This window comes from Chroicocephalus ridibundus, chromosome 12 (assembly GCF_963924245.1).
Source record: "Chroicocephalus ridibundus chromosome 12, bChrRid1.1, whole genome shotgun sequence".
In the NCBI taxonomy this organism is placed as follows: domain Eukaryota; kingdom Metazoa; phylum Chordata; class Aves; order Charadriiformes; family Laridae; genus Chroicocephalus; species Chroicocephalus ridibundus.
The window spans coordinates 11,256,131-11,384,463 of NC_086295.1; the positions used below are offsets into that span (position 1 = coordinate 11,256,131).

The 128,333-nt window shown below is 48.8% G+C and overlaps 6 protein-coding genes across 10 annotated transcripts; 3 read left to right on the top strand and 3 right to left on the bottom strand.

The window, feature by feature from the left end:
* Window positions 1-10,691: 10,691 nt before the first annotated feature.
* Window positions 10,692-24,882, top strand: YWHAB (tyrosine 3-monooxygenase/tryptophan 5-monooxygenase activation protein beta). Its single transcript, XM_063350028.1, has 6 exons — window positions 10,692-10,846; window positions 18,590-18,890; window positions 19,831-19,954; window positions 20,994-21,157; window positions 22,463-22,558; window positions 23,025-24,882. The coding sequence occupies exons 2-6, from the start codon at window positions 18,597-18,599 to the stop codon at window positions 23,079-23,081; spliced, it is 735 nt and encodes a 244-aa protein (XP_063206098.1). The 5' UTR covers window positions 10,692-10,846; window positions 18,590-18,596; the 3' UTR covers window positions 23,082-24,882.
* A 3,984-nt stretch (window positions 24,883-28,866) lies between these two features.
* PABPC1L (poly(A) binding protein cytoplasmic 1 like) lies at window positions 28,867-38,940 on the top strand. Its single transcript, XM_063350337.1, has 14 exons — window positions 28,867-29,059; window positions 29,897-30,090; window positions 30,613-30,728; window positions 31,493-31,632; window positions 31,787-31,881; window positions 32,155-32,292; window positions 32,845-32,940; window positions 33,834-34,100; window positions 34,649-34,739; window positions 35,033-35,161; window positions 36,476-36,615; window positions 36,975-37,068; window positions 37,885-38,015; window positions 38,857-38,940. Exons 1-14 carry the CDS (start codon window positions 28,867-28,869, stop codon window positions 38,938-38,940), a joined length of 1,908 nt encoding a protein of 635 aa, XP_063206407.1.
* Window positions 38,941-42,968: 4,028 nt separating this feature from the next.
* On the bottom strand, window positions 42,969-47,276 carry TOMM34 (translocase of outer mitochondrial membrane 34). The gene is made up of 7 exons (XM_063350451.1): window positions 47,120-47,276; window positions 46,943-47,042; window positions 46,600-46,752; window positions 45,746-45,906; window positions 45,333-45,477; window positions 44,563-44,689; window positions 42,969-44,056 (listed from the first exon to the last, which is right to left on the bottom strand). Exons 1-7 carry the CDS (start codon window positions 47,232-47,234, stop codon window positions 43,958-43,960), a joined length of 900 nt encoding a protein of 299 aa, XP_063206521.1. The 5' UTR covers window positions 47,235-47,276; the 3' UTR covers window positions 42,969-43,957.
* A 101-nt stretch (window positions 47,277-47,377) lies between these two features.
* Window positions 47,378-96,024, top strand: STK4 (serine/threonine kinase 4). 2 transcript variants are annotated; one of them, XM_063349932.1, is made up of 12 exons: window positions 47,378-47,519; window positions 50,170-50,250; window positions 51,113-51,241; window positions 53,160-53,274; window positions 53,816-53,980; window positions 54,389-54,556; window positions 55,121-55,258; window positions 55,893-56,021; window positions 56,464-56,517; window positions 58,259-58,445; window positions 72,032-72,189; window positions 92,757-96,024. In XM_063349932.1, the coding sequence occupies exons 1-12, from the start codon at window positions 47,488-47,490 to the stop codon at window positions 92,913-92,915; spliced, it is 1,515 nt and encodes a 504-aa protein (XP_063206002.1). In that variant the 5' UTR covers window positions 47,378-47,487; the 3' UTR covers window positions 92,916-96,024. The 2 variants fall into 2 exon arrangements, with proteins under 2 accessions (XP_063206002.1, XP_063206003.1); XM_063349933.1 differs by lacking the exon at window positions 56,464-56,517.
* Window positions 96,025-100,836: 4,812 nt separating this feature from the next.
* Window positions 100,837-116,223, bottom strand: KCNS1 (potassium voltage-gated channel modifier subfamily S member 1). 4 transcript variants are annotated; one of them, XM_063350213.1, is made up of 4 exons: window positions 113,555-114,831; window positions 111,381-111,789; window positions 109,035-110,027; window positions 100,837-103,488 (listed from the first exon to the last, which is right to left on the bottom strand). In XM_063350213.1, the coding sequence occupies exons 3-4, from the start codon at window positions 109,998-110,000 to the stop codon at window positions 103,033-103,035; spliced, it is 1,422 nt and encodes a 473-aa protein (XP_063206283.1). In that variant the 5' UTR covers window positions 110,001-110,027; window positions 111,381-111,789; window positions 113,555-114,831; the 3' UTR covers window positions 100,837-103,032. The 4 variants fall into 4 exon arrangements, with proteins under 4 accessions (XP_063206283.1, XP_063206285.1, XP_063206284.1 ...); XM_063350215.1 differs by lacking the exons at window positions 111,381-111,789; window positions 113,555-114,831 and adding an exon at window positions 115,358-116,223; XM_063350214.1 differs by lacking the exons at window positions 111,381-111,789; window positions 113,555-114,831 and adding an exon at window positions 114,842-115,067.
* Window positions 116,224-126,682: 10,459 nt separating this feature from the next.
* LOC134522639 (caltrin-like protein 2) lies at window positions 126,683-127,536 on the bottom strand. Its single transcript, XM_063350457.1, has 3 exons — window positions 127,459-127,536; window positions 127,126-127,287; window positions 126,683-126,938 (listed from the first exon to the last, which is right to left on the bottom strand). Exons 1-3 carry the CDS (start codon window positions 127,520-127,522, stop codon window positions 126,934-126,936), a joined length of 231 nt encoding a protein of 76 aa, XP_063206527.1. The 5' UTR covers window positions 127,523-127,536; the 3' UTR covers window positions 126,683-126,933.
* Window positions 127,537-128,333: the final 797 nt, after the last annotated feature.

Sequence of the window (128,333 nt, forward strand, 5' to 3'; positions counted from 1 at the left end):
AATGTTCCTAGGCACTGCGAGGGCCTGTCACACCGTGCATAGCTGGAGCCTTGGCTGCCTTCCTGCCTACTGTGGGGCTTCCCCAGGACCGAGGTGCAAAAGGACAGCTTTGTTGGATGAACGTGGTTTGCTGATGCTGCAACAGGTCCTGTTTTGTGGCTGTGGTGGTCACAGACAAGCTGCAGAAGAGCAGGACTGCAGCTTCTCCCTGCCTGCTTTGAGATGGCGTTAGAGCATCCAGCCTCCAGCCGGTGCCTGGCAGAACTGACCACTGATAGCTCCTTCTCCAGCCCTGCCCACACCCTGGGAAAAAGGCTTTATCCCTCCGTCTGTAGCTCCGGCTGCAGAAACGAGCTCTCTGTGCACTTTCATTAGACGAAATGAGAGGAACATTTGAGGCCTGGGCCCATTTGCAGTACAGGCTCAGAACAGTCAGAGATGCAAATGGCAGGATTTGATTAAGTCCATTTCCCAGGCAGGACGGGATATGGTCCCCTGACAGTGGTGCACATTTGCCACTGTTCTTACTCAAAGGTCATTAAATTAAGATTTCATGAGACCCCACACTGTTATAAATGTTGCTGAGCTCATTTCCCTCACTGGGCAGTGATTTATCTCACAGGCTTGATAAAATGACTAAGCTAAAAAATGTCACCCAGAGCCACTGGGTTGTAAGTAAGGTAGAAGGAACAGGAGAAGGACATGATGGATTTTCCTACCAAGGGAAGCATTAATAGATGGTTTCTTCCTGATGTTCTCATTAGTCCCCTCTCATTCATCCTCAGAACCTGCTGAGCACAAATGACACCACTCATTCTGCACCGGAATGGAGAGCAGGTGCCCCTGTGCAACCCTCCTGCCTCCAAAACCCCTTTAGACACCCATTTCTATCTCACCCTGCTTTGGAGCGGATATAATGAAGAAGAAGGAAACAAGAGATCAGAGTACTTCAAGAACCTTGTACTACCCCATCCAGCCTTGTCTCCTGAAATTTTTTATAACTTCTGGCAGGAATGGTTTGAAGGAGGCAGGTGGCAGCACCATGGTGCCAGGACACGACCCTTTCTCCCTCCTCACCCAGCAGCGCAGTGGGTAACTTAGAAAAAAATGCTGCCCCAGATTAATTTGCCTTCCTTTCTGTCTGCGGGTAGGTTGCAGACTCCTTTATTTTCTTCAAACCTAATCAAGAATATGGTTTTTTTCCTGAATCCTTATTCCCAGGAATGAATGCCAAAAAATTAGCTTTGTTGCTTAGTTGTGACTGATCATGAATCACATTAAATTGCTTCTGTTCCCTTATTGGACATGTTGGCTGGTTCCTGGTATGTGTTATTGAATTACTGCTCTGACAGAGAAGAACTAGCAACTCAGTGGCAAGTGAGTCCTGAAGATTCAGGAAAGAGGTGGATTCGGGTTATGTCACAGGACCACAGCCTTCCTGGGTCCCCTAATAATTAGAAAAAAATGAGGGTGTTTATGCGTAGGAGTGTACTCAGAGCAGGAAGCAGAGCTGTGGGCTTTTGGAGCTTGTTTCCCAGGGTTTCTGAGCACCCCAAAATCCCAACCATATGTTAGGGGGCCATTCAGAGCAATCCCAAGGTACGGAAGGAAGGAAGGAAGGAAGGAAGGAAGGAAGGAAGGAAGGAAGGAAGGAAGGAAGGAAGGAAGGAAGGAAGGACCTGCTGTGCTCTCTCAGTGCTGATGCGCCGTGCATGTCCAGCAAAGCCATTTTGCCTGGGGGGTAACAGACGTACCGTGCAACGGCAGAGCCCACGGGCAGGAAAAAATGGAGAAGAGAAATATGTGAGCCCTAACACAATACTCCAGCGCAGCAGAAGGCTTCATACAAGCAGAGATATGGTCTCAAGGCATCGTCATAAAGATTGTTCAGAGGAGAAGAGCTAGCAAAGAATAGTGTGCAGGAGGTTAAACGGGATGAAGGAGGCCTTGTGGGTACTGGGATGTTGGAAAAGTGTTTGTTTCTCAAACGCTTTTGTGGGAAGGACCATCACCCATACATGAGCCATTTTCTGTTTCTTTCCTCTTAGTGGGCTGTTCACAACTTTCTCCTGGGTTGCGTGCAGAATCAGAAAACCTTCCGAACTTTAAGGCAAAGCAATCAAATGAAGGGAAAGCCAGCGGGCACAAAACGGCGTATGTGTGTATCGAAACTGGCATCATTGCAGCCTGCTGAGAAAAGCCACTAAACCACAATTGAGGAAGAGGAACAGAAAAGCAACTTGACATTGCACCTTTATATGACCCGGCACATGCGGATCACGTGGTTACACCAGCTTGGCAAGAGCAGAAACACTTCTGCTCTTCCATATTGTTACTCTGAGGAGCTTATACATGCTCAAATGTTGGCTTGCCCATCTCACTTTGCTTTCCTATTGTGGCAGTAGTGTTCTGTACCCCAGTTTAAGGTAATAATAAATGAAGCAAGACCAACTTTGGGCTGTAGAAGCCCTTCTTCAGATCCACCTGTCCAGATTCCTTATTCCCTCACACCACCACAGCTACAATCCCACTAGGCCTACAAAGCTACAGAAGGGCATACGTGCTCGAAAGCTCATCTGGGGATTCCAGCTCAATCAGTTAGTCTGCTAGAGAATATTGTTCCTCCCGCCCCGCCGAGTTTGCCCGTCCTCTGTCCCTGCAGCTGATGGGCTGCAGGTTTAAGCGCAGCTCTGGGACATCTAGTGGCTGGTAGCACTTGCAGCTCCAAGGCTCACGGCAATTTTGCGATGCTTCCTGCAAGAAATCTGGCAGAAAACTCGTTTAAAACAAAAAGACGCACACTGTCTCAGTTCCTGGACCTACAACTACAGATGACTTCATTCCTTGACACATTTATGTTTGCAAAATGTTTAGGTATGCCTTTATGATGGTTTTGTTATCCCTTTGCATCTCAGACTTGCCCAGCTTGGGGAGCCGTCTTCTGCTATTTTCATTTCGTCATTTTTATACCACAGTTGCTTCTTTATTAAGGGCTTTTTCTGTTCCAAGGCAGCTGGCACTAACATAGATAATGAGATAATGTTTTGGCAATCCAAGGGTAAATGCATTAACACGTTCCCATATACTGTCCTGGCCTTTGGCTGATCTGTGAATATTTGATAAATGAATCAGGGATGAAATAAAGATGTTTTACAGAACCAGGCAGATTTTTAATATGAATAGGGAAGAGTCAGCTGGGATTATCAAGAAAGCCCCAGGCTGTTATGGGCCCTAGTCCTTATTCCTGCAGGATTCACCTTAGGCAAGAACTTAGAGGAGTCAAAAAAGAAGCAACACTTCTGGTGTGTTTTTCTGAACCTGGAAAGTCTCAGAGCAGCTGTAGCATCCTGGCCAGAGGTCTGGTGACAGTTGGTGGCTTTCTGGGAATTTGAGCAAAGATTCAGCTACGTCTTCTCTTCAGCCTTCAATGCAGCCTGTTCCTTTTCATCCCTGGTGATACCTATTAACCCTGCGCAGAGGAAAGAGTCTGTCTCAAGCAAGGGGACTGCCAGCCTGCCAGGGGAAACAATCCGGCGCTGAGAGGAGCTGTGTAACTGTGCCAATCTGTTCTGATTTTGTGTTTGTGTCTGCACCGCTCCAAAAAGGTGACCTGAGGCAGAGCTGAAAGGCCAGCAGATGACCCACAGCAGCCCCCGCCTGCTCTTACCCACGCCGAAGCTTTGGGCAACCCATTGGGAACCTCCTGCAGTGCCTCCAGGCCCACAACAGCCAACTAACGGCGAATTAAACTCCCGGGTGTCCTGTGTTCTCCAGAGTATGCTCTCTGCTGGGTTACAATTTTTTCATCTATACAAAAGCGAAGAAGAGGATCAATTTTCCCTGTTTCTCACCTAGGAATCCTGCTGAGGAAACTCGGGTGGCCCGTGAGCAGCCCCACTGACTTTTTCCTTGCTCTCCTCCTGGAAAGTGGGACTACCCCATACTGTTGGGAGAACAGTGCTTGTGATGTTAAGGGGTTCATTAAAAGGCAGGTGTCAAAAATGACTCATTTGGGGAGTTTCTCCTAGAGTCAAAGGGCAGTTTAAATTGTTTCTTAAAAAACACAAGTGAATGTGCAAAAGCTGACTTGCACAGAAGACAAAGCTCAGGCCACCTCAACTGTCCCACCGTTCTCATCAAGAAGTTGCCAAGAAGGAACTTTTGGGTCACAGTGTTCTTCGCTTGTGCCTGGGATAAAAATATGGTCTGTGCTTGGAAATCATACCCTGGTTTCCAAATGCTTGTCACTAGAGAAACCTCAAAGCTAAAGTGAATCTTGGTTTTGGTTTCTCGTCCTTGTTTTGCCAGATGAGACTGTCTTACAGTTCAGCAGGGAGGTGACATTTTGTTTTGTAAATACCCACAGACAGAACTTGAGGTTTCCCCGAAAGACTTTACCATTCTGTGAAAAAAGTAGATCCATTCTAGTAACATATTGAATTTGGTTACTGAAATTTCAGGAAGATGGGTGTGATGAAATGTCCTTAGTTTGCCCTTGGGAGAAACGGTACCTTCATTATAACAAAACAGCTTTTGCATATGGAAATAGCAGGTGGCAGGAGTAAAAACAGACTTTCATTTTCAGAGAAACAGACGGAACAATTCCAAGAAAAGTGGAATAGCAGAGCTAGGTTGGAACTGTTTGCAGTTTCATCCTGCAAAAATATTCTGATTTTGCCATGATGGAAGTGTGAAAAGGTGCCATCCCATAGCCTCTGTGTTTATCAGTCCAATCAGTCTACCTCAAACACAAGAGTCTGCTCTAAAGAGCAGAGTTTAAATATAAATTAGGAAGAAATCTAGTTCAGTTTGCTTGGGAAAGCTCTAGAAAGCCTATCCCAGAGCTACACACTGAACTTCTGGGGAGAAAAAGCAATTAAGAGCACTGAATATAGGAAATAATCCTTAGTGCCAGTGTCAGACAAAACAACTCACGGCTCTCGGTGCTGTGATTTATTAATCCTTTTATCAGACCTATGCCATCCTCTGAGTTATTTTCCAGCTCTGACCGCTGGTAAGCATTTCCCTGGAAGCTGTGGACTGTTAAACTATCAGTGGTCTAGTGGTAGGTGCTTATTAAGAAAAAGACATCTTGAACCACAAAGGAGAATAAAGAACAGAAATCCAGTTGGAGACGTGCTGCTTCAGAGCTCTCACCCTGACTTCTCTGAGAAAAATGAACTTTTTGAGAGTCATTTGCACAGGAACGGTCATCTCCTCTTCTGCAATTGATTCATTGCACACTGGAATTTGAGATTTGGGGTAGAAATGGAAGGAGGGAAATTGTTGTCCTATTTAGGAGCAGATAAAACCCCACCCTGTGCTGTAAATTCTTTTTTGAAAGCCATGGTTTGCACAGGATGAAGGCTAAATATTTCATGCATTTATTCTGATTATAAAGAAACTCTTCAGAGCTCCAGGCAGCTTGCATAGCTCTTTAAGCTTCCAATTTTTAAGCCTTCAGATAGTTTCTATTTAAAAGGAGCAAAGCAAACACCAAAAAAGCAGGTTTAACTTTGAAGTATGGCCTGAAACAGGTACATATTGCTGTGAGAGAAGCTGCCCTTCCCCAGAGAAATTCAGAGAAAACATCATGCCAGGCTCCCCGAGGCTTTATACCAAAGAAGGAACTCCATCACTCCGTGCATTAGGGAGAGGTTTCTCCCATATTTGCCATAAGGGGCCCAGACTTGTCTAAGTTGATCTCATCGAACCCCAAAGGGACCCATCCTCCTGCCAAATGGAGGTTTTTCCTTTGGCTGCGTCTCCCCAGGAAGAGGTCCAGCTGACCTGCACCCGCTGAGGGGTGAAATATTATCACCATTTTAACAGACCTAACTGTGATTACAACATGGAGGTATATTTCTTCCATAGCTACTTTTCTAGCAGAAATCGCACTTCAAAGGAAGCTGGAAGATAGCTGGTTCTGAGGAAGCTGGAGCTCTGCGAGCCCCAGGCAGCCAAGCCCTGGAACCGACACCGGCTTGGAAGAGCTATGCAGCAGACTGGTATTAAATACCAAGGGAGAAAAAGAATGAGAAATCAGGAAATGGAATAGTATTGGTATTTCCTAAAGATCAGAGTTTCCTATAAAATGAACGCTTGCCATGCAATTTCAAAATATCAAGACATTTGCCTTTCTTTAGGGCTTGTCAGAAACAGCTAATAAATAAAGATCAGGCCTTGGGAAATTACCTCTTCATACCTCTCTTAACATGCTGCTTTGAAACTGGATTTCCTTAAGGTCGTTGAGTTGGCAGCTTTGAAGGGCTTGCTATGTGTTCCTTGCCTGGAACTTTTTTTTAGGCATTACCTGGCATCAGATGTACACGACAGCTCTACAGGTCTCAACGGCTACAAAAGTCACAGCAATATATTCGGTTCCATTTCTGCTTGGTTTTTTGCACTGCCACTATTTACGAGCTGAACATAAATTACCTGAGTTTAATCCATGACCCAGAGTTCAGTGCATTTCCCCAGAAATAGCATTCTCTGTTTGGGACGCTACTGCCAAAATTGCATTCCTGGAACTGAATTCCTATCCCATCCAAGGCATTTCTTCTACCCATATTTCCCAACACACTATTTTATGCTGTTTATGTCATTTATATTTTCATGCTCTCACAGTTTCTTCTTATATGTTGCTTTGTTGCTTTGCAATTATGCTCTTAACTCTGTTCTCTAAAGTCACCTTCAGACCTCTAAACACCTTCAAAATTAAAATACCCATTTGACTTCAGTCCAAATTGCATTTAATGGAAAAGCTGTACTAACCCACTTGCATTCCTTGGACAGAAGGAAGAACTGAAAGATGCCCAAACAAAGTATTATTTAGTCTAGCATTTAGCTGGCAGGGTCCATGAGGAAAACCTGCTGCTCTTTGCTTTAAATATTGCTTTAATTAAAGTTAACAATAATGCTAATATTAATTCTATCCTCTGCAAGATGTTTATCCCTGATCCCAGTTTGGTTGTAAATTTAATTCTAACTAACCTGATTTTAGTTTTAACTTCATCGCAGCTGTCTGTAATGTCACAGTTTATGTACAGAGAAAATACAAGACAGACATGAAATGTAGAAATTCTTCCCTTGAGGCTTTTTTTATTTCCCATTGTAGAAATATTAATGAAAAAAATACCGATTGTTTTCCTTTCTGTGTGTTCTGTGTTGCTTCCTTAACTCCATCATGTACAGTTCAAAGCAGCACCACAACCAGCCCTGACAATTGATGAAATTCTTAATTTCAGACCAGACTTCTGCTGGCCATCCCAGCCACCAGTTCCAGCAGGGCAGCCACGACAGCTGTCACAGACCGCTACGCTAATTCCATTTGGGATCCATCACCTAATACATTATTTAGTGATCTGTGAGATCCAGCTCAAGAACAACTGAAACGTCCAGGCTGTAGACTCTCATACATAGAGCAGAAGATAGAGAAAATAAGTAACAGAAGAAGACAGAAATAAAGTCTGCTTGATAGGTAACGATTACATTTTGTGAGTGTTTTTCCTACAGCATGAAAGTGTAACACCTTCCCTTTTCATTCAGAGAAAGGCTGTTGGGTGGCCAGGGAGACATCGATTGCAGGGACACAGTGATCGTGCAGTGCCATCAACTGTCTGCTTCTGGTATCCACATCACCTGACATCTCTCGCTTTCAGCAAAAAATGACGGAAAAAAATTACGAAAATTGAGCAACTCATCAGGATTTTATTTCTGAACGAAAGTTTATCGATTTAAATACAACATTTTGCTACAAGTCTCTTTTCTTGTGCCAGAAGCCGGACCCCTGAGGGCAGGTACCTGCTGTTTGGAGCAGCAATGGAAGCAGCACTTGTGCCATCTGCTGGGAACAACTGCAGGGGGGCTGCTTGCAGAAGGAGCAGAACCAGCCCTCCTTGTTCGGCAACAGGCCGCCTTTGACAAAGAGGTTGTTCCGCTTCTTTCAACTATTACCGATGCTAAGTAAATTAATGCTAGAGAAGCATTTTGAAGACAGGAACAAACCGTCCTTGCACACCTCAGCTGTCTGCAGAGGCTTCTTCTACAGGTGAAGCCTATTATGTGGCCAGGAAAGAGCATGGGTCTCAGTTCTTGTAATGAACCACTCCTCAAACGAGAGGACTCCTTCTCAGCCACGAGCTGTCTCCTTTTTTTGAGCAGAATCCTGTGCTTTTCGTCCTTGTGGTTTTACTTGGCGCCTGCCTGCAGCTCCCGGTGAGCAGGCCAACAAGTGTGCCCTCAGCGCAGGCGTTCTGCACCCCCCCCCAGAGCCACGGTGGGGTTAACGCTGCTAAAGTCAAATACGATTTGCTCTTCGTGCTTATTTACCTGAAGAGTGTCTCCAGGAAAACGCAGAGCAGTGCGTCTGCTACCGGAGAGCCAGGTAGGTTGCTCTCTGTGCTGAACTTGTTTATTCATGGATCGAGTCTGTCCCTGAGATAAGGGCTGTTCCTTCACAAAGGTTTGGATCTTCTGTCTCAGATGCTTTGAGACGCCTCAAGCCGATCTGTGCTTCCTCCTCTGAAAGGTGACACTTAAAACACTTGCTGTGGTCGCGACATGTTTCAGAGCTGAGGTTTTTGGTGTTAGCTCCAGCCTTCACCCTTCTGTGCCTGGAGAAACTGCAGGACACATTGCTTATCTCTCCCACTGAGCCAGGCATACAAGGACTAGCAAGACCCCAGAGTAGGACGAGCTCACAGAGGAATGAACTGTATTATTAAGAGTTGTCTCTCGGTGGCCTCTGGCCCAACAGGGACCCAGTGTCAGGAGCAGCAGTGTGCTCTGTAAAAGCAGAAGGTGGTATTTTCACCTCTGTGCCTACACAGCGCTGAACTGCTCTGCCTGGACAGTGGGATGGAGAATGCATGGTCCAAAAATACCGGCGAAGAAGGGTTACCAGCAAGCACTTCAGAGGTGCTGTCGGAATTTGATCTGGACAAGTCGGAGGAGCAGCATGAAGGGAGCTGGGTGCACCTCGCTGGAAGCAGGAGCCTTGAGCCGCGACAACACGGGCAGGGCAGTGAGGAGCTGGAGCAGGCAGCGAGGAGAGAAGGTCGAGGGAGGTACAGCAGGCAACAAAATGAACAGGCGTCGACAGCACACTTCTGCAAACCCAGGACTGTATGCAGATATACATGAAAGGAGTGCTGAATGTAAGGAATTCTGCTGTGAATCAGCACTCCCAAGGCCTCAGCAGGAACACTGGGAACAGTCCAGGTGTAAACCTGGAGAATAGGGGCTATGGAGAACATCAGGGGAAAAAACAAGTTTAGCCCAGAAAAGAAAAAAACAAGACAGAGAGAGAGAGAGATGACAACAACTGATCTAGCTGAATCAGTGTTTGCAGCTTAAGATAACTTGTGGGTGCCAAGTAATTTTCCTCCTGACTTTCCACAAGTAATTAACCTTTGGACCAAGGCTAAGCAGGAAACTAATGAAGTCCTTCCATCACCGAAAAGGAATCTGAGAGTGACTTTGACAGGACCAGGATTGTATCTGAAAGTGTAAGAGAAAATTGGGCTCCAAGATACTGTAATTGAAGAGGCTGCCTTTCAGCCCCAATAATAACGCTTTGACAAGCGGTGCTGCTGTAAACTTGAGACTTGGGAGTGGGGGGGTTGTGTGTTCAGTCAGTTCCTATCCAAAAGGATTATAAAATAGAACTCTTTTCCTTGGATTCCTTCTTGGAGACCAAGCTAGACTTTTCCTCATGCCCCAAAAATGCTCACTCTCTCTCCATTTCTCTAATAAATGTCATTTATTACACTTGCATAAAACTTATCTAGCTGACAAGGATCTTGTTTTTTCAGTGAAAACATGCAATTTAAATTGTAGGGAGGAGCCACTACTAGAACAGTGTTTAAAGGTGACCTTGCAATTCAAAGTATTTGTGAACTTTTACTGATATGACAGAGCGCAGAATGGCACCCACTGTCTGTGGTCTGCGGAGACATCCCTTATCGTGAGGTTCAGCCAGAGAACGGTACTGAGAAATGGGAAGAAAACCAGAAATGCTGTTTTCTGGTTGCTGGAGAAGTTGCTGCGCTTCCCAGCCAGCGCGGCTCTCTGCCCTAGAAACCCACCCACCTCGTTATTGCAGCATTGGCCAGGAACGCATCAGGGATTGCCCTACGCGTGTGACACGAGCTCAAACAAGACAAAGAGCTCACCGTCTAAAGAGTGACAAGGTGTGACAGAATAAGCAGGCCCTCCCGGCTCTGCAGCCTGGGGTGGGTTCACGCAGCAGGCGGGGGCCGCCAGGCCTTTGGCTACCTCGGGCCCCCTGTGGGACTGCCACGCTCAGGAGAGCCGTGCTTCCCCCGGCCTGGCCCAGCTCCCTCCGCCGGGCACTGGGCGATGGAGCCGAGGGGGCTGAGGGGATGGCGGAGGCTGAGGGGATGGTGACTGCTGGGGGGGCTGAGGGGGTGGTGACTGCTGAGGGGCCTGAGGCGACCGTGGGGGGCTAAGGGGGTTTGAGGGGACGGCGGGGACTCAGGGGACGGCGGGGACTGACGGGATGGCGGGAGCTGGCTCATCGCGGGGGGGACGCGCCCGGCTCCCCCCATGGAGGCGGGTGTGCCGGGGAGAACGGAGAGGGCTCAGCCCGCCCCCCCCCCCCCGCCCGTCGCTACGGCAACCGGGAGCCGTGCGGCGCCCGGCGGCCCAATGGGGAGGCGGGAGGGGCGGTGGCGCCCCCTGGCGCCGGAAGGGGCGTGTCGGCGCGGCCGGAAGCGGGTCCGCAACGCCGCAGGGTGTGTGTGCGTGCGCCGAGCGGCCGCCGCGCTCCCAGTCGCCTCGCCCGCCGGGATCCAGGCCGCCGCCCCGCCGCCGCCCCCGCCAGGTGAGGGTCCCGGGCCGCTCCCCGCCGCCACCGCCCGGGCTTCCCCCCGCCCTCTTTTCCCCGCCGCTGGGGTTGGGCCGCCGCGGCCCCGCGGGAGCGTGCGGGGAAGGCTTCCCCGGCCTGCCCTTCCCGCCCCCCTCCCCCCCCCGCCCCCGGCCGGGCCGGCGCAGCCCCGCGGCGGGGAGGGGCGTCGGAGGCCGCGGGGGCTGCCTGCCTCCCTCCTCCGCGCTCCGAGTAACGGTGTGACCCTCCCTCGGCTGCCGCTGCGGAGCCCCGGCGGGCGGTGCCGCCCCCTCCCCGAGCGGCCGGCCCTGCCCCGCCCGGGGTGAGTCACGGGCTCCCCCGGAGGGCGAGGCCGGCCGCGCACACCTGTACCGTGAAGGGCTCCCCTGCCCGACCGCCGGGGAGATAGGGAGGTGAGCCCCGCCACGGGGCAGGGCCAGTGCCGGTCACGGCCCAGGCCTCCAGCACACCGTATCGGGAGAGGGCTTGGGGCGACCCCCGGCTTCACCAGAGCGGGAGCGCTGTGCCCAGCCGAAACGCGGGGCCCTTTCCGTGCCGGTCGGTCTGAGCCTGCTCACCTAGGAGCAGAGGCGATCACAGCAATGCCGGGAGCGCTTTAGAAGGAAACAAAACGATTTTATTGTTATCTTCCAGTTGTGATCACTTGTGTCCTTTTGGGAATAGAGGTGTGTTTAGGGAGGACTCCAGAGGGAAAGAAGGTTGCTTCAAGTCAGCCCCAGCCCACAAGAAGGCTGGGCAGTAACCCCAAACTAACCACCATAGGTTTTATTTGAGGTAGGTATAATCAGATATTAACTGAGATGATCAAATGTCAGTGGCGTACACTCCCTGTGTTAGCATATGGGAGCAAAAAATGCATCAAATGCAAAGATAACAATATAAATGGATTGCTTTCAGCTAAATTCCTTGTTAATAGTTAAAATAACTTTTCTGGTGGTAGGAAAACCAATTGCACATCATCCAGCACCATAAAAGCTAAATTCCTACGTAAAAATATCAAAGAGTTTGAGAACATTTGTACAGTTTTGTAACTTCAGTGGCTGTGGGAATATTTGTGTCTTCACACATTCGCTGCTGCAGGACACCTCAGTCAGAAATTTTAATACGTCTTTATTAAAAGAAAATCTTGTTTTTGTTTTAAAATAATAATGAGACATAAACTGTTCTAGAAAAGAAAAAAAGAAAGAATGCTCGTGCCTTTTTCACCCTTCATGTTAAAGGACTGCAAAAATGAACCCTGTATAATATTTTGTTTATTAAATTGGTACCGATAAAGTGATAGGCTCGTTGCACAGATGGGCCTAGTGCAGTTTTCTCAACCTCATTATGTCAGTACCGCATGTTCTGATCTCTGCTATTTTGATGTTGAGTCTTTTTTTTTTTTTTTCTAAGCAGGCCTTTGCCAGTATGCAGCTTTTTGTGCTGCATGTGAATAAACTCAGATGAGGAGGAGTTAAGTAAACAATTATTTGAATAATGAGGTAAAAAGCTAGCGCTCTAATCTGTCTGGTATCCTAATACATCCCAGTAAGACTAGGCGTTATAGTAGTGTGTCTTTTATATGGCCACACTTTTTGCCCCACCCTGTAATATAAATACTCTCAGTTTATTATTAACAAAAGCGATTTACTTGTGATATGAATACATTAGTTTGGCATGAACTTTATGCCTGGGGGAAGATTTTTTGGGATAACTCACTATTTCCACCTGGACTCTAGCCAAAAACAATTCTGCTAGTTGAAACAAAAAGGTGTTACCATGTAAGTATATTGTACTTTGGAACCGCGTGCTTGTCTCCACCTGCCACTCTCCTGTGCGAAGTGCCATAGGTATGTAGCAGTGCAGTGCTTTTCAGCCTGCAGTCCCTCGTTTAAATGACGTGAAGAATAAGGCTACTACTGTCACTAAATTTAAGTTGTCCATACAATATCGGTATCCCTACATACTATTTCTGCTTGTCATAGAAATTTAACAATTGTCTGTTGAGATTGAAAACCGTTGAATGTCGTTGTATTCAAAAATTATATTGGTCAGTTTTAGGAAGCAGTAAGTAATGATGGCAGAAGATGGCCAGCGCATGTTTAGGCACGGCTTCATAGAATGTTAATTTTATCTGAACATTTGCATAAAGATTTGAGCTGAAGGCCAGGGCATACGGTTAATCAGTAGATGCAGAGGAGGCTAAAGTTACGTGCTGCACAAGGTCAGCAAGAATATCACAACTATGAAGTCATTTTCCTTTTTCCCTCATTGTGTTTGCAGTATATTTTACTGAACTTGCTCTTTACGGTTGTGGAAGATTTCACTGTTCAGATCTCACCAGACACGTTCGTTTTCTAATCAGTTATTTACCAGTATATGGTAGCCTTTGAGGGAACCAAAATAGAGAAACGCAACTAATGAAGTCAAATGCCTAGTACTACAATAAAGCAAGGAAGGTTCCTTGCACTCCATTTGAAGAGAGTTGGTTCCTTTCCTGTAAAGAATATCTACTGGGAGCAATGTCTACTTGACAGTGAATGCCATCAACATCATGCAGATTCTTGTGTCAGTGTGTGTGTACCTGAATTTTGGAGAAGGATTTTCCATTTGTTTTAGAACTAGTATCTCCAAAGCTCTTACTCTGTAATTATAGAACTGTAACTTGAAATACCACTTACCTCATGTGAATGTTTAATTTCGGAATTATTTGCCTATCCAGAAATCAAATAGGGTGTGTTCGCAGATTGTTGGAAGATTGAACTACAAATTCTGTACCAGTCTGCTGCTTTTCCTGTTATAATTTGAATGGACTCACAGAGTTCGTGGCTGAGAAGTACGACTGCATCCCATTTCACCAAATCTGATTTTACATTCATTTCTCACAGTGAAACACGTGGCTCTCTTAACCTGCATCTCTACTTGACTCATTAGGGACCAGTACATCAGACCGGTAACCACACTGCTTTTACTCCAATTTTTTTACAAAGTGGAAGTGTTTGTCTGATAGATTCTAATGCTTGCTATAAAGAGAAAAACAGTACACAAAAATCAATTACTTAATTAGCATCAGAAGAACAGGTCATTGAGAGCAGCAGACTTCAGGCCATCGTAGGCTTATTAGTATTGTCTTGTCAGTTCAATATGTTACATAAGCCAGATTTTTTTTCAGTGTCAGTTTTTGTTTGATTTCTGCAGACTTTAAACACAGTTACTTCTGATCTCTTTTGGCTTTGTCCTAAACAGCTCATCGAGATTGGAAATGATAAAGGCCACGAAGCAGATGTAGTAACTGCTGAGCAGTAAGATGTAGTTCTCGAGCTCCTGCAGTCTTCTGAAGACCGTTATCTGTATGTTTTACTCCTCAGCTGGTGCTGAGATGTAAACCTCCAGTTCTCTGTGTCCATCCACTCTTGAAAGATCCGTGGGCGTACTGACTTCAGGTGCTGTTCCCAGGATGGTCGCACCATCCCCTTCTTTCTGCCTCTTCCACTAAAAGTAGCAAGGCAGTTACAAACTACTGTGTTTTACTGGTTCTGACCTTCGCTTCTTTACCTTTGATGCTTTGTAATATGTTTCAGAGTCTTGTCTACACAGGTGTAAAGCTTTTCTGGGGGCTGGAAGTAAGCACTTGTAACTTTTAGTACCTGTATACGTGCTATTCTGCATTTGTAAGGGAGATTGAAAGAACTGAGGCTGTATGGGAGGTAGAGAAAAAAATAATAATAAAAAAAATTACATTTTGAGTGTGGGATTTAGGGTGATTCAAATTTCTGGCAGCTGGTACTGTTGGCTGCAACTGCTGGCTAGTGGTTGGCATTCCTTATTGTAAATAGTGTCCAGCCACTTCTTTTTGGAGGGCTACTAAGTTGTGATTTGACAGATTCTTAAGAAGACAGAATCTTAAGCATTTGAAATGTGTTAACGCATGTAATATGAGAATCTTCTGCTTAGAACAGGCAATTGTCAGGACTCCTCCATGGCTGTGATCTGCACATCTCCGCTCCTTTCTCCATCTTCCCTCTTTCCCCCTTGCCGACATGGCATGGCTTCCTTAGTGCTAGAATAGATCGTTCCTGTCGGCCTCCCATTCGTCACCTCTGTGTGTTTTGCTCCTAGCTGCAGGTAACCTTTGTTAGATGGCTTCTGTTTGTGGCCTAGGAGTATTTTTAGCTGTAGGCTTTGCTTGTTTCAGCCTGTGGCACACTGATCCATTGTTAGAGCGTGGCTTTCATCCCCTCTATGGGAGGGACCAGTTATAACTGATAGTTGCTTCTTTGCCTTTTCAAACATCACTCCTTTCCTTGTATCTTTTTTCCTTCTGGCAAACACTTCCCTCTTTTGGAGCTCAAGCCAGCATAGCTCTGCAAAGCTCTCTCCAGGCTTCTAACAAGGTAAGCAATGGAGAATCCAATAAGGATTTTAAGTGTTCCTTTATGCACCACCCTGTGAACGAAATAATGGTAGGCTTTTTGTCTATTGCAGGTATTTTTGGTGTGGACAATGATTTTCTTACTGCATTTAAGTTCTGTTAAATCCATGTTATTGAATAATACTTTGTGTTTCATAGCAAACCTGCTAACACTACGGGTATTAAGATGAGTTAACTACACAACTCAAGCTCCTGTATACTGAATTTTTATGTCAAAACTAAGCCAGTGAAGTTCAGAGGAACTCCATCTTCAGTAATCAGTTTGAATTACATTTAAGATGTGCATAAATTAGTTACATTACTAAGGAAAGTTGTTTGGTGAGGAACAACATTCTAATGCTTTGTGCTGATATTTTGCCTGCATAATTGATATGTTAAACTGGTTTTTGGATCTCTTTTGTCCACTAGGTCTTTATGCCCTTGCAGTTCCCTCTGTGATTTCCTTCATGTGTCCTTATATGAACCCATTGACTGCTGTGAACTGACTTGCATCTAAAGATAAATATGTCAGTGAGCTTGATAAAACAAACTCTGCACCATCTCTAAACTAAACTCTCTATTTTTGTAAACATAATTCTGCACAGATTACTTGTCTACAAATTCGACCGCTATTGGCAAAGTGCAGATCAAAGATAAAACTGACCTTTCAGTGGCAAAATGTAAATTCTGTTGGAGCTACTTGCCTCTGGACTTCAACAAGCAGGCTTTTTCTACATAATAATCACATTCCATAAGAAGGAAAGAGAAGATAAGACAGTTGCAGTGGAAATGCTTCTTGGAGCTGTGCAGACTGCGAGGAAACTAGAACTGCTCTGAAACTGTTTTGTTTAAATGGCCGGTTCTTTAAAGTTGGCTCTTGTAACTTAAAAAGCATTCTTCAGGTGTACTTTGTTCATGTTCAGATTTTAGTTGAGTGAGTAGAGAAATGCCACTCACAAATTACTTCCTGCGCTAAGCACATAGTCTGAATTTAGTGCTGAGTTAAGGGAATGGTTTACGAGGTTTGATAGACTCAACAGTGAAAAGTGGGATGGGTTCTATCGATGGTAAACGGTCTGATGATTTCCTTAGGCTTGTTATGCGTTGGTATTGTGATACACTTCAGAGTAGGGAGAAAAAAAATGCACATCACAAATTCCACTTATGCCTTTCCATCCTCAGGAGCTATCCTTTTGATAAATCTGCAGAAGCCAATGATAATATAGCATATCCCCGTGGTAAAAGCCTCTTGGGGAAGAGAGAGCCAAATTAATCATGCCTTACAAGAACTTGTCACACTACTACCCACAGTCATTCTGTCTTGTTGAGGGCTTCGATCTGAAGTCTGTGTGTCACCTTTTAATATATGCCAGAATCCACTAGTTTATGGCAGTTATTTGAGATGGAACTGAACTGCAGCCCAACTTTACTTACGAGTCTGCAAGAGGTCTCTTTCCCGGAGGCTGGTTTTAGCATTGCGTATCCTTACTTGAGTGCCTTTCGTGGATGAATGCATTAGGCTAGATCTACAAAGGATCAAACGCAAGCAGGAGCGAGTGTGACTTGAAAAGATATAGCAGGTAGGACATTTGGTTGCTGTGTTTACTTCAGGAACTTTCATGTGATATAGCAATGTTTGGCTTGATTTCTTGGGTGATTTTTTTTTTTTTTTTTTGATGAAGTGGAGTATCCTCAGGAGGAGGGATTGAATATGCTCATCTCAAAATAATTTTGTAGTTAGGAGTCCGTCCTTGAAACTCTGAAGCTGTTCATACTCATGATGGGAATTTGGGTCTGCATCTCGTTGTCCTGGTTAAGGATTTAGTACAGGGGGCTAGTTTCCCTGTATAATAGTGTGGTAGGTGATACTTGGATTAAAATACAAGCTGAGCAGTGTGTGCGAGACGTTCTCCATCAGGAGCCTGTCAGACTGGGCTCTTCAAAGGAGAGAGCCAGGGAGAAGGCTACAGCAATCGCTTTCAGCCTATTGGTTCTTTCTAATAGGGCTGTAGATGTTTGTCTAATTAACAGAAGCCTATGAAAGACAGTTGTGAGCTTACTGTACTTGTTTGTTTTTTATTGTTCTTTTGGAAGTTGTTCTTAGGCTGTTAGGTCTCAGCCTGAAAACTCCTCATCTGGACAGTGAGAGTCCTGGTTGGGATTTAGGAAGCAGGAGAGAAACATTATTGCTCGGTTCTGCCAATAATTACAGTCCTGGGTCTGTCCAGAAGTAAACCTATGCCCCTGAAGAAATTTTACAGTTGAATTTGGGGCGTCTGGGAGTTTGTGAGGTACCACTTACTTTGATAAAGGCAAAGAAACTTGTTTAAATTCTCCTGTGAACCTGGGCCTAGGTGGTTGAGTATAAGGTTGGTAGCTCAATGGCCGAGTTAACTATATGTTAGCATTGTCTTGTAGAAGTAAGCAACACTCAAGCTGCCTCAGTGGCACGTTCCTTACTAACTTCATTTTTCATTGCTTAAGCTCTTCAGGGGCCTTGTGCTCATGCGATGTGTTTTTCTTGGCTTTGGTTGCTAAACTGCATTATCAGAAATGATAAACAAGTGGTTTCCATATAAGCAATTAGTTTTGCAGTAGTGACCATCCCGTGGGCCACGTCCCATTCGGGTTTTGTGAATGTCCATGTTATTTAGAAGGTTTTGAAAACCTGAGGCTGCAGCCGTCCTAGCTGTGTAGAATTGTCTATTACATGTACGTTGATGCAGGTAGAAAACCGCCCAGTTTTCTGGCAGAACAGTATAAATGTATTTTCCATAGCTGCCAACAGCTACATCTCCTGTAGTGTGCAAAAGATCTTCAGTGCCATTTGGCTCTGTCCAGTGCTTCAGTGCTCCGGGGTAGTTGCTGTTGGATAATAGTGGGGGAAAACAAATGAAAGAAAAAAAACAAAACAAAACAACAAAACCAAAAAAACCCCACTGAAAACCAACCCAAAGTGGTGGTTTCTGAGTTAGAACACGCAGCGTCTCCCAGGCTGGGCTGTGGCCAGTATAGGGAAGGGGAGGGATTTACATAGGGAACATGCTGATGTGCTGTGCTTAATGCCAATAGGAATTTTGCTGCGTTTTGAAGAATAATGCTTCCATATCTTCAGGATTGTGATTAGTTACATACACACGGAAATTACAAATATTTGGCAAAAGGTCAAATAAATTTTTAAAAAGAAGCCTTTGACATCACTTTATTAGAGTTGATAGATTTCCTACTTATTAGTGACTGTGAGTTCTGCTTCACCCTTCAACACTAACTTCCACAGTGCAGAGAATCAAGAGATGTTTTTCTCTATTTTTATCCCCCACTAATTACAGGAAAGCCATGGATAAAAGTGAGTTGGTACAGAAAGCCAAACTGGCTGAACAGGCTGAGCGTTACGATGACATGGCTGCTGCTATGAAGGCTGTCACCGAGCAGGGGCATGAACTGTCCAATGAAGAAAGGAATCTACTCTCAGTTGCCTACAAGAATGTGGTCGGTGCCCGTCGCTCGTCCTGGCGTGTAATTTCCAGCATTGAACAGAAAACAGAGAGGAATGAGAAGAAACAGCAGATGGGAAGAGAATATCGTGAGAAAATTGAGGCTGAATTGCAGGATATCTGCAATGATGTTCTGGTAATCATCCAACAGCAAAAATAACAGTAGTTAGTACTGCAGCATTCTTCAGGGAGGCTTAAGAAATCTTACTAGTGCTGTAGACACTGCAGCACCTTAGCAGGGGAATAATTTTGCATAGCCACATGCTTGGGTCCAATTCTAGCTCCTGAGTCATCCAGTTTGTTTCTTAGGGAATTTGTTATAAAAGAGCATTTGTGGGTTTTTAATAGAGAGAAACAAACCAGGCAATGTTGAAGACCCCTAGCTGCTGGCTGGGGGGTCACCGTGAAAACAAACTTAGATCTGGGGCATTGGCATGAGTTTTGCTAAAAGGCCTACCATTTAAATTCTGTCGTGAATGAATGCTGACATCCTGAGGCTGGTTTAGTACTTTCTTTTTCTTTTTGGATGGAGAAGATGTGTACTTCTTCCTGCAAACTGGTTTTAAAAATCAGTCATGAGAAGTTGCTGTCAGTCTCTGCATCTCTTTCTGAATGCTGCAGTCACAGATAGAACCAGTTTGCTGCGGATAATTTCACTGCTTTGTGTAGAATTCAAGTTTGTGGCAGGAAAAGCAACCAGGCTTGTGCTAATGCCAGGCTGCGGCTTTTTGTTGACTTGGTTGTGGACACAGGTTTGCATCAGTTTATTTCAAGGAAAATCTCTGCAGTCTTAAGCCCTGATAGCCATTAGATTCTGCAGGAGGGGGTTGTGGGTAGCCTCAACACAGCAAGTTCTCTGCTTTCCAGGAATTAGGTTGCAAGTAGTTTCGTTGTTTTGTTGTTTTTTTTTTTTTCCCCTGAGTTTAGACAACAGTAGGCAAAGTGATTAACACATGAGTATAAGTCATTGTTAATGTGTTTTAACAGTTCATGCTTACCATTGTAACGCAGGCTCTGATTCAGACATTATTTTTATGACTTCGGGGGGAAAAAAAAGTTGATATTTCCTTTCACAGGAACTCCTGGATAAATACCTTATTGTCAATGCCACGCAGCCAGAAAGCAAGGTCTTCTATTTGAAAATGAAAGGCGATTACTACAGATACCTCTCAGAGGTGGCATCTGGGGACAATAAGCAAAGTAAGTAGAGATGAATCTCTCATTCTGCTGAGGGCTGAGCAGAATAAACTATAAAAAATACTTGTGTTCTTTTGCCCTAACATTAAGTATTTATTTCTTTTCGCTACTGCTCTGTAGTATTGAAGTACAGTGCAAGTCGCTTTTAGAGAAAGACTTCACTGAAATTAATAGAAATGATTCACAGACGTTCATTAAACCAGTCAAATTCTGCTTGCAGCCCCAACCTCAGCGACTGATTCTCAGGCATATTTGGCAGTGTAGAATCCATTCTCTGGAGAATGCGTCTTTTTCTCCTGGAGAATGCTTTGTTCCTGTCATCTCTTGTTTAAACTATGAATTTAGCTCACGAGTCTTCGCTGTTTGCAAGCTTTCTGCATGCAGATATGGGATGTTGGGTTACTGGTCCTAAGTCAATTAATCCCGAAATGTTAAAGCAATGCTGAACTGTGCCTGAATTCCTGTGCAGTGTCTGATGTAGTCCACGTCTGGCAAACTTAGTTTGATGCCATTCTGGAGCTTATTATTACCCATTAGCCAGGAAGGGACTGTTGTTTTTCCTCTGAAACCCCAAAGTGAAATATAAAGTTCATGATCTACCTGCTAAATGTTTCCTTAAGTTTAAATAGGTAATTTAGATACCTCTTCTTCCCCCTATGGTTTTTTCTGGATTTATAATTCAGAACTAATGCTTCTTCAGCTAGGCTGGAAGTGAGTGTTTAATCGCAGTACGCTTTGACTTAGGTAGAGCTTGTATGTATTAAGATTGGTTGGAATTTATTTTGAACAAATTTCATTTTAAGTCTCTATTAAAATGTTGAACTTAATTTCTGTATCTCAAAGCTTTAACTGAACAAATATTTCTGCTTTAATAGCTCACCCAGTGGTAGGCTTTTACGTCTAAAAACACCGAAAGAAGTGTCTGTGTGTATGTAATTGTATGAATTCCTGGTGGCATAATCTAGACCAAAATTATAATCGTTTCCCCCATGAAGTACAGTGGTGTACTGTGCACTAATATGATTGTAATTACTTCTTGCAGCAACGGTAGCAAACTCTCAGCAAGCTTACCAGGAGGCATTTGAAATTAGCAAGAAAGAGATGCAGCCAACACATCCCATTCGACTCGGTTTGGCTCTAAATTTCTCTGTCTTCTACTATGAGATACTAAATTCTCCTGAAAAAGCCTGTAATCTGGCAAAGACGGTAAGCAGACTCTTCATATTACCATTTTTTGTGGATGCTAAGGAGATAATTACACAGTTGCAGCAGCACTTTGTAGATGATTACGCTTTTGCATATAAAATTCCTTTAAAATGCTGTCATCTTTAAACTATTGTCATCATAGTATATTTTCAGGTAAGTTAGTTAAGCTATCTTACCTTTAAGAAAAGCTAATTTGCTAATGCAGTTGATCCCATGAAAGGGGAGACAAAGTGCCTCTTCTTATGTCCAGGTTATTCTCTTGGAATGCACTTGTGTCAAATTTGAAATTTGATTAATTTAGCACTTCTGAAGTGAAATACTGACTTGAATTTGAACACTTAGCGAATACATGAAGTGTTGTCTTTGTGACTATGGTTGTAGCCCTAAACGCCCTTGTGTATCTGCGTGCGTGTGTACCTGCCTCTCCAAAAAGAGCTTGTGTGATGGGTTGTACCGAGCAAATAGCTAGTCACTTTTTTCCTTAGCCTCCTTCTCCCTAAAATAGGCTTTAGAGCCTTCTAAAACAGAGCTTTTTACATCTGTGAAAATTGTCAGTAGTAACTTGAATAATACTGCATTAGGTGAATCTTTGTGTTCTTAATATGTGCTTCAGTAATATTTCGTAACAGAAGTGACGTTTTGCTGTGTAAAATGCTACTGCTGTTCCTTCTTTTTTAGTTAATATGCTTACATCTGTTTGAAACCTGAATGAAGAAATAGCACTTATTCGTGGCTTGCAGCTCTGAAGATTGCTGCATGGGTTGTCATGTGTAACAGATTGATGGGGAGAATGCCTTTATTAATCTCTAATCTGATTTCCTGTGCTGTTTTGAAAAGAAATCAAAAACCTTCCACCCACTGTCAAAATACCCATGTCTTCCATTTTCTTGCCTACTTACTCATGTACGATATATATACCAAATGTTACCTTTGTCTTTTACTGCCAATTTGGACCAGTGAGACCTTCATTTTTAATGAAAGTGTTGCTTTTAAGTGTTGTTCTTAGACCTGTGTGAATCATTTTTCAGTATGATGGAGAGTGCATTTGCCTCTTCACTCCTTGCTGTTGGCACGGTAGTAAAGTCGTTCTAGGCTTTCATCTGGGTCCCCTGAAGACTTCTGTTTTCCCACCGGTTGTCTAGTGTTTTGGTGCTCCGTTTGGTTTACATTTCTTCTCCTGGTGGAAAAGAAAAATACTGGAAGCTTTTGTCACAGGATTTGCATAGCAATGTGGCAAATTTGTAAGCTGTGTGTAAGCAGAGGTGAATTCAGAGAGCAGAGTGTGAAAGTCTTGCGTATTTTTAGGCATTTGATGAAGCGATAGCAGAGCTGGACACGCTGAATGAAGAGTCGTACAAAGACAGCACTCTGATCATGCAGCTGCTTAGGGACAACCTCACTGTAAGTATCACGGGGCAAACCACGGCACTGTGCGCTCTTCGTTCTTTAGGCTGCAGAACTCCACTAAGTGGGACTCAGCAACTTAGGCAGTTCTGTGCCATTAAAAGCCTTTTTTGAGGCATTAACTGCACTGCTTTTTGTCACCACGCCGGTTAGACTTGCTTGTTTAAAGCTGAGATCACTTGTTAACCACTGTAACAAACTCGGCTTTTTTGTAAGAGAAAGTGCAGTTTGTCTGTTGTCAACAGCCAGCTTGTTGTTGTGTTGAGCTTGCAGACTTTTTCTGGCCTTTTAGTTGTCCGTTTCCTAGTTCATTATTCTTTAGCTTTACTGTTAAGTTCAGTTCTTTGTTGCTCTTAGCTGAGAAAATTGCACAGCTACTGCTAATAATGCCGTCTTCCCTTTCCTGACAGTTGTGATTAACTGCCTGCCCTCAGCATAAACGTGTGTTTGTGTTTTCTTACAGCTATGGACGTCGGAAAACCAGGGAGATGAAGGGGATGCTGGGGAGGGAGAGAACTAATGGCTGTCACGCTTCACTATATGTTCAATGTCACCCTGTATCCTACACATATATCCCTTTGTGCGACAAGCAAAAAGAATAGTACATCGACTTTCACAACCTCAACGTAGCAAAAACTGTCTGTGGGGTAAAAACGGTTGGTTGGTGTTTTGTGTACTTAAAGCGGAGGTCGGTTATTATAATGGCATTCCGAACTTTCCTATTCTGAACATTTACAGTTATGATTACCGTGTTTATATTTTTAACTGAACACTGTGATTATGGGTTTTGTGATCGCAATTGACTTTACAAAACTCTTATTGGTAGAAAAGTAGACATCAATTATGTAACTCTGGCGAGCTTAATTTGGCACCAAAATAGTCGAAGTACAATTCTCTTGTAAAGTTGTACAGAAAGTTATAGAGATTCTATTGTGACACTGGGGCATGGAAGGAAAACAGTCCGATGTATGGCATTCCAGTTAGTGACACTGCTATGGGTTAGTTTACCGGGCACACTCTGTAGACATTTGTAACCAAGTCTGAGGCACCGCTTTCAGTCAAAAGCTCACTTTGTCAATCCTGTCTTTCTGGGGATGGGGTTTGTTTGCGGGAGGAGGAGGGTGATGGGGGAGTTAGCAGCTCGATTTCCAAACTCTTTACACTGGCAGATAACTGGGATTTGACTTCTAAAAGCGCTTTCATGCTCATACAACATGCATGACTAAGCCCCTTCCCACAGCAATAACGTACCTAATTATACCTTAGATATTCTTCAGTAGTGAGAATTCTTGGTTCGCTACCATGGACTTGCAATAGGAGAAGATTCAATTTTTTGAATGGCCTTATTAGTTTGGATGATACCATGAAGTGATCTCCCGCTTTTGCATTACTTTACTCTTAGCTGAATTGAAATCTCCATGGTATTCCCGTTTTGAATTTATCCTGAAAACTTCTTAAGTAACCCACTGGACTCTGTTCATCCTTGACCCTCTCACCTGTTTAAACTCCATTAAAGCAATTTTGGACTCCCACGTACGCGTCATCCTTTCTTTGATTAGGGGTGATGTCAGGATGGTGGGTGAGACCTGAGCCTGCTCGAGGACAGGTTTCTTTCTTGGATGTTTGAGAGCTGCCAGTGCTGTTGCAGTCTTCAGCTCTTGTCTGCCATTTTTTTTTGGTAGTACTAGGATCTGTCTCAAATATTCAGGATTTCCCATTTATTGTACTGGAATGCAGACCTACACATTCGCAACGCTTGTAACTTGTGATATTTGAGCTCCAGACGTCCTCACCTAGTTACGTTTCAAACATGTCCCATTAAAGCAAACCTAATAAGAGTTGCGTGAATAATGCAGTGGAAAAGATTAGGAATAGTCACCTATCAGTCTCGCGGTCTCATCCCCCTGCCTTCACATTCCACTTAGGTATAGGATCCATCTGTTTGTCTGTCCATCTGTCTGCTGAAGAGAATTTCATGCACTGATTTTAAAACTCCCCTCTACTAGCTGAACAAATTGTGCAGTTAATACTTGGCGCTTGATAAATGCAGTAGTGAATGTGGAACCGAGCCTGTCTGTATATCTGGTAGCTCTTTTCGCTTTGTTTTTACTGACCAGTATTCTGCCTAAAGTTTGCTTCTGTGACGGTTATATTGCCTAGCACACACGTGGTTGTGAGAATAGTATAGCAAAAAGAAATACCTGGTTATTGATGTACTAGATTTGTGTATGTCTTTTAAACAGTTCTAGTTTCACCTTACACGAAATAATCAGGAAAGTGTAAAAGAATTCAAAAGTGAATAATAAAAAAAAATTTTATCAGTTGTTTGTGTCTGTTATCTTTGCCATACCAGTGGCAAAAAAACTCGTGGTAGTAAAATCACCATTTACTTTATTAAATGCCCAGATCTTGGTTTGTGTGAGTTGATTCATGGTTTCCAAATGGTACTAATACTTAATTACTCATTCCTTTGCAGGGAGACTTTCCCGCACACCCTCCCAGATTTGTAGTAGAGAACGCCGCTTCTCTCCATTGCTGTTGAGGTCATACTTACAATATAGTGTCATTGCGAGACTTAAAAGAAATGCAGCTATAAATATCTATTTAACTTGCTGTGAGTCACTGCACATTGTAGGGTTGGACACGGCATGCATGAGAAAAGCCTGGCGGTTACATTTAAAGGTTTTTCCTCAGGGAATCCTTTAAATGCACCCTTGGGAACGCAGGGTTAGCTCTTCTGCTGGCCCTCCATCAGTCTCCCGCACAGCCGCCTGCTCTGGTGAGCTACACCCTGCCGACGCTCCGGGTAACCGCTCTGCTCGGATGGTGGTGCAAGCGCACTACTGGGAGTGTAAAAGCACATTGAAGTGGAGGTCTCTTCCTGGAAATAAAGTGCTTTAAGAGATGGGTAGCCAGAGCCAGGTTAGTTGGTACCAGTCACCCTAAAAGCACCGAGGAGGTTGGCTGGAAGCAAGTGTCCTGCCTGCTCCGGGAGCCTCCCACTTGCAGTGAGGCGATACAGAACTGTGCTCAGTGGATGATGTCTCTCAACTACTTTAGATCGAGCACTGCAAAGGCGTTACACCAAAATCTAACTGGCTGCTGATCAAGCCCTAATCTGTCCTGTGCCATGGCTTCAAATGGTGGTCCTTCTGTTTAGGTCTATAATAACTGCTACTTTGTCATTTTCTTCAGCCTTTACAGACATATGCACTGTTAAATGATTTTGTAGTGTACGCTGTTTCCCAGTCCGATTTATGCTGGTGACATTGTCAGCTCCAAGAAGAAAAAATCCCTTGTCCTGCCTCAGTTCTTTCGGATAACATCTCCCATCCTTGCTGTCTCTCTTGGGGCAAATGATGAGCCTAGGAAACTGGTCTGCAGCAGTCATGAGTTAAGGGACTATCTTAATTTCTCTAGTAATTATATCTTTTGGGGAGAGGGCATTCCAGCCGGCCCAGCCACATTAAGAGTCCAGGTGTACTCTACGTGTTTAAACTGATGTAATCGGTGCTGCTGTGGCTTCTCTGTCCTGGCACTGATGCTCATCTGACCCCTGGGTTGAGGCAGTTCAGTGTGGGAAACCACCAGAAGGCTTTTGGGTAAGGTTTTTCCTGATCTGTGCTGCAGCTGACCCTTATGAGAGTACAGGGTGGGGTGGAGCTGAGGACACTTGGATTCGTTTTGCTTTAACGCGTGGGAGTGGGGTGCTGCATGGCGGGTGCTGCCCAGAGCAGGCTGCCGCGGGAGAAGCTGAGTCTCCTGAGCAGCATTCAAGGACACCGCGGTAGCAGAGGAGTTGCCTTTTTTCATGAAATCCAGCAGACCTGTTCAGCTGAAGTCAACATGAGACACTTGTCCTGCTGCGCTAACTTCCCTGCTTAAAAGCTTGGAAGCAGAGGGAGCGTGGACATGAGGAACGGGTCTGGCTGAAACCTGGAGGTGCTGGTGGCTCAGCTGCACAAACACAGCCCTGCTGGGGAAGCTGCTGGTGGAACCTCCCTGCCTGTCACCCCAGGCTCCTGAGCTTCATCCAGCGTTTCAAGTTGTTTAATGACAAACCATCACCCCTCACACACGTACGATTATGTCCAGCGCATAATGGTGGGATCTGTGGATGAAGGTGACCTTACAACACTCATCTGTCCTCAAAGGTAATGGCAGAGGCCGGGTTCTGTACCCTGTGGGTCTCTGCTGGGCGCGGAAGGAGCTCGCTGTGGGGTTTGGGAGTGTGTAAGTGCCTAACGATGAGGCGTTTGTACCAAGCTGTGTGTGTCTTAGAATTGCCGAGGTTGGAAGGGACCTTTCAGATCATTGAGTCCAACCATCGACCTAACTCTGACAAAACCCATCACTAAACCGTGTCCCTCGGCACCACGTCTGCCCATCTTTTAAATACCTCCAGGGATGCCGATTCCACCACTTCGCTGTTCCAGTGCTTGATAACCCTTTGGGTGAAGAAATTTTTCCTGGTATCCAATCTTATCGGCTCCCGCCTGGATTTCTCAACTTTAGGGAATTCCCTACGGGAAAATTGCAGGTTATTTCCTAAAAATGCGTGGGTGGGACCCGCGGTGCTGGCAGCGCTGCAGGGCGAAACGCGGGGCCGTTACCCCGCCGTTCATTTGAGAAGACCCGACCTGCCATATGCAGAAATTAGGAGCCGCAACCGCTGGCCCTCTGCCCAAACCCCGGAGCCCCGCGGGGCCGGGGGCTACCGCGGGGCTCCCGCTGGCCACCCGGGCCGCCGGGGGCCGCCCTCCCCGCCGGGGGCGGTGCCGGGCCGGGCCGCAGCTGGCGGAGGGCGGGGAGGGCCCGTCCCGCCCCCGGGGCCGCCGGGGGAAGAGGCGGCGGGTGCCGGCAGCCGCAGCGGTGCCCGCCGGAGCCCTCGGCGTGAGTGCGGGGCCGGGGCGGCTTCTCCCGGGGGCGTCGGTGGCCGGTCGGTCCCCGCCGGCGGAGGGGGGTCGGGCGGGGCGAGCAGCTCCTTCCTCCGCCGCCGCCGCCGCCGCTCCCCCGGCTCCGCCCGGCCCCCGGCGGGTGGGCTCAGCCCCTCCGCTCCTGCCGCTGGGGGCTCGGCGGGGCGGGGGCTCCCACCGCATCCCTGCGGGCTCCCGCCTGGCCCGGGCCCGGCTCCGGCTCTGACTCTCTGCCCGGGCCCCACCGCTCCGGTTCCGTCCTCCCTTCCCTCCTTTCCCTCCCTTCCCTCGCCCTTTGCCCCCACCAGCTGCAGGGGAGCGCTGTGTTTGCTCTCTTGCCCTGTGGGGCTTTTTGCTGGGAGGGCCTTGGGAGGCTCGTTTCGGTTAATGGTTGGACTCGACGATCTTCAAGGTCCCTTCCAACCTAGAGGATTCTATGGCCTTGGCTGTGTGAGGGCTCTCACGGAGCTGGCGCACGGCTCTCCCGTGTTCTGCCCTCGATGTTGACTTGCCTTTGACTGAGGGATTCCTTAATGCACCTCGCCTACGTGCGTGCATTTATTTGGGGCACCAATAAGGCACCTTAGCAGGTGTCTCGGGTCTTTTGTGTTTTAAAGTAAGAGCCCCAAGGATGGTTTATAAGCTTTAAGGGCAGAAGCTGCATTTCTGTTTTCCTGGGCAGTCCCTCGGAGGTCTCAAGCAACGACCGACATCTTCACGCACAACTTCATACCCAGCTGAAAACAGTGGGAGACGGAGCATCGCTTTTCCTGCTTCGGGGGCCTCGTCAGCAAGCTGAGGCTTGTTGCTGTGGGAAAGGCTGGCTAAAAACCTGCGTTTGCCTTGTTAGAGGTGGAGGCGGTTGCTGGGAGCGCTGGCTGCAGCGGTGGGGGCTGCTGGGGGGAGCTTCTCCCCTGGCAGGGCAGCTCTGCTGTATAAAAGCAAACCCGTGCTCCTTGGGCCTGCTCTGGCCGAGCAGCCGGCTGGAGGGAGCCGTCTAGGAGGAATTAAAATGGAAGTCTCTGGTGGGGAAGGGCTCTTTACCTTCTGAGTAATTAAGCCCTATTTTATTTCTCTTGGGGTCTGAGTGTTGAAAGGAACCAATCGGGGGGTGCGCGGTGTGTTGTGTCCCTCTGGCTGTTCCCCAGGTTTGCGGGGGCTCTGACGTGTGCAGGTTGCCCCAGCTCGGCTTTTGCACCAACGTTGAAATGGCCCTGAAAAATCTGGGAACTGCAGCATCCTTGGGGCATTCCTGGTCCTACCACTGCTGGCGGGGAGGGCACGGCTCGCGGTGGGGACAGCCCCAGTGTGGGTCTGTGGTTGCTGCAGGTGATCCGAAACCCCCGCCTTGGCTCTGTCTTCTTCCACAGCTGAGCTTTGTGGTTGACCATGAACGCTAGCGGTCCTGGCTACCCATTAGCCTCCCTCTATGTGGGAGACCTCCACCCGGACGTGACCGAAGCCATGCTCTACGAGAAGTTCTCGCCTGCTGGGCCCATCATGTCCATCCGAGTCTGTCGGGACGTTGCCACACGCCGATCGCTGGGCTATGCCTACATAAACTTCCAGCAGCCCGCGGATGGTAAGCTCCCCGTAACACAGCCCCGAGGGGCTGCCTTGCAGCGGGGGCTTGGGGCAGTGTAAGAGAAGGAAGGGTAGGTGGTAGAAACGTGGGGAGCAGTTGTTTGAGTGGATGTATCAGCTCTTGGGGCTGGGGCAATACGCTCCTAATATTGGGTTTTGGTTGTAACTAATCCCAGTCTGTGCTCAGATGGTGACCCATCCCACTCCCATCTCTGCTCTGACTGGGTTTTGGGCTTGTAGGGGGGAAGAAGGTGACTTGGAAGAGTTGCCTCCCTCCATGAGTTTATGGAGAAGAGCACCACAACCCCTTCTGCCCTTCCCCAGGGCAGCCGGCTCGCTGTGGGCTCGCAGCATGGGTACACAAGGCCGCTCTCCTGGCAGGCATCGCGGCGATACAGCGCCGCATGGAGCGGTGCCCGACAGGCGTTTCATGGTGGAGCCAGGCAGCGGTGATGGGGAAGGTGTTGGGTTAGTTGCCCTGGAGACCAAAATCCTTACTGGGTAAATGAGCTGGGCACCTGCCAAACTGGAGCTTGCAGTGAAACGGATGATCCCGTGGGAGTTGGACATGCTTTGGAGAGGGGAAAAATAAAAAAAATTAAAAAAAAAAAAAAAAAAGGAATGAGTGTTGTGGCTGGAGGGGAGGGTAGGGGAGGAGACCAGCCCCAGCCTGGCCCTGCTGCCCTGGGAGGCAGCGCTGCCTGTCTCACTTAGGTTAACGAGCCCCTGTCCAACAGTATCCCTGATTTCTGTGCCCATCTCAGCTGCTGTAGGATGTGAAGGGGATCTGTCTCTGTTACCCTCCTCTCTCCCCATATCTTGGCTTCTTTGCCAGCTGAGCGAGCCCTGGACACCATGAACTTTGAAGTGATCAAAGGCCGTCCCATCCGCATCATGTGGTCCCAACGGGACCCCGGGCTCAGGAAATCAGGAGTTGGAAACGTCTTCATCAAGAACCTGGATGACTCTATTGATAACAAAGCCCTGTACGACACGTTCTCCGCCTTCGGAAACATCCTGTCGTGCAAGGTACGTGGGCCCTGCCGGAAAGGGCTGGCTGCAGAGCTGCCCCGTGTTCTTGGCAGCGTGCTCCAGCCAGCTGAAATCCACTTTCTTCTTCCACTTCCTACAAAGTTTCCTCTAAATTCCCACCTGCTTTGAAGCCAAAAGGCCTTGCTGCGTTTCCCCTGGGAGTGGGGGCTGTTCCCCTGTCCCCGCTTCTTCCCAGTCCTTTGCACCAGAGGGGTTGTGTGTTGTCCTCTCTGAGCTTGGTGCAGCGATGGCGCTTGGCTCTTGGTGAGCCACAAGCTCTTGGGCATCATATAAGGCACCAGGTGTCTGCCCTGGACTCACCAGGCTCCCTGCCCTGCCGCCAGCACCCAAACATGGCTCAGCCGCTGCAGGAGCAGGATGTCGGAGAGGGCAAATGCACTGGAAAACGAGGGTGGGTTTTCCTGTGACTTACTTAAGAACAAGTGTGGAGAAAACTACTATCTATCTGGTTTGGTTGCTTGGGTTTTTTTCTCCCTCCTCCTTTCTCTGCGTTTGTAGGTGGTTTGTGATGAAAACGGATCCCGTGGCTATGGCTTTGTTCACTTTGAGACTCACGAGGCAGCGACTCGGGCCATCGAGACCATGAATGGGATGTTGCTCAACGACCGGAAGGTGTAAGTGCCGGAGGGGAGAGTGTCTCCTCGGCTCTGCTCTTCCCTTGCCTTGGTGCACTCTTGGGAGCAAACGCCTGCCCTGCTGGGGCTCTCCCCTCCTGCCGCTCTCTTTCTCCTCTCTTCCCACCCATCCTCGCTGGGCACGGCGGCTCTGCTGCTTTCCGGGGCAGTGAGTCACTCGTGGTCGATGCTGGTGGAAGTGTGATAATGGTTTGGAGCCGTTCCTGACGCTGGGGAAGGAGTCCAGCCTCGGGCTGTGTTTTGTTGCTGAGGCGGTGTGACGAGCACCCGCAAAGCAGGGCTGGTCCTCCACCTCAGCTGTCAGCATCAGATAAACCGAGCAGGAAGAGGTTTTGTTGTTCTTCAGCTCTGCTTACATTGCATCACCTTATTCTCTACATCCCTGTTGCCACAGTGGCAAGCAACTGCCCAAGGGGCTTGGGGGTACCTTGGAGGAAGAGAGCTGGTACTTGGTGGCATCCCTTGGGGGTCTTTTGGGGTCTCCTGAGTTGACACCCCCAGTCGCCCCCTGTGTAACCACTCTCCCTGTTTCAGTAGTGCCAAGTGGGGTCTGGGTAGGGGAACCTGGGTGGGGCATCATCAAGCTGCTGGATTTGAAAAACATGGTGGGTTTACGGGCGAGCAAAGCACGGCCTGAGGTGACAGGGTCACTCTTGGCCTCTACCGGGACAGATGTGCTTGTGTCCATCTTCCCTCTGCAGAGGACATGGAGGGTCTCATGTCCCTTTCCTTGCTTCCTGCAGGTTTGTTGGCCACTTCAAATCCCGCAAAGAGCGTGAGGCCGAGTTTGGGGCTCGGGCGATGGAGTTCACCAATGTCTACATCAAAAACTTTGGGGATGACATGGATGACGACAGACTGCGGGAAATATTCTCCAAGTTTGGTGAGTAGAGTTGCTGAAGAAAAATATCCTCGTGTCTGATAAACTGGAGTTGGCGCAACTGCAAAGAAAGCTGGGGAGAGTGCTTGATGGAAACACCGAGCCCCTTCTCTGGGGCCACCCTTCTTCAGATGGATATTTTCCTTTCCTCTTGCAGGAAAGACGCTAAGTGTCAAAGTCATGATGGACAACACTGGCCGCTCGAAGGGCTTCGGGTTTGTCAACTTTGAGAAGCACGAAGAAGCCCAGAAGGCAAGAGGCTCCTCACTATCCTTCTCCTGTCTTGGCCCCGATCTTGTTGCCTGTTGATGTTCCCACCTCTCCTCGAGGGGAAACTTACTGGCTTTGATCTTGCCTGGGAGCTTGGATGGGCAGGGCCTGGTGAAGGGGAGCAGAGCTGATGTCCTGCCCTTAGTCGGGGGCGGGTCTCAGCTCGCTGTAGGGCTGGACTGGGGTGGTGGGTGAAGAGTAGACCTATGGCCGTTGGCTTCCCTCAGCACTCAGAGCCCTTCCCTCCACTGGCAGGCCGTGGCTGACATGAATGGGAAGGAGATCAATGGGCGGATGGTGTACGTGGGCCGAGCCCAGAAGCGACTAGAACGTCAGAGCGAGCTGAAGCGGAAATTTGAGCAGATCAAGCAGGAGCGAGTGAGCAGGTACCAGGTAAGGGGAGAGCAGGATGCTCCATCCTGCAGGTCCACACCGGGGACATGCTCCCAAGGGCATCCAGGAAAATCCTCAGCCTGGGGACAGATCAGTGTGCTGGGTCCCTTCTGTCCCTTCTGCAATTAAAGAACACCCACACAGGGGTCCAGTCATTGCCTGATAATGTCCTGAGAAGCAGTATCAGGAGAGGAGAGAGATCTAAACCCAGGATGATGTCAGCAGGTGAAGAAACATGTCTGCTCTTTTCCAAAAGTCAAAATATTAGCCTGGAAATGAGGCAGCTTCCTGAGGTCTTGGAGCAGCTCCGTAGTGATGCTCTGTGTGCCCCTTTCACTTGGGGTGTCTCGCCTACAAGTGGAGCAGACACGTGGTCCTGGTTCCTCACCATGCCGCTGGTCCTGCAGCAGCTCTGGGGAAGGACATGTTTGGGTCCCCGCCCTCTGGCTGAGCTGCTGGTGAAAGATACATCCAGCTTGAAAACCACTGTAAGCTTTGGGAGCTCGTTGTGCCTTTGGGAGGAGGCTAAGTCGCTTTTCTGCCCATTTGCAGGGGGTTAACCTGTATGTGAAGAACCTGGATGACGGGATAGATGACGAGAGACTGAGGAAGGAGTTCTCTCCCTACGGCACCATCACCAGTGCCAAGGTGAGGGAATGGGGCTCTCGCTGGGGCTCCCAGGATCAGCCGTTGGAAGTGGATCGGGATTATCATCCTGCTGAGTTATGGTTCCCTGCTGATGGCTTTGTATTTCAAGCCAAGTCTGAAGGACATGCCCCTTGTACGCCACGCTGTCCTGAGGAGCTTATTGATTCAGCAAATATTTTATATCTTTGCTGAGTTACCCCAGCCCCGGTGAGGTGCAGGGTATGGGACCTTAAAGCCATGTCACTCTGAACATTGCACAGCGGCTCTGCGGTTCAGGACCAATGTGGCACTGGTCAAGGAAATGGAAATGACCCAAAAGTCACCTTGCTCAGGGGAGAGTGGGGTTTGCCTGGCTGACAGGCTGGTGTTTTGCCTTTTGGAAAAACTTGAAAAGTGTCAGTCCTGCCACCAGGACTGGTGTCGAGCTTCTCTTGAAGGCTGGGGTTACGGGTGCAGAGGGATGGTCTGGCTTTAAGGTCGGATACTGGTAACCTGCCAGCTGCTGGGGACAGACACTGCCTGGCCCTCGGGCAGGGCACAGTGTCCCACTGGTCCCCACCCCTTGCTGGCTTCTGTGGCATTAAGCACCAGAGCATTGCTGGCCGTGGGGCGGGGGCACAGACCCCTGGAAGATCACAGGCTGCATGTCTTGGGCTTGCCCAGACTCTGCCACCTTCATTTCCCAAACCTACTGTTTTTGCCCGAGAAAATCCTCCCCTTCCCCGGAGAAACCTCTCCTCGGAGCCCCGTGGGCGCAGCCCCATCCGTCCCACCCTGGGTGTGGGGGCTGCAGTGGGGTGCCTGCGGGTCCCACGCATCCCCCCGCCGTGCTGCGCTTCGCGGGTCCTGCGGCGACCTGTGGACTTAGCTGTTTTGTTCTGATCCACTTTTAGGTGATGACAGAGGGTGGCCACAGCAAAGGGTTTGGGTTTGTATGTTTTTCCTCCCCAGAAGAGGCTACCAAGGCCGTGACGGAAATGAACGGGCGGATCGTCAGCACCAAGCCTCTCTACGTCGCGCTCGCTCAAAGGAAAGAGGAGAGGAAAGCAATCCTCACCAACCAGTACATGCAGAGATTAGCCACCATGAGGGCCCTGCCTGGCCCTCTCCTGGGCTCCTTCCAGCCCCCCCCGGGGTATTTCCTACCCGCCATCCCCCAGGTGAGTCCCCGTTCCCGAATGGCAGCCTCGCACGGGGACCCCAGTTTGCCCTGGGCTGGAGGAGGCGGGTGGCAGTGGGGCAGAGGACCTCATGTATCTCCAGTTTGTGCAGACCCAAGCACGCTGGTCTGGTGTGGGCTCAGTGCCAGGCTCCTGCGCAAGCGGCAGGGCTTGCCAAAATGCTGGTGGGGTGCGGATGCTCCAGGCAATGGGCTGGGCATTGAATAGCCACCGGCTGTTCCTCAGAAGAGGGAACCAAGGAGGAGTTTGGTGGGAGGGTGTGAGCATGGAGAAGGAGTCCCCTGATGAAAGGAGGGGAAGGAGAAAGCTTACAGAGGTGCAAAAGCTGGTGGGGAGGAAATTAGGGGAGCTGCTGGAGGACGCACAGGCAGTACGTTGGGGTGTTAACCTTAAAAGCCCTCTGCCACACTGCAGAGTGTGGCTTTGGCTCGCCTGTCTGTGCACAGCGGCTGCTGAAATACTTTGCGTTTAGATCTGTCTCAGCTCAGCTCGCAAGTCACCTTGGATAACGTGTTCTCCTTTCCCAGCCACAAACCAGAGCTACCTTCTACAGCCCCAGCCCAGTTGTCCCAGTCCGTCCTGCCACTCGCTGGAGTGCGCAGCCTTCCCGGCCTCCCCGTGAGTCTGCCTGCCTCTCCCCAGGGACTCTCTGTGCGAGCTGGGCTGGGTCAGGGACTGAGGGTCTCTAAAAGCGGCAGGAAGCATGTAACCATGGGGGGGCATCACCTGGAGAAGTGCATGGGTGTTTGGTGCAGGGGTCACGGTGATGGGCACTGGGTGATGAACCATTGGGGTTGACCCCAGAGGTGAGGTGCTCCTGAGCTTTCCCCAGCCATGGTCAATCCCCCGCCACGTCTCCTTCCACACCTTTGCTACCAAGAAGCTTTATTAATCGTGCTCCATCTCTACAGCAGCATATCCTGCCGCTACCCCTATCCTGAGGGCTCCCGTGCCACCCCGACGCCTGGTGTCCAACATCAGCACCATGAGACAGGCCTCCACCCAGGTGCCCCGCGTGCCCCCCCAGGCCCAGAGAGTGGGTGAGTGGGGGAAGGACCCAGCTTGGACATCGCCATAGCAGCCGGGTGCTTGCGGCAAGCTTGGGTCTGCCTCCGAAGACTGATCGGTCTGTGGGATTGCTCGTGGAGGAGTGTGGATGGTGCCGTTGGGTGTGGTGGGACTGGAGCAGTGTCTGTAGTAAATAAGTGTGTAATTTTTGGGGAAGGTTGTGGTCTTTCAGGTAATGGGACAGGTCTCTGACAGGCAGATTGGTCTTGATGGCTGTTGCTCCTTGAATATGTTCATTAAAGATGATGCTGATGCAGCCATGGCAACCTAGGCTTAGTGTTCAGACTGAGGTGAGGTTGGGAAAGGACCTCTTGGGCAGAAACAAAGGTTCTTACAGGCTCTGGTGAAACCACTGCCAAGGCCAAGCCTCCAGTAAAAGATGCTCTTGTTAGAGGTGTTTGGAGCCCAAGAACCAGACCTCGCTGGCATCCCCCAGTGCCTGGCTGTGCTGGGGCTGTCCCTGTGTCCTGGGGTGTCCCCTTCACCTTGCCAGGACAACACAGCCATGCTTCTGCAGGGCTGGCAGGGTGGTGACAAAGCTGATGTCCCACACGTGGAGTCTAGAGCATTCTTCACCCTGAGAGTGCTTCAACCCCACGTCTATCCCATCACCCCTCTGCCTTTTGTGTGAGTGAGGGAGAGGACGATGCTTGCCAGGGTTTGCAGTGTAGCCCCCTCTGAGGCTCCCCCATGGATGGGCTTTGAGGAGAGGTAGAAGGAGCCCAGGGTGGAAGCTGCTCACCTGGTGAGCAGGTGAAGGTCTGAGGTCCACCAAAACATCTGGTGGGGCAGTGTCTACCTACAACCCTCATGGCTTCGCACCATTTAGCCCAACGTGGTCTTTGGCATTGAGTCTCTTGTCACTGAGGGAGTGACCAGGAAGGCTGGTCCTGGTTTGTCCCCTCTACTTTTGTCCTCGCCCTCTCGTTCCTCTGCCCTTGCCTCCCTGCAGGAGAGGGGCCAGGATGGGCTGGGGGCACTTGTTCTTGCAGCCCGCCCTCCTCGGTGCTGTGCCCATCCTCCGGCTACTGATGCAGATGGGTGTTTCTGGAGGAGAGACAACCAGGCGTAGGTGCCCTTGCCAGCTCTCCTGCCCTCTGCACAAAATCAGCCCAACCCGGGGGACAGGACGGCAGTGCCCTGCCGGTCCTATGGAAGATGCCATTGACCTGGGGACTTTTTTCAGGCTCTCTGGTTGAGCACGCTGCCCTTCTGGCTTCAGCCTTCCTGGTGCGGGCATGTGTTTAAGGGGCTCCTCCTTAGAAGTGTTCCCGTCCCCATTGCAGCCAACATCGGGACGCAGACGGTCAGCGCTCGGGTGCCCTCCTCACCCACCCTGCCGCGGGGTGCCCCACAGTACAAGTACTCCTCGGCCGTCAGGAACGTCCAGCCGATGGGGCACATGCCGCCCGTGGCGGCTCCGCAGGTAAACAACGCTCTGCGGGCTTCGGCATGGCCACTGCACCGAGCATCCGTCCTGGTCCCGCTCTGGGCTGGTGTGGCTAATGGCCCCAGGCCAACCCATGGATCCATTTATGACTGGTGTTATGGGGACCATTCCCAGTGGCTGCAGGGGTAACTGGGGCTATGGATCCTGTCTCCGGCTTTCCTGGAAACTGGTGTTTGGATATAAGCGGGCAATGCTGGGTTCTGCATCAGCATCTCGGAAGGGTGAAATGCCCCACTGGGTTTGGGGACCAGCACCGTTCCTGCAAGCCAGGCAGCTTGTGCATCGCTTACAGCCTGATTGCTGCTTTTCTCCATGTTTGTTGTCTTTTCTTCCAGGTGGGAGAAGCTGCTGTGCACATCCAGGGGCAGGAGCCGCTGACGGCATCCATGCTTGCAGCAGCCCCTCCTCAGGAGCAGAAGCAAATGATAGGTGAGTGTCAGGGCTGCCCTGCTGGAGTAAGACCGGCTGTGGGGCTGTGTGGGCGTGCGAGGGTACACGGACTTGCAGGCACCAGGGAAAACTCAGCTGCTAGGAGAAGCTGTAAGCCTTTGTGGGATTGCTCTGATATTATGCTACTTTAACAAAAACTAATCCGGGCCGTGCTGGAAGTGTATGGAAGCAGCAGGACCACTCTCTGTCTATATTACCTGCCTGGCGGTGAGTCTGGCGAAGCTCTGCAGGAGAGGGAGCTCCGTCCTGCCCAGGCCGCACCAGGGCACTCGCGATTCCCCTGAGCTCTGAGCCATCCTGCATCGCCGCTCTGGGTGGCAGGGTCAGCCCCAGGTGAGGCTGGGAGCAGAGCAATTTGGGAAGAGGGAGGCATATGCACAGGGCCAAGGCACCCTGGCGAAACTGTGGTGGGGAAGCTGGCAGTGAAATAATCTGCGTGCTGGAGGATGGGATGGCGGGAGGAGGGCGGTTAGCGTTGTCTCGGGACAGTCAAAGGTGGCTTTCCTCCTCCACACCACTTTCCTTGTATGGCTTTCCTTCCTGGTAAGCGTGCTGCACAGGTAGGGCTAATTCTCCCAGTTGTGTGGGACTGGGAGCGTTTTGCCTGCAGACACTATGGCCGTGACGTGCCGCAGCAGGTTTGCACGGGAGCAGTGCTTTTCCCACCACCGTCACCATCCTCGTGTCCCTCCTCAGTTGAAAGGACGGAGCTGGGAGGGCAGGAGGGCTCGCACCAGGTTTGAAAATGCGGGAGGTCCTGCATAGTGCTGATGTCCTCCCTGGTGTTCGGAGCAGGTGAGCGCCTCTACCCTCTGATCCACACGCTGCATCCCTCGCTGGCCGGCAAGATCACCGGGATGCTGCTGGAGATCGACAACTCCGAGCTGCTGCTGCTCCTGGAGTCCCCCGACTCCCTGCACTCCAAGGTAGGAGGCACTCAATGCCCAAACAAATCACATCCCAGAGGGCTAACGACCTGCTGCTGCTGACTGTGGCCCAGAAGATGGGCCAAGGACAGGGATAGCTATGGGAAAAGCAAGTAGCTCCCTTTTCTTAGTGAAAAATGTGCAGCAAGGGCCCCGGGTTGATGGCACCGCACTCAGTGCCTGAAGGCCTGCCTGCCTTCAGCAGAAGAAGCTCGAAGCAGCTCCCTGAGAGAACGGACAAAGCTCTGGGGGTGGTTTGAGGTGGTTTGGGAAGTGGGAGGGGGGGAAAAGGAGGCTGGGTGTTGCTCCCTGGAAGGAGATAGGGAGATGCTCTTTTCTGAGAATAGAAACCAGATAAACACTGCCTTTCTGCAGCATTTCTTCAGTTTCTTCCTTAATCCCAGTGAATATTCAGCTTTAGTTCCCATCAAAACGGTTGCAGTGAATCGACTGCATCTCCTTGTTGCTCCTGGGAGACAGGATTCACTTTCACCCTTTCACCGATGGCTTCTGAAGGAGCCTGGGCTCTGCTGGGTGGCGTCAGGTGGCTTCGCCTACGGAGGAGTCTGGTTTCTCTCCGTCAAGTTCTGACTCCTATAGAAAAGGAGACATGCCCCAGCATTTCCCTAGGGATGAGACAGAATAGGTCTTTGGACTGATCAGTCTCCAGCAGAAGCAGCAGACTTGGATTTTTTTTAATTATTATGAAGTCCTTTACCTTTTGGAAGTGAGTCTGTGCGGAGGTGCGAGTGGGACCTGGGCCGTTGGATTTCCTGTGCAGTGCGCTCCTGCGTCGGAGCACTCAACTGCTTCTCCCCTGCCTTGTGCTCTCTGTCCTAAGATCGAGGAGGCGGTTGCTGTTCTCCAGGCACACCAGGCTACCGAGACCTCGCACAAGAGCAGCGCCGCGGCGTTCCTGCCGTGACCCCGGGTAGGTGTGGGGACGCGTTCCGAGTGTCGAGGTGTGCGTGGTGGGATCGGGATCTCTGCTTTCTGCCTCTGAAACTGGGGATTGGGTTTCTTGTCCAGACCAGGTATGGCTTGACGAGCAACGCATGTATCTCTGACTGTAATATTCCACTTCTTAAATCACATCCTCCCTTTTCCAGATTTAATTGTACTGCAGAGACATGGTTCTGTGTGTTGTTTGCTTGGTTTTTGTTTGTTTTTTGTTTTTTTTTCCTATGTTCGGGATGGCGATGACTGCAACCAGAAAGGAAGACAGGGAAGGACCTTGCTTTTCTGTAGGTCCAGCAGGGACTGGCACAATCTTTCCTGGGATCTCCCAGTGTTTTTTTGCAGAACTGTGGCAGTAGATACCCTATAAATTGTTGGCGGCCCTGTGTGGGCTCGGGGAGGAGGCCCTGCTGCTGGCTGGGGGGGGACAGACCTGTTAACAAGCAATTCAGACTCTCACACACCCCTTTGAAAACAATATTTATAATATTTTCTTGGCTTGTGATCACAAGGGAACTGTGTGCTGAATCCAAGTTCAGGTGAATTCTTGTCTGGATGAAGGTGTTCCTCTAGCAGTTGAAAATTGCATATGTGGGTTCTTTGGGGTTGTTTTGTTTTGGGTTTTTTTTTGGTTTTGTTTTTTTTTTTGTTTTGTTTTGTAGACCTCAGGACTGAGCGTGAGCCCTGTGAACTTTGCCTTTGAAGAACAGCAGCAGTAGCCCCACCGTGCTTGTGGAATCGTGCCCGTAGAGTGACCCTGGCTTGTCTTCAATGCCCTGTCCTTTTTTTTTTTTTTTGTGTGTGTATTGTAAACCTCGCAGAATTGCTCCCTCCCGCACCTGCGTAAAAATATCCCCACGTTAATTCTCTTCTTGCTACTGAAAGGATCTTGCGAAATGTCGTGTGGAACCCAGCCCGGTTCAGTTGCCCAGGAAATGACAAGTGCTGATGAATCATCACTTTTAGTGAATTTATTGGGTTCTGTAGTTTTATTTGTTCCTGTAGCTTGCACTAATAAAACAACCTGATGCTTCCACCCCCAAAGCATGGGTTAGTTCCCTCTGCAGAAAGACAAGCAAATAGTTTTCCTCTGTTTCATGCGGGTGGAGGGACGGACTCAGGCCAGGATGCTGTAATTAGCGTTTGAAGCTTGTGATGCTGGTGGGGCAGCAGTCCTGACGGCTGACTGGAAGGGACGTATAGGATTCAAGGGACAAATTGCCAACAGCCCCTCCTGATCATTCCCGACTCTCTAGGAAGATGGATTTAAGCGAATTTCACACCACCTACCTGGATTTCATCCTTTCTAGCTAGCCATTTTTAAATTCCTTTTAAAAGGCGTCATTTTCCTGTGGTTCTCCTTTTGTAATGGACCACGTATGCCTGCAGGAGTGCTGGCACCGAGTGTCTTCTGCTGGTCACCACGCTGTGCGTGTATGTCTGTGGTGCACAAGACCCAGCTTTTGAGGTATTATGGAACAGCTGTAACTCAAAAGCTGCTTCTCCAATGTGTGTCCCTGACCAGGGGTTTCAAGGAGTTGCTGATGGGACTGAAAACATTCATAATGGCATTGTGTCCTACTGGGACGCTCCCTGCTCGCAGGAGTAGCTGGGACCCATTATTACTCTGCTCTGCTCTCTTCCAGAGCACGTCACTGTCGTCATCCTGGCCTTGATGCTCTGCTCTTCCTATTTAGGAAAGGAATTTCAGTCCCTAGAGGCTCCTTGGGACTTGAGACTGGCCAAGTATTGACCTTACTTGACTGCTTCCTTGGGCTGGCAGGAGCGCACCTCCACCGGCACCACCTACCTCCTTTCTGTCCAACTTGTGTGATGCTGCCGCCGCCGTCTCGTCCTCCCTCCCGTGCTGTATCATGCTCTCGCTCCAGCTCGCTGCTGAGTCACCCCTCCTACCTCTTGTTTTCCTTCTAGCATTTTAATAGAATCGCTTACACATCTGCTCCTGCGTGGTGTCTGTTCTGCTCCGCTGGGACTCTTCCCTGGGGCTTTTCATCATTTCTTTTTCTTGTTGGTTTTTTTTTTTTTATTTGTTCCTCCCCCTGCCCCAGTTCTTCCTCTGAGCTCCCTAAATATTTCTTTTCATAGAAGTTCACAGCCTCAGCTGTGCACTATTTAGAGATCTCCTTCCCAGTGAGATGCTTATAAAGGACTTTAATCCATTTAATATACAGGACCTTCATTTAAGTTGTTGTTTCTCCCAAAGTGTAACTGGCTGGAAGCTTTTATGCTTGGTCTTTAGAGGAAAAATGTATATTTGGATGAGTGTAATGCATATAAGGAGCTAGAATGGAACTGTGCAGGTAAACTTTAATTTGGCTGCTGGCTAGCTTGTCTGCAACCTTTATTCAGGTGTAATGGGCAAGTTCAGCTGTGCTTGTGCCACCACCTGCAATGCCAGATGTCTTGGCTTGAGAAGACAGCCATAAAGCTACAGGGAATTCAGAGTGGGGCCAAGGAACACCGGGGCAGCAGCAAAGCCCATGAAAGGATGTGAATGAAGACCAGGGTCTTTAAGATGCTTATCAGAAAGGGGGAAGTTGGAGCTTGGATCCCCAGGTATGCTGGAGGATACTGGAAGCTTTTCAGGGTAGCTCCCTGGCTGAACTGCTCGGGGATGCCTGAGGCTTTAGGGAATTGAGGCAGGAGCAGAAATGCAAAAGTGAATCCGGAGTCTCCGGTCTGGAATAGCTGCTGTGGCTTTTGAAAGGGGGGCATGAAGCTGTGGCTCTGACCCATGCTCCCCAGCTGCCCATGGGGACAGCACTGCCTGTGCGTGCCTGGGAAGCGTCCTGCTCTGACAGCAGCAGGGGACATCGAGCTGAAGTCACCCTGGGCTGGGGTTAGCGTGTTATTGCTGTGCTTGATCTCTGCCTGCTTGGTGATATTGCTGGGGAAAGTCTCAGAGGTAAGGTAGAAAAATGCACTGCCCTTACTGAGAGGGGAAGGAGACAGTGACTGCTGCTGCTTGGAGGTGTTGTAACGAGCTGTGGTTGAACCGGGCAGGTATCTGCTGCTCCAGATAGATAACAGCAGGGCTCTTAAAAGGATAGCTCTTAACTCAGTGAAGCCAGTCTTCCTCTTGTGTTCTGTGACCTTCCTCTGCTTATCAGTGTACGGCTGGCCTGTGCTTCCCCACCCTGAGATCCATCGCACTTCCTCGCTAAGAGCTGGGGCCACGCTGCCTGCGGGATCGATGGAGCTGTGGCCTTAGAAGTGGGAGCGGAGCAATTCGTGTCCCTCAGGGATGAATGGTCTCAAGTCCTGGCCCATTATGGCTGATGGAGTACAGCCCTGGGACCTACAAAAAAGCTACTTAATGTCAGTCTAAGGCAAGAAGTCTTTGTCTGTAATGGCATTAGAGAGATTGCTTTTGAAATTCAGTTCAGTGGGGTACCTGCCTGGAGAAGTCAGGTGGGAAATGAAGACATTTGAGCCCTGATTTATGGGCTAGCGTCTAGCTCCTGGCCTGTACCGAGGTCTAGTGGTGTCCAGTATCTTGACTGTAACAATAATGGTTTTAAAATGAAAGAGGGGAGATTCAGATTAGATATTTGGAAGAAATTCTTTCCTGTGGGGGTGATGAGACACTAGCCCAGGTTGCCCAGAGAAGCTGTGCCTGGCCCATCCCTGGAGGGGTTCAAGGCCAGGTTGGACGGGGCTTTGAACAACCCGGTCTAGTGGGAGGTGTCCCTGCCCAGGGCAGGGGGCTGGAACTGGATGATCCTTAAAGTCCCTTCCAACCCAAACCGTTCTATGATTTCCTAGTTAAAGCACTCTACCCCTGCACAGTGTGCAAGGCTGAGCTGCGGTTACAGACCCTGACACATTGTCACCAGCTGACAGATGGCTTCCAAAGCAAGGCTTTGTACAGCAGCGCTTGAAGCCCTCTGACAAAAAGCGGGGACAACGTGAAGTAAAGCGGTTAAAGTGTTCCGGTTCCCCTATATACCGTCCATCATGGAAAAAACACAGCTCTAAAGTGAAAATAAACATGGCTTTAATGAGAACTGGTTTTAACAGTTTGTAAAGTAACACCAAATGTCTCTTTACCTACCCTTTCAAGTCAGTGCCACCACTACCAGATAAGGAGAAGATCAAAAAGTATAAACATGCATTGAAGTAATAAGCCAGACCTCAGCTGGGATGTTACTGCATATCTTCCACCCTGTAACACCCTGTAGCGACTGTTCCAAAAGGCACAGAGGAGCTAAAGTGGTTTTTAAAAAAACAACACAAAAAAACAACACAAAAACCACCCAATTGTAAAATTCCCAAGCACCCAGAATCTCAAAGTAGTAGTGCAGAGTGTAACAAGGCAGGCTTAACTTGCTGCTGTTTTCTTAAATGTGCAGAATAATTAAAAATAAAAGAAAACGGCTACTGCAAACATCTGCCCAGCCACTCTGAGCAGCAGAAACTCAGTTGAGGGCCAGCAGGTGTCAAGAGGGAACACGCTCAGCCCTGTGCAAGTAACTGTCCTGCTGTTACAAGAACAGTATGTGGTGCTGGGGCAACCACAGATGTTCCGGCATCAACCTTCCTTAAGTAATAGCAGCACAAACGCAGCAAAACTGTCACCTGAATAAGGACTAAAAAAACCCAACTCTGCTTGTAGCTCTTCAGAAAGAGAATAGCCACTTCACATGCGTCTTAGCCAACATGGAAAGAGTCCCTGAGGCCAAGAGTTATAGGCAAGCTGCCTTCAGCCAGGGAAGTTAACCTAGATGCCTCTCGGGGAGGAGCATTAAATCTTTGAATCGTCTTGGAGCCAGATAATAGAGTGTGATACAGATTGTGTGTCTTAACATTCACTGTGCTGGCACAGAACCTGTTACATCTTAGCAGCAGTGGGAAGTTGCGTTTCAGTACCCATCCTGCATTAAGACTGGTCCCTGTAACAACATAGAAGAGAAAAAGCGTTCTTCTGCAGTGAAAAACAAAGCTTTCCTTGTTGCTTGGTTACCCTAGGCTCTGTTCAGTTCTTGCAGTAATCTCAGTGCAGCTGTGTTCTTTGGTTCAGTTTTCAACAAGCTCTTGATATCAGCAATACTTGATTTGTAATCCTAGGAGGAGAATATTTTTTTAAGTGTTAACAGATTGAAAATGCAGTCTCTAGCTGCAGAATTACTATGCTGCAACACAACTAAGCCCGTGACTCCCCTCTGTATAATTGCTTAAGCACTGGCATCAATGTGGCTGTTATAAAACATGCTTAAATGAGGGCTGAGAAGACCGTTTCACTACTCAAGTGGTTTCTGAGTCCAGCATCAATGCATTAAGTCTTCCAGTACTGCCTAGAGAATCTCTCTCCAGACACAAAAAGATAAAGCTCAGTGCAACACACAGCTGCTGCCAGCATCTCCAGAAATGGGACCTGTGAAAACTCACGAGATCCAACCATCAAATAGTGATGTGAAAGAGAAACCCCCCAAGTCCACACAGGTCTCGGCCATCTGATGGCGGATGCTGTCTAGCACAGAAATGAGTTCTAAAGGGCATCTCTTGCCCTGATCATGCATGAACAGGCTTCTCGTCCTGGCCTAAAACTCTTCAAAACCTCCTGACTTACCTTCAGTTCTTTAAGTGCTTGAGCACGTCTGTAGAGCGCCTTAACGTTTTTAGGATCTAATCTCAGAGCTTCCGTGCAGTCCTGCGCTGCTTCCTTGTACTGCTTCAGGGTCAGGTAACAGAGGGCTCTGCAATACGGATACCTGGTTAGAGACCCTTGGCTAACAGCAGCATCTACTGCTGCAATGAAAGTGGCAGACCTCAGCCAACCCCTGAGCAGCACAAAGCTGGACTCCAAAAACAGTCTTTATCCTCATATGGTGTGTAATCTTATTTCTTGAGCTCAAGTTTGTTTCACTTACATGAGTGGGGGAAAAGAAAACATTTTTTCAGACTGAAAAAAAAAAAAAAGAATTCTTAAAGCAACCTGCTCTAAAGCTAAGGACCTGCACCTGAAGGGTGCTATACCTGTCCCGGATATGCTCTGCCTGCTGCAATTGCCTCAGAAGTATTTTAAGTACAGCAGTCTGCAATTTGTGGTTCATGGGGCAGCAGACACTACGCAAAATACCTGAGTCCTGGCAGAGAAGCAGCAAAGGGGGAAAACTCTTCGCAGCCCTAAGCTGAGAGTCTCCAGGAGTTTTTGCAGTACTTGATCAAAGAACGTTATACAAGCTGCGGGGAAGACTGCACTTGGGGCAAATGTGTGGGTGGTTTTGTTTTATTCATTTGTTTAGGAGCAAGCAGGAGACAGCTCTGTCAGAAGTACCACGGTGGCTTTTGTAAAGGTACTTTTATAAAGAAGGACTTGGGCAAAGAGACGAGTAGTACCTGTTGGTGTAAGTCGCACATTCCTGGCTGAGCTGTAAACTCTGGCTGTACTTCTCCACTGCTTTTTTATGGTTTCCTTTCTTTACAAGTTCATTTCCTTCTTCCTTCAGAGTTCGAGCTCTCTCCGTGCCAGCAGCAGTCTGGTCTGGAAACAGCATGAAAGAACACAGAATGCTATAAAACTGACAAGATCAGCACAGCCCCTCGGAAAGCAAATATCCCCATACCAGCGGCAAGACACAGAGACATCAAAGGAGCCAGAATCGACCAAAAAAGGCTGTGGCAGAACCAGGCCCAGGTTTCTCCTGGCCTCAGCCCCAGCTGCAGACACACCGTGCAGGTGTGGCAGCTGCCACCTTCGTCACTCGTCTGAGCCACGGGGCTCCATGCCGGGCCCCAGGGCACGTTCTCACCTGGTTCTCCCCGCGGTGCAGTCGCAGGAGGAGTGTTTGCCCCGGGGGCTGCGGCAGAAGGAACGCTCCACCTCGTCTGGGCAGAAACAGGGACCGTGGGGATTGGCGGAAGGTTCTGGCGCCAGTTCACACCATCCTTCTCCAGCAGGGCTTTAGTCATCCTGGAAGAGATGGCTGGCCGTCACCCCATCATTGGCTGGACAGGCCATGCAGCAGGCAGTAGGGTGACTTTTTAACCTGGCTCACGTATCGGGATGGCATCTCTCCACTAACCCCTTTACATGCATCTAAACTAAGCTCCTTCTACAAACAGGACACTGATGAAAGGACCATCTTTGTGTCAGCAAGGCTAAAAATACCATAGGACGAGAGCTGGGACTGTCGGAGCAAGAGATGTGTGGGTCCCTCCTCAGCCTGGCAAGCGATGAAGTGAAACAGAGAGCTCCAGGAAGAGAAAAGGACCACAGCAGCCTGTAAACCCAGTCGGCATAGGGAGGCTTAATGGATAGGGTGCTGGAGCCTGTAGTTTATTATTTGGTTTAAAATAGGCCCTGAGCAAAGCAGAAACAGTCCCTGGGGAACCATTCCCAGCCTGCAACCAGCATCTCGAAGGGAACAGACACAGGGAGCTGGGTCAGGCCTTGCCTGAAGCATCCGAGACCTCAGGTGTCTCATCCCTGTGGCTCAGGACCCTGCTCGCTCCTGCCACGGCTGCAGACGCAGCACAGGGCCCGCAGCCGTGGCTAACGAACCTGCCATACCCCCAAGCCCTCTGGCGTGACCCGCAGCCATGGCTAGCCAACCTGCCGTACCCCCGAGCCCTCCAGCGTGACCTGCCAAGGGCATGGCGTTACCTGTTGACGCCGTCGTGTGCCGCCTGTACGGTGCAGTCCACCTGCAGCACGGTCTTGTAGTCCACGTAGGCCAGCCGGTAGCTCTCCAGGGCCTCGTAGGCGGCCGCCCGCCTGAGGAGGGGCTTGATCCCGAAGGGGACCAGCTCCAGGGCGCTGCAGCAGAGGGGAGAGAGATGGCCGGGGCGGTTTGGGGATGGCGGGCAGCCTCGGAGCCCTGTCAGGGCGCGGCCCCCGTTGCTCCGGGGCTGTCACCGCCGCGGCCGCACCTCCCGCCAGACCCTAACGGCGGGGGGAGCAACGAGACCCCCGCCTCCGCCGGTCCCCCGGCCCCGCCGCCGCTCACCCGCTGCAGTCGGCGACGCAGAGGCGGCAGGCGCCGTCCTTGAGGTGGCAGGCGGCGCGGTTGGCCAGCAGCACGCTGCGCTCCTCGGCGGCGGCCTCCCCTGCACCGGGACACAAGCGGGAGAGAGATTCAGCCTGGGTCCTCCCGCCGCCCGCCCGGCCCGGGGCCGCGCCGTACCTGAGGCCTCCAGCAGCGCCAGGGCGCGGGTGTAGAGCGCGGCGGCCGGCCCATACTGCCCGCGGCGGAACTCCTCGTTGCCGGCCCGACGCAGGGCACCGGGCGACGCCGCCATCGCCGCGCCGGGCCGGGACCGGAACAGGCCACGCCCCTCGTACCAGACGGATGGGGGGGGCCTGTGTAGACCACGCCCCTCACCCCCTGGGGGCGTGGTCTCTGCAGGGCCACGCCCCCCCGCCAGGCAGCGGGGCGGGAGCTCCCCGCTGGCTTCCGGCGGCGGGCGGAAGTGGCGGCGCGGCGCGGAGCGGCGGGCTGCCATGGAGGAGTGAGGGGTTCGACCGATCCATCGACCGCCGCCCCGCAGCGCCATGGAGACAGTGCAGCTGCGGAACCCCCGCCGGTAAGCAGTGGGGAGCGTATCCCCCGCGGGAACTAGAGGTACTGTGGTCCGGCCCACCCCTGTGTGCGTGCGCGTCGCGGCCCTCCTCTCGCCGGCGGGCCCCGGGCCTGAGGCGGCGGTGAGGGGCCTGAGGCGGCGGGAGCGAGGCAGCCGGGCGGGAGCGGGGCAGCCGGCCGCACTCAGCTTCTGCCCCTCTGCCTCTCCGGGGCCCGGCCGGTGCTCCCCGCCCGGGCAGACAGCGGCTGACAGAGGGCCGAGGTCGCTTCGTACCGGAGCGAGCCGTGCAGCGCCGTGCGGTGACAGCGCCGAGCTCAGGTGGTGGAAAAGTGGCTTAAATTGAAGTACCGGCGCCCGCGGAGGAGGCGCTGGCCCCGGCGGCTGCGGGAGCTCGGTACACTCGCTGTACCGAGGGATGTCCCGGTGGTGACAGAGCCCCCAGGAGCTTATTCTTCCCTCTTTTGGGCGAGTTCCGTGCGGGTTGGTCACCCTCTCGCAGCGGCCTGCTTTTCGGGCACGGCGGCGAGGGCCGAGCCCGGCTCGGCCGGGGGCTTCGGGGGCCACCTCGGAGCGAAGCCGTGAGGCACCCGCCTCCGAGCGGCGGCGTGGAGCGGGGCGGCGGGGGTGGGAATGGGGCACCGGGCGGTCGGAGCGCTATCGGTGGTTTGCAGCTGGGGCCCTTTGGGCAGCCTGGAGGAAGCAGCCTGCTCTGGGCTTCAGCAACACGGTCTCTTTTTGTTAAACATCACACATGTGGCTTCTGTTTTAAAATAAATTCCTCTGTATTTATTTATAATTGCTTATGCCAGTTTTTAATTGGAAGGTGATTCTGATTAGATCTGAATAGCAACTCAGGGGAGGTGGGGTTTGTGTTGCTTATGTGTACATATAAATTATATCTGTAAACATACACATATTCATTGTATGTTGGGTAAACATACAGTAAAAAGGCAGAGCGTGTCTGACAGCAGCGGCTGCACTGGGCAAACTGGGCAGTGCACAGTAATCGTGCTCCTGGATTATGGCAGAAATGAGGGACTTTGCAAGTGCAGGACTTGTCTGTCTGTTGTGTTTAGGTATGTGAAAAGCTGCTTTTTTTTTTTAAATAGCATTTAGGCCTTATCTTAACTTCAGCAAGAAGGATCTGCCTCTTGCATCACCACTTTTTGGGCTCCTTGGAAATGGCAGCTTGTGCGGTTACAGATACATCTTTATTTTTCCCCCTTTTCTTCTCTTCCCACACCTCCCTGTTTTCACAAGGACAAGTGACATTCTGTTGGTTAACACTTATCTTTGCAGGGAAGCTAGTGACTACTTTCAGTATTTCACCACTTCCTGAGTCTGCTGCTTTATAATGTTTCCTTTGCTTCAGGAAGCCATTGTGTGTGCCCCATGCGTGAGCAGCTTCTCCTGTGTGGCTTTTGTGCATAATAGCCAGGGATTAATGAGTGATTTCTCACTCTGTTTCTGAGGAAATTGTTGGGAAAAAATACATATTTAGTATCAAAATTAGCCTGATAGTGGCTGGAGCTGTGATCCTTAGCAGCAGCGGTAAGAGCTTTCTGTCGTAATTTGCAGTTCAAGTGACCACGCACATTTCATTTTAAACACTGCTTACTGTGTGACCAGTAAGTTCTGAAAACTCCGAGACTAATAAGTTTCTGTGTTTCAAAAACTTGTATGAGCTGGTTTGAGGAGTTGGTAGGTTTTTTTGTTTGGGTGGTTTTTGTGTTTTTTGTTGTTTCGGTTTATTTTTATTTTTTTTAGTTAGTGTGAAAGTGAAAGAGTGTTTGTTTGTGGTCTGTTGGTTACTGTTTGTTTGACAGTAAAATACTTTGTTTTCAGAACTTTTTTTCTTTAGGTAGTCTTCAGCTATCCGAAGAGGTTTCCTGGTGAACTGCCCTCTGTTGTGGTAGTGGTGGACTGAAACAAATGAGGTTGATCTCATGGCGTTTTGTACGGAATCTCCCTGAAAGTTGTTCTGGGGGTGAGGGGCCCGAAGTGAAGGATCACAGTACAGAGCATGGTAGCAATGCATTTAAAAGAGGGTTGAACCAAGCAGTGTTAAGATCCTGAAAGAGTCAGGTTATCAGTTTCCTTTCTTTTTATTTTTTTTTCGCCCTGATAGAATTTTCCTAGTATCTGTCCAGGCCTGCAAAGTTAATATCTGAACTTCTGATGTTAAAAATGTACAGGCAAGATCAGTATTGCCTCCTTCCTCCCAACAAATGTATTCCATGCATGCTCTGAGGCATCAGGGAAGATGATGTTTCTTTTTGCATGGCTTTAGTATGTATCCTTCCATTCAAGATATTGACCTTTAGCAGGTAGTTGCAATAGTTGCAAGACTCTGCAGTGCTGTGTTGGGATTTGACCACCAGTGTACAGATTCTGAGATGCGTTTCCACCAAAAGGAACTGTAAATTTGTGTGCCTGGTCAGATTCTGTTCTCTGTAATTCCCAGTCCTCTTTTGCTGTCGGATGTTAATAATATTCGGTCTCCTGGTCAGGTGAAATAAACTTTATTCATAATCAATTTGCTTCATGCTAAGCCTTGCGTATGTTTAAGTGGTGCTATTTACTCTTCTGTTTCAGCAAAGCCCAAACTGCTCTAAAATTAGATGTAATAATTTCTCTATTCTCACTTATACAGGCAGCTGAAGAAGTTAGATGAAGACAGTTTAACCAAACAACCTGAAGAAGTATTTGATGTATTGGAGAAGCTTGGAGAAGGGTAAGTGTTCTATTCCAGTGTGCCCAATGTACGTTTCTCTAAGAAAAAAATCTATGTAACAGGGATGTGTTCAGTGGTCTCTGATTTTTTCACTTCTGTTATGATCCTGTTACTGCGAAGGTAAGTATTAATGTAGTGACAATGTTTGGTTAGTAACAGAATAAGGAATTTCTTTCCCAAAAGTAAGATATTGTAATCCAAACAGTAGCTTATGGTTCAGCAGCGGGGAGTCAACACTGTTGAAAAATGCCAGCCTAGAGTTGATAGGGCTCTGTGGAAACTCAAGAGGTTTTGTAGTTCATCCCTGGTACCTCTTGTGGAAGACCTGTGTGGTGGAAATGAACTTCTGTTGCATCATGCCACTTGATAAGGCAGAGCAGCGTGGGAATGCTCATGTTTTCTGCCTTAAGCAGTTCATTTGAAAGACCCAAGTTGTAAATCTGCCTGGCTGCTGTAAGTAAAGAAGCTGGCAATAAGACAGATAACATCTGACAAGAACAAGCAAACCTCTTTGATCAGAGCCAAAGTAGACAGACGAAGTAGTTCTTACTGATGCTCAGCTGGTACTGTATGCTGGAAAAAGGGAGCATTGTATTTGGTTTTGTGTAAAAGGCCCTTCCAAAGCCATGAGCAGCATAATGATGGTTGGCTCATTTCTGACTGCCTCAGTGTGCTGTGACTTACTTGTATTATTACAGTGTTTAGAAGTTAGTGGATTGATTATTTACATTAGAATACAAAATATGTTTAGCAGGATAGTTAATTTTTACCTGATGTCTGCACTTGCAAAAAGCAAACCCGTAGCATTTGCATTTTTAAAATGTTATTATATTCAGTGTTTGTTTAATATTTTGTTTCGTAGTTCCTATGGCAGTGTGTTCAAAGCCATTCATAAAGAAACGGGTCAAGTTGTTGCAATTAAACAAGTTCCTGTGGAATCTGACCTGCAAGAGATTATAAAGGAAATATCCATAATGCAGCAATGTGACAGGTAAACGTATACTACAAAACCCATTATTGGTATGCAAAAAAAAGTATTGTCTGTGATTTGGCATTTAATCAAATAAAAGCCATGATGTTGCCTTAAATGTTTTTTAAAAGGCTGGACTTGTACGATCAAGTTACTTCATATCAGCTGAGTCATGTTAACTGACCATTTGGGTAGTGTTAACCCAGGTAAAGGTAAGACAACAAAAATTCAGCTTCCACCAAGAGAGCGTTAAGCCAAGTCGAATAACCTTGCACTTGCCAGCAACAAGCCACGCGTGCGAGCAGTGACTGCAGTTCCCCCTGTGCGCCATCGCTTGTTGAACAGTGGTAACTTGATTGTGTGCTACAGCAGCAGTTCCCATGCCCAAAGGGGTGATGACTTCTAAATAAGTTTTGGTATGAACATAGAAAACTGATAGAAGTGGGGGTTTTGTTTGTTTTTAAGAGGCACGTGGATGAGAGCCACTAATGCATGACTGCTCTTGCATGTGCGTAATCTACGTGCTGTCATCTGCTTGGGTGGCAGAGTTGTCCTTCCCGGCCGTTTTCTGCCTGTGCAGGTTCTAGTGCGGTACGAGCTGTCTGCTGATCTGAGCATCCCCAGAATAACTCACTGGCAGCTCTGCAGGCTGGTGGTTGGCTCTCTGGGTTGCCTTTGCATGGTTCTTTTGGGAAAAGATGTTGTACTAACTTTGCTAATGAAGAGCTCATGGGTGCAGAAGACCTCCTCTCCAAGTGTGTCCTAGGCCGAAAGTTTAAAATATGCTAAGAAGCCTTAAGAAACACTACTTTGATGGAATTCAGGCATGGAAAACCATTTAAAATAAATTCCATTCACAATATAAAACTATGGTCCCAGTCCCTTACCTCTATTGCACTTCACTCTCACTATTTTAAATGAAGGTGACTGTGTGTCAGAGAACAAAATGTAACTTTAAAAGAATTTGTTCGTGAAAAATCTTACTGCATAACTTGAAAAGCATTACTAGGTGTCTGTTTCTTAAAAGAAATTAAATATTAACATTGTAAGGCCTAAAATGAGAGCTTACGGTTATGAACAGCAGAGGGAGTTGATCACTGGAGCATCGCATTTTCTGTGCAAGCATTAAGGGACACAGCGCAGTGTGACTGACTTGCTAGTTTTATGGTTTCTCGTTAGAAAATACTGGATGGATAGAAAATAGAAAATCAGTGGATAATAGATTAAGTGCACTTTTGTTCCTTAGCTCCATTCCCATAAAATCAGGAACTGTTAGTTTTCTGCTTTACCTTTCCAGAGGACAGATGGTTATTCTGACCAACATACTTTACTAGGTTGTTTGCCTTCTGGGCAGCCAGATACGAGAGGCAGTCTTAGGTTGTACTGGATTCCTAACATACATTGTCAACTAAATTGTAGGAACAAGTAGGTCCATGTGGTAGTGGGGGAACATTCCTCTTAATGAACATTATAGCCGTTTTCCAGCAAACTTTGGACCCTGTTTAATGTTTCCATTTGGTTGCAAATGCTCTGCAGCAGCTTTACCAGGGACTGCCGTGGTCCGTTTCTCATTGCCTTCTCCTGCCTTCTTGCTTGCCACAGTGCTGACCTTGTTGTAATGCGGTCCAGGGAGTTAAACCAGGTTGAAGACTAATAACTCCTTATTTCTATAGGATTTATTTTCAGACAGTTTAGCTCTCTGAATTGCCTTACTGGCAGCTCGGGTGAGCAGCGCTGTGGGGAAGAGGCTTGGCAGGACTGCAGTAGCCCTGGGCAAGTTCAAATTGTTTTGGAATACTTTCAATCAGGGTTCCAGTGGCACTTCAGCTCTGAATTTCTAAAACATAGGTAGGGACTCTGCAGTTTTTTTGGTTTTTCACTTATGCTGGTTACTGGTATTTGACCCTTTGTTTTCTTCTCCTTTTTTCACACTTCATAGTCCTCATGTGGTGAAATATTACGGCAGCTATTTTAAGAACACCGACCTGTGGATAGTCATGGAATACTGCGGCGCTGGATCTGTGTCTGATATTATTCGATTACGAAATAAAACTGTACGTCACTTCTCCTTTGAGCGTATGAATGTGAAGTATGGGTGTCCAGCAGCTCAAGGAAGCAGAGTAGTTTGGGCATAATTCTCCCGGGGTTCAATGTCTGACACAACCAGTGGCCATGGCTTGAGGTGCTGGTCCTTTGTTCCTCCGAAAATGGGAGAGATGATTGCACTGACTGAGTTTTGGTTATCTGGATGATGTAATTGGTGGAGCAGATTTTTGTTTGTTGGCTTTCCTGAAAACCCAGACTGATTCTGAATAACAGACTGCACTTTGCCTTGCTGTGGTTATTGCAGGGTAGGAATTAATAGTTGAGAAGAAGTTTTGGTGTGTGAAACATCGTATGTGTGTATATGTATGCTGATTGTAATCTAATTCTTCTGCATAATGCTGTAAGTCGCTAACTGATTTCACAGTAGTGTGGCAACCTTTAGTGAAGGCAATTAAATGGTAATTAGTGAATCTCAGGAAAACACGCTGAAATACCATAGTGTTACACCTCAGCGACTGAGAGGTTGGCGGTAACTCTTCTTTTCCTTAGCTCACAGAAGAAGAAATTGCTACAATAGTGCAATCAACACTGAAAGGACTAGAGTACCTGCATTTTATGAGGAAAATACACAGGGACATCAAAGCTGGAAATATATTACTAAATACAGAGGGACACGCTAAACTTGCAGATTTTGGAGTGGCAGGACAGCTTACAGTAAGTAAACCCAAGATGGTTGTGTACCCTTCAGTTTATCTTCTTAACTTGTATGCAAGTGTGGTGTGCTTGCGAATACTTTGAGAAATTGTTCTAAACTGTTTTTTAGCACTTTATATCAACATAATGAGATACTAAAACAGCAAAACATTAGAGCAGAGCTTCCTCTGTGGAAGCTGCTGTACCTGCGTAATGGTTTGCAATAGCATTTGCTGTTTTCTTCAGGATATTTTTAACTTCTGTAAGCACATTTCAGTTCCTCTTTGCAGCCCCCCTGTATCCCAGTCTTGCTGAATCTAATAACGTGCATCGTGTGCAAGTGAAAGATAATTAGAGTGATAACTCATTAGTGAGTGTTTGTGGCTAATACAATTACTGTTGTCTGGATCTTTATCCTGCTCTTCTCAGGACACCATGGCGAAGCGGAACACAGTTATAGGGACCCCATTTTGGATGGCTCCAGAAGTGATTCAAGAAATTGGGTATAATTGTGTTGCAGACATCTGGTCCTTGGGAATCACTGCAATAGAAATGGCTGAAGGCAAGCCACCGTACGCAGATATTCATCCTATGAGGGTAAGGACTGTGGTCTCTTGAAATGTATTGCTGTATGGAAAGGATTTGCTATTCTAGCTGGCTGAACATCAACGTAACGTCTTGCTTTTAATTTAGAGTAAATGATTTGTTTTCCGTCAGTTCTTTTTACTGTTGATTAAATGAAAAACAGATCTTTGAGAAGGAAAATCTTAATGGGGAGGAAAATCATGATCCTCTTCTGCTAAGACATAGCTGAAGCTCCTTGTGTTGGGTGTGAAGAAACATATTTTTAGGTGTATTATCCAAAGTGATTTTTTTTTTTCTTTACATAAGCACAAATTTTTAAGACTTAGAAATGGCAGATTCACACCTTTTGCGGCATAAAATGGCTCAGACAAAAGTGTAAGCACCTGGTGAGAAAAGTCAGATTTCTGGCTGCTTGATCCCTCTGAGCAAATTTTTGTATAATATTGTCACAAACTCTTCAGAAGCAGCAAACTCGAAATATCTATAGTTCTTTAGTACCAGTGTATGTCTGAGTGTATTTATGTTGTATTGTTCGAAAGCTTTAAACTGAAATCTGGAATATTATTCTGTTTTCAGGCAATTTTCATGATTCCTACCAATCCACCTCCAACATTCCGGAAGCCAGAACTCTGGTCAGACAATTTTACGGACTTTGTAAAACAGTGTCTTGTGAAGAGCCCAGAGCAGCGTGCCACAGCAACGCAGCTTCTGCAGGTCTGCCTTTTCTTACGAGAACGTAAGCTCTAGAGAATTCTTGCTAGAGAAGGCAGTGCTGCCTGTCTGCCAAGCTGTGGGTTTCATTTCTTGCTGCTCTTGCTCACTGCAGATTTTACTTTTTAATATCTCATTTTAAGAAATCTTCTACTAAACTTCAACTTTTCAGTTCTTCTCTGAGAACCAGTCCAACTTCCTATCTTTGTCTTCTCTGGGTTATTCTTTCTTTGTTTGGCTTTTGGAGTTATTTTTACTTTCAATTTTTCACCAGCATGGCCAAGGAACTGCCTCTTAAAGCACTAGAAAGGAGAGGCTAAATTAAAGTGATTGCTCAGAATGGTCTAGGCATGGTGATGACCTGTGTAGTTGGTTCTTGACAATTAAGCTGCTAAGGAAAGAAAGTAAGAGTTGTGGGAGGGGAATGAGCCCAAGGTCCCACAGCAGTAGTGCCCCTGGAGCATGTTTGGAGGGCAGGAGGTCTCCCTCCTCGGCCAAACAGAAGTATTGGGTTTTTATTTTAGTAATGTATTGAGTTAAACCTTAATTTTGATTAAAGGTAGGCCATAGTAACAGTGTTTTACCATTATATCTTGGTTTGGATGCAGTGCTTATTTGTTTTTAATATACTTCTCAGCATCCATTTGTTAAAAGTGCCAAAGGAGTGTCGATTCTGCGAGACTTGATTAATGAAGCAATGGATATCAAGCTGAAACGGCAAGAGGCGCAACAGCGTGAACTAGATCAAGATGATGAAGAAAATTCAGTGAGTATTTAATAGCAACGGTGTACTAAGTCCAAACTCTTGCTCCTTTCATAAAACTTAGCTGCTTTGGGTTTTGGGTTTGCAATATTTTATCCAATTACTCGTGGATTTGACTTAATTCTTGAGTTTTCTACTTTATGACTGCTTGACCCAATGCTTGGTATCCGCTAAATCTTTATATTTGAACAGGGTAGCCAGCATGGATGGCTTACTGCTTAGCTTAGAGTGTAGCTAGAGACTTGTGATTGAACAAGCCTGCAAAGTAGCGTACGCAAAAGACTTGATACATTTTCCCAGTTAAATTATATTATTTATGCAGTAATGAGAATTTTTCACTGTAGATTCAGTTCTTAGACTGCTCTCCTAGTTTAAGATAATAATATCGTCTGAAATGCACTATGATATAAGTATGTTATGTTGTTTTACTATTGTTGTGCTTTAGAACCCCCCTTATAGAAACTTTCTACTCCACAAGAGCAGCCGACAGAAACCTGAGGTGAGGGCATGACAAGTGTTCAGGGGATTGCTGTGAATTTAAGCTCGGGCGCCTTGTTTCAGTGGTTCCAGCATGTGAATATGGAAAGCATGTTGAAAGCTGTTTTTTGAGCCTGCCTGCTTCAACCTGAATAAATGAAACGGGCAACAAAAGGCATTGTATGCCAGAGTCCCTCTCAGAGGTTAGATTTGAATAGCATGGTCCACGGTATCTATGCTGAAGACGTTGTTCGTCTAATTTTCCAGTTTAGGACTGCCTATTTGTTCAGTGTGGAAGTATCGGTCATGTTGCCATGATGTTGACTCTATGAGTATTGTCCCTACCCTCTCTGCTTAATTTCTGACCGATCTGGAGTCACGTTGCTGAGAGATGGTGTCTATGTAATGGAGCTGAGTGGTTTCTGTTGGTGTGTGTGTTTTCCTGAATCTTCTCTGCTCTGTGTCTGCCAGCAGGAAAGTGTTCCCAAGCACTTCCCAAGTGCTGTGGAAATTTCTGCTCTAGTCCTTTGTTAAATGATGTGTAGCTGACAAATTTATTACTTCCTCTCACTCATTCATCCCCACATAAAATTGCTTTTCCTCTGTTAGCATCACATGTAGTTTTCTCCTTCTCTTGCAGTTGTTTTTGAGGTTGGAAGTAAATTATATAGACATCCTTGACAGAACAGACGAAATGTATGAAACACCAGAATGTGGAGGGGTGTCCTTTCTTTCAATGACATTGAGATGGAGTATTAGAGTTTGATGTGCAAGACCTGTGTTTTCCCTCTAGCACTAATACAGATCAATAAGCCCATGGTCACACCATAACAAAGCATTAGCATCACTGTAAAGCTAGGAAGTGACTTCTGTTGCTATAGTTGGATACCTGGTCCATGTTTCCAAGACTAAACAGATTGTGGAAATTTTGACCTTGTTCTTCATGAAATCCTAGGCACAATATATACCTGGTGAAGCACACACCATCTAATGAAACTACTGTCTCTGGCCAGGGTAACTGTCTGCCAGGAAGTCTTCCTACCAGAATTTGTTTCAGGAGCTTGTGTTTTCCTACACAGTCAGTCTCTCAAGCCTTGACAGCAATAATTCAAACTTCTATAATATTAGTACCTGTTAAGAAAAGAAATCATTTTCATCTGAAAACAATGACTAGACTTTGATAATTTCATTCCTTTTTAAAGATTTGCAAATTCAGTTCATGTTTCTTCAGTGCTTCTGAAGTTTACAGCAAGTAAAACTACCTAAATATTAAAGACAAACTCCTAAAAAATAGGTAAATAATTTTTCTTCAGTGTGCCACATGCACTCCAGACTTAGACCTGTTGTTGTCTAATAACTAATGACTCCTCAGTGAAGTGTACCGTGTGAGATAGGGGGTTTAGGTTAAATGTTAAAACTAACAACATAAATAGAAACGCGAAGATTGAATGAGTATTGTGATCTGCTCCTACAGACAGGTCACCAGGTCAGAAATGAGATACAATTTGCATTGAGAAGCCTTTGCTGATTGTTTATTCGTTCTCTTATTTATTAAGCTGACTGAAAAGTCTGAAGACTTTTCGTTACCTGCTTGGAGATGACAGGGAGAGAACTAAGTACATAAAATAAAAATGTTGTTGGCTTCCACGTGTATTTGTAAAAATCTCTGAATTACTAAGACTTGCCAGGGTCCTTGCATATGGACACTCTTAATCGGACTTCACCACCATCAGTAAAAATGTATTTACGGCATCCTTGTACAGGAAGAAGATGAAACCGATTCAGGTACCATGGTGAGGGCGAGTGGAGATGAAACTGGTACCATAAGAGCTGTCAACACGATGAGTGATGGAGCCAACACCATGATAGAACATGACGGCACCTTGGAATCCCAGCTGGGTACAATGGTCATAAACACAGAAGAGGAAGAGGAGGAGGGCACCATGAAAAGTAAGAAAACTTCTTTACCTTCTAGAAGATTACTTAGGAGCTACTGTGGGCAATGAAATGTATTCCCAACCTGCTTTGTTATTCTCTGTAGCTTTTTGTGATGTCTTTTGGTTGTAGGGAGCTAAAACTCTGGCAGCAGTGAAGAGATCCTTTCTAGGTCCTAGTTTCAAGCCAGTCTTTTTAGTCTTGCACTTGGTATAGCTGATGAGTTGTGCACAATTTCCATGAGCTGTGCTGGTCGAGTAAGAGCTGATTCTAGCTAGTATGGGGGGGGTTGTTGGTTCTTTTTTGTCTGTTTTGTCTTTTTCACAGAATGTAGAGGAGGGACGCTCTAGCAAAGGGTTAGTAAAAAATTTTCTGTTGCTGTAGAAGGTGATCTGGCTGTAACCTGTTACCTAAAAGAGCAAGTCTGTTTCGGAACTGATGCATCAAATCAAGGGCTACTTCTGTGAAACGAGAAATACCTTGCACATTTCAAGCGCAGCAAGGCACAGTGGGAGGAGCTAGCATCTCTCCAGGCTTGGTGTTCCTTTAGTGCTACTTTAATCACTAAGGACCACTGAATAAACTATGTGTTGCTGTTCTGAGATATTCAAGTTGAAATCCCTTCTGCCCTAAAATAGAAAAGCTTACTAAAACTACAAGCCTTGTTGTAGGATGTAAGATTTAAAATGATGTGACTCTGATCCCTGATAGTCTGTGGAAGACTTCACAGCTTGACCTGGAAAAGGGCTAAAAATGCTTTTTTGATCAAAGAGATGGCAGAAAGAGCCTTCCTGGAAAAGTATAACTAGAAGAAAAAGAGTCTTTTCTCAATAATGGATTCTCATAGAGATCCATTCCCACTGGTTTGGGTAGTCTGGACAGTATTGAGGCAGAGGAAGATGACTCAGATGGCCAGTGTGGATGTTTGCTCAAGCACTGAAGAAAGTGCTGAGTTGGGGCTCAGCACTAGTAAAATAAAATATGACCATCATAAGATTGTTCCTTTGGCTCTTGCATGGATTTCCTTGGCCATCAGATTTTTGAACTTCTAGCTATTGTGGGAGAGGAAAAAATTCTCCACGGGACTTTGGGATAATCCTTTTCTCGGGAATTTCTGTGTTGAAAGCTTCTTCCATGCGGGGGCCCTCTAGGGCTTGTGGAAAGATACTGGTTTTGAGAGTGAAATTTAAGCAGAACCCATATAAAGAATTTTGTGAACTTTGGCAAATGCTGATTCACCACATTAAAAACCAGAGGTGCCAGCCTGTGTAGCAGCCTGTGGCAACAGTGACGATAGATTAATGCCATGGGGTTTTGTGGAACAAGGTGGCTCTAGCAAGGAGGTGGAGGAATGCCTAGAGTAGCTTAAAGGGACACACAAAGAGTGGGACATGTTAACAGCCTTCAATAAACCAAGTGAAGTTGCTGTTTCTTTACAAATAGACAACACTGTTAATTTCTCATCGTTAGTGTTTGCTGTTCCATTTCCTGATTCACCGTAACAGAGGTTTTACTGGCTGTGGTGCTCCTGCACTGGCTCCCAAAGGTGTGTATGTAAAGTGCCTCTTTTTCAGTTTATCTTCCTGTGTTGAACGTGTGCTTACCTTCTCACCATCTTTTCGAGATTGCAGCTCAAAAGCATCTATTGCTCTCTACAAACGAGTGTACAGAGGTTTGAGGAGATGCCTTTGATAGTGTCTCTTTTGCAAGGACACGCTCTCATTTTGAGTAGCATTGGTTATGAGGCTGTTGCAGTGTCTTTAATACGGTGTAGTAGCTAACCTCAAGAGGGAGCTCCAGAACAAGCTCTAAGAGCTCTGGGTGTCTGTGACTAGAAAGTTGAGTTTTTGCTTTTAACCCCTTCTAGTCTTCAGACTTCTTAAAACCACTGTTCTTCTCTGGAGGAAGCGTTTGGAGCCCCTGGGTGCGAGCGCTGGTTGGCACCAGTATCGCGTCCCTCCCCGGTAAAACCCAACTGTGCTCAGCGCTCACAGAATCACAGAATGGCAGGGGTTGGAAGGGACCTCTGGAGATCATCCAGTCCAACTCCCTTCCAGAGCAGGGTCACCCAGAGCAGGTTGCACAGGAACGCGTCCAGGTGGGTTTTGAATGTCTCCAGAGATGGAGACTCCACCACCTCTCTGGGCAGCCTGTTCCAGCGCTCGTTTTGCTGCAGGTTGAATAAGCTTAACTTTTCCTTCACGCCTTATTCCCCTTCCTTCCTCAGTAGCAGGATGCTGAGGTTGGTGCTGCCGCGCAGAGCAGTTCTGTGTGTGTTCCTTGGGCGTGCTGCAGGGCAGCATCTCTGAGCAGCTTGCCCTCCACGTGAATTGCCTATAGCTCCATCTTTTACAGCTTGCCATTTCCATATTTATATTCTCTTAACAGTCAGTTATGTTAATTTAACTGCGAAGCTCATCAGCCTGCTGCAGAACTCTCTGGAGCAAGTTCGTTTTGTAATCTTAAACATAAATGTAATAATCCTGCTTGGAAACCACTGAGTTTGAAGAGGAGCTTCGTTGATTCATGTTTTTAAAGAAGGCTATATTTCACTTGGCCACTTGTGTTATGACTCACAATAAGACCTATTTTAAGTCAATAAAAAAAATTGTGATTTTTTTTTTTTCTTGCCTGGCATTAGTAGGAAAATTTAGCTTTCCTGCGTGTCTGGTGCTTTTTAAGTGCAGGCTTCTGAGCTAGTGGTCCAGCCCTTCCTCCTAATTTAAAAAAAACCTCTTTCTCTTTGCCAGATTTTGGGTTGGTTTTCTTTCTTTTTAATGTAAAAAGCGTTTGTAGGACATCGGAATGCGATGCTTTAGGTAGGATTGTCTTTGAAATTTCTAGCAAACGACTTCCAATAGCCTTGAAAGCGACTCTTGCTTAAATCGATTCATAACTTTTCAGGCTCAGAGGAAAAACATTCTTGAATTCTAGTATTTTACATTGCAGGGGAAGTTTTGTTTAGTAGTCAATTGAGCTGTAATTCTGTTTGCTGAAATTCTTTCATTTGCTTGGCTTTTTTCTGGACACTCAATATAAATATCCAGGTGGCATTAAAAATGTCACTATGACATTCTGTTATGCATTTTGAAAGCACTCAAGTGATTGCCTGAAACCGCAGATACTAAATTGCACTGCGACACATTTTACTTATAAATCGATTGCTAACAGATTACTTATGGATTGCAGTTAAACTATTCCAGGAAAACTTTGGGAGTAGCTGAAGAACTACAGATGAACAATCACTTGTAATAACAGACATTTCCGTTGTGCTTGAGAGACAGAATAACTTTTGCACTGTGTATATGTCTGAAATCATCTTTTTTTTAATTTTCCTATGAGAGAATATATAGTGCTAGTAAATAGCACGGCATTTTTTAATGTGTTTTTTTGGTTTTTTTTTTCTGCTTTATTTGCTGTATGTCTTTAGATAGTGGAAACTTGGCATGAGTTTGTCTCTTTGATTTAAAGAGTGGAACATAATTTTATAATAAAGCAGATAAACATATTGTCTTCCTTGGACACTGCAATACAATTGGGTCCAAGTGAAATAGGATCTAGTTTGTCTTATTTTCTATGTTAAAGTGCCTCTGGCTTGTTGAAGCACCAAATAAAACGACACTGGAGAATGTAGAACTGCCGACAGCGGTGTGAGTTGGGCTCTCTGGTTTCTGGGTGGAGACGGACGAGGGGTCTGCAGAGGGTGGAAGAACTGGGGGGCCGGGGGTTTTTGTTAATGTGGCGCACGCTCAGTAGAGCATCTGCTGCAGAGGGAGATAAGAAGCTCTAATAATGCTGTTGCCTCTACCTTGATAATGTAACATGTAGGTAAAAATTCGTAATAGTTGGTAAATGTTTAAAAGAAAAAATTCTAGGCTTAATTCTTGTAATAAAGTTAGGGGTGGTTTGGGTTTTTTTATGCTTTTACCGTGCCCACACTGCTAAGCCTGGTTGTGTCCTTTTAAAAAGCTATTTCCCCTTTTGAGGGGAGATTGGGTTTCATTAGCAAATTAAATGAGCTGAGATGCAAAGTCGGCAATTTCCTTTTACAAAAATGATTCCATGTAAGCTTGTTAGTCTTGGTGGCTTTGCGAGACATCCAGTGGGTGACACTGAAACCTAAACCAAAGAAGTGTCGCTGCCAAGGCTCAGGAAACTTTTTGTCTCCGCTAATTAACCTGTAATTTTTCATGTAGAGCAATGACTGTAAAAGCTGTAACGTGGACAGCAGAATGAATTTGGATGGCAGAAGGTTTATGTGACTGCATTAATATTATAATTGAATAAAGTATTCCTGGTATGCAGCTGAGGTAGCTATAGGTGGTGGAATATCAGTAGTTGTCCAAAAAAAGTCCAGATGCGCATTATCCAAATAGCTAAAGCAGGTACTGGAGAGAATAGCTCCTTGCTTTGTCAGGGTTTACATCATCTGTATGTCAGAGATATTGGCTGTGTTTTGCTTCTGTTTTTCTGCGTAGACAATAGCTCTTCAGAGCAGCTTCCTACTGCTTAGTGTTATTAATGTCCAGTGGTGCTTTTCTGTGTTTAAAATAAATTGGTCCATTTAGGCATAACCAGACCATAAAACACTCAGCGTTATGCATTTAAATAACATACTGTTTATAGAAACGCCTACATTGATTAAATCCTTCTCGAACTGTAAGAAGCATTATACTGCCACTCCTGAGATGCAGAGAATATAAATCTTCAAAGATAAGACTTCCAACTGTGTTACTTTTTGACTTTTATCTTAATAGCAGCCTTGCTGGCAAACTTGGCATAAACAGCGGCCAGCACAGTTTGTTTAAAAATATCAAGTTGTGTGGACATGTGGACAGTATTTTTGAGCGATGGGAGTTGTAGATGCTGTCGTTCTTATAGTTGGGTTTTTGCTGCGGGTTTTGGTTTTTTGGTTTTTTTTTGTCCTATTTGAATAGTGGTGGCCTGCTGGACTTCTGTGCGGCATGTTAGCAACTGAAATAGCGGTTCTGTGCAGACTGATGCATGAAGAAAAGTTAAGTCTGGGGTCTGAGATGGATGATTGTCCACCTTCGGCTGTCCTGAATGTTTGACAAAGCTTTAATGCTAAGGCAAAGTTCATCATCTGTTAATATTTGTATTTTCAGAGATATTGGAATTGGAGAAAGAGAAGTAGCTGTGTTTAACATGGCTGGTTTTGCTGTTCCTTACACTTTATTATTAAGCAGCCCTGCATTTGTGATGGTGGGGATAGAAAGTAGGGGGATTTTTTTTTTTTTTCTGGGTGGAAGCATTGTCTTGAGGAAGATGGGAAGTATGACCAACAGAGTCCTGAGTAGTGTACGGGAGGAAATATGTTTCAGGAGACTCAAGCAAGAGGCAGAGTAGTAGTAAATCCCTTAGTAAGTATATCTCTGTCCCATACACATGCATATATTTGCACGTACAGGCAAACTGTAAATCTACCTGTCTCTTCTAAGAATAAACTCACTTCCTACTGGATCAAAATAAACCATGGAGAAGGCTTTCCTCCTGAGCAGGAAGGAGGAAAACTCTGTAAACTCTTAAATTCCTTAATTGCAGAAGTTTTAAACCAATTTTGGTTTTACCAGCAGGTTTTCTAGCTTCAGGAAAAAAAAAAAAAGTTCAATTTCATTGCTGTGTTGTTTTCTGTTCTCTCTAGATAATGAGTTTTTAGGTTGTGAATATGACAGATGAGTTGCTGTGTTATGAATAGAAAGGGTGTTAGAAAATGCCATTTGGGCAGCCTGAGCTGTTGCCCACGGGGCACTGGACCTGAAGACTCACAGCCCTGTTGATGAGGTTGTTTCTCATTAAGATTCATCAGGACCTGAGCCAGATGATGCAGAATATGAAATGTTCACTTCTTTTCCTGATGCACCTTCACATCTCCCTGCCTCTGTCGTGGACTGTACTTGCTGGACTAAATTAGCAATTCAAGCTAATGAGGTGAAAGATATAGGTGTCCACTGAAAATTTGTGATGGAGAAAGAAAGCTGCTGTATGTTTATAATCTTTTCTGAGGTTTTATGTAAGAGAGATCCAAAAGGCGATCCAAACTTGGTCTTAAACAGCTTTCATTACTGTGAGGATTTCCTCCTCGTTCAGAAAGTCCTCAATTATATACACCACAGCTTTTGACAAGTGTTGCTGCTCTTTTCCTTAGATGACTTTGATGTCTTTTACTCATTAAAAGAGATTAGTTAGGATACCTAGCGTTGATTTTTATGGTCATTTAGGAGCTCCTTCTTAATAGCAGGACCTGTCAGGTGTGTTCTGCTTTGATTTAGTTTGAGATAGGCCGTAATTATGGAAAGGCTTGTCCTTATAAGCTTCAATAGATATGAAGTGTTATGTGGGCTGCTTTTAATGTGAGGAAATATCAGCTTGTGTTGCCATGGGGTGAATTCATTAATGATGGAGCACTTTTTACTCTGGTTGAATAAATTGGTATCTCTCTGCTTTGCTGCATAAAACGACTCAGTCCTGTTACAAATTATGCTGTCCCGCTGCTAAAGTTCATCTCTGATATCTAAGAAATAGCCTGAAGTGAATAAAACTGCAGTTCCAGTTGAAATTTAATATTAATGAAGTGTTGCTTGCACATAATCATCGGGCACTGTTTTGTGCATCCTAAATGTGTGCATTTTCAGCTTTAAAGTTCCATAATTCAATCCAAAGCAGACAGAAGCTTGCTGAGATTGGTGGGGACGGAGCCTGTTATATGAGAAGTCAATGAGAGAGCGATGCTTGTTTAGACCACTAAAATGAAAGATGTCATTGGATATGAGAACTCTTAAAAAAAAAATAAAAAAGGGGATGGAGGTAAGCTGAATGCTGTAGAGGATGATGGTTTGAATGCCAAAGAGCTGAGGCTTGCTCAAGAGCAAGCACTCATACACTGTTTACCCATAAATTTCGGACTGGAAGTGAGAGGGTTCATAACTCCAGGGGAACAGCGAGTCTGTCAACAGCAAAGACAAAGCAAACCAACTGCTTTATAACAGATCTTGATCCCGCAGTGAAAGGGACTATATAATCTTGTATAGGGTAGTAGAAGACTGCTGTGTGTCCCAGGGGATCCTTTCTGGCATTAATGGCTGACTAAAGGCAGTGATAGCTCTGCTTGCTTTAAAGTTAACGTGAGTGCTCTTCACTGCATCTCTACAGAGCTGGTTTGAGCTCCTGCTCACAGGGATGCATCTTCCTGGGCTTTGTGCAGGGCATTTGTGATACCTCCCTAGCACAAATAGACTTCAAAATTTTTGGTTTTGTTGCTCCTGACACCCCACTGTCACAAACACAAGTATTCTTCAGAGCTGAGGCCAGTTGTCTTTCTAAAAAGTGCAACCTCACGACACCTTGACAAATAGGTATACGTGTACCAAGTACCACATTTTAGTTTGATCCTGCTAATTTAGCAACTGATCACTTCATTGTTGTTGCTTTACATTACCTTCTTCGTAGATGCATTTGTGGCACGATCTCCTGACTGTTCCCAGCCACAGCTTGAGCACCGATCTTTGTGATATAAGGAAGGAAATCTCTCACCATAGCTTCAATAAGAAGTATTTTAAGTATTAACTGACTTGAACAAAGAGCACACAAAATGTGTTGCCGAGGTTATCTTACTCTCTCTCGTGATAAGCTTTGTGACTCTAGAATATTCACTCTAGGTAGATAATAACAATCTCTTTCAAGAGGAAAGAATAACAAAACAGGGATTCTTCTGCTGCCAAGTTTGAGTAAAGAAGAATAATTTTAGAGAAAAGCAGAAATTGTAGTTTCGTTACTCGGCAAGCTTGTTCAGATGGATAGAAGGACTTTGTAAATCCCACTTTCCTTTTGAGGCATCCTTTGAAGCTCATGAGCTTCTGAAAATTCTCAATTGTGAGAGCTAATTTGACAAAATCAACAAAATGAGTACTTTGATTTCTGAGACTAGATGATACTGAGTGTTCTGGTTTCACAGATATTCTTTACTGCTGGGAAAAAACCTAAATCTCTTGCTGGCTTAATTGACTGTTCTATTTTTTTTCTTTATCATGCTGCTTTCTCTGCAGCATCCTATGGAAATACGAATGGCTTGAAGGCTCTCCACACTTTCTTTGTCATCTTTGGCTTGATGTGAGGATGTCTGTGTGCTGCAGTCAGCCACTAAGATGGACCTCTTCCATTCTCTCAAGTATTCAGACAGGTGACGTTTTTTGACAGGGAGCACATTGTTTTTTAAGTTCTTCCGTAAAGGAAACAAGGGCATGTTGCAGCCTGGCAGAGGAGAGGATCCAGTGTGCCGAGGCCACCGGCTGTTGCTGATGTTGCCTCGCTGGCTTCTTGCAGTGCCCTGCCTGTATCTGTCCGTTGTCTTTTGGCTTGTCTGGGCTATTGGCTCTTTGGGTAAGGACTGTCCCAATTTCCATGGTACCACATGCAGTTGGACTTGTGCTTTCCAGTGCTGAAAGGGTAACACTATTACTGAGGTAGTAAATTCCTTTAAAAATCGAAATCTAAGGGGGTATTTGTTGTTCACAACTTATGGCATTCTCTGCCTTTGGACCCACCAATTTCACATCCTTTCCTCTTGTCACACACAACAATACTGATGTTCTTACACTTTTCTAAACGTGACTTTATACCAGGCAGCACTCGTGAGTTTTTCGTGGAGGGCTTCTGCTCTTCACTGCCCGGCAGGCTGGACGCCGAGCGGCCGTGCCAGCGCCTGCACAGCGAGCCCAAACCCGCCATCCTGCAGTCAGCTGGACAGGCTCCAGCAGCGCCGTGCTGTTCCATTTGCGTAATTAATACAGCTCCTAAAAAGATGACTGTGTATCTAAATGGTAGACCGTTAATGGCTCTGGGGAGCTCTCGTGGCTCATCCTTGTAAGCAACTCTTTAGGTTCCAAAATAAATGCATGGAGAAGCCTTTCTTGTCACCGCAGGGTGACCTTCTCTTCTCTTGCTCTTCTCTGCCACACTTGTGATCTCATTTTCTGTCAAATGTTCATATTTTAGTCTAACCCTATAGAATTAGGAAGTTAAATGCTTTTTGGCACAGTGCAGTGTCATCTTTCAGCAGCTTCTGCAAATAGCAGTGATCGATTTGGTTTTTTTTTTGTTTTTTTTTGTCTTCAGTTGCCTGTTATCAAAATCTTAAAGATATAGTGGGGTGACTCTTGTGTTAGATTAATAGCGGATCGTCTTTGGAAAGATGATGCTGCTGTTAAGTGCCAAGATTGACGAAAAGAAATCCAGTCATGCTGAGATGATAATTGATTTGGTGTAATGTCTTTCTGTCTCCGGGAATGTTTCTGTTGGTCTTGCTGCATGCACACCCCTACTGAGATCATAGCGGCAACTAACATTTCAGACCCCTTAGATCTGTGTTTTGCCTGTTTTTCACTTTATATTATCTTTTTTCCATTTTTTTGTTTGTCAGTTAGCAATATCTATTTTAATCTGTTTAAACAGAAAACAAACCAACACTAAATAAAGATGCAGTGTAATGTGCTGATGTGTAGAAATGTACTAAAGTTGGTGACTAAATGTGGCGTGCAGTTGAAAGGCCTATGGTGACTGCAAGGTTGGAGGTGTCTGACAGCGAGTGTGAAAAGTGCGAGTTGCAGAATCATAGAACGGTTTAGGTTGGAAGGGACCTTAAAGACCAGTTCCAACCTCCCTGCTGTGAACAGGGACACCTCCCACTAGACCAAGTTGCTCAAAGCCCCGTCCAACCTGGTCTTGAACACCCCCAGGGATGGGGCATCCACAGCTTCTCTGGGCAACCTGTCCCAGTGTCTCACCACCCTCAAGAGTGGCTTGGCAGGAACAACTGAAGCCCATCAGTCCAGTTCCCCCCGTGATGGCTGGGACCAAGTGCAGGGTCAGATCTGGTTGCTCAGGGTCTTGCACGGCCGCTCCAGCCCCACTGCATTGCACAACCTTCCTTCTTGTGGAAACTTTCTTCCTTGCGTTCAGCTGCAGTGCCCTTGCTGCAGTTCAGACCCTTCCTGCCATCCTCTCGCTGGGGAGAGCGGGGCTCTGATGGCCTGTTGAGGTGGGAGACTGCAGCTAGAGCCCCTCCTGCCCTCCCACCCAAGGCAGGGAGCCCTTTGGTGTCCCAGCAGCCTTCCGCTGCAGCCCCCCAGCTTTTCCATCACTTGTACTGGTGGGGCTGAAAATGCAGTTGTACTCTTCAGGATTATAAACTGCCACCACCACTTCATGTGCGTCCTTCTTTGTCTGTTTTATTTCTGCATGAAAACAGAAGTTCTATTAAATATTGAATATCAAAAGGCGTATCCAAACACAAGCTTTATTTAGTAAAACTTGGGATGGTTATGCCTTTTGATAACTCAGTGATGCTACAATAGGTGGTTGTTCAGTAGATGTAACTAGTTGTTTATGAATGTTGCAGTTCTTGGTGAAATACAAGGTGTGGGGAAATGAGCATGATTACTTTAAGTGATGCTCTGAATTAAGCTCTGGTATGAGCAAACAGTCTTTTAAAAAACAAAACAAACCCAACAAAAAACAACCAACTAAAAAAAAAAAACTGAATAAGCCAATGTCACTGGAGTGAAACACTTGCTTTCCAAGTCTCCTGTGCTGCAAACGACTCTTTTCAAAACGTACAGTACAAACTTGATTTAGATTTTCTTTTTTTCTCTCCTAGGAAGCCTAAATTACTGCGACCTAGGCTGGCGGTCAGTAAGCTGTGTATAGATTAGCCTAGGTGGTCATGAACTCCTCTATTTCTGCAAAACTTGTCGGTGTTAAACATTGCTGTGATTTGCCATAACAACTTACCTCCCGCTCCAAACAGGCTGCACTGCAGCAGAACGCAAGGGGTGTATTTACCTCGTTCTAAATAAATGTTTTATCGCTTAGCAGTAATTGGATTGCTATTGTATTTCAGTAATTATTCCCAACAGCAAATCTGTTCTCCACTTCGCAGACGTGTTTCCTGACTGACCTTCACGCAGCCTGTCTGAAGGTGTCTTTCTCTGTGTAATTCTGTATGATGAGGTTTTTGTTTTTTTAAAAAAAGGGGGAACTACTGCCAGGGGTAGAATAATTTGTCTTTGCTCCAGTTGTCATAGTGTAAAAGTATAAGCACTTTAGTTCATGCTTGAGCTTTTAGCTGACCCTGGAGAGGCAGCGCGAGGCAGGGCTTTTTCAAAATGCATCGTGACATTTCAGGCTGTGGAGAACCACCCGTCCCTCGGTATCACAACCCAAATATCCTGCCAAGATTTCTCGTACTTTGCGGAAATTTGTATTTAACATGTCTATAGACAAATAACTTCCTCAAGTATCTCATAGCTGACCAAGGAATTCATCCACTTGTCTGAGGATCAGACAGAGTCTGCCAGGGAAGTTCTGGATCACTGGATGGCAATTTTATGTGGAAGAATAATATTCTGTGATTAAATCTTAATGGGTTTCCAGAGTAGCTAATATTTTTTCGAGAAGAAAGAGCTGCTGGATGTCCTCAGTAAGGATGTCTTGCGATAGCCTGCCTTCTGTACAAACTGTGGTGGGAGAGTCTCTGCAGTACGCAGACCCCACAGACCCATCAAGAGACGGCTCCATCCCCTGGGTGTTTGTCTGAAGCTCTAAACTGTTGGTCGATCGCCTGCCTGACATTATATTTATTTCAAATGTATGGTATTGGACAGTGAACTTATTTACCCAGTCCAGAATTAGGCTATTCTGATGCCATTTTCTGTTAAGTCTAGTCCTGATCCTGCTTTCTGAAAATGATGGTTTCTGCATTGACAAAAACATATGTTTCAAGTGTGATTAACCTACTCCAGTGTCTAGAGAACTGTATTTTATCAGAACAAACCTGTTTTACTAGGTATTGTTAAACTGCTTATTTCCATAATGCTCACAGGTTTTTATGAGGTGTTTTATCCCAAAGAGCAGCACGGTGGCGTTGAGCTGCGCGTAGCCTTTACCCGCGGTGTCAGCTCTCCTGGTGGTGTGGTACGGCCCTGGTAAAGCACATCTGCTATGTGAACTGGCCTCTTCATTTGGATTGAGACTCTTGACGAGGTATTAACAGCACTGTAAGTCACGGGACAGGCCAGAATTAAGCGTGAGTAGCCCGGGCAGCATGCGATGCTGTACTGGCCGCACCTGTGCAGAAATCTTCTCTTGGAGATCGTGAAGGTCATCTGGTCTTCACTGTCTGCGAAGTTAAATTTTGTGTGTTTTTCCTGTATTGACTTTTATGCGGGCTCTGTTAGGAATCAGTATTTTCATACTCTCACTTTTCATCACTTCCTCCCCTATTTCACTGTCGTCACCCTGCAGCTGGAGCTGCCCTCGGTGATAGAGCCCAGCACTGGGGATCTGCTTTGATTTGTGAACTTCTGACCCCACGTTTCTTCCTTCAGGGATGGAAACCTGTTGGCTGAATGGATTGCTAGATTTATTTGTATGTAATGGTGCTTAAATCACAAGAGCAGGGATTTGGATGGTGCAATGGCTAAAGGAAGGAGGACTACATTGCTGCTTGTACCCCTGATCCCACCAACCACGCAACATACCTGGGCACCCGATGAGAACATAGTTTTACTGGCTCATTAATCTTAATGGATCAGCAGCCTTCGTCCTTTTCTGTTAACTTCTGCTTGTTCTGAAGAATAATTTAGACAAATGAGAATAATGTAAATCTAGATGTGCTAAAGCTTTGTGCTCTTGGCTGTATCCTTTCTTCTACCATCGGTATGGGTGAACTCTTTGTTATTGAGAATGGTGCTTGGGAGGCTTATGAGACCTGCTCTTAAAAATCAAAGTATTCATATTTAGGGGGTTATTTTGACTCCTCTGTCTCTCTTTATACCCTTGCCCATTTCTTATTACCCCAATTTTCTTAAGTGCAGTCTAGAATTGAATGGTTCATCTCTATCTCTGGTTTATTTGAGTAATCCACTCAGAAGGTGTGTTCAGAGGAATTAACTTAGAAAAGAAAACTAGGGCAGTAAACTTGAAAACTTACTGACTGCTTATAAAAAGAAAAAATACCAGCTCTGCAAACTAATTAATCCGTTCTACCCAAGAAGTGTAGAACATGACTTCTTCTACTCAAGGTGAGTGATGTGACATTTGCATGGTAGACATTGTCTTTGAAGGCCTTGCTTTTGTACTGTTCCTTTCATAAATATAAAGGTGAGTTTCTGCTTGTAAAACAATGCTGTTTAGTTTTGGAACGTTGTGTATTTCGCAGTGCTGGTTGGGATGATAAAAAAACCCAACGTCTGTAGTTGGTCGCAGTTTAGTTCTTGTGTTCAGTGGATGAAGCTCGGTTGCCTGGTAGGGAGCTTTGACGGAGGGGTTGCAGGTCCAGAGGCCAAGGCCTCCAGCATTGTAATCAGTTGTTTGGTGTGCTTTGAGCTCCCCTTCTCCAATTTTCTCGCTGTACAATCAGTTTTATGGTTGAAAACCTTCTGAAAAAAATAGTGCTTTAGCAGTACTACGTGATTTAGTGTGTGCTAAAAAAACCAAAATCACTTTTGGGCATGATGTAAAGCTGTATAACTGAAAATATATTTTTCAAAACAACATATTTTTTTTTTAATTTTTAATATTTCCAGGGAGGGATGAAACGATGCAGCCAGCCAAACCATCATTCCTTGAATATTTTGAGCAGAAGGAGAAAGAGAATCAAATCAATAGCTTTGGGAAGAATGTGTCTGGCCAGACAAAAAATTCATCTGATTGGAAAGTACCACAGGATGGAGACTACGAATTTGTAAGTCTATACTTTGAAATTCAATCAATGTGACAATCTTTAAGAGTTTTAGTCAGAGCTGCTCTAAGATTATTTCTTGTTTTGACAGACTAATGGAAACTTGAGGAGAATCTAATTGCTAATGCATTTGGATGGGGCATTTTGAAAAACTCATTTTCTTTAGGTATTTCTTGGTAATCATAACCAGTCATTATCTGTATATTGTCCTTGTTTTAAAGCAAACAAACGAACAAAAAAGCCTGAGGACATGAAGGTACAAGCGATCTTGCTTTACTTCCTCATTACGCATTTAAAATAAAAAAATAGAATTCCAGATGGTAGTTGGAAAATGCAGATCCTGAATGTATAGCATTTGACAAAAAACAGTGTTAGAACCATTGAATTTCCTTGTTTTTCTCAAGCCTTGGCACTGGGTTTTGTTTTATTATATAAACATCGAGCTTGTCTTCATTTCTCTTTCAAGTCCTCAATTTCAGCCTTCCTAACTAAGGTTCACATGCTCAGAGTCTTCAGGAACTTTTCAGAAGTCAAAAGAAAGATCTATTACTCATAAAATGGATTTAATTTTTTTTTTTGTGTGTGTGTGAGGATGGAAAATTTATGGTTTGAGTTCAAAATGCCGGTAGATGCATGCTCTGCTGAACAGAACGCCGCATTTTCTTTCAATGATATTTCACTGCAAGCACTTTTTTTTGCTTTAAGCGCACTGTGCACCCGTACGCTGGCTGTTTGCACTGCCCGTGGTCGGGGTTGTCATGCTGCGTTCAGGAGCTGCTGAGATTCACTCCACCTTCACAAAGCAGCGTGGAAAGCGAATTCCCTCTGCCAGTCACGACTCGAGGAGGTGCTTTACTTTAAGGCTGGAATAATAGCTGGAGCCTTTCATTCTCTTTGTACAGATTGTATAGACTACTGCTGTTACATATATTTTTGTTATCTTTTCTTTACTGCTGCATCCCAGATCTTTGTATTTAGACTGAAAAGGACGGCTAGCGGAGGGGACCTGCTGCGTTCTCTCTCTTGTAGCCCTTTGCACTACATTATGTTTAGCCTGAAGGCTTAAAGCCACTGCATAAACATGTTTTGCAAAAATAACCTGCAAGCTGCCTGCGTATCACAGGGTCTGGGCCAAACACGATTCTAGTTGAATCAGATACTCGGTTTATCTCATTCACCTTACATGCTGTAACTTAATTTAATGATAAACAATCATTTTTTTGACGTGTGGTATTTCCCAGGAAAGATGGTCTGGTTTGGAGTATCTTTTGTAGTCTGCAGAAAATGGCCCAAGGGGAAACTTGCTGTAATTATTTTACTTTCTAATTCAGTTGATAACAAGTTTAGCAATTACCCTTATTTCCAGCGAGCAGGATGTATTCCACCCCGCGTACTGCGAGCTGTAGGTGCAGGCTACAACCCAGTGAGCGGCACAGGCAACGCGGATGACACAGGGAAAGGTCGGTGCCGTCCTAGCAAACAGCACCTACAAATATTTTTAGAAAGTGCAAAGCAACTGTTTGACACGCCTGTGACCTTGTTTACTGATTTCCATTAGTACTGAAGTATCGCCGTGTGCGTAGATTACCAGTGCGCTGGAAGCAATAAAAGGAAGCGATAAAAGCTTGCAATAAATCGGGCTTTAGGTCACCTTCATATAGTAATTTGCAGAAATTTCGCTTCCCGGCTATATGTATTTCTCTAGTTCAATTGTGTATGAATGTACCAGCCTGTCTTGCGTGCAGATTTTGTAACAGAGCTACTTTCTTTTCTGTAGGGTAAGAAAAGTGCTTGAAAGCAACCTTAAGAAATGCACGTGGGTATTTGTATAGCGCTTATCTGAGCGTTAGTAGGAGTAACCTCAGGTTGCGTAATGTATTCAGAGACTTAAAACTGGGTATTTGGCTGAAAATAGATCAATTTGGCTAGCTATGGGTGAAAGTCACGTTTACTGATTGAAGGCATCAATGCAATAAGCATTGCGGAATAAGAAAATACACATTCGCTAGTAGGTGCATGAAGTGCATCTGTCCTAGACGTGCCTGCGGCTATGACTTATTTCTGCATTGTCAAAGTAGGCAGGTTTGAGCAGCCGTTGCCCATAGAGTTTGCAGGATTCCAAGTAAAGATGAGATCAGCGAGATGCTGGGTGAATACTAGTTCCTCCTGGGTCTTAAGAAATGATTGAAATATTATTGCTTTGTGCTACTGCAGACTGCGTAAATATGCTTTGGCTTCTCTTCTGTATTCCTCTCCCTCCTGTGTGACCAGCACCTGGCGTCTCCTCTCTTCCAAAAAAAAACCCAAAAAGGGCAATATTAATTTACAAAAGATTTTTGCTCTTTTCCTCTGTGGCAAAACCATTTGACCTTTTCTTGACTAACATCGTTCCTCTCAAGCAGGCAAATAAGACACTATTTATATCACAATGGCCATGTCATGTTAGATGAGGGTAAGACCGAGCCAGCCCCATCCACTGCAGCGCTGAAAACCCAGACATCCTCTTCTAAAAGGTGATGAACTCCATTCCTCTCCAGCGTGATGCTCTGGCTATTCCTGGTTGTGGTCTGAGATGGCATAAACCCTGTGTATTCCAGCAGTGTATTTCCAGCGTTGGATTTCTGAGGTAGACGTTATTAACTGATTAGTCAATGCCCGGTAATGTTTATCTCCACTCATGTTTCAACAAGGATCTCTAAAGTCTTAAGCCCTGCTTGATTGTGAAAAATGTTTTCAAGAACATTATTATTTATTTAACATGGGGGAAAAAAAATACTAATCATGGGCAAGAATTCTTGCTTTCAGGAAGAATATAACAAACTAATAGGAAAATGCTGCAGGGTAGGCTGTTAATGGGCAGGCTGCATTGTATGTAGGATTCCTAATTGCCATAATCAGATCTCAAAGTTTTTGTAGTTGAATTTAATTTTGCCAGTGAACATTAGTTGCATACTGTTGCACAGACTTAAATTAATAATGATAGAGGATTTGTTTAGACCATGCTGTACATTTTTTCACTTTAATCTTTCAGTAGCTTGCTGTAGCACTGTAACATACAGCAAAACTTGTTGTGTGGCGTTTCCTGCCCTTAGACACAACAAACTCTTTGCCTATTCCTATTTTAAAAGCCTTTTAACTGCTCTGAGCAGGTCAGTGTTCTAGTATCACGTGTGGCTAAAGTGGGATCACTTTGTTTTATATTCTGCCCCTGCTTGAAAGGCCGTCAGTCTTGACAGACCTATTGTAGCAAGTAGGTGTGGATCATCCAGTCATAAATGTTGGGTATTCTATCACTAATCGTTCTATTGAAAGCCTATTTTATTAGCAAATTAGCAGGTTCCAGCCATTCATGGCTTATGGTAGTTATGACAATACTGAAATATTTTCATTTCTATTTAATGAGTGTGATTTCACTGGTGAAAATGAGTGGAGGTAGAGCCCCTGTCAATCTTGAATTTTGCCATCGTGATTCAACTCCCGTTTCTTTAATACCTGTAGTGTTGACCTTAGGTTTTGCTGTAGGTCTAATTCATAATTTTTCATGTAATCTATGCTAGTTAAGTATTCTAGGAGCTTGTTTTGTATGTGGAGTAAAATAGGACTAGACACTAGAGCAAGAGCACTGCAGGACGCCAAGTGTTTCCGCAGGCTTTACGCCAGGAGTTGAAGCTGTTTGCTCGAAGGCTTTTTGCTTCCAGCACCCGTGTATCTGCTGACCGTTCCTGGCCTGTGTAAGCCTGTCAAGAGCTTAATTGGTACAGACACTTTTATGTTGTCTTCAGCTGCTCTTGCTCTCTGTGCTTCGCTGGAAGAGCACCAGGTGATAGCTGAGTGTTTGAAGGGGAGCGATGTTGATCACCTGCAGGACCTCGGTGGAGAACTGCAGCCATCAGCAGTCGTCTTCTGCCCTGGCGATCTCTGTCCTGCTGCTGCAGCTCTGGGAAGGAAGCTGACCTTCAGAAACAAGGTTTATGTCTTCTTTCCTAAGAAGTATCCTACTTCCTTTGGGAAGACTTTGATTAGCTTGCATCTGCTAAGTCTTGGTGAATCAGACCTTTCCTGTTCCTAGTTATTTGGGTCTGTCCTTCTCACTCCTTGGCTGAATGAAGAAGATCCGCCTTCACAGGTTCTCTCATTGAAGCAGAAAAACTTTGGAGCAGAGCTTTTTTTTCTTTACAAAAATAAAATTGATGTATATCCTTGAGAGTGTCAAGGTTTGCAGAAGAAGGAGGAGTAGACATGGCAAATCCTTCAGCTGACTGTTGATGGCTGCTGTCATGGCCTTTGTTCGCAGGTTCACCACCCTTCAGTCTGCTGTGAGCGAACCTGTGTTTTTCGGGTCTTGTGTCTCCGTGCTGGGAGTGCTGGTCTCACACCAGCTCATCTTTTTAGCTCCCTTTGGGAAGTGTCTCGTTGGCTGCTGATGGGAATTTCGTTGGATGGGAGAGATTGCTGTGATATTACCTAGTTCCAAAACAGACTTTATCACTTTGCAGCGCAGCGTGTCATCCGTTTCTCCACTGCTGGGGAAGACTGTCCTGCAAGCAGCAGAACTGCTGCTTCTGAAATTTTTGCAGGGCAAAAGAAGGAAGGATGAGCAGGAGGTGTTAATGTTCTCTAATTGGGGGGAAGAATGAAGGTGCTGATCGGCTGCCACTTTTGCCAGGGCTGCACAGCCAGAGCCCTCGTGTACAAGCTGATGTTCTTGTCTCCACCTCCCCATCTGCTAGAGAGAGATGGGCAGAGAAGGGACTTTGAGTTACAGGAGCTGGAGGAAAGGCTGGGTTTGATCCCGCAGCTACAGTTCTCTTTCCAGTAACCAGTTATCTAGCCTGCTGCTCCCAAAGTGCTTGGGCCACAGCTCGCTGTCGATACCCGACTTCTCCGTGGATTGTGCTCCTTAAAATTCACTCATTTTGAAATGAGGCGTCTTTGTTTCAAAAGTGGTTTTGGTTAGGAGCTCCTGCTGCAGACAGCGTCCCTCTTCCTTATGCCGGGTCCTGTCAGGGGCTCCCTGGAGCATGAGGCTGTTGGAGCGGGATGCTTCACCGAGCCGGTGGGACAAAGGAGTGAGCAACAGAGATGTATTTCACTCTCGCGTTTGCAATTTGTGCTGGTAAGAGACAAAGCAGTAGTCTGGCAAACTGTTGAAGCAAAACATCAAGAAAACACTTACATTTTCATGAAGTCCAGTTTCTAAAAGTATATTCACATCTTTTTGAGTTCTTGAATTAGCTGCAAGAGTTCGTATCGCAACTGCAGCCTCCTTTAAATAACTTTGGGTAACTGAACGTCCATTTATACTTCCTTGGTAGGAAACCGTGGTAGTTTTTGTGTCTGTCTGTAAGCAGCTTCTAGCCAGAGCTTTTAACAGCTACTGCTTTGATCTTTCTTTTTTACAAGTATAACGTAAATGAAAGTGAGCTTTCTTCTTAGCGGAGTGGGGGTATAATTCCTTTGCTTGAAGTAGTAAAGAAAAATACAATTTTCTGTTTATTGAGACAATGTTTCATTATGCTGCTCTCATCTGGGATATAGTGTTTTTTATTAACATCCTCGTTTCTGTGCTTTTACTTAGTAGTTTGAAACATTACATTGGAAACAAAGTAATTAAATAAGTAGAACAAACAACTTCTGGTTTCTTTACTAGCAGAAAAGGAAAGTGTGTTAAGTCTAATGGTGTTCAGCTTGTTCAGTTGGACAAATGGCTGTTGGTTGCAGTGAAATCGTCAATGTGAATCCTTTTCCTTCTAGTTAGACAGATTAAGTATTGGTGTGATAGCAAGAGATTGAAGTTCTTACTGAAAAGTTTTATAGAAAGCTTAATTCTTTCAAAGGAAGTCAAATCGCATTAGGATCATACTGTATTTTTAAGCCTGGTGGTAGACACCAGCCTGACAACGCCCGCAGATCAGTGGCTACTTATGCATATCAGGTGTGGTCCAGGCGGTGGGGATGCCAGCCAGGATGGACGGCTGCGGGCTGGAGTCCAGACCAGGGTGCTGCGGGGAGAGATGGAGGGATGCGCCCTGCGGGGAGGGATGGAGGGATGCACAGCATGGGGAGGGATGCACGCTGCAGCTCTGGGTGCTGCCCAGCCCTGCCATGAGTCTGCAAAAGCCGTAGCTGGTATTGCACGGTGTTATGTCTCTTGCATTGCCCTGCTGCTTCCCCTACGCCACCGTAGAATGACTACAGTTAAAAGTAGAGATCACTCAGTGCAGTATATTTCTTCCCCCAGCTCAGCACTGTGGTGAAGAGTGGTACTGGAACCATCTGTTTCTTTCATTGGAAGTGATTTATAGGGAGGAACTGCTGGAGGGCGAGTGATTTATTGCTTATCAATAAGAGTAAACGCGTTCTGCTTTGCAATGACCAGAGTCTCTAGTTCATTGTATTCTGTCTGTGAAGGTGTCATTTGTCTTGTGAACAGCTTGTTGTCTACCAGTACCTGGAACATTTGATGTCTTTGGTTTCTCTTGAACATTCATTTGGATAGCATTTATTAGCAATCTAATATTGATGCTTTATAGCTTTATTGCCTTTTGTCTGTCCTTCTGAAAGTTGGATCGATTCAAAACTTGGGAGTATTTGCTGTACAGTTGCAGGCTTTGAAAATGATGACAGGCTAAATAATTGGTACTCATTTTGTTGGAACGGGGCTTTCGGTCTCTTCTAGCAGTAGGAAGAAGCATGCTGAGGATACACAGATAGGGTAGAAGCTAGAAGAAAAGTACTTGTATTATATGGGTAAGCTGCTGTTGTGTGACTCTCTATAGTTTATCATTTTATAGTGTTTCCTGATTCTACTGTGATCCCCTGTGCTTTATCTTCTTTTTACTTCTGTCTTTTAAGCAGCTTGGTAAAGGTGTCAGATGCAGCCTCTACACTAATCTTTCTGTTCCTCCTTTACCCCATCCAAATTATTCAAGTGAATAATCTGAGCTGGTTTCTAAGACTCCAAGAAGTCTATCCACTTGGACAGGCGTGAAAAAAAAAAAAAGCTTGATTAGAGTGCGCACGTTTGCATGTCATTTAAGTGGGATTATTTGGGAACCAAGTAATCTTGAGACTTCTATTGAATTATTAGGAAACTTGCAATACATTCTTTCTTTTCTAAGAGAGCAAGTTACTCTGACCCTTGTGAGATGAATGAAGATTGACTGTTCCGAAAATACATTTGAATACGTATAATTTTACACAGAAGAAAAATAATGTTTGGTTAAAGCAGAGCATTTTTCAGTAACACTTTTTCCAAGACTAAACCAAACACGTTGAGTGAATCTTCAGGGATTTCTCTGTCCAAAAGTTTCTTCCCCTCATCTGTCATGAGCTCCTCCTTTTCCCAGTGGTGGCTGGAATAAAAATTACTTCTCAGGCACTGATTTCTTCCAATAGTCTTACCTTGATTATAAAATGAACTTATTTGCTGGGGCATTCATCAGTTTGAGAGAGAAAGCCAGATCTGGGATGGCTGATGGATAACCCTGTCTAGGTCCTATGGAACCGGGGCTGATTCCTAGTTGGGAAACGAGTCAACTTGTTTGTGCTGGGCTGAATCTAAAATAAAGCTTTTGTTCAGTGGCAGAGTAATAATACCATAATTTTTTTGAGGAAAAAAACCAGACTCTGATCTAAAGAATATTTTTCTGACAAGAGAAGACAGTCCAGAATAGACAACTATTAATTTCCAAACCCCACGGTATCTCCTGCTAATTGAGGGAGATCTTAAAGTGTAGTACCTGGCTGTAACTTACGCTGTGAAGTATGATTTATAAAGAGACAGGTTTTTGTGATGTTTTATTCATTGGTTTTAAATGTCACCTGCCTTGATTCATAACATTGATATCCCTTAAATGGATTTCCTTCTTTTTTTTTTTTCCTTCAGCCATCTGCCAAGAATTTTTAAAGCTCTGCTAATTGTTTGTGTTTCTCTTAAGCATTACCTCTTCAGTATATTTGGTATGTTCTATCCAGCAAATACTTTTAACTAGTGACATCTTTATTAAGGAAAAATGGTTCATTTTATCCCCCTGTAATCACACATACAGTCATTTTAAAAATAAGCCCAGGAATAGCTTGTTTGTCTCTTTTATTGTTTAAGTGGTCTTGAATCTTCTGTAACATTTGCATAAGGAAGATGCTCTGAACCTCACTGCAAACCTCATCAAATTCATGGCTGCTTCAAGCCACCAATGTGATTTACAGCAAGCTCTATGTACGTAGGTTTTATAAACCGTTCTAAATTCCTGTTATAACAACAACCAAAAAAAAAAAAACCAACCCAGAAGGTACCACATTTGGTATTAAGATTTGCTAGCAATATTTGAAACTGGAAAAAGGTGGGTCAGTGGCTTGACTCTTCTATCTGTTGGGGAAGAGAATAGATTTCTCCTGTCTTACGTTTGGTAACAGGGTCGTTGTTCACCGCCTGCTTTCACTTTGGTGCATACTGACATTGATTGCAAAGCACTTACTGCCACAACTTGCTGTCAAAATTTCATTTTTTTGCTATATTTTTGTGTATAGCAGGCCTTCTGTGACATAAGGCTTTTTAAATGAAACTTGCGGTGAGTGGGAAGTAAAATGAGTTGCTGTTGTTTGTGTTGAATTGCTGAGGTCATAGCCCTTAATGGAGAATGAAATAATGTAACCTGAAATCAACTTTCTCTGAGAGTATTCCGACTTGTAAATTCAGCATCCTGGGCTATCTTTGAGGCCCCTTTGCTACCGTAGCATTCAATCAGCGGAGACCTTGACTGAAAGTTTTGTGGATGAGCTGAATAACCAGCAGAACTTCAGCCAGGGTCTTTGATCGTGGGATTTGTTCCACTACTGCCGTATGTTTGAGGTCAGGCTGCAACGTGCATTTCTGCTTTGGGAGAAAGGGAAGAGGAATTAATAATTGACAGTGCGACGCTGGAAAAATCTCCGAGCATGCTGAATTCTTTAGAAAAACCTGTTTGAGCCTTCTTATGCCTTGAGATCTGTTTTCAAGGCTGGATGTGTTCTTGGCACAGCATCTCACTTAAAGAAAGAACACTGCTGCTCAAACGAGAACTATTTGAAATGCTTCTAAAATCTTCTTGCAACTCATCTGTCAGTACAAATGTTTGTAAAGGGTAATGTAGCTTAAAAAGACACGCTTGTCCAGGTTTTTCTCATCTGTAGCAAAAAGGGCTCCTTTTGGGGACTCTTTGCATCAGGAACCTAATGGAACTGCTCTGGATTGCCTCTTGGAGGATGGAGTCTCTGGACCATAAGGGAAAAGCCTGGGGATAAAGTCTCCATCAAGCCTCTGTGAACACTTTCCGGTGGGCAGGAGCTCATCTGGACAAGTGCCTGAAATGAAGCACTGGAGGGGCAAAGTTACGTCAGCTCTGATTTCTGGGCCTGGTGCATTTGCCTTTATGCACCCTCTTCTTGTATCACTACAAAATCTGCAGAAAAATCTCGATGCTGTTTGGTGCGTGGAATTACTGGGTGTCTCCCTGAGTACCTCACCAGGAGGCTTTGCAGGGAGGAGTTTCATTGTGTGAGAGGCATGTTTGAGGTCTTGCTCATCCAGAGAAGGTGACGCAGTGGGCTGTGGCTGCTTCCAATGGCCAGGGTACCCTGGCAGGTTTGCCTACAACTTATTTTAATAACCTCAGTGACCAGATCGCTTCACAATTCAAGCTTTGACCTTCAAGAAAGAGGGAGAGAAGAGTAGCTTAATACGTAAAGACTGATATAGACTGAAAGGAATATTATTCAGAAATTAAGTGCTTGATTCCTCCTTGTTTTGTGTCTTGCCATCATGCAGGATCATTATAAATAGATGCCCAAGTAAGAGGCGAACGCTTGGGAAAACCATGCGTGGCGAGGCAGGCAGGTTCATGCAACGTGGATTTTATGGAGGTGGTTCACTGGGGCCTTGTCCCAAAAAAATATTTGTCTCTGAGATATTAAACATATGCCCCTGGTTTTAAAGACAGCAGCCTTTCCCACGGTCATGCAGCTATTCATTTTTCAAAATGCCCTGGAAATCTCTGTAGTTCATTCTTTCCTCAGAAAGCTTTTAATTCTCTCTCCTGTCTTCCTTGCCTTCAAATTGTGGCGATTTCTGCCTTTCCCTTAGTGAAGGAGGGGAGGTAGACCAGTGTTGGAGTGGGGTTTTACAGTGAGCCATGAGGGAGGGAACTGGTGTGGTCCTCCTGGAAACAACCCCCCATCAGCAGCTCTCAGGTGGAAATAAATTGGGAGACCAAGACTCAAATTAAAAACAGTTGATGAATAACGATTAATACTCTTATGTGTTAAGATAGATAGGCCAAATTCGTCTAAAACTATAATGGTTCCTTACCATGGATGATACAGTCTTAAGCCTTTGAAACTGAATCTGGGTGTCTTAAGCCTTCATTGTGCATTGCAGGTTTAAGTGTGTGAAGTTTTCAGATAAGTTAATGACGTTAATATACCAGGAGCAAACTTCTCACTCCACGTTCTTAACAAAGACTACATTCACATACTGATTTAGTGTTAACTAATTGGTTACCACTTCAGTTACATGTGTGTTTCACGGTAACAGTACACTGAGCAATATTGTGTGAAGGTAGTATCGCTCTTACTTTCAGGTATTCTTACTACTTATTCTTCAGGAATTCTGCTTTATTCAGGATAAGTGATCCTGAATGAGTAAATTAATTGTTAATCCTTAAGGGAGTAGAGCTGTTAAGAGCAGGGGAGAGAGGAGGAAAGGGTATGTCGGGTTGGAAGGAAACTCCATTACAGACCCATGTACCCTTCCTAGCAGAACGTAGTTAAGTATCTCAGATTTGTAGACAATTTTATTTGGTTTAAAGGAATCAGCGTTTTATGACAGATTGCTCTTCTTAAAAAAGAAAAGAAGAAAACAATAAAAACCCACATTGGTCATCTGTGTACTTTACAGTTGATTTGTGCAGCTAGCTAGATCTTCAAAGCCCAATGACATGATTTATTTTAGCATGTCCAGAGGTATTTTGGTACTCTTACTTAAGAAAATTAAAAGCATAATCACTTAGAGAAGGAAAAAAAAAACCCAAAACCCTCTGCTGCGTTTTTCCTTAATCAAATCTCAGGCAAGCATTTTTTATAAGCAAGTGATGCTGCTTTTTTTTTTTTTTCTTTTTTCCTTTGTCCAGACAGGCTGACCTTTTATCTTGGTTTCTAATTCAGTTACTGAAAAAAACCCAAAAACCAGGGAGATATCTTGCCTTTGTGGTTACAGGATTAGTCAGACACTTTCTGAGTCTCTGAAGGATTTTAAGGTTTGGACCTCTTGAAGTTCAGTGCTGCAGAATGCCACTGACACAATTTGTCATTTCCTTTGTTTGGATTAAGTGTCTCTGGTCCTTGGGATGATTTTTGGAAGTGAATAAGGTTATTCATACTCATAATTGATACTAAGGCTAAAAAAGGAAATTTAATCTTGGAACTCAGAAGATTAAAATGCATTGGTCTTTTTAAAAAAGACTTCTTTTATGACCACTCATATCTCTGAGTAGAGCTTTGGATGGGTTTTCTTCCTTAATATAATTCCTGTACAATGCAGAAGGTAATAACAGTACAGCAAAAGCTATACGGATGTGCTGGCTGTAACACCAAAACTTTCTTGAGCCTTTTACGGATTACAGTAAGGCTTGATAAAGTCCAATTCTTGGCTGAGAGCATCTGGGGGATGCCAGTGTTATGGATGCAGGCTGCGGTGCTCCCGCAGTTGTGCTGCTTTCTCTGCTCCGTGGATGACTGCTCTGCGTAATCTCTGTGTAGTCATGTCTGGAGTGGCCAGGGAGATCTGTGTGTTTGCTGTAATCCTCTGAAATCTGTTTCTGTATTGGGAATTTTCTGACATCTTGCCGACAGCAGAGCTCCCCCCTGGCTCTTACAGGCTTCTGGGAAATGGGGGGAAACTTCCAAACTGTGGGTAGGGCGAGAAAGCAAAGATGCCTTTTAGCTGGTGAAGAGCAGTTGTGTGTCTAAAGCGTGTGTGTATGGAGGTATTTAAAAGACAGGTAGACGTAGTGCTTAGTGATGTGGCTTAGAGATGGTTTTTGTCAGTGTTAGGTTGATTGCTGGACTTGATGATCTGAAAGGTCCCTCCCAACCTAGGCGGTTCTACGATTCTATGGATGGCTCTTCCATAGCAGTCACAAGAATGACCTACTGAAAGTGCATCTGAGGAAGGTCCTTGCTGAACCAGCAGGTTCAAACAGTATGGGTGTAAATATACCCTCAAATAAAAGATAGTTGAGTAATAGTACTATGGCAGCTCTTGCTATGGAAGAGACAAATCCTGAGCATGGTGTGGGACTTAGCGGACATACATACACGTATACTCTTGCTCTCATATAGACCCTGGTATCAGATGATCAAGTATTAGGATAGGATGTGTCAACCGAGGAATGGGGTGTGACTGGGAAAATGTGTGAGTAGTTTCCATCGAGGAGCTGTTGGTGACTGTGTAGCTTGGGCTAGCAAGCCAGGGTGCAGCAGAAGCCCCCAGCCTGAAGACAAGCTGGGCAGGTGGTTGTGGGGGGCTGCCTGGCCCCAAGGTACAGCAGAGCGGTCATTCAGGCTGAGCTGCATCCAGGCTCAGCTTGAATCCATGGTACAGCATTCCGCTGCTGCCACCCAAGCAATAGCCAGCAAGATGGTATTGACGAAGCTTGGGCTTTTTTCCTTGTCCGCCTCATCGGCTGCTGGTGAGTGAGGTTCCATCAGTAAAGTGGTACTTGGCGCTACAAGTGGAGGGGCAGCTTCCCAAGAAGCCCATCAGACTTCATCGTGTGGCATGTTGAGAGAAGCCTTGCTAAGCTCACAAGCTGCTAAGCTGGGGAGAGAGGTCTTGGCAGCAGTTCTTCTGTGGATGCAGGACAGAGGGAAGTTTCCAGTTTAGACATGGTCTTCACAGTGTGTCTGGCAGGGAGCAGAATGGCACACATCGCCTTCCAGTCATTCTGTGGGAATAGTACAGACACAGCGGCCTGCTATCACGCACCTTTATTTCAATCAAATAAGCAGAGCTACATAGACAATAACTAGGGTCCTCACTGGCATTGTAGCAGTAACATGTTTCGCTTTCAGTAGCCATAAAACATAAAGGTAGAGCTAGCCCAAACACGCCATCCGAGAAGGTCTGGGTCTCCTCTGATGTAACTCTATTAAAATACTTTTTCCAGTTCACCTAGAGACCAAATGCTGAGTGGCTGTTAGTGTCTGTCTTTCCTCCACAAAAAGTCGTGTTGTGGTTGTTCTCACTTAACTGTTTCAGCTGCCGGACTTGCATCGACTTAAGTTGACTTGGCCTCTAGAGCAGATGCTGATCTCGTTGAAACTTGGGAGTTATTTCTTTGTGGGAAGTCATCTGCTGTCCAGATGGGGTGGCCTGAAACAGCTGGCTCCAGATGCGCCCTGATGGCGGATCCTGTTTGCTTTCTTTGGGAAGTTGTAGCCGCAGTGCTGTCCTGACTTGTGCTGGATGCTGCAGCCCATCATGTGTTTTGCTAGCACATTGCCTAAATAATTAAGATGCATTAAAAGCAGAAGCTTGTGCTGCTGAGACTTATTTTTCAAATCCTTTGAAAGATTAATATCTGTATTTTTAATCTTGCATGAAATCCCACGGTGAGTGCATTTCATCCACCGCTTTCATAACAGTGAGAAACTTCACTGACATGCTATGGCTAAAAGGGAGGGAAAATCAAGATAATTAATGTTTGTGTAGGCACTGGGGTTTGTTCTGATTTACTGTAGCCCCTTTGTAGCATGGCTCCTTGACAGATTTGTGAAGTTGTAGGGACCTGACAATCATGATGAAAAGTGGGTGGTGAGTTGCCTGTAGGTTCTTAGATCCTTGTGTCCCTTGCATTGGACAACTTACAGTGAATAAATAGTTAATGCCCGCTCATACATTGCATCGAAGCCTCCTTATGCTAGAAACAGAAATGAGAACAAGGCACTTAATTTTTAGATCGGTGATTGAAAGTATGCCAAATGGTATTGAGCCAGCATTTCAGGAAAAATGCTAAGGAAAAAAATGGCATGCTATTCCAACACCAATTTATATCACCGTTTTCGAGACCTAAAGTCTGGAGCACTGCTTAGCATGAGAAATCACCCTCTACATTTAATTTTGGCCAGAGAAATTGAATGCTTTTTTAGCTGATTTAAAAAAAGTGCATAGTACTATTCACTAATCTGTTCCCTCCGAGTATATTTGATACAAGCGTTTAATTGATACCGTGTTTAACCAGTCTTTCAAGTTACGGAAGGCTAATTCCAGAATAATCTCGGTTCTTACACTTGTCAGAGCTCACATTCATGAATTCTTGAGTTCTGACACCTCTCCCCAGCTCGTGGTCTCTCGCACCCGTGCACTCTCGCACGCCGCAGCCTGAATTACGCTGCGAGGTGGTTGCTACAAATAGTTGCAGCAAGTGGCATCCAATGGGTGATCGCCTGCCAAAAATAAAACCCTGCTTGGGGAGGTGAGAGAAGAACAGTTCAGAAGTTGAGGTGTGGATATGCATCGAAGGGGTCTGCAGGATCCTGGAGAGGATCTGCCAGGGTGCCCTTGGCTTTATCGGAAGGGAAACGTCTCGATAGCATTGCTGATAGCCAAGGTCGAGTGAAGCAAGAGTTTAATTAGCCTCTTCTGTGAAGAGCCTCCCTTCCCAAAGGACACCTGGACACTTAATAGACTATTTGCAGGAATTTTTTCTGCTTCTCTCTAATACGTAGCCGCTTCTGGTGTGGAATGCGATAATTAGAAGCCCTCTATGAGGGGCTCAGATGTGATTCCGTGCAATTGGAGTCCCGGTTGGCTGTTTTCTTTTTCATTTTGTTTTTCCAAAGAAGCCTGTTGCTACTGTATTACAGTGGTAATATTTTTCATTCTCTCTAGCAGCAAATTTCTATTTTGCATTTAATGTTTAGCATAGCTTGGATAACTTGGTTTGGAGGAAAACCCTTTTCAAGCCCTGTTTAGATTTTGCCTGTCAAAATACACACAAGTCAATGAGTTGTGCTGCCTATTACTGTGATTCAAGATGTTTTGAGTTTCTTGGGGGGGCTTTGATCACTGGGCACGCAGTCAAGAACTGTTAGGTAACAGTGTAAAACTAAGCAGAAAAGGAAGATATGACAATAAAAGCTGTGCTAAATAGACAATTAATCTGTTTTTTTTTCTTCAGTTCCCATCTAGCTCATATCTTTGCCACTAAGAATTTATTTCCCTGTGTAGCGTAGGAAGCTGCAATTTTATTACTTCTGTATTTTAGTCGTCAAACTCCCACTGCCCCTTATGAAGTGATAATTGCCGAAGCCATTTTTTTCTAAAGGCTATTTAAAACTTAAAAGTTTGACATCAAGTTAATGTTGAACAGTAAATGCCACCTGGAATATTTGGGTTAAAGGCAGAGCAATTGCTGCAGCCGGGTGTTTCCTTCCTAAAAAGCCACGGGCTATTGGTGGTAAAGGTGGGAGGATATTCAGAAAATACTCTGTGTGAGCATGTGGAAGGCAAGTGTTCAAACTCGCAGAAAGTAGAGGGTATGCGGGGTATTAGAAGGTAGAGGGTTATGACTGGAGGGCTAAGGAAGCAAAGAACAACTTCCTAATTTTATTTGTAGGATTTGCTGTAGTATCAAGACTTGAAAACATCCTCCTTCTGCAAAACTGTTCAAATACTTTCACCGTGAGGAAAATAACCCCATCTCACCAATATCATATATATTCTGATTTTGTTGCAGAAGTCAGGGTCCATCTGCGCGTTTCAAAGATGATGGCAGAAGACCTGCATCCCCTCCCTGGAGATGGAGGGTTCATGTTTGGCACAAGCTTCAGGACTTCTGAGACGCTATTTAAAAACAAAGCCTAGATAGCGTGAAACCTTGCAAAGATGCAAAGAAAAGACTTTGTGCTAAATCCAGGGATCGGATTCAGTGTCAACAACTAAAAAGAAAGTTACAGGAGAAACGTGTTTTTTCACTTGCCCCAAGATAATATTTTCTGATTCCTGTGCAGCTGGTGAGTTTGCTCTGCCGAAACCCTTTGTTGGGGAGAAATGAGTGAAAGCTGCTGGGAAACAGCTCCTTTCTATTTGATGCTCATAATTCATGCAGCAGGAGGTTTTTGCCGGCAGTGTTTTTGGTAGAAGAGCAAATAAGAATGATAGCAGAAGTGACTTGGGGATTACTGGGTGCCGTGGTATTTATGTTGGTCCGAGTCAGTGGTGACCTTGTGCTGCTGAAGGGCCACTGAGGGACCAGAGGAGCACACGAGGTCCCAAATTGGACAAGCTCCAGACCCTGCTGTAGGAAAACCAGGCACAGGCGCCCTTCAGCGTAAGGACTGTGGGTACCAAGAGACCTGTGATAAATCATTTGCATCGGCTTCTAATTCAAGAAGTTTTCACTGAGGTTTTTGTTTGTTTTTCCTGGGGACAGGGAAGGGGCTGAGGCAGCTCTCTAGGCTTTATGTTTTACACTGGATCTTGTGTGAAGCATAAATCTGGCACGGTCTGTTTAAAAATACCGTGGCAGGTTTTTAGACAGCCTCTTGCTCAGCACAGAACTGTACAAGTATAAATTTCAAGACCATGGTGCCCTTGAGTATTGAACCTGTGGCTCTGTCTAACGTGTCTGCAGAGAGCCTTTATTTATTCTCCTTTTGCTGCTTAGATTCATTTACATTCAGCAGAATATCATGTTGCAGTGACACTTTACCTGACTGTAACAAACGCAAGCGGAATTTTTTTTCTTTCCCCCCTATTTTTAAAATGCTGATTTGAAAGGAGGGTAACTCAGAAGCAGCTTGCGGAGGTGAACGTTGTTCAGCGGAGTAGTGATCCCCAAGTCTGCCCGAAAGGCCAGCAAAGGGATGTCATGAACAGCTTACAAATCTCCTTCAGGAAGAAACTGTATATCAAATGATCTGTTCCCGATTTTTCTATCATTGCTACATATGCATGGAAAGGCCGTAGGTTATGTCCTTCTGAAGGATGTGATGATATATGTCCTTCTGAATTACATAGTAGGAATCATCAGCATATTAAAATAAGATGTTGGTGCCAGTGGTGTCCGCAGCCTGAGGATTCCGAACAGCGTGGTCATGGGCTTTCAGGCTTTTGTACCTCTGACTTTTGTCTTCAGTTGGGCGTTTTTACAGAGTTAAGATCATTCTCAAAACATTGAGTAAAAATACAGCTGTTAATCAAATGGTTAAAAATTAGCTTTCTGCACATACAGCCTTGCTTGAACAGTTTTTCTGCACTGCCGCCTCTCCCTGTTGATAGACGTCTTTGACCAACCTTAGAACAAGTATTTCATATTGGTCTTTACATTTGAAATGAGATTCCTTCCTTTAAAAGTTTGTCTTGGCTGTTTGATCGCTGTGGACAAAAATAGCTGGCTTTTACAAAGACACTTACGACTTCTTACAACAGGATTGCCGAGGAGAAGGGAGGAGCAGAATGGGGCTGAGCCCGTGGCTAAAACCCGCTCTAATTGCAGCTCTTCAGTGCTGAGATTTACCCCGAGTAACCGTCTGTCATGAGATGCTCTGTCCTTGTCCTTCTTTTTCTTATTTTGCTTCTGGCATTTCTCTCGGAGAATAATGTCAGTATCCCAGGAGCCTACCGCTGCGGAGACAGATATGCCAGAGTTTAAAAACTTCATTTCTGGGAGAAAGCCTGTCTGTGGCACTGGCTCGCAGTGAAATGCCACACAGCAAAGTGAAATGGAGGCCATCACATTTTAAGCAGTTCTTTTTTTTGTGTGTGTGTGTGGTTTTTTTCCTTTTAAAGATGCATGTGTGCGTGAAGGACAAGCTGGGTAATAGCCCGGCCCAGGTCGTAGGGTGGTGGTGTGGCAGGGCTGAAGCACGGAGGGAGCAGCGGGTTGGGTGTCCCGCAGCTGCGTGGGCGCTCATTAGTAATTAGGCACTCGTCAGTCCCTCATCAGCTCATCTGTGGTGAGCAGTCGTATTTGGAACCTTTTACTAGTGTTGCCCTTTGGCTTCTGTGCCTCTTTTAGGAGCAGCAGGAGTTTCTGGATGAAAACTCTGCAATTAGTTCATCCTTATCAACGCGCAGCATTGTGCACGGGATGTGTTCCTCTGCCCTTAAATTTTTCACCCGGCGTCGCCTTGCCTCTCTTCCTTCTCCCACTGGCCCCGTTCTGTTCAACCCGTGATCAGTCTCCTTAAGTAGCTACTTTGTCCTGCATCGTGCGTCTGCGCAGGTAACCCACGTCCCGATTTGTTCATATTAATACATATCTGTAGGCTTTTGCCCACTCCAGGCTCAGCTGTACTTCCATACTGTTAGCCATCTGTCCTGGCAAACACACAGTCCCAGGAATTGTCACAGCCGCCGCGTCCCTTGGCAAGCAGTGGCTTACAGTTAGCAGAAAGGCTTTGTGTGTCGGTATCCGTGGATGCTAGATCCTGTTGGAGAACATTGGTAGGGCAGTCTTTTCCTCTTACTGCCACCTTCTCGGGGTCTGGAGAGACTGTCGCTGTAAATCTGCTCTGCCCTCTAGCCCGCCAGCTCTGGCAGTTTGTTTCTGGCACCCAGCACTTCGGGAGGATGGTGGAGGAGGCTCAAGGGGCATCCATGGAAAACCGCAGCCCTAGGACAATTTCTGACATCTAGTAGTTGGCTTAAGCCATGAGCGAGGTATTTCAGATCTGTTCCAAAACTCTCTTTTAGTATTCTAGCACTGGGTGCTCTGGGAGAGCTGGCAGCCATTTGCTCTGATACAGCTGCTCGGTGTTCAGTACTTGAATTAATGTTTGCTTCTTTTTTTCACATTTTTATTTGACTGTTCAATTCCCTGGACTGTAAGGAAGGGGAATGTTGAATAATTACCTGCTCCATAATAAATTAGTGTGAAAAGGCAATGGGTGCCATGCATCAGCTTAAACTGCTGTCTGGTAAAGTTGCATTAATGTGTATAAATAATGTATATCTTTGTGGAGGAAGTGCTTTGTCTTTCTAATGAACAGTTGCCTGATTAGAGAGGCCGAAAGACTGCATACCCTTGCAAAAGAAAGGTTTTGTTACGCGTGTGCCTAGATTATTAAAGTGGCTTCGTGATCCTGTAACTGCAACTAGGAAATATCTTTAGCAGAATATGCTGAAGAATTTCAAAAGACCTTGTGAGAAATCCGCTGGCAGATGACTTTGTGGTTTGGGGACTGGTATCTCTTCCACCGCAGGAAGAAGGGTCAGGATTTCTGTATTTTAGTATTTACATATGTTTTAAGGACTGATGCAAACTGTACAACTGCCATTAAACAGCCAGTAATTCAGTGGTTGCCTTATAATGGGCAGCGAGCGTTTCACTGTGTGTTTGGCTTCAGAAATGGCTTGAAGAATCACCACGATAGCTGACTAATCAACAGCTCTAAACCAAGACAGCGGCATCACTTGCATTTAACTGCTGTAAAGATAAGTTGCTTGATGATGACGTTTGTTGAAAGTCTAAAAATCGACATTTCTTTGTTCGCAAAAAAACCCCAAATTATTTTGTATGTTCTTAGTGTCCGCAGCAGGTGGTCAGTGAAAGCAGGTGGTGCAGATGGTCGTTCCCATCCTCTGCAGTGGCTGTGAAATAGTGTCTCCATGTGTTTCTGGGGGTCACTTGGTCTTGGATGGGAAAAGGTGAAGATTTGAACGCTTCCAGTGCCCATATTTTTTAACATTGTCCTAAAATCCTGTCTGTTCCACAGGTTATATTATTATAATATTACATAAAGGGTGTAGCTCTGGCCAGTGTAGACTGTCCCAGGCCACACTTGGCATCTCTAACCGCAGAATAAAACTTTCCTGTGCCAGTGCTTGGCAAACTGGCAGGCAGAAGACAGCCAATTAAACAAAGGGCAGGCAGATAGGGAATTCGGTGAAGGAGAGATTGTCCAGACTAGCCTGACATCTTCACGTGTACAGTAAAATACAAATTGTACTGGCATATTATGTCAGCATGAGGCTGACCCAAAGTGACCTGGCGTGTGTGTGTGTTCTGGGATTTCTGGCTTATAGGAGTCTGAATTCCTCACCGTGACTGAGGTTCAGCCTGATTGTATATAAATGCTTTTTTCTTTTTTCAAATGCAACTTTTGTCAATTTTTTTTTCTTTCTGTTCCCTTCTGTCTCCTTTTGTCACAGCCGAAGGAAGTTTAGTTGCAGAGAAAGGGGAGGGGGAGAGAACTTGGCTTCTGCTCCATCTCAATGCAGTATTTCTCTTTGAAGCCTGCAAAATGAAGCGTTAGAAAAACAACTCAATGGGGGAAACATTTCACCGGTTGTTTTATACACTCGTGTTGTCACTAAACAGAGCATGTAATGTATCTGTAAAATGAGCAAAAGCAGCCCAGTATCCTGAGGCTCGCGCCAGTCTGACTGAGAGCGGCATCTGGAGCAGAACTCTTCTGCCTTCTCCTGCTGGAAGATGTGTTGCGAGCGTCGGGTGGGCGGCAGAATCCCTCTGGGTGTGTGGATGGTGGCTGTACTGACGCCGATGTCTGTTCTGTTGTCTCCCTGCTAGCTGAAGACTTGGAGTGTCGATGAACTTCAGAGGAGGCTCTCAGCCCTGGACCCCATGATGGAGCAGGAGATTGAAGAAATCCGCCAGAAATACCAGTCAAAGAGGCAGCCGATCCTCGATGCCATTGAAGCCAAGAAGCGGCGGCAGCAGAACTTCTGAACCACTGGTAGAATATTCTTCCATCCTCAAACAATCACCTCCTCGCTTTTATGACTACTAAACATATTGATTTCTATTGAAATACGCTAGCAAGATAGAGGGCAATACTTCTGCTCATTTATTTTTCCATAGCACCTTTGTGAACTCAGGAATGCCATTAAGTGCAAAATCCTGATGGTATGTTTTAATGTTAGACGTATATTTAAAACCTTATTCCGAAGGAGTTTTTGTTACTGGTTTTAGGGGGGTTGTTTTTAAATCAGAGGAACAGATAGAAATAGGCTAATGAAAGTTGGCTCACTCTCTTTTCAACGGAACTTTCAGTAGTCCATTTTGTTTTAAGTTAATATGGATTGTGGTATTTAACGGCTGCATCTTTTGTGGGTTTTGGTTTTGTTTGTCAGTGCACAGACACAATTCCAAGCTGTTAAATGTATCTTTCTACTGTTAAGGTACTGATAAGTTTTAGGTCACTGAAGAGAGCAGGTGAGAACACGTGCAAACTGTTCCAGCCTTTTGAAAGAAACTTAAATCTCATTTTTTTTAAAAAGCCTGTAATAAGCCCCATGCCTTACACTGTGTGCTTTTTAAGCAAGTGTGGTTTCTTCAAGACTTCAGTTTTGTCTTTTTGTGTACTTTACAAATTAATACGAGTAGATAAAGCATGTTGTGCCTCCATCAGAAATTACATTCTGCAATTTAAAATCCACACCAACTTAAAAAAAAAAAGCCAATCAACGAGACCATTTCTCTTCGTCTGTTTGAAAATGTCCTTCAGGGAGACCCTGCTGACAGTGGAGTACAGGAAAAAGAAACAGTATTGGAATGGGTGGAAGCGGTGTGAACCTCTCTCAGGAATTAGGTACTTCTGCTGTGTCTGAGAGGATTTAATAATCTCCACAGTTTGAGAAATATTTCATAGACTTCATTTCAGATTTACATCTTTAGGTGCTTGAATAAAAACCTAATTTCACAATCCTTCACATTTCTGCAAGGTTTAGCACATCAGAAAAGTTGAAACTGAAAGTAAAGACTTTGTTGAATTAGCGAAGATGAGCATTTATGGTGGTGGAGCGAAGGCGGAGTTGGTCTGGATGAGAAGACAATTACTGCTGTCCTGCTGGAAGGGACTCAGTCTCTTCCTGTTCCTCTGGATGCTCTTGTGTTCTTTCTTTAAATTTCCCTGCTGTTCCTGCCCGGTGTAGCTCAATCAACGAAAATGCCCCAGCGTGTACAATCGCTGTGACGATGGTGCAATGAACTCACTCCGGTAGAGTGGAGAGTAAAAGAGAAGCAACGAAGAAATGAGCCTAATTTGCAGGGCAGAGACCAAGTGACGCCCCTGCCGCATGGGCTGTAACAGCAGAATTACCTAGTTTTAGATTTATCTAGCATATGGTGAAATATTTGGACAGAGCAAGTATTTCTACCGATTTATATTTATTTTGCTCTGATAGAGGCAACAGTTCCCATGTCGTTCTTCTGAAATAGGCCTTGGTGCATCACCTAGATAATTAACTAAATAGCAGTGTCTCCTGAATCAAATGCTGCTAGAGAGGTGAAGTGTTCATTTCACGCCTCCATAGGCTCTTTTTTTTTTTTTTTCCCCTTGGAGCAGACTCTTGGCTACCGTTACCAGTTATACGCCATTGCTGTGAAAGGAACCAAGCCATTTTTACCCCCTCTGCAGATCTGGTTGCATCGGTTTGTCTGAGTTTGATGCGCGGTGCGAACACGGCTGTCCAGAGATCAGCAAACCAGCTCCCCGAAGGGAAAAGGGAGGCGGGGAGCAGCGTGTCCAGGGTGCCGAAGTAAGGTACATCCTGGGATAACCCAGCTATTTGATAGCCTCGAGTATTGGGAAAGTTCTGAATTAGGAAAACGAAGTAATTAAAAGCTTTGTTGCTATTAAAATCTCTTAGTCCGGGCTCTCTAAGGGTCTGGTGACGTGCTGTGTGAACATCAGGGCTCATACAGTGCTCCTCTGAAATCCGTGCAATACATTTTGCCCTAAACGTGTGTTTATTATGAGCAATATTCGTGAGCGTCCTTTGCGTCAAAAAAACTCCCACAACTATGATTCTGTAACTTAGGAGGGAGTTCTCTGGTCAAGTGTTGATCTTGAATTAGTCACTTGGATGGCTCTGGCCCAGCATCTCCGGTGGGACAGGCGTACGGATATGTGACGTGGTAAATGGCGCACTGCCTGCGTGCGGCGTGGATCAAGCAGATTCTGCTGGGAGTAGTTTTACCTCTGCACTGTGTAGGTAACTTTCGAGTGATCGGAGGGCATTAGAAAACCCAAGTTTTAGGTGAAACACCACAGGGTGGTGTCTACTTACAGAATATGCAACCCGTGACTGCTGTAACTGAATGTAAGCACTCTTGAAATGCTCTGCTTTGCTGATGTGATTGTCTTAAAATACAGCAAATGAACCAAAATAAGTACAACTGGTCCAATGGCTTAACTGTCTCTGAACCTTTCTTAAATGCTTGCAGTGGCTGAGACTTGATGATGTTTCTTGCACTTGGAGCTCTAATGCAGAGAAATTATTTTCTCCTTCGCTGATTTTCAATCTGTTAGAGAAAATAATTCCCTTTTTGGTCCCTTTGTAGAGCATCTGGGAGCATAGTAACTGCTCACTTTCAGAGTTCTCCAGGCTAAGACCAAGGCTCGTACCGTAAGAGAAAGCTGTTCCGGCCAAGTTTTTAAGCAAAAAAGCTTACTTAATTGTGAAGCTGCATTTGTGTGCTCCTGGGGTCTGTCTGCCATTGCTGAAAGCGTTCTGGACACAAACCATTATCTTTGCTTCTAAAACCCAGAGATACTGATGATGTCAGTCATGTGAGACTTAAAAATGTGAAGTTTGTAGCTTTAACTTTTTTGTAACAAAGAAATTAGCAACACTGGCATAAAGTGCTGACTTGAAATGCTATTTTGTAAGATCTGGCTGTTTGTATATAAGTGTTGGGTCATTAGTTTGTATATGTATGAAATAGTAACTTTTATTGCATTCCTCTGAGTTTGATACAGGAGACTTTGTTTGATCTTTCTCAAATATCTTGCCTTATTTGTTCAAAGGGGCAAATAAACTGTCCTTATCTGAAAGCATTGGTGTCGTGAGTCATATTTATGCATTAAAATACTCTGGTTTATCAGGACAAGTTGGAACGTGCCATGCCTCCAGTCAGCCAGGACTATGTAAACTTCTTGAGTATACAAGCTTTAATAACCACGAGCAGTAAACATGTCAGATACACATTTATTTTATTTTTTTTTAATTTTTTTTTGATCAGGCAATTCTTTAGCCTTGAAACGTTACTAATTCTGCACCTTGAGGAGAGATTTGCTTCAGTTTGGGGGCAGCTCCGTGCGCTGCCGGCCCCGGGGCGGTTCCGAAGGATGGGCGATGGATGTTCAGGCTGCTTCCCTGCAGCGAGGAGTGTTGGCAGCCCCTCCTGCAGCTGCAATCCCAGGTTCTTTGCCCCCAAGGGATGCTCCGGGAGATGGGGAGGGTGCACTCTGCTGTAGATACTTGCTATTTCTGCTCTTATTTCACACTGCACTTTCCGGAGCCTGCAGTCAGGTTTGGGACTAGGTACGCACCAATTTATCCACCTTCCTACACACCAGGTGAGGCTAGAGGCTTGCTCTCCTAATTCTGGCTGACTTGCTGCACTTTCAGCTTTCTAGCTCGGGAAAAGATGAAGTTGACAGTGAGTGGGTGCTGCCTTCCAACAGTGAACTGTTGGCTTCTACGTGGTTTCCCTGAGCAGTTACTAAATCTGTCCTGGAGGGATGACTAACCGAAGCAGAGACAGAATTCATTCAGGAGTCAGCTTTGGTTAGCAATCCCGGAAGAAACGAAATAGATCTGAGCTTTTAAATGTTAGGAAGGAGCGTGGAAATCAAAGGGAGGGAGACCACGGGCACTTCTAGTGACTGGGAAAGCCTGGAGCTCTTGCATATTCTCAGTAACGTTACCGGGATATGGTGGAGCCCCAGCGCGAAGGGAGGGTTGTACTCCCAGTGCTGCAGCAGCTGCTCCTGGGGGAGCTTCATGCTGGGAGCAGGGCACCTGCTGCACAATTAATCGCGTATCGCTGAACAAAACCCACACCTGACAGGTAGCCATGAACCGGGGCTGGTGTTCAGCCAGGTTTTTCCCCACCATGGGGAAAAGTCAAGTTCCCATGAAGCTGTAGCACCGGCAGTTCTTCTGCTGGTCAATGATTATCAGAATCAGGTACAGGTGTTGCCGGTGTCCTTTATGCCCAGCTGCTCTTTCCTACACCCTCGTTTTGTCCCATTTCCTCCTGTCCACAGGCCAAAGAGTCTGAGCATGTGCTTAGATAAATGCTTTGAGTGTTGGCTGACAGCCCTGACTTGAGAGTTGACAGTCTTTCATCGCGTTCATCACTCTGGCAAAAATCTAAAGAGTCAAACCAGGAAAACACCCATTAGCTCTTTCCAGACAGAAAGTGACTTAATTGCCCTTTAATTTAAGAGGCCGGGAAGACAGCCAACTTGTTTAAAAACTTTTAAAACAATTCAATTCCATCTACGAAGCACAGTCTGTTCTGCTCCCCTCTGGGTTGTCGCTATTAAAATCGTTAACAGTGGAGGGAGCCCTGAGTCCCTGAGTCCCATCCAGGGTGGCCACAGAACGGCCTCTTGTGGACCAGTTTGTGCTCCACCAAAGGGTGGCCGACCTGCAGGGTGGCCTTTCCTCAGCCCTGAGAGGCTGACGCGCTCCGGACCGTCGCTCGTTGACTGTAGAGGGGATGATCTTGAAAGAAAAGACGCGGGGCAGGTTCTCCACCCTCTGCCGCTCGGGTTCGAGGTCTGGCTGTGAACACGTATCGCTGGTGCTTCCCTGCGCACCTGGAGTCGTGTGGCCCGTCTAGGCGTATTCGGTTACCTTAATTCCACCCCTTCAAGGCTATTCCTTTCGCTCTCTCAAATGATTAGAATGAAAGCCTTGAGTTTACACGTTTCTTACAACTAAGTTAATAGCTGCGGTTCAGATAAAGGCTGAAGTGAACCCATGAGGATATACAGACCTTGGGGATTTCTTGCTACCAGGAGAAAGTGTTTTAATCTTGTTAAAAAAAAAGAAAAAAAAAAGAATTGCGCTGTTTGTCTTTACTGGTCTCCATACACAGTTCAGCAAATACAGGAGTTACAAGTAATGCTGATTTAACAGGTACATGCTTAAACAGTCAGCTCCGATTTTCACTCCCTGAGCTGGGATCGCAGGGCGGATCCCAGAAACGCTGCTGGCCAGTCGTCTTTCCTTCCTACAGACCCCTGTAAAATCTCCTGGGTTTTCCCATAACCAGCCGAGCCCACAGACCACGCTCTGGATCTGGAAGTTGGCAAAGAAGTTTTAAAGAGAAGTAATGACGTTTACTGTGTCTCTTTGGAGCGGAGTTGTCTAATTCTCCGCTGCGGGGAATGGCTTAATAAGGTCACTCCTTAATCACCATTCCCTGGGGGCAAGAGAGTCACTCTTTCATCAATCATCTCGTGAGTGCGCAGAGCAGTTTTTGTAGAAATAACCTGATAAAGCGTTTAATTGATTTAGCCACTGTACCAAATGAAAACGCAGGCACCCTCAGGAAAAATGCTTAGGGATTGGCGAAAGAACACAAATTTCCTCCTTGCCTTAGAAATAGTAAGTCGGACCAGTCCTGGCAACCCGTCGCCGCACAGAAGCGTCTCGCTGAGGCGAAGGTGGGCTGCGATCACCCACTCCTCTGCTGCTGGGCACCTTCCCGCACCCGGCTCTTCCCGGCTCTGCAGAGCTCCGGCTCCGCTGGCTCTGCCTGCGCAGCAGTGGGAGGATTTTCCTGGTGCGGTTACTCACAGCCATGCAAACCCCGACGCCTTCGACAGAGAGCAGGAGGCTAAAAAAAGAAAACATCTTCCCTGGCTTTCCCCATCCCTGGAGCTCTGGCACACCAGCCCCGCTCCCCGGGCAGCCGCCGGTCGCAGGGAGGCGGGAGGCGGGGGGGGGGGGGGGTCCTGCCTCGCTTTTAACCCCCAAACTGGGGGGAGCTTTGGCCTTGGAAAGATTAGCGGCATGCAGATTTTATTTTTTTTAATGGAAAAACTCTCAAAGGAATGAAGATTAAGCTATTTTTAATCCTCCCCTGCTATCGCATCTAGCAGAGGAATGCACTTGACGCGGGGAGAGCGGCGGTGAGTCTCCCCCTGCCTGGCCAGACCCCTGCACACCAGAGACACCCCCCCCCTCATTTCAGAGCACCAGAGAGGCCGCCTGCAGCATCGGCAACAAGCTCAGCTTTTTATGCTGCCTTCAGGATAAAGGAGGACAAAGCCCAGGCAGCATCGGAGCACAAAGTACACCCCCTGAAAAGCAGGACAGCCAGCTCCCCAAGAGCAGCCTCTCCCCCCTTGTCCCAGCGGGGCGTGCTGGGGGGATACCTCCTCCCTGGGAGAAACTCCATGCTGGGGATGCTGCTCCCCGTGTGCGCAGCGCCTGCCTGGGGGGCCTGAAACCCTCTGCAGGTGCAAAGGTGTTTCCTTGGGCAGCCTGGTGCTGCGTGCTGCTCTCCCCTGGGCTCTTCTCAACCTCCCGGGGGGCTACCCAGCTCTTCGAAGTCTAAAAGCAGCGTTGGGCAGGGCCGATCTGTGATAACGCAGCTTAATTGGTGATGGCTCTCATCTGCTGATGACCGCGGTCCCTGCCACGGGCAGTTTGCTGGCTGGAAGCCGGGCTGAGCTTTGCCTTGGCAGCAAGGAAAGCAGCGGAGGCTGGATGCGATTAGGGCCACTGGAGCCGAGGGGACGTTCTCCATGGCAGGAGATGGGATATAATCACAGCTTTGAGCAGCTGCTGGCCTGGGCAAAACGGCATGAATTTGTCTGGGTGGGCTTCAGCCCTCCCGGCGTTAATCCTTGGACCCAAGGAAAGCAGCAGGGATGGAGCAGGGATGAACCATCGGTGTGATGGACCGGCTCCTCCTGGGTCTCCGGAGCTGCGTGTGCTGTATCCGCTCCTCATCCCGATCACTGCTCCCCTGCCCTTGCTGACAGCCAGCGGAACAGCTGGGACACGGGCAGGGAACACACACACACACGCCCTCCAGCCTTCTGCTGGCCAAGGCGTGCCTAAAACGCTGCTTAACCAAGTTAGGCAATTAACTCTTGCTACCTAAACTATATTTTCTATTGAAATGGAGCCTTTTCTACCTTCAGGCCAAAACATGGCCCACAAGCCTGGGGTTAAGATTAATTCCTTAAAACCAGAGTGGCTATTTGGGGAAATAGTGGCTGGCGGTGGCTCGGCTGCTCCTCAGCTCCCAGTGCTGGGTCTGCTCACGCCGGCAGCTCAGCTCTCGTGTCCCATGGTGCTGCCGATCCCAGTGTGTGCCTTTCTGCCAATTCCTCCTCCTCCCTGCCTGCTTCCCAGATTCCATGGGTGCAGAACGAATGGGACGGAGGAACGCACCGTGCTTGGATGGGGCAAGCTCTTGCTCTGGGAATCATCCTGCATTTTTAATGTTAATTATGAGTCTTTCCTTCTCAAAGCTGCTCTGTGCTTCCCTCCTTCCATGCGGCTCGTGCTGGACCCCACCAGCTCCCAACCATTCCCTCCCACCCCAGGGGATGCCCATTCCTTTGGGCCTCCTGGGAGATGGGTTATCCAAAATACTCCAGCCGGGATGTCGCCAGTGGTCCAGGCACGAGGAATAGCTGTCACCCGCCATAGGGGCAGGGATGAGGTGGGGACTGTCTCCGAGACGCTGCTGGATCTGGCTCTGGGGACCCTGCAGTGGCTCCGGGAGCAGCCTGGCACCGACCCACCGCCCCGTCCCCAGCGCGGCTGATGAGCTGTACGAGCACAGGCGCCCCGAGCCGCCGCGAAACACAAAACCAGCCTCCAAAGCGGGTCACTGAGGTCTTTAATAAAATATACAGTATGCATCCCATGCATAGATAGAAAATTCATTTACATGCTCTTTTAATTATTTGCATAATGCTTTTTAATTAATACATGTAATTCAGTCTTCACATTTTAATATACTTTGCTACTGGAATATTTATGGAGAGAAGGGGAAACTCCTTCCTTTATTCAAGTAACAGTGCAGCGGGAGCTGGCCGGGGCAGGCGATGGAGCTGGCCGGTCCCTGCTCGCGGTAAGAAGGAGCACAGAGCGGACACAAACCGTCGATACTGGAAGACTCAATGCTGCCGGGGGCTTGAACACCCTCCCACCCCACACCGCCGTTCCCTGGGGACCCCTCCCCGCGTCCCACGGGGGTTCAGAAAGGCTGGACCCGCACCGGCGTTGGTTTGTCTTTCCTTCCCCGTGACCAGCAGGTCGCTACAGGCAGAGCCAGAGCCGGCAGCTGCGGCTGTGCCGAAAGCCAGCCGGGACAACCGGTGGCAAACACCGCCATCCTGCAGCCATCAGCCTATTTTTGAGCCGATGGGGTGACTGCAGGGCGCACTTTTCTCCTGCTGGGAACGGGCAGTGCTGGGTGTATTCCTCTGCACGCCAAGGAGCTGCACGGGTTTCCAAACAGAGAACTGGGGATCCAAGGGAAAAACTCCAGAGGGAATTAACGCTGTGCTGGGAGCAGCCCCGAACGTGCCCAGCCGGGTCGTGTGTCCGGGTGGGAGTGCCGGACCTCCCTGCCCGGCTGCGGGGTGCTCAGAGGCTGCGGTGACGAGGAGCAGCGCGAGGTCCCCTCTGCCTCGGCTCTCCCGCGGACGTGGGGGGTGCTCCCCCTGCGACGGAGGGAAGGCGAGTGCTTTGGCACCCGGGGAGCTCGGCTTCCTGCAGGGACTTCGGTGACGCCCGGGGTGGTGTGACCCCCCTCCTGCCCCTGCCTGGCCCCAGGGTGGGGAGGGACGAGGCGGCAGAGCGAAGCCGGGCTGGGGGTTGTGGTGAGAGGGACCGGGGCAAGTACGCAACCTGGCTGGCTTTGGTCACCTCCTCCGTCCCATCATGGGCTGCTGCAGCCCCTGGGCTCTCCGGCAGCTCTTCCCGCAGTGGAAATCACGAACACACAGCAATGGCAGAGGCAGTTTCTCTGCACCCAGGAGCATCCCCCCCATGCCCGCTCCCTGGCAGCCCTTCGCAGGGACTCTGCCTCCTCTCTGCCGTGGGGCTGGGTGCCAGCGGCCGCAGAGACCAGACGCTCCTCCCAAACAAACACCCCATGGCTTGGGAGCCCCGTGGAGCGAAGGGCTTGGGGAGGAGACCCCCATCAGGGGTGGCCCCCTGGTGCCCCCAGGCTCATCCCCTCTGGCTGTTCCTGCCTCGGAGGACAGGGTCCTTTTTGCCCCGCAATTCCCTGCAGGTGTCCCCCAGCGCTGCCAGCTGTGCCACACACCCGGCACAGTCCCAGCCCCTGATCCCTGGGCGTCCCAGCAGCAGCAGCACAGGACAGGGGTTAAATCCCACCTGCAGCGGAAGGAAGGTGAGGTCCAGCTGGTCCCACTGCAGGGACTGGGGACAGTGGGACTCACCCTGAGCTGGACACGACACCTCCTCCCATGCAGACTAGTTTCCAGCCCCCTCTCCCCCAAGACAAGTGGGGCAGCTGAGCCTCTCGAGGCTGTTTCCAGCTGGGGGTAGGACGAGGTTGGGGCTGGAGTTGATGCCGACCTGGCACAGGACCTGCAAAGGCAGCCAGCCTGGTTGGGGGCTGCGTCACTCTCAGGCTATTTAACCTCACCCTAGACCCTGGGTGCCACTGGGAAATCCCCCTTCACGCAGCCGGGGCAGTGCCTGATCGGGGGTCACCTCTATTTCTTTTTCTTCTCACCCCTTTTCTGGCAGGGGTACGTCCAGTGCTGCAGCCTCCGTGTGCAGCCACGGGGGAGCAGGGCCATCGCCGGGTGAAGGCTGAGACACGTCCAGGTGGACCCGGCCGCTGCGTCCAGGGGGCTGGAAGCACCTGGCACCCCCTGGGCATCCTCTCCAACCCCTCCTGTCCTTGGCAGGGCAGGGGGGGCGCCAGGTGCAGTGCGAGACGGGGAGAGCCCGGCTCCTCCGCCGTGTCCCGGTGCCACAGCCGTGCCGTGCTTGCGGTGAGCGAGGGGTCCCCCGTGCGCCCCGGTGCCGCTGCATGGTGGGTGTCAAGGTGTGGGGTGGGCGCCGGGGGTCAGACCGCGGCGGTCGGGGCTGCCTCTGCCCAGGGAGGTCTCGCTCAGAGCCTCCGAGTCTCGGTCGCGGCTGGAAATGCTCTCCACGTCCTCGGGGTCTTTCTTCCCGCTGTTCCTCACGGCCGCCTCCAGCGCCTTCTGCTTGCGGTAGAAGTGGGAGAACTTGTTGAAGATGATGGTGATGGGCAGCGCCACGACCAGGATGCCCCCCAGGATGCAGCCCGAGGCGGCCAGCTTGCCTGCCACCGTGACGGGAACCACGTCGCCGTAGCCCACGGTGGTCATGCTGACCGTGCCCCACCACCAGCACGCCGGGATGGTGTCGAAGCCAACGTCTTCCTCCTTCTCAGCGGTGTAGGCCACGCCGGAGAAGACGGAGACCCCCACAGCCAGGTAGAGCAGCAGGATCCCCACCTCCCGGTAGCTGTGCTGGAAGGCAAAGCAGAGCGGTGGTCAGTGGGTGCCACCGCACCCATCACAGCCAGGACACCGGGATCCCACAGCGCAAATACCACCCTGCACAAAGACTCCCTGCACGCCTCCATCGGGGGTCTCGGTGCCTCTATCCCTCTCTGCTGTGGGACGTCCCGCTGAGGGGCCGGGCTGAGACGGGTTGGGGGTTGCATGGGTGACCCACACCTGGAGCAGCCGGAAAATCAGCCCCGGCACCCCCAGCCGCCCCTCCAAGCAGCCCGCGAGGGGCAGGCAGCGCTGGGAGGGGAAGGGGAGCTCTGCTCCCCGGCAGGGGCTGCCCCCCTGCCTCCAGCACTCGCGCCAACCTGATCCCGGCTAACAATATTTAGACACATTTTCCTTTTATCTTGGCAGGTCCCCAGAAACCGCCTCATCGGCAGCCTCTAAGTGGAGTGATTTGTATTTTCCCGAGGCGCGGGCGATGCGCTCGCAGGGGGGACGTGCCTCTGCTGCAGGCGCAGCTCCAGCCCTTCGGCCCCGGGCTCCCCACAGCCAGAGCCCCAGGGACCTCGTCCTTCCTGGACCCCAACACCATCTACAGGCTCACCAGCCATTTAACCCTTTGTTACCCACATGGAGGGGGGAGGAATTTTCTTGCAGAAATTACCGTTCCTGAGATAATTATATTTCCCTGCAGGTTTTGCATGGGAGATTCAAAGCGAACCTGAGAGCTGACATGAACCAAGCAGCCCTGGTCATCAGGTCGGTGCGGGGATCCATCCAACGTCAGCGCGGGCTGGTCTCAGCTCCCACTCTCATGGGGTGCTGCACCCCCTGGCTCGCCAAGCCCCACACCGAGGGGTCTGGGAGCCCCAGTGGGAACGGGACCATGGGACACTCAAGCTCCCAGGAGGGCGTGCAGGACCTGGGGGGACAGACTGATGGCAGAAGTGTCCAATGCTCCTTGAAGAAGCCATGGTTCCTCTGGTTTCACACTAAAATATTTACGTTGCGATCTTTCTTTGGATATTCTTAATTTTTGAGAAAAGTATAAACCTGTGCCAAAAGCCCGGGGGGGGGAGGAGGGAAAGGCAGTGGGCACAAGGGGACAAGGCAGCAAGTGATAGTGGGAAGGGGACTGCTGGAGGACAAGCTGGGACCAGGCAAATCACTCTGGGCCGGCGCTGGGCCAAATCCAGCACCCAGCTCCTGCCCTGGGGCTGGCGAGGGGTGAGCCGAGAGCCCTGCACACAGCAGGGACGGGGACCCCAGCTCTTACGGCCTCTCAGATCGGGGGGGGGACCGCAGAGCCCCCGTTTACTGGCAGGGCCAGGCCAACAACCCGCCAGTGCCAAAGCCACCACCGTCCTCGCAGGCCACTCGCTTTTTGATTGTCAGAAGGGAATATCTGGGATGTTATTGCCCACTGATGTGCCGGCTTGCTCTTCATCTTTTGGGGAGAGGAAAGCAGAGCTCTCATCATCACCATGGCGGGGGGGTTCCAGTCCCCTAACAGCCAGAGAATGCTTTATTGGAGACCACATGATGACTAAACAAAACAACATTTGAGCAAAGCAAACAGCAGAAGAAGTGGGAAAAGAGCTTCCACGGTCAAGATGAGACATAAAGGAAGTGGATTCACGGCAGGGAGCGAGAAGACTTTGCTCAGAGTGCTGGCAAAAGCTGCTCAGCTAATGCCAGTAATACCAAGGGGAAATAACACCCTCCGCTGCCGCCACCATCGCCTGTGGCTGCAAATGCCCTGTAGCAGCTCCGAGGGAGCTCCTTGAGAAGGACAAACAGCTCAGAGCCACCGAGTTTCAGGGATGTATCACTTGGCCATGAAAGGCTTGCTCCTGGCTGGAGCTTAACAGCTCCTCTGTGCATCCCAGCCGGGGAGCAGCAGAGCCGAATAACCTTATACATTTTTAAAGAGTATCAGTTATGGCCCTGGGATGTGTCGGAGGGCGAAGGCGAGGGGGAAGTCAGGCAGCTCGATAGCTCCTACTGCTTTAATTTACAAGCAGGGTCAGGGCGTGCGGCACAGAGCGGCTCCAGGAATCTCCCAGCTGGTCCTCAGGCACTGGCTGCCACCTATTTGCAGCCATTTATCCTAAAAACGTGTGATGGTTGGCTCATTGATCCAGGGACAGGCAGCCACAGCTGGGGTCCGGGTGGGGATGCGGTTTTAGCTGTGGTTTAGGTGGGATGCGATTTTAGCTGTGGTTTGAGTGGGGATGCAGTTTTAGCCGTGGTTTGAGTGGGGATGCAGTTTTAGCCGTGGTTTGGGTGGGATGCAGGCTTAGCTGGGGTTCAGTTGGGGTGCAGGCTCAGCGGGGTTCAGGTGGGGATGCAGTTTTAGCCATGGTTTGGGGGGGATGCAGGCTTAGCAAGCAGCCTGGGGAGGCGATGCTGGGTAATAAAAGGCTCCAGCGAAGCAGCCCTCCCGGCAGCTGTCTCTTTGGGCTCCTGCCCTGGGAGGAGGTTTGCCTGCCCTTGCAACAGCCAAGGGCGGGCTCCTTCCCCAGCTGAATGCACACCTTTTCTCCAGTACGGCAGAAGACAAATGAAATGGAAGAGCCTGGTTTGAGGCTGGACGGAGACAGCAGCGTGGGGACGGAGCACGGAGACGGCCCGCGGAGGTGGCTGCGGTAGCAGGGTGATGCATCTGCTGTCTGGAGACGTGCAGCTCCATCCCTTCCAACCTATTTGTGTATTTAGGCCCCTAAGGGCACAGACGGCAACTCCTGTAGATCCCTGCAGACGCCTAAATTACTCGGTGCCTGACACCTATTGACTGCCAGTGGGATAGAGGCCACCAAGCCCGCACCCGGGAAGCTGCAATAACAGTAATGGATGTCGCGCACGGCGGGGAGGAAGGGCAGGGACGTGTGGGAAGCCTCTCCTCAAATTAAATAGACCCTGGATCAGGCCCCAGGCAATCTCAAGACGGTTCGGGGTTTATGATGCACAAATGGCAGAAATCCCTCTGCTAGCACTTTCGTGGCAGGGGAACAATTACTCGCTTTGCCAGAGCCATCGCTCCCGCTTCCTGGCTGTTAACAGCCTTTACTCCTCTGCTGCTGCTTTATGCTCCTGCAATAGGAAGTAAATTATGATTAACAAGACGTTGTAATTTATGTGCCCAGTAAATCACAACGCCAGGCTGCTGCGTCAGATTTGTGTCTTCGCTCATCCCCATTTACAGCTGGCTCCGGAGTTCCCGGGAAGCGGCACTTTCCAGCACGTCACTCGGTGAATCAGCGGCTCGGCAGAGGCCGGAGCCGGGATGCTGCCGGCTCCCCGGATCTCGTCTGCTGCTTAATAACATGCAGATGAGCCCATCAGTCCCTGCTCTGCTGCAACGTGTTGTTCACGCTTAAATGGAGCACAGAAAGGGTTCAGGGAGCCGTTCCCACGTGTGCAATTTCATTTAAATTCCACAAGGTCCGTCACTTGCTAATTGTTCTCTCAAGGTGAGTGTTCAGAAGTACGGTGAAGGTAGGACTTCAGTCATCTTCATTTCAAACGATCCCCCCCGGACCCTGTTTCCAGCAGGCTTTGAGGATGCCAGGAATTTCCCCCCCACACACACCTCATTTTTTCTGGTGCTCTCTGGGCTTTGCAGGATCGATGCAGGGCTGGTCCTGCTTCACAGCAGAAGTTGCCAGACCTTTCCTGTCGCCCATCCTCATCCCCAGCCGCAACTGGGGGTTGCTTTTCTCCACAGCTTACCCATGGGTCCAACCCCGGCAGTCGAGTCCTGCCGACACCAGGACATCCCATGCTGGCCCCGCCGCTGCTGCAGCGGCGAGAAAGGGAGTGTCCCCAGCCGCAGCTGTGCCCGCTTCATCCCTGCGGTGGCTCTTCAGAGGGAGCAGCACCAGGAGCTGCAGCTCTGGCCCCTGCCAGGCGCCGAGTGGGAGGAGAGCATCCCTTTGGTTGAATTTCAAGCTCTGTTATGAAGATTGCTTTCCTTGGCCATTTGTTTGGCACACCTTTTGTTTGAAGGAAGAAAAAGCACAGGGATATTTGTATGAGCAGTGCTTAAAAACCAGTCTTCTGGTTTGAATGTGGGGACCAGAGGCAGTCCCACCAGCAGAGGAGGTGTGTGCCCTGGTGACCATCGCCCCACGCCCAGCACGAGCACCACGTGTAGTGGGGCACTGGGAGCGCGTGTCACTCTGTGTCTTGGCAGGCTCGAGGACCGGCTTTCGTATTTGTCTTGATGTAGTCGCCAAGAATCAGAGACAACTAAAGGCTGAGTTTAACTGGCCTCTGCATCAAGCTGGATCTTCCATGTGAGCGCAGGAGGTGAGGGCAGAGTTTCACCCTCCCCAGATCTGGGCACGCAGCCCCCGGCAGGAGAGGGATGGAGGATGGAGGGGGAGAGCAGGGAACTGCGCCGGGCACCACGGCTGGTCCGTGCTGCACAACCGCGCTGCAGCAACGGGGGTCTGGGCTGCAGCACCAGGCTCTGGTGAGGATTCCGTGATAGCTTTGTGCTTACTCCTGTCACAGCTGCTCTTGCCTGTTTAAGGCGGCTGGGGGTGCTGCAGAGGGGGTCTGGAGAGACACAGCCTTGGGGCATGCCATGGAGGGTGAGGACCTCCTCTCACCAAACCTGCAGGGGTGTCACCTCTCGGCATGCCTGGACCCTGGTCCTTCACTGTCTCAGCATCTCCTCATCCAGCTCTTCCTCCTGAGGACCGTGTTGTCCTGGGGCCGGCTTGCCCCAGTCCTGAATACCGTGCTTTCCCCGAGCCTTTTCAGCACGCTGAGGAGCAGCTGCTGGTAGCCCAGGTTCTGCTGGGGGCACAGACCCTGCCTTGGGCTGGTCGTCCCTGGCCCTGCTGCCCTTTGCTTTTCTATCGCCGCTCTGCGCTACCCATGGCTAACCATGTGCCAGTCCCAACTTCATCATCCCCTGGAGCATCCCGGTGTCGGCTCAGCTGGACCTGGATCTCCAAATCTCCCTAGATGGGCAGACACCAAGGGTTGGACGCTGGCCTCCGGCCACCTGGCAGCATGCCCTTAGGAGGCTCCCCCTTCTCCCCGACTGGGGACAGGAGAAGCTCCAAGCCACATACCCTGGTGCTGGCATACCCAGCAGATGCTGGCTGGCCGGGTCCCTGCTCAGCAGGGCGCTTGCAGCCCAGCTAGGCCCTGACCTGCTTCTGGTGGGACATCACCACCCACCCATGCATGGCTGAGCCTGTTCCAACACCGTGCGATGGGGCTTGCACACCATGGTGGGGAAGGGATGGCTGAGTCCCTGGAAACACCCGCTCTGCATGAAGCAAAGTCTGTGTCCCTGGAGTGACTTGCTGTTTGCTGGGGGCATGTGTACAAAGAGGATTCATGCCGTGCTCTCCATGCTTGGTTGCTTTAGCAGACACACAAACCAACAACCCAGCCCACCACCCCAAGCAAGCTCATCAGACACCAGCCAGAGCTGGTAACTCACTGGGAACGGGAATGTCCACATTCCCTGTTTGTACCAGAGGTCTCCTTCTCACCCATAGCCCAGGAGCAGATAAGGAGATAGAGAGCCAGTTTACCTTCAAGGTGGCCCCCAGAGACCTCAGTCCGGTGGAGTGCCGAGCCAGCTTCAGCACCCGGAATATCCTCATGAGTCGAAACACCTGCACCACCTTGCCCAGGTTGCCCAGCTCCGAGTCACTGCCCATGGTCACATCCACCAAGAGGGTGAAGTAGAAGGGCAACACTGAGACAATGTCAATTATGTTCAACGGGTGCTTGAAGAACTTTCTGGGATTTGGGGAAAGCAGGAGGCGGGAAGACACTTCGAAGGTGAACCAGGAGATGCAGAAATACTCCAGATTGTGCAGGACGGGTTCATCGAGCATGTTGCCGTTCTCGTCCACCTCCTGGTACTCAGGCATGCTGTGGATGCACATGGTGGCTATGGAAACCAGCACCACGCTGATGGACACGAAGCTGAAGAGCTTGCTGGGGATGGAGTAGCCGGGGTTCTCCATGGTGAGCCAGAGGCGTTTGCGCACATTGCCACAGCGCAGCGTGCTGTAGCGCAGCAGGTCATGGTTGATATCAGAGATCTCATCAGGGGACGTGTCCACACTGCTGACCTCACTCTCCTCATCCCAGTTGTGATGCCGGCTCTCCAGCTTGCGCTCATGGTAGCGGTAGCTGCAGCAGGAGTCCAGGAAGAACTCGTTGATGCCCCAGTACTCGATCTCCTGGCAGAAGGAGAAGACGCAGAGCTCCTCCATGACGTGCAGCTTCCCCGTCTGGTAGAAGTGGAGCACGTAGAGGAAGAAGCCGGGGTTTCGGTCAAAGTAGAACTCCCTGGCACTCACGTCGTAGTCATCGCAGAGCTGCAGGATGGACTCCTCCGAGTCGCAGGAGAGCAGGCGTCCCAGGCGGGTGTCGGGGAATTTGGAGAGGGCACTGGAGCTGAGCCGCCTTCTCAGACCCCCCACATTGATGTTGATAACGTCCTCCTCAAAACCAGGACCCCAGTAATTTAAGGTCTTGTTGACCATGATCAGCAGAGCGGGAGCTGGTTCCACCTGCGGGCGAGACATAGCGGGGCTGGAGGGGACACAGGGCTCCCCCCGGCCCGGGTGCTCCCGGGGGGCAGAGGGCCAGGAGCACCCCAGGGATGTGAGGGGGGACGTCTGCATTTTGAAAAGTGAGAACTAGGGAGAAGGGAGGGAAACAGCTTTGGACAGTTGTTCTCTGGTTGTATGGAAGTGGGGGGGGGGGAAAGAAAAAAGTCAATGATTTTTCCAGGTCACACTTTTCCTTGCTTTTTTTTTAACCTCTTAAAGTTTCCCCCTTTGCTAATGGCCTAAGGCAGGCAGTTTGCTGCACCTCCAGCACCTCATCCACGGGGCTTTCCTTGTTCAGACAGGTAATTAGTCACTGAGGAGGGACTTATCCCCCCAAAGAGGCTCCTGGGTGGAAAAAACAGCTCTCATCAAATCACCACCCCAGCAATTCCGCCCAAGAGCTTTGTAGCCCAGCTACCTATGTTGCTAATTAGACCTGGTCAAAAAGCCCTCAGATGGTGCAATCTTCCCATCATCAAAGGCAGTTTTGCCAAAATCAAAGTGTTTTCACAGAAGGTGTCAGCTTTAGGGAGAGTTTCTGCAGAAGAAGTGTCAAAACAATTCATCTGCCTGCTTTGTTTCCTCTTGTGTGTTCTGCCATGTAAAATATTAAATTATTTTTATAATGTTCAAACACAACAAAAACATGATTCAGAATCATTGATGACGGTGAATTAAAAAATCTGTACATTGGTAGGAAAATAAAAACCAAAGTTTTGGTTTCTATTGTGTTTCAGGATTTTAAAAGTTTCAGGGAGCCGGGCTTTTCCGTGCGGCAGAAATTCCATTTTCTAACGAGCAGCAGTTAAAGCATCTAACAAAGAGAAGCATTCCCACACCTCCAAACGCATTTACCCGTCTTGACCAGAAGCTTAGAATAAAAAGGCAAATAAAAAGGTCTGTGATCTTCCTGCATCGCCTTGAAATCAGCTGTTCTCCACCTACCTTATTCACCAAAGCGCCTGGGGACGCGCAGAGCAGCACCGTACCCGCACCGTCCCCTCGCTCCTGCCGTGGGGGCGTCAGGTGTCCTCAGGAGGGACACCACCTTTGCGCTCTTGGCTGAGGAATTACATTTTCCCCTGCACATTGGCTACTTTGGAAAAATCCCTCTGTTAGGCATGCCTTGCTGCTGAGCTCCTCTTGCCCTTCAGGGTGGCTGCTGGTACCGACGCGACTTCTGCAGCCGCTGATGCTTTTGCTGCAGCGGTCACTGAGGCATTTGTGACCTCCAGACTGGCCTGTCTCCCATCCCAAAGGCTCCCCTCCCCGGTTTTAATCAGCCAGCAGCTTGTTGAAGAAACCCCTCACCTTCTCTGCCTGGTGTCATCCAGTGAAGTTTTCAAACTTTTAGGTGATGCAGGGACAGAGACCACAGACAGGCAGTGGGAGAGAAGGAAATCCCCGTGGTGATGCCGAGATGCCACCAGACCCCTCACAGGACGGTCCGGACCGACAGCAGCCACCAGGGGCCGTGACCACATCAGTGACATGAAGTGGGTCTCCCCCACCCAGGGGAATCCCGGTTCCCCTGCAGACCCCATTGCACTCCAGCCCTGCGTTGCTCACCGGACATCTCATGGGGTTTACTGGGATCACCAAAGCAGGGAACGGGCTCTGCGTGTTTTCCAGTGTCTGAGAAATGCAGCGTAAAAGGTTTGTCAGACCGGGAGGGACCTGGGGGACATTTTCACATCTAGATCTGGAGGTCAGAGCAGCACTGGAGAGGAACAGGTACCAGAGTAATGGTTAGAAATAAACCCCAGAGGTATGTTTTTAAGCTGAGCCGGGCTGTGGGGGCAGCAAATGCCAGATTTGTGCCAGGCAGAGGCATCTGCTAACCCCACTGCGTCTCCCAGCCAGGGCTCCTTAAAGACACAGGCTTTGCGCCACAAAGCCAGCACTTCCCATTACACCATGTCTGGAGGAGGCAACCGGTTTGGTTTGTGATAAGCCTCGGAGCTTAATGGACTCACTGCCTTGCCCTTTCAAAGGGGAGGAAATAAAAAGAAGGCTCAACTTTTTGAATGCTTAAGACAAAAGCAAGGGAGAAAACGGGGTGTAAAGACTCCTTTTCAGGGATAAATTGGAATTTCTGTGACAGATTAGCTTTTCCAGGGAAGATATCACACAGCCCATCTGTGGGGTGGGGATGACTAATCCAGGTTCCTTCCAGAAGGATGCTCATGCATTCAGGCTACCAACACACACACACACACACACACACAGGGCTGTGGGGGTGGGTCTGTGGGATCCAGCTCATCCCACACCCGTCCTCACCCTCTCTCTGCACCCTCCCTGTACACCAGCCGCTCAGGGGGACAGGCCAAACGTCACCGAAATCAAAGGCAAGGTGGTTTGGGGGCTGGGCTGGGGTACCCTGGTAGCTACGGGGGCTGCGCTGGGATGGTGGGACAAGTCTGAAGCGTGGTCCAGCTCAGCAGGACCGTCCCCCGCGCACGGCTGTGGGTGAGACGGGCCAAACCCCGAGAGCCGGGAGGGAGCCAGCTCCCACCTCTCTCCCAGCTCAAGAGAAAAAAGTGGGTGTCAGGACCCCGCAAGCCTTTGTACCCCCAGGAAATCCCTCCATCCATCCCTCCCTCCATCCCTCCCTCCCGCACAGGAAGCAGAGCGAGGAGAAGGGTCGCGAACTGTCTGAGATGCTCCTTTCTGATGTCGGCTTCTGAATAGAGCAAATTATTTCTGCCCACATAGAGCTTTCAACTAGGTATCTAAAGCAGCAATTAATAGTTTTATAACTCTTTTCCCGACTCATTTCATGACGAGCTAAGCTCCGTTTTGGAACAAAACTGAGGGTTGAACTAAGACCTGGCGTGATCTCCCCCTTTGGATCATCAAAGCGTGCGCCCATCTCACATTTGCAGGGGTATCTGCTGGGAAACAGAAGCTTATGTCGGGAAGATCGGGTGGTTTTTTATTTCAAAACACAATAGACAGAGAATACAAATGTGTCTGTCTGGAATTATGTGAATTTGCAAAATTTTCCTTTAGTTAAAGAAAAATTTCCATAAATGACTGGCAAAATAGAACAGATAAAGCCAGTTTCTTTCTGATAAATTTTGCAATATATTGTAAGCTATTTTAAGGAGACAACCATCAGAATTACACAAGACCAGTGTGAGCTGGGTGTTGGGCATTCAAATGAATATGTATCTTGTGGAGAAAAAAACCTCTGATACATGCATTTATGACAGCAAAAAATATAAAAACAGATCAAGCATATCTGTAAGAAATGCTAGAAGAGTTTCCCTTGACAACGTATTTTTTTTTCTTAAAGCCTTTCAAATGGAAGTTATGTATATTTATTCTAACTGGCAGAGGGGACCCAAGGGAGTGGGAAGGAAGATGCTAATAGACATTCAAGAGAGGATGCAGCAAGTGCAGGGATTATTGCACACAGGGGCTTTTCCAGCCAGGTACAATGGATTTAGATTAACAGTCCAAATAAAAAGCCCTGTACTTACAGCTCAGCGAGGCTTCCCAGTGGGGAGTCGTGTGCCTTGTCTCAAAGGAGCCATTAGAAATGCGTAGAGAAGGAGGAAACCCTTCATCCTTTGCCTGTAGCCCAGTCCTAAATGCCCTGTCACCCCCGGCTTGCGACCCTGCACATCCCAGTTGTGCGGGGCTGGTGGCTGCGAAGTGTTGGAGGAAGTCCTGAGCGGGATGCCCATGGGGCTGGGGTAGGGCTAGGGGTCCCCTGCTGGGTATCTGGGGGGGCAGTGGGGCTGGGTGATCTCCCAGCTCCTGCAGGATGCTGTCCTCATCAGCCATACGCTGGGGCAGGACTAGGGGGGGAGATGCCTGCTTTCTGGTCAACAAAAAGTGCTCGTGCGGAGTCCCGTCCCCATCGCTGAATGTCCCTGTACCCATCGGCCTGAAGATGCTCAGGACCAAGCCTTTCCTTTGGCGGTGGGGGAGGTTTGCCAGGCGGGCAGCGGGGAGGATGGAAGGGGGATTCCCAGTGCTGGCTGCTCCCCGCAGGCAGAGGATAACCTGCTGCTGTACACTGAGAGGCCACTGAAACGCCCAGGGCTGGGGATGCAGATGACGGGGGGACTCCCTGCTCTCTTCGGGGTGCAGAAGGGGGTGATCACCAACAGCTCCGGCTTCTACTGCGAGCGGGCAGCCCAGCGCCTGCTGCAGATGGTGCCCTGCCCTGTGCCAGCCGCCGCTCCCAGGTCCCAGGCAGTGGGTGCTTCTCTCCGCAGGGGACCCCCGCGCCCTGCCCGGCTCCCTGGGGAGGGGGAGATGCACCCCACCGTGGGGGGAAGGCTTCGGGGAGAGGAGACTCCCCTACACCCGCCTGCAGAGGCATGGGAAGGAATATCCCTGTGCCCGGGATCCCAGCAGCATCCCGGGATGCGGGTGCTGGCACGGCGGCTTCCTGCTCATCCCGGGATGTCGGTGCCTCGCTTCCCAGCTCATGCCGGTGTGCCGCTGCCCCCGTCCCTGCTCAGCCCCGCATACCGCTGCTCCGGTTGCCCTCTCACCCCGGGATGCCGGTGCCCCCGCTGCCTACCGCGCCCCAGGGTGCTCATCCCCGCGGTGCCCGGGGATGCCGGTACCCGGGAATGCCTGCGCCCCGCTCCCTGCAGTTCCCTGGGTTGCCGATCTCACGGTCCTCGCCGCGCCCCGGGATGCCCGTGCCCCGGGTCCCCGCCTCTCCCCGGGATGCCCGTGCCCCGGGTCCCCGCGATGCCGGTGCCTGCCGCACCCCGGGTACCGGAGCCCGGCCCCGCACCGCCGCTCACCTGCCTCGGCGCCGCCCCCGCCGCAGCGTGCGCGCCCGGCGCGGAGCCGCGGAGCCCTGCGGGGCCGGCGGCGGCAGAAGCTCGGCGGGGCCGGAGGAGGAGGGGGTCCCGGGGGGGTCCCGCCCGCCGCCCCTCCCGAGGTGCCGCCCTCCGGCCCGCCCGCCCGGACCCGCGGGGTGGGAGCGGGGAGGAGAGGCCGGTCCCCGGTCCCCCGGCGGCTGCAGTGGGGCTGGAGCAGCGCGGTCCCTCCCGGTGCTCTGGGGAGGCCCCGGGGGCGGCCCCCGAGCTCCGTGCAGGGGAGAGGGCTGGGGGTGCCTGGGGATGCCCGGGGATGCCCGTGGGGAGCCCACCCGTTCCCCTGGGGAAGCCCACCGGGATGGCAACACAGGGGACCCGATTTTGGCAAAACCAGCTGGCGGGTTGACGCAGCTCCGGTGCGAGGCAGGTGGTTTCTGGCAGTGGGGATGGGAATCCTGGGCCGGGCGTGGGTACACTGCCCTGATCACATTTCCTTACCTGCTGGAAGCGCCCTTAGCAGCCGGGACAGCCTGCGGGACGGCTGGTGGGAGCCGCGGTGGGGGTACGGGCCTCGTCTGGCCCTTGCCTATCCCCGCTCTTTGCAAAGCCACCCAAGTGGCGAGCGCTGCCCTTGGGGGGCTGAGCCCTCTGGAGCTGTGTGGGGTGCAGCGTGCTGTCCTGTGTTGCAGGTGTTCAGGCTGAGCAGGGCCCCAGCAGTGGAGCTGCCCTGTGCCAGCCGGCTGATATCCTTCTGCCGTCATAGTCACCCTCCATGCGATCCAGCTCCATCTTCCTCCTTGGGACTGGGGGTGCGTAGACCACAGCAGCAGCCCCCCCAGGGAAGAGCCCCCCGGCTCGCTGAGCTCCCCGTTGTCTCTTTAGATGCTCATTGGGAGGTGGGCGAAGGCAGAGAGTCCCAGACATGGCACATGCTGCGGTTCAGGTCAGTGAGCAGCCACCGCCACCCGAGGCCATCCCTGCACGGCCCGGGCACCGCTGCAAGCACACCAACTCCCCCAGAAGTCAGCCGCCAGAGCAGAAAGATGAGAAAGAGAGGATGGAAGACCTTCCTGGGGTGACGGCAGGGGCTGCATGTCCACACAGCGATGGCTCATTGCTCCGGTAGCTGGCACTGAGCCGCTGTGTCAGACAGGCGGCTCGCACGGGGCGAGACTTCACACCACCCTCCGCATCGGATCGCATCGGCTTGATGATTTCAGCCCGAGGGGCTGGAGCCTGCGGCTGCTCACCCTTCTCTGGGCTTGCATGTGGCTGGCTGAGAGCTCTTTTCGGTGGCGAGCATCCTTCCCCCTGCCCGCACGCCCGCCTCCCGCTGCCGCCCGTGCTGCCAGCCCCATCCCTGCGCCAGGCAGCGCTCGCCGCTGCGGGGCCATCAGCGTGTTTCCATGTGTGTGATGTGTCAGACTGTGTGTGCCGTGTGCTTGTTTACATGGGAAAGGAGGCAGCGGAGGGAGGGGGAAGGGACGACTTTGAGGGAGGCCTCAGACAAAAAAAAAAAAAAAAACCAACAAGAAAAAAACCCAAACCGAGGAAAAAAAAAAAAGAAAAAACCTGAGGGAAATTCCTCTGTTCAGCGATATGAAGCAAAAAGCATTTATTTTTATGGCAATTAGGGATGGCTGAGCATCCCTGGAAGCTGCAAGATAAACATGCCCAGGTTTGTCTGCTCTGGGCGCTTCCAGCAGACACCTCCAGCCCAGCTCACGGCGGGTGCTGAGCCCCGGCGGGGTGCAGCCCGTGGGGTGGGAGGAGGACTGGCTCCCATGTGGGGTTTTCTCTGCCCGTCACTGACATCCTGTGACCAGGGGACCAGGCTGAATTTTCTGTTCCCTTCTGAAAATATGGCTCGGCCAGCCATTTTTCAGGGCAGGAGCCATACCTCCTGCTGCGAGGGTGCCCGCCCTGTCTGGCACTTTGTCTCTGCACCGGGGCATCATTTACACATCGCCACAGGGCAGACCTGAGCCCTGTCCCCCAAAAACCAGCTCTCCCAGCACCAGGAGGTTTGCTGAGGGTTCCCTGGGCTGTGTGGAGGAGCTGAAGCGTGAGTGGGAAGCAAGGCAGGGAGCTGTGGGGGGTCTGTCCATAACGCCACCAGGCTGGAGGGGTCACCCTGGGGAGGGGCTGGGGAGACACAGAGGGGAGACACCTCCATGTCTCCTACGGCAGCTCAAAGCCCTGCCTGGAAGCGGCTGCAGAAGAGAAAAATTCACCTTTTGGGCTGCAGAGGCCCCGCGTAGGCTTGTGCTGGCATCACAGCATCCTTCAGAGGGGACTTGGCTGCAGCATCAGTGGTACCCAAGGTGAATTTTCCCTTCGCTGCACAAACTCAGATGTGAATGGCCAGACTCCTCCATTAGCCGACCAGAGCTTGTTGGCCTGACTTCGCACTGATGCTGGCAAGCCATGGCAAGGGAGGGAGACTCCCATTTTAAGGCTCTTTCCCAGCAAATTGAGGTGCAAGGGCCCTTCCTCGGCGCAGCCGGGTTTGCAGCCATGCTGGGATGCCGCAGGTCCCCATGGCATGGGCCAGCCCTGTGCCTCCGCTGCCACTCCTGAACTAACTGGCCGTGATGTGGAGATGGGAACAGGCAGAAAATCAGGTCAGCTGGAAACGCCTCGCCATCTCTTCCTTTCATGTCTCCCCCCATCTTCCTCTCCTGGGGAAGGCAGGTCTCCTCCTGCCGGAGCCCGGGGGGGATTATGTCGATAACCACACGGCAAATCCTCCATGCAGGGACGGGGGACGCAACCTCTTGCCGTGGTCTCTTCTGCAGTCTGGAAGCAAATCGCAGAGGCAGGGTGAGTCTGAAGCCAGCAGCCATTTCAGTACTGCAGTGAGTCATCCCGAAAGGCGCTCAGCTTGTGGCAGCTCCGTTCCTTTCTTCTTTCTGTCTTCTTTTTTTTTTTTTTTAATAGCTGATGTAGCAATAAATTAAAAAATAGGGGAAAATATATATGAACATAGCCTGTCTGCAGAGCTCCTTTAATTAAAAGAAAAATGTTCAAGCACTTTTCAGCCCTTTGGACACGCGTTGTGAAAGGCTGGAGCTGCTGGGTACCTGCCACGCAGGAGGGGTGACGGAGCGGGGTGAGCACCTGAGAGCGCAGGGGGATCCATGGAGCCAGCTGCCAGCGGGGGCTGATTAATGCTGGGGACACGAACACAAAGCATTTAACAAATAGCCCTTTCCAGAGGGAAGGAGCTAAATTAGGGCAGACGCAAAAGCCTGCTCTTGCGTTTCTGGGTGGCAAAGGCATTTGGGCTTGCCTTAATACTCCTTTTTTTTTCATGGTGGGTTCTGCGCTCGCTGATGTGTTTGTCCCCCCCGGCCTTCCACAGGCTCTGGGAGGGGATAGCTGTGGCCGGAGGGGTTTGGGCTTCTCCTTCTTCCCATGCCATCAGCTGTCCCCGTTCCCGTGCCACGGGCTGTCCCCACGCAGCCCTGCCTCTCCCCTGAGCTGGTCCACAGGGTGGCGGGGAGGGAAAGCTGAGTCGTGATGGCAGCATCCTCTGAGCAGGATGAAGGGAGTAGGAGACCACCAGCTCCAGGGGTCCCACCCCCACAACCCTCATCTTCCTCCCAGAGCCACAGGGTGTCTGTAGGTGCTGCTGACGGGGGGGATCTCAGCCTGCTCCACGCCAGGAGATTATTTAACTAATTTCCTTCAGATTTGAGCCTCCCCAAGGCTGTGCCAGAGCCCTTGGATGCACCCGTGCCATCCAGCCCCTGCAGGAAGGTGACTGCGTTGCCATCTGTCTGCGGTGGCACGGGACAGGCTCTTGGTGTATTACCTGGCTACAGCCCATGGCTCGGACAGCCCGGGACTTTTTTGGCTTGGAGTTTTACTGAGTCCACTGGGTGCCTAAGCCAGACAAGATTAATGAACATTTGCTGAACTTGCTGGAGACCTTGGCTTCCAGTTGGGCTCTGAAGCTGTAAACCAGAAACATGAGAAAATTTGGAGAGTCTTAATGCAGTGGTGGCTATTTTTTATATAAACAGTGGACCTCTGGAGAGGGAGCAGGGAGATGCTGCAGTGTAAGGTCAGGCACTTCAGAGCAATGATTTACTGTCTGGAAGGCTTCCACGCGCCCCGAGGACAGGCTTTGTCCCCATCTTACAGCAACTTGCAATCTCTCCTGGGCTGGATCCCCTCCCTCTGCTCTGTCTCTGCCCCGCGTTGTTTCACTGCCCTCTAATGCCCAGGACGTGTCCCAAAAATCGAATCCAAAAAGCCGAGGGCCATTCCCAGGGTCATCATTAACCTGCTGGAACATCTCGGGCCAGGGCTTCCTGCAGGGCTGGTAGCCCTCCACAGACCATTCCCAGCAGGGCTGGGAGCCACGGCGGGCAGGGATGCTGCAAGAAAGCAGCGTGGCGTTAGAGGGGGGGTTAATAGCAAGGACTCGGTCTGCTCCCTGCCACCTGGATTTGGCAGGGATAAAGGGAGATGCCGTTTTCCTGAGACAGTTGATCCTGCAGGAACTTTCATCCCATAGCAAGCACAGGCGAGGGGCTGGCGTCGGCAGGAGCATGGGCAGCAAAGTCCCTTGGAGCTGGGTCCGAGAGCGGCCGCTGGGTTTGGGGCCCTTTAGTCCTTGCCCGACTGTGATGACACAGTTGGAAATTCCAAGGCAAAACTACAAATTGCTGATGAATTGTCACTATTCTTGTTACTTTTTCAGGTGAAAGTGCCCCGGTGGTTGGAGGCTCTTGGTGAGTGCCCGGCTCCCGTTGCGGCTCTGCCTCCCGCCTCTGTGCCGGCGAGGGTGTGAGGGCAACTACAGCTGGAGATTAACGGGGCATGGGCTGAGGGGCTGAGGCTCTCCTGCTTGGGAAGGATGCTGTCTTTTGGGCTCCCTGCGGGAGGTTTTGGCAGCGCAGGGGGTGGTGAGAGGGGTTCTGGTGGTGGAAGGTCCTCGGGTCTCAAGGCTCCGAGGGATGGTGGGGGACTTGCTGGCTTCCTCCATCCCCTCTCTGCCTTCTCCCTCCTACAGAGATCATCCCTGTGTGGGCAGGACACCTTGGTCCAAGGAGGAGGAATTGGGGCTGATGGAGCTGCAGAATCGGTGATCTGCCCTTCGAGATGCTGGGGAGTGGGTGGCTCCGGGGTTCCAGGCTGGCACAGGACCCCCACGTTGCTCCCCCCAGGTGGGTGTCCTCGGACACAGATCAGCCCTGCCGTGGTTCAGGGTTGGTGCCCCACTGCCAGCCCCAGGGAGGCTGCAGAGTCACAGCCGAGAGGAGCAGGGGTGTCTGGTGGCTCCTCGGCCTCCTGATAGATATTCCTCTGCTGCTGCATGGAGAATCGCTGCTGTCTTCATGTCAGAGCCCAGATTTTACAATGCCAGCTATGGATTTTTCCTGCTGTACAGCTGGTCTGGCTGCTTGTTGCCGTATTTTTGTAGTTTTAGGGTTTTTTTTACCAGGATTCTTTGAGCAGGCAGTAAAGGAGCAGCCGGGGATGCAGGGGCAGACCCAAGGATGGGATCTCGCTGGCGGAGCCTGGCTGGTCGAGAGAGGCACAGGCACTCGCTCCTGCTACATGCACACAGCATCCCACGCTTCATCCCCTCCTGCCACCAGCATCACCACGTCGCGGGCTCCCCTCACTCTTTGATTGATTTACAGGATCCAGGACTTGCCTTTTTAGGTAGATTCAGGTACCAAGAGAAGACACATCTACCTTCTTTCCAAAGTCTGGGAGCAGCGGGAGAAGCATTTGCGTCCCAAGAGAACACCCGGTGGTGGGCAGCCCATGCTGGGGCGCAGTGTGGCACTCAGGCAGAAGCCCCGCTTCCCTGGGCGCTGGAGGGAGCCTCCCGATGACATTTCGGGGAAACATTTTTTCTATTTTTAGTGGCCATAGTGCACAGAGCCAGGGAGTCAGTACGTGAGTCCCGAGCGCTGGCCCAGCCCCGTCCTGGAGACTGGGGCTAATGAGAAAAGCAGTCGCGCATCTCTGAGGATGCTCGGAGCAGCGGCGGGCTGCCCTGGGCTCATTAACGGGATCCAGTGACAGGAGATCCTGAAGCAGAAAGGTATTTGGGCAAGAGCCAGTTGCCTGCTTTTGGTCTCTGCTTGGTCAAGCTCCGATCATGTCGGGACCAGGGTGTTTCTCTGATTTGCACTATGTCTCTGATTCGTGCCTTGAAGGTCCAAACCTCTCCATTTGCCTGTCGGTGCAAGAGCGCGACACGGCGGTCTGCGACGCTGCGCTGCTTTTGCCCATCTCTCCCTCATTAATGTGAAACCCAGCTCCATGAATCATTCATGAAGCTTTATTTAGTATAATGATTTCTGACATCCAGTGCCTGGGAATAGCATTTTGGGACAGACCGTTTGCGACCAGCGAACTCCAGAAATAATGAGCTGACGTTTATCCCATCTGAACCGGGAACATACAGAAGGGGAGGAAGAGGGGCGAAGCTGCCGTGCCTCCTTCGGAGGGAATCACAGGTTGCTCTCTAATTAGCCAAATGTGTAAAAGCTAAATATTGATATAGCTCTGCGGTTCCCTGTGTCTTGCAATCACATTGCATGTTATTAACCTACATAGTTGTCGGGGAAAGGAGCATCTGTGTGCGCCTTGGCACAGGCAGGGCTGAAGAGGCAGGAATTCCCCCATGTGATGCTGCTGGCACTAACGGGGACCCGGTGCTGGAGCCCGAAGGAGCTGGGAAATGGCTTCTCCTCCGCAGCTGGAGCCAGGGAGCAGCAGGAGCTCGTCTGAGCTGCTCTAAAGCATAAATAGCCCACCCTCCATCTCCAAGTGTGTTGGTATGGGGAGGTGCTGGAGTCAGGTGAGTGGTCTCATGTGGGAGGGGGTGTGTGGTTACCCTGGTGCCTCTGCTGGTGGCTTTGGGGGTGATGGTGAGTTTATGACCCTGACTCTGCTCAGGACACATGTGTTGGCTGTGACTGGGGTCTGGGCTGCAGTTTGGTGGGTACATGGGGGCTGTTGCAGGGCAGGCCCTTAAATGAGGTGCTTTGCTTGGTGCTGGTGCTTTCCTCTCTGCAAACTATTTCATGTGAGAGTCCTCAAGTGCTTTGCCAGCCTTTGCAAAAGCTGTTATTTTTGTGGCATCCCTGCTGCTTGGCTGAATGCAGACCTCAGCCTGTCTGATGGACTGTGGGTCTGGCCCTGGAGCAGAGAGCTGGGGCTGCAGAGGGGGTGTGGGAGAGGGAGCCGGGCAGCCCCAGCCCTGCCTGTGCTGCTGCCCAGCCTCCTGATCAACCTCACACATGCTTACTGCAAAGGAAAGAGTTTTCTATCTCCTCTGCCCCATTTCTGCTTGGGGACAAGGGGACGCTGGCATGCAGGGATCTCCCCCAGATACAGGGTACTGCCAGTGCCTTGCGGTTTTTTGCCTTCCCTGAGCCAGGGAACCGAAAGGAAAGGAAGTCCTGCCAGCATCTGACAGGCTTCCTGGGTGTGCAGCCTTGTGCCGCCGCAGCAGAGAGCTGCCTGGTGAGGATTCCTGGTGGGATGAAGGGAAGGATGGAGCCAAGTGGCTCAGCTGAGCAGGGCACAGCTCTGCTGCCTCTTGGCCATCATGGAGAATGTGGCTTCTGTGCCAGATTGAAGGACCTTCTCACAATCTGCTTGTGAGGCTTGGAGGCACTTTAGGCAGGAGAGAAATGGCAGTGGGCAGCTCCGGCATCCCTGGGACCACAGGGCCATCCTCTGCCAGACCCTGGGGCTTCCCACCATGCCAGGGGCTGGGTGCAGTGCACCAGGGTGACATGTCGGAGCCAGACAGAAGGGACAGCTTCCACCCTGGCTGTCCCAAAGGCTTCCCAGTGACAGCTACAGCCTCCCTCACCATGCCAGCCTGGGACCTGGCTCCCCTGCTGCCTTCCCAGTGCTGTGTGTTCCCCCTCACTGTGTCTGGGGAGGGCACTGGGAAAGGTTACCAGTGCATCGCATCCCGGCCAGGAAAGACGAGGTATGGTCATGGCAAGATTCCAGAGCAGGAAAAAAGGCATCCCTGTGTCTTCAGAAAGAAAATGCTGGAGGGCAGCAGCTGGTGTAAGACAGCTCGGGCCCTGACTGCCCTCTCCCTGGGGCTGGGGAGTGACTCAGTCCAGGTGAGGAGCTGAGTTTGTATAAATCATCCCACAGAAGAAAGCACAGAGTGAATTCATACATCTGTTGACCTTCAGCAGTGTGAGGATCACTTGTTTTTCTGCAGAGGTGTATATATATTTCTTTTATGGTGGGGACCAGAATGGTATTGACTCTTTTCCCATGGAAATACTGCTGGCTGCTTCTCTGGGAGGAGATGGGGATTGTGTGCAGCACCCGACCACGGGCAGAGCTGCTGCCGGGTGGATCTGCTCAGCCAGGGGTATTTTCTCCTCTGGATTTGACGGGATTGCTGGATCCTGCTGGGACTACAGCTTCCCACTCCTGGGCCAGGCTAGTTAAATAATCTTCCCTTTTCAAAGCTGTAGTAATTCTTATTAGACTGGTTTGAGTCATCTCTTGAAAAGGTCTCTCATCACTCTTGAGCATCAAACTGTTCTGTATTCAGACCCTGATCACCCAGTCTCCTGAGCCAGAGCATGAAATATGCAGGGAGAAGGCACTGAGAAAATATTAAAAAGACATTCAGGTGTGCAAGGAGTGTGCTGTGGGTGAGCCCTTACTTCTCCATCCTCTGCCCTGTCTCCATCTCAGAGTGGACCAAAGTGCGTTTCTGTGTGGAGCAAGGCTGCCTCCGTGGTGCTGCTGGCTCCCTGGGGAGCCCCTCTGGATCCCACCCTCTGGGATGTCAGGGAGTGTTGGATGTCTCCTTTGGGATCGGTCCAAGGGTGACTGGCCCCCAAACCCCTGTTCTGAGGGAAGATGGAGTAAGCCAGACCTGCCACAGGCAAAAGGAGCTGAACGGCTCCTGCCCTGCAATGGTGCTGCTGCTGTGACATGCTGTGATGGACGTTCCTAACCCAAAGCTGGGTCCCTGAGTGCAGCCTTTGCCCATGTTCCCAGCACCAGACCTGGTGGGTTCATCACAGAAAAAGGTCCCACAGAAGCAAGTCCTGAGCTGTGGTAAGCCCCCAGACAGAGAAAACCAATCCATCCATCCCCAGGCTGCTCTAGCCCTGGGGAAGCAGATGTTGTGGGAAGAATCAGCAGGGAAACATCTCCTCTCTGGCACAGGACTTGCTGCTTTTCCTGATCTCTCGCCGGCACGTACCTAGGATGCAGAGGGGAACTCTCTTCCTCCCCAGAGACCTGGATCCAAAGGATTTTCAGTCAAAGCACGCTGCCAGGAGCTTACCACAATCAGTGATCCAGCCCTGCTTGTGTTTTGGTGTGCTGCCCACCTCCTCCCAGGTGGGCGCTGGCTGCATGGGGATGGTACAGGTGAGTCTAACCCCTGGTGATGGGAGCTCCCCAGTACACTGCTGCACCGTGAGCTGGGTGTTGCTGGAAACACTGTGCACGGTGCTAGGGACCTGTGCCTGGGGAGAGGAGGGCAGAGGGTTTGTTGAGGCAGCTGCAGGTGGACGTACACAGCTGGAGCGTTGCCCCAGGGCTTTCTAACTTGCAGGGCTCACAAAGAGAAAGAAGCAGGACCCAGGCAGACCAGATGTCCCCATAGCATCCTCTGGCCCCACAGCCATCTCCTCCTGCCGGCCTGGGGCAGCAGCTGGGTGACAGCGGTGACATGGGCAAAGCTGGCTCTGGCTCAGGGCAGGAGGAGGGACCTCTCCAGGCCATCGCATTGGGATCTGGAGGCCCCAGGCAGCAGTTTTCTGGGAGGATGTACCCCTCCTGGTGTGCTGCCTTGCCCTTGTCTCCGTGGAGGAGCTGCTATACTGCGAGGGCATGAGAGCTACCAGCCGAGAGGGACCCCATGCCTGGAGCTCTGTGCTTAATCAAACCAATTAGCAATTTAATCTTGTTAACAAACCAAGATAATTGCAGCATTATCAAATTAGCCAGCTGTATGGCAATGCCTGCTTAATAGCTGATAATAGCTGGTCCTGATGGAGGAGGGAGGGCTGTGATCTGTGACTAATGACCAGCGGGAGGTGTAATCAGGCTTCTCTGCCCTTGGCCCCAGTGCCAGCCTGGGCCGCCTCAGGGCAGGGATGGCCAGGGGAGCGCTGAGGCTCTGCCCCTGTCACCCCATGGCTTGTGTGGCACAGTGCTCCCCACTCAGGGGGGTGGGTTGATATAAGGGCGGCAGAGTTATCCCCCCCCCCCCAGTAGGACACTGCACTGGACAGAAACAATGTCTGATTTTTACACTGAATTTGGCTGATGAGCTCCCAGCCCGTGTTCTGCCTGTTCCTTCCAGGTCACCTGGCGTTTCCAGCCTCCTGCACAAGCTCTCCATTTAGCTCTGCCAAGGGAGGGCAGAGATAAGCAGAGAGGTGGTCCTTCACCATAGGACTTCTTCCTTCTCAGTCACTGAATAATTTCTGGGTCTTTGCCTCCCTCCCTCCAGTTCCTCCGTGGGGGTGGCTGTGGAAGGACTCGCTCCAGCAGATGCTCTCCCCAGCCTTGGCCAGGGAGCTCCCAGTGTCTGCCCTGGCCCACGTGAGGTGTCGATCCCGCAGCCAGAGGTTTCATCCTGCTGTGTTTGTGGGTGGTTTAAATATCTGGCCAGTTCACGCTGCTCTCCGGGCTGCCTGGCTCGTGCCTGGCAGCGGGGATGGCTGGCTCAGCCCTGGGGCAGCAGCAGCTCCCGCAGCAGCACCTTTTGGGCAGCGCCTGCAGGATGCTCCCCCCGGGCAGGGAGGTGCGAGGGGCTGGAGCCGGGCTGCCTGCGGGGTCTGCCCGGCTGGGACCTGCGGGTCGAGGGCCATGGAGGCAAAGTGCCTCCTCCCAGCCAGCCCCCCGATGTTCCTTTCCCCCTGCCGTCCAGTGCTCGCTCGTTTTCCTCTCTCTTCTCTCTGGTGCGTGCAGACAGAGCAGGCTCCGCTCCCAGCCTGGGCTGGGTCTGCTGCTTGAGAAGACGATGATGGGACACGCGAGCCTGGCATCAGCCGTGGCTCCATGTAACGTGGTTGGGGTGGGCTGGCGGGCACTGTCTGCTGGGCATCGGCGCAGGCTGGGCGATGCTCTGCCCCTGCTGTGCCTGGTGGCAATGCCCGGCTCTGCCGTTGTGCTGGGCAGAGGCCAGGCAGGTCCCTCAGGCTGCACACACTTTCTCCTGCTGGTGCTTCTCAGCATTTCCTGGGTTTTTGGCCCCAGCACTCAACTGTACAAAAGTTAGAAGAACCCCTTAGAGCTGTGTGTTTGTGCCCTGGCTTGAGGCTTTCCCAGGCAATTCTCTTCAGCTGAGTTTTCCCCACCAGCTCGGGATCGGTGGGTGGTGAGGGGCTCAGCACCTCTCGGGGTTTAGGTCTATGTAACCCTCCTCCAGCCGTGCCCCAAGTGGGTACGCACAGGGATGCTCTGCCTCCTGCATCCCCTGGGCAGCAGGGTCAGTCCCCTGCCCACAGCCCTGCCTGTCCCGGGGTGTGCCCGGGGGGACACGCTGCTCTCCAGGGCCCCCCACAGCCTGCCAGGAGTGTCCCCCAAATCACCCCGTCATGTTTTGCTCCAGCCACTTCCCATCGCCCTCTCCTCTCGGGGTTTGTGTGGCTCTGGATGGATTTGCTCCCCCGTGCCAGCCCCTACCCACGCTCCGGGTGCGCAGCCGGACTGTTTTCCTCCTCTTCCCCAGGCAGGAGTGCTGGGGTGAAAGCAGCAGCAGGAGCATGTGCCAGGATGAGCCTGGAGAGAGACACAAGGAGGTGGGGAAAGGAGGTGCACATCATCAGCATCCCTAGGACGAGTTCTTTTATTTGTTAAAAGAGCAGCGGGGAAGCGGAGGGAGAGGGCGAGCGGGCAGCACGTGACACCATGCGGCAGCCTGGGAGCAGGGTGGTCCTGGAGCTGGGGTGGTCTCTGAGCATGGTGGCTGTCCCCATCCTCCCAGGAGCTGGCATCGGGCAGGACAAGCCTTAGCGGAGGCGTGGGCAGCTGGCTGGTGCCAGGGTGGCACGGGGATGCTGAGAAGGTCCTCGGTCTGTCCTGGGAGCAGGAGTTCACGCTGGGGAAAGGGAGAGAAAGCAACAGCTTGGGTCTGGTGCTCAGAGTGACCCCAGCCCGCGCGTTTGGCCATCGGTCACCCCACCGGCCTGACGGTGGAGGGCTATGGCAGCTGGACACAGCTCCCTGCCCAGAGCCACTGTCACCGTATCCCCGCTCTGCTACCCGGGGGGTTCCCAAGACCCTACCGTAGGAGACGAGGGGGGCAGGCCGGGGTGAGAGGCATCTCCTCCCGCAGAAGGATGGGCAGCACTTCTTGTACCGCGGGCATTGCCTGTCGCTGTAGCACTGGTTTGGTGGGTTGGGCCTGGCGCAGGTGATACGGACGGGTGGGCAGGACCAGGCGCTGCCTGCGAGAGGAGGGACCTGTTTGCTCCAGGCTGCTGAGGGGCCCTGGGGAGATGCTCCCCAGCAAATGCCCCCCTCCTCTCCCCTCCCCTCCCACAGGATCCATGCAAACGCAGCTCCTTCCCAGCCCCTGTGTTTTTTCTCCCCGTCCCTTATCCCGGGACATCTCATACCTGTCGGCAGCTCTGTCCAGAGGATGAGCATCCCCACCAGCAGGAGGGCGGCCACCGACTTCATGCTGCGTGTCCCTGAGAGGTGCGACTGTGGAGAGCTGGGGGGACATTTAAACCCTTGGGGAGGATGGGGTTGGGCACCCTCCTCCTCCCCATGAGGAGCTGGGCTGGGCACATGCCGAAGTTTGTACCTCTTTCCTCTGCCGTTGTATTTTAGGGAAGCTTTTTGCACAAGATACCAACAGGATTGTTCAATTGCTCAAGAAGCAGTTATTCCATTGCACAACTGTCCCCTGCAGCCACACCTGGGGCTGAGGGACAAGCCAAGGGGAGATGGCCCAGGGCACCATCTCCCCAGGCAGGCTGCAGGCAGTGGAGCTGCTTTCTCCTGGGCAGATACGTTTCTCCAGGTGGTGACCATGCCGTCCTCCCTTCTGTGGGTCCATTATGTGGGTTTCCCTCTGTACCTTGCTTCCACATGGACCTGCAAACCCAACCTTACAGCGTGATGCAGATCAGCGTGGGGCTGCCTGTACCTTCCCAGGGATGATCCTTTGAGGTTTTCCCAGAGGAAACCTGCCCCAGCCCCACACCCTGCTGGCTCCTGCCCCACTGGTGCCATAAGCAAGTGTGGGGAAAGCAGCTTTGGCTCAGGGTGGGGTGAAAGGTGGGATGAATGAGTCTTTCCCAAGCTTTATGGGGGTCACCCAAACCCCAGCATCTTCTCTGGGTGGCTGCTGCCATGCGGGAAGCAGGTTGGTGCTGGAAGAGGGTGGCTGGCCTCACCGGGGCAGGAGCATCAGCTCCATAAAGCCCTGTCATCGGCCAAACAGCCCCGCTGTGACCGAGCCCGAGCTCTTGATGGCTGTAGGGAT

Coding starts and splice junctions, on each gene's coding strand:
- YWHAB (XM_063350028.1), top strand. CDS start 18,597: ATGGATAAAAGTGAGTTGGTACAGAAAGCCAAACTGGCTGAACAGGCT. Junction 19,955..20,993: donor ATCTGGGGACAATAAGCAAA/GTAAGTAGAGAT, acceptor TACTTCTTGCAG/CAACGGTAGCAAACTCTCAG. Junction 22,559..23,024: donor TGCTTAGGGACAACCTCACT/GTAAGTATCACG, acceptor GTTTTCTTACAG/CTATGGACGTCGGAAAACCA.
- PABPC1L (XM_063350337.1), top strand. CDS start 28,867: ATGAACGCTAGCGGTCCTGGCTACCCATTAGCCTCCCTCTATGTGGGA. Junction 32,293..32,844: donor AGCGAGTGAGCAGGTACCAG/GTAAGGGGAGAG, acceptor GCCCATTTGCAG/GGGGTTAACCTGTATGTGAA. Junction 38,016..38,856: donor CCGACTCCCTGCACTCCAAG/GTAGGAGGCACT, acceptor CTCTGTCCTAAG/ATCGAGGAGGCGGTTGCTGT.
- TOMM34 (XM_063350451.1), bottom strand. CDS start 47,234: ATGGCGGCGTCGCCCGGTGCCCTGCGTCGGGCCGGCAACGAGGAGTTC. Junction 45,907..46,599: donor GCACACGACGGCGTCAACAG/GTAACGCCATGC, acceptor CATCTCTTCCAG/GATGACTAAAGCCCTGCTGG. Junction 44,057..44,562: donor AAGCACTTAAAGAACTGAAG/GTAAGTCAGGAG, acceptor TTCTCCTCCTAG/GATTACAAATCAAGTATTGC.
- STK4 (XM_063349932.1), top strand. CDS start 47,488: ATGGAGACAGTGCAGCTGCGGAACCCCCGCCG. Junction 50,251..51,112: donor TTGGAGAAGCTTGGAGAAGG/GTAAGTGTTCTA, acceptor TTTGTTTCGTAG/TTCCTATGGCAGTGTGTTCA. Junction 51,242..53,159: donor ATAATGCAGCAATGTGACAG/GTAAACGTATAC, acceptor CACACTTCATAG/TCCTCATGTGGTGAAATATT.
- KCNS1 (XM_063350215.1), bottom strand. CDS start 110,000: ATGGTCAACAAGACCTTAAATTACTGGGGTCCTGGTTTTGAGGAGGAC. Junction 103,489..109,034: donor CTCTGGGGGCCACCTTGAAG/GTAAACTGGCTC, acceptor TTTGCCTTCCAG/CACAGCTACCGGGAGGTGGG.
- LOC134522639 (XM_063350457.1), bottom strand. CDS start 127,522: ATGAAGTCGGTGGCCGCCCTCCTGCTGGTGGGGATGCTCATCCTCTGG. Junction 127,288..127,458: donor CTGGACAGAGCTGCCGACAG/GTATGAGATGTC, acceptor CTCCTCTCGCAG/GCAGCGCCTGGTCCTGCCCA.